This window comes from Zootoca vivipara, chromosome 11, assembly GCF_965207765.1.
Source record: "Zootoca vivipara chromosome 11, rZooViv2.hap1.1, whole genome shotgun sequence".
NCBI lineage: Eukaryota > Metazoa > Chordata > Lepidosauria > Squamata > Lacertidae > Zootoca > Zootoca vivipara.
The window spans coordinates 25,198,067-25,342,245 of NC_142594.1; the positions used below are offsets into that span (position 1 = coordinate 25,198,067).

Here is a 144,179-nt window from a genome sequence, read left to right on the forward strand (position 1 = left end):
CCTGGGGCAGTCCGCAGCCACCGCAATCCCTTCCTACACCACCGAGTGGCTCCCCCTTTTTATATAATATGTATTGCTTTATGTATTTTAAAAGTATTATCACCGCCACCATTATTAGTCAGTGTCCAGATGTACAAATAAGACAGCACAAAACATCTGTGGAATCCACATCCCTTTCAAACCTAAGGTATACCAACTGGGACTTGCAACGAAACACTGAGGTTTGATGTTCCTGTTCAAGGTTCAATCCTCCATTTCCTCCTTTTGGTTTTCTACCTCCCTCCTTATTTTTGAATGGTGACATAGATAGCATCTCTCAAAGAATATTGGTAATGGATAGATTCTCTCTCTCTCTCTCTCTCTCACACACACACACACACACACACACACACACACACACAGAGGGAGAGAGAGAGAGAGCGACTCAGACAAAATATTGTTGTCTTGATTGTCCTAGGGGTCAAGCTGCAAATTCAATATATCTGAAAGTTCTTGGGAGCATGCAGAGATTATGCTCAGCAAACAACTGGAACCACTAAATGAAAGAAAATAAGAACAAGAATGGTAACAGTGAAATGGTAAGCTTTGTAGAGATTTAGCTGTTCCCACTGCAATCCCATTCTTCATTTGCAATAAAACCCCAAAGCAGCAGGATAAAGTCCTACGGATTTGTTTTCATTCTTGTGGACAATAGAAACCAATATTAGTTTTTGTGTGCTTTAGTTTAGGTGGGGAGGCCTGCATAAGTAAAACTGCCTCTCAAGATCCGAGTACAAAGGTCCTGCCATGGAAGCTGCCGAGCATGGAGAATGGCGCTAGAAAAACCAAACAAAGCCCCAGAGGAGGAAGATGGTTGTCGACTTCCTTGTTGCCTCTTTGCTGAGTAGAAAGAGCACCAAGACTCATGAAGTCACTTTGGAAGTTGCACCCAGGAAAGAGCTATGGTGCCTGGCGGCATAGCCAGGGAGATATTTCCACCAAGGCTCACCATCAAAGGGGTAATGCAAAAGAGAAAGCACTCTTTTGGGTTGTCCTTTGACAACTAAGGGACGCGGGTGGCGCTGTGGGTTAAACCACAGAGCCTAGGGCTTTCCGATCAGAAGGTCGGCAGTTCGAATCCCCGCGACGGGGTGAGCTCCCATTGCTCAGTCCTTGCTCCTGCCCACCTAGCAATTCGAAAGCACTCAAAGTGCAAGTAGATAAATAGGTACCACTACAGCGGGAAGGTAAACAGCGTTTCCGTGTGCTGCTCTGGTTCGCCAGAAGCGGCTTTGTCATGCTGGCCACATGACCTGGAAGCTGTATGCCAGCTCCCTCGGCCAATAATGCGAGATGAGCGCCGCAACCCCAGAGTCGGTCACGACTGGACCTAATGGTCAGGGGTCCCTTTGCCTTTACCTTGACAACTAAAGAGAACAATGCAAAGGAACGCAAGAGCCCTGCTGGATCACATGAAATACCTATCTAGTTCAGTATCCTGTTTTCAACAGTGGCCAATCAGATGCTTCTGGGAAGCCCCAAAACAAGGCACGTGGGCGACAGCCCCCCCCCCCACTGCTCTTCTCTAGCAACTGGTATTGAAAGGTTTGAGTCTGTTCCTGGAAGTCCATTGTGTCTTGCGACTTGACAGGTCCCCAACCTGGCCTTTTGGAGCTTTGCATTTTCTCGTCCCCATTTTTGTTCTTTGGTCCTATTGTGAGAGGGTGGCATATTGATTGTATTTCTCTGTCGTATACCGAGTGGGTATTTTCTGACCTTTCATTTTGCTTTCATAAGGAGGGAGGAGTGTTGCTGTGAGATAATGGCTATGTGTTTTGAGTCTGAGAGGCTGAAAGCCTGGCCACCAGATGTGAGGAAGGAGATGTGGTGGCAGAATACCACCACGTATTTCTTTGACCCTTGCCCTTCCTGATTGATTAAAGCAGGGGGGAGGGGGGGAATGAGCCCGGCTAATTGGGCGAAAGACATGCATTTTGGAGACACTTTGAAAAGATGATTTATATAACTGCTCACAACTCATGCCCTTTGGCTCGTATGTTTCCACAGGATTCCATCTTGTGTATAGCAGGGGCGAGGAAATGGTTTGAACTTTGGTAGATGAGTGGGGACCATCCTTCAGTCAATTATCTGACGCCATATTGACCAGCTGGTCTTCAGGTGATAGGCAGGGAGTTAAAAGGTTTTTTTGCAGGTATTTATTGCTAGTGCGACTCAAGTCACACAGTGGATGCAGCTGCCTCTCGACATGCCGCACACTTGACAGCGCATATGGCATCAAGTGTGGGCAGGTGGGCATATATTGTTCAAATTCATACCCATACGACTTACACATGAATGATAATGTGTAGGATTTTAGCAATGGGGCTGAATAACTCTTTGGCAAAACTTCATAGGAAAATAAATTAAGAGGGAAGACGTTTACAGGTTTTTTGTTTAAATATTATTGCAAAATAACAGAATGTCAACCATGGATTAGAGACAATATTTCTTTAACGTTAGAGACCAAGTACAATAATTTTGCATTAAATTAATGCTAAGCCATAGTTATTGCAGCTCTCATAGAAAAATAAACTATTTCACAATGTACTAAAGTGACACATAAATAAATAAAACTGAAATAAAAAAGTTAGTCATGAACACTACAAAAATACATTTTAAATAAAAACATGTATTAAGCTTCAACAGAAGTTATGACAGTGATTTCAAAGTGTTTAATCTTATATTGAACAACGGGAAATTATTTTTACTCTGAACTCCTCTTTCCTAGAAAGAGCCTACACATTTTAAGCACTGAATCTATAAAAACAGGACTCATCCATGTTTGCTTTTACAAAAAATATATAAAAAATACAGTACACATTAAAACTTGACGGAAGCAAAAGGTATCAAAAACCACTGCAAAATATACATTGCAAATTAGATGTGTTCGAATTGTATAGCGATACTGAAGTATGAAACAGATTGTGGCATGACAAACAGAAGGAAAACCTGGCATATCTGTAGGCAGGAATCGTGGATAGCATGATGTTCCTTTTGACATACTTAAGTATATTGGCACTAATTGCGTACCTTTTTTAAGGAGTGTGCAAAGTATCGGGGAGACTGAATAAAAACACAAAGAGATTTGGTTGTTTCAGCAAGAGGAGTTGCATTTTTTTTTCAAAGAACAGGATACATTCTAATTCTAAAAGTGCTATGATTGTGCAGTTTTTGAGCGCTGTGGCCTCAACCGAGCACAACTCCACTGTCTCCAAAAATAAATAATTTTTCATTCAAAAATCCACAGGGTCATAATGCCCAGCTCCAGATGTCCCTCCAACACTATGGGAATCCTTCTTGTATGCAATGGGATGGATGCAAAGAGCTTCCAATAGCATTAGGAAAGGAGTTCCATGCATGCATGGAACAGGGGCAGAGCTTTAAAACACTAAAATATACCAGCTTTAATTTTTGGTTGACAAGAGACCTGCAGGAGTGGGGACTGACTCAGCCTGCTCTATTCCTCTACTGCCATCTTCTCATGTGCTTACCACCTCACACTTTCCTGCACTAACACTATATTTTCCATTATATATAATGGAAAATATAGTGTGTGTGTGTGTGTGTGTGTGTGTGTGTGTGTGTGTGTGTAATACACGTACACACACAAACACACCCTGGTCAAATTGAGTCAAAAGCTTTAGTGTGTCTTCTTGATGTAGTTATTATTCGTAAGTAACAATGAGCCATTATAAAAAATTATCTTAAAAAATCCAGTAGTGATTAACCCCTTTGATTATTCCAGTCTTCTACACAAAACAATTCTATCCAATTTTAGAAAGACTCAAAGCAAACAAAGGCAGAATAGTTAGTACGCACAGAAAAGAGATTCATAAAGTGTGCTCTGTATACAAACGTACTTATACCTTTATCTAGTGTTCTCTGAAATGCAACACAGAACGATCACCATATTCGTTCCTTCACACAAAGCAGTGGTTCTCAGGACATGAGTCGAGTCGCCTTACTGAGGTGCCAGAAGGAACACAACCCCCCACCCGTGGCCCCCCGCTAGGACCCTTACCATTTTGAGCCCATGCTGGCATGGGGACTATGACCCAGGGACAGAAACAGAGCTAGCCTTAGGCAAAGCATGCTGTAGGATGGTAGCCTTAAGAGTCAGTTCCACTTGTGCCAGCCAGGGCAGAAGGTAGAGGTGGGAGCAGGAGACACTTGTTGGCTGTGCTACCTCCCAGGCTGGTGCAGAGAAGAGTGCCTGTGACCATCACACGGCAGCAGATAGGGATCAGCACAGGATTCTCCACCATCTCCTGTGTTTCAGGAGTTTCCACCAACCATTTTGGAAGGTGCATTAGGGTGCTTCTTGCTGGTAGGGCTATCTTGCTGAAGATGGAGCTCTCCTGGTGGTGGAGGCCAGTGGAGTCAGGCTGGAGAAATATCTGCGTCTCATCCAAGTACCATCCACAATGACTGGGTAGGGGGGGATTAGATTGCTCTGTTTAGTGTTTTTGCTTTTTAGTAGGCTGGATGCAAGCCTACTTAGCCTCTCTCCTCCAGATTAGTGCAATGTAGGACATCAAGGCTTGCGATTATCGGGGCCAGAGTGATAGTGGCAAGGAATTGTTTCAATCTTTTTTGTTTTGTTTTGCAGGCAATTCTCTCTGTGGGTATTCTGTCCCACGTTTTTTTCTCTTTCTGATCTGCTTTCTCCCCAGTGCTCAGAACAGGAGTTAAGTGCCAACGGTTGACCTGTCACTGATTTTGTGCCAGCTACATTTTGCTTTACATAGTTTGGGAAATGTAGACCAAACCTTTCCTTAACTAAAGTGAGATCAGTGCGTTTGCAACACCAGTTCAGATCAGCATTACGTGGCAATGCTAAATACTAAATAAGTTACGTTACGTTAAAGTGCTACAATGCAGAGTGGTGTTGTGAACAGGTAGGAAGCCTGCTTATGCCAGAACAGTCAAATTTAAGCCAATTTGATCCTGTTGATCCTAAATGGGACTGAATTGGCTCCAATCCAAATTATCTGTGCTTTAATTGGTTTAATCATGTTAATCAGTAGTTAATGCACATTTGTTTTCCCCCAAAATGGAGCAGCTCTGTTTGAAATCTAGCCATGTTGTGTAACTAGGCTTTCAGGTCAGTTTCTCATTACAGTATTCAAACCACAAACCCCCAAAGTATCTTTCAAATAAACTTCTTGGCTGAGAAAACAAAGCTTTGAAGAAAGCAGCCTGTCTTCAGGAGTTACATTTGAAAGTTTCATTTACTTGTAACTTGCTGATGTTGATTTCTTCGGGCTTATCACGTCTGTAGGTTACCGTTTTTGTACAAACAGTGGGCAAGAACATTTTATCCTTAAAGGAGGAGAGAATATAAATGGTCAGAAAGTCCCACACACCTAGCATTCCTTTAAAAAAAAATGCATTATGGATCAGCGACATCAATTACCTTTTTAGTTGCAGATATTCTATAATCAGATGAAGTTTTCATTTTGTTATTGCTCCACTGCAGAATTATTTGTCGGATTATAAGCACGTTAAGCAACCCAATCAGAAACGTAACTATAAAAATTATGAAAAAGATTCTGAAGTGGCTTGGATCATCGGCTGTGCATTCTGCAAAAAGAAGAAGTAGTAAAATTCACACTGTCCCCTCAAAAGGTCCATGCAATCAACCTAAAAGATAAAGCCAAACCCTAATACGAGAAAGTAATTCATAATTGTACTTTTGTTGAATAATATAATAAATGACATCTTTATTGCCATATATACAAAAAGGCACCTTATTCTTAAAAAGCATTATCCAAAAAAGAATGTACATGTTAGGCAGATCTATAGTTACACCACTGATCTCAGCTAGCAAAAAGCATCAAGTCATGATTTATTTATCTAGATTTCATTCTCCAAGCAGTGTACAAATAACTGAAGGTAGGAACGCAGCTGAAAACCACCATTCACTCAAGCCACCATCATTATCTCTCTCTGAAGTTGAAAGTTTGTATCTTCAAAATGTGTAGCCAGTTGGTCACACCAGGTCTTCAAAGGTTCTAGAGGTCCTTTCACCTCAGTGGGAGTCCAGAAATTCTGGACAACTTAAAAGAGCTCTCCTGGTCAATTTGCTGGAGGATGCAGTGCAGTTTTCTCTGCCTGCACTGCCTCATGGAGCCACCACCAAGCTGCCTCTGTTTCTCTAGGGATCAGAGCCCCACCTTTGGTAGTGTCTGTACTGTTAAGAGATCGGGGACATGATCTTAATTCTGGGGGAGTTTATTTGGAAGAAGAGGGTTTCTTAAGTTTATAGAGTTAGACTGCATACATGCGATATATTTCAAGCCCCCTGCTTGCCAGGGGGGCAAGAATCCAGGAAACAAGTTTGTTACATGTGCAGGGTAGTGTAACTCAGTGAGGGGTAAACTACCGTTCCCAAGATAATAGGAGGGGTGGGATATGCTTTAAAAGCCTTAGACTCAACTGCACATTTTGTTTCAACTGTTCATGCCTCATAATGTGGAATAAGAGTAGCTGTATATGGAGAAGCAGAGTGTGAAATAATAGGCTTATAGAAATATTCGTTCCTGTATTACTGTGTCTGCTTTTGTCATTAGCAGAATTAATTTCTCAAAGGCCTAGAAATGCCTGACCTTGACATTTAGCCAATGCCAGCCAACCACATTTTCTGTAATTTAGGTTTTACTTTCTCAAGAGAAAAGAGATTTTGCCTTAATTATTGTGTGAAATTATTAATACTAGCTCGAACAAGGAATGCCTTCTATAGTAAAAAAAAAAAAACCAACAACCTCCATATCAGTAGTGTTCTTTTGAGCTACAATCCACAAAAACCAGTCTCTTCGCTGTGTCACCAAGGCAACTGTAGGCAATCTGATACTGATGATTTTGTTTTTCACTTACCTGAAGATTTTTCAGTATAATGCAACCTGTAAGCACACGAAGTTTTGCACTGGTCCAGGGCAATTTGAGACGAGTTGGAGTGAAGACAGGGCACACAATTCCTGTAAACCAGAACACAACTGAATATCTATCTTTCTTTCTGGATTACCCATGACTATGAAGTAAAATCAGGGATCAATAAACTCAGCATTTTGTTTCATGTAGTTACTAGCAACAGCAACAGTACAGCTTGCCCCCATTCAAGATTGCTTAAGAGAGAAGATGGCCAGGTATCAAAAATGATACACAAACGGCCATCTAGCTAGTCTTTCTTTCAAAATACTTACATACTGCTTTTCTGGGCAAAGCCTTCTAAAGCAGCTTACAACAAATAAAAACAGCAATCTTGAAAATCAGTTATTATCAAAGCAAAAATAATTTAGATTTGCGCGCACACAAAAACCAGATATAAGAAAACCTCAGAATTTCAACCACATAATAAAATTCCAGCCTCCGGTACGTGTAGTTGAATGACTGGGATTTAAAATAATATTTATCAGCATCCTTAGGAACTGAGCTAGCGATGAGCTTTTCAGAGCGTGAAAAAGTCCCAGGAGGTACATTTTAACCAGTCTTTTACTACTTCTCAGACCGATAATGCAGGACAGAGATTGGTAAATTAAAGCTGATTGACCACATCCTGCCCACCCAGACTTTGCCCTGAGAAGCAACAACAACTTGTATCCCAACAATTGCCTTTCCAACCGTATTCTTTGCCTCTGGGGAATTCTGGGATCTGTAGCTTAAGAACAATTGCAGTTGCTAAATGGAGGTGCAGGAAGAGACAGAAAGGCCACTCTTCTCTGTGTCAGCACCAGCATTCAAGTGTTGCTTTCTAGTCATGAATAGCCTGAGTCAACAGGGAGTCACAGAATGGGAGTCAGCTTGTCAACTTCATGGTGAGTGCAGCCTAGCACATTGTACAAACCCTTCTGGCCCAAAGCAAGAGGGTTCGGGATTCTCAGGCAATAACAAAGAAGCACAAAATACACTCCGCGAGGGGCCATGACATTAACTTAACCCTCACTGGAAGGTTGGGATGTGAGGGGTGGGCAGGATGAAGAGCAATTAATGTACTCAGCTTCCACAAGATTGCACTGATTAGCAAAAAGTGTGGGCAACCTTAATCTCCATTGCAAGCCAAACAAGAGGGGAAGTCCTTAGCCCTTAAAAAGCCTCGATTAAGGGCTATTGTATGGGACATAATGTGTGTCAGTAACTCATGAGGGTCAGCCCAAAGTGATCGACCTATCGAGTATCCTGGAAATGATAAGACCATCACTTTGTAGAAGATGGATCAATGCTGTGGATTTTATTCCTTGGAATCACCAGCCCCTTGGTAAGATGCCACAAGGCAGCCGTAAAAGAAGTGCCAGTAGGAATGTGCAGTATATATTGCCCATACCTGCAATTAAGGAGACTGCAATAAAAAAAAAAGACAAGTAATAATTTGATCTGAGGAAACATACCGTTTGTCACTGCAAGCAATTCTACAAGTAGGGCAGAATTCACACAAATGGCCCAAACTGCTGGGATCGGTGCATTTGCATCTTCCACACACACAAGTTCCTCTTCCACTGCAGACCTGGCCATTTGAATTCATGCAGTGCTTCCGTAACGATGAGGAGCACTGGCAACGATCACCCTCCCAGCCACTAGAACATTTGCATTTGCCTGCTTCGCATTCGCCGTTGCCTACAAGGGCAGAGGAGGAATGGGTGAGGCCCTGGGTACATGACTCACTAGAGAGGGGCTTCCAAGGTCTCCTGTGCCGACCCTTATTGATCACAGCTTCTGAAAACTAATTACACCTTTAAGTGATTATTGGTTTAAAGAAGATGGTAACATATTTTGCTTCTTAGTGGAAATGTGGTTAATAGGTTAATGACCTTTTCATTCCCCCCCCTCAAAAATTATTTCCTGTAGCACAAATGGATGAACCTTTGCCTATTAATGACTAAAATGAGGTAGGTATATTCCATTGAAATATTTAAAAAGGTTACGCACAAACCGTTTTTAATTTTTTTTGTATGCCATTTTACCATTTCATAAAATTGTATTAACAATTCTATATATATTTCGTATCACATTTGGGCACAACACCACATTCTACAATGGGGAGTGTTCCTAGCTACATAGGGTATAAAAATGTCACACCTGCACAAGGTAAAAGCCCCCTTTTGGGACCTCAAAACTCAGCCAGCAGACCCTGCCGGGCATGCTGGGAAAAGAACCTACAGGAGAGGTAGCAAAACATCGTCCTCTAGCAGCGTCTATACTGTTACTGCAGTAAAAAAAGCTTCCTTGTGTGTTTGATGGCCCTTTATAATGTTGTATATATGTGACTCTAAAGCTTGGGTTCAATTTTATATCTGCTTACAGTGACTTTAAAAATGGTCAAAAAACTGATAAATAAATTTTTTAAAATCATTTTGTCCGTGAGATCTTATCAAATCTCTTTGAAAGTAAGATTTTATCTAATCTTTAATGAAAGCTCATCAAATTATGATACAGGGAAATGAGGTTGTAAAAAAGACATCACCCTAGTGGTTAAGCATTACTCAAGATGCTTAAGAGATGGAAAATAGGTAATTGATCTGCCTGAGAATATCAGGGTGGGAAGATGAGGTGTACAATTAATGTGTTCCCCCCCTTTTTTAAAAAAAAGTTTAAGAAAGGTATGTGGGTTGAAATTGAGAGCTCTTTAAAAATATTTATCGGTTTGGTTGTTTTTCAGTAGAGTTTTGGTGCCATGAATACACCGAAACTGTGAAGAAGGGATAGTTGTTAAACCACAAGCTACATATGCCAGCAGATGTCATTAGATGCTGACTCCCACCTTTCTCAACCAACATGACTCATAGTCATGGATAAGAGGAGCTGTAATCCAGCAACATTTGGTTCTCCACTCCTGACATATGCAGTACAAAACCGACTATTTCTTAGGTATTGCGGTTAACATTTGTGCGGGGTTCTACACCACAAGGGGAACCTACACATGTAGAGAAGGATCACCACACTTCCACACAATGCATGGAGGGTGTGGGTGAGTGTGCTGTAGCAAGGACACAATGGTTGGGCCAGCAAGCATGGCCGTTCTTCATGTGATGGACATAGCTGATGCAAAGAACATCTGACAGTAGACCAGAACTGAAGAAAAACCTAGCCATGAGATTCCCTAGGTGGCCCGGGGCAAGTTAACAACTCCCAGCTTCACTTACTAACCTACTTCACAAGCTGTTGGGGAAATTAATAAGGTTGCTTACTTGAAACTATTGCCCTTGGGAAGGAATCCACATGCAAACGAGAGTTCGCATGGCAGGAAAGTCATCAACAGACATATATTCAAGTTGGAGGGAACTTTCCTAACACTTGGTTGTTTTGTTTTGTTTTTGTTTTTTTCAATTTTTTTAAAATTCATTTTAAAATAAAACATAATACAGTAAAAAACAAAAGCAAATACCTCACAACACATATACACAAACTAAAAAATAACAAAGAGAAAAACATAACAAAATACAAACAAATAAATCAATATTTTTAACCCTCATTTTACTTAACATTGTCTTGTGGACTTCTCACCCTTCTGAGTTTCATTTTTTTAAAAACAAATTTATTTTGTCCTTAGCAGTTTCCATACACTAAAATTTTCCCCATTATCTTAAAAACACAAGAAAGCCCCGGGGGCAGACAGTCGTGAGGTGGTCTTTATTATAGTTAAGCTTCTCCCAACCTCCCCCCTCTCTCCTCCCCCCAAAGCCTCTCCCTGCCACCAAGAGGCTCCAAGATAGAGAAGAAGAACAGAGGCGGTAAGCCGCTCAACTGTCTGAGTCCACTTACATTTACTATTTTACTATCCTAAACATATTCTTCAATTCACACCTACATACCACAATTTTACCCTCCCTAGCCTAAAAGCCTCTCCAAGAAAAATTCATATAGCTATTCATTTCTTTAATTTCTCAAGTATCATCTACATCTTCATCTGTTCCTGCCTCATCCTCCCCCCGGTCTCTTTTTCCCTGTCGATACAGGAAATTCCATAATACGGCCCGTGTTCAAATCCATATTTTTTCAATCCTATAACCACTACAATTTCATTTCTCATCTCACTCCCATTCTCACATAATTCACCACCCAGATTTTTGTTCTCCCCTCCCTCTGCCCTCCTAACTCTATAAGATGTCTCTCTTGCCATTCCCAAAACAACACATTTTCCCTCCCTCTTTGTAAATTCAGTCCCAAAATAAATTCTTGTTCTTCCATCCCTGCAGTATTAAAGTTCCCTGATGCACCTTGATGAGTTTTCTCTCCTTCTTTTTCCTCTTTAAAGTCTATCGCCTTATCTTCAGGGACCGATTCTTCATATTTTCTTCCCTCCACTGTAATTTCTTGAATTGCCAATCCATCTTCCTTTCCCTCAACTAATTTCTTAGTCCTTTCCAATTGCAAACTGAACCAATGCTGCCCATTTGTAAGTTCCCACAGCAGATTTAGTACTCTCTGTTGAAAACCAGGTGCAGCTCCGGATGTTGACATTCTTTCCAACTTTAAGGGCAGAACCGAGATTAGAGAACTAGAAATAATCGAGTCTATACTTGAAACACATAATGCAGAAATTGTATCCAAATTGGCTAAAAAAGTTTCCATAGAGATTTCTTTTCAAAGCTTTAGATTCTTGTAGCCATTCAGTAAAAGAACAGTTGCAATTTTTAATGTCAAAAGTATCTATTCACTCCATTGCAACAGTTCACACTTTAGGCAATAAACACATTCCATTCCTTTGTGACATCATAATAGGGTCTAGCTGATTCTCCTGTGGTGCCGATTCCAGGGCAAAGGAGAGGCTTTTCCCAGACCCAATTGCTGCTTTTTGCAGGGATTTTCCTTAAAAAAGACTCTTCCCCCCTTCACCCTGCCTAAGAGAGGAATTTATGTTCATTCCTTGGAGGTTTAAAGCACTCCAAATTCCTTTCCGGCTTCGGGACACGTTACTGCTTCCCAGTCAATCAGTGGGTAGAGATGGACCTCCATTTTTTTAAATCTCTCACCCATGGCCAGATTTTCCTAATTTTGATCCAATAAATCAATGTACTCACAGTCTGTTGCTTTTGACAATTTTCCTTGGAAGAATCAACCGCTGCTCTCTCCCAGTCACGCAGCTTCGCGCTGTCAGAGTTAGCAATCTTAGTCTGATGTGCTGCAGCTCTACCCCCTCGCACTCGGGGGCTCAAAACAGAGCCTTACCGGGGAGGGGGGAGCCTGCTTTTGGCGCCCGCCAGACGCCGGGTCCCCAAAACGCTTGATTTGGGGCTCTTCTGGGGATTCTGCTGTGCTGGAGCAGCCCCCCCTGAAGCGCTGAGGTCAACTCCGCTGAACGGACCTCTGACTGAGAAGATGGCGCGGTTGACCGGAAGTGAACACTTGGTTGTTTTGGGCACACCCGAGGCGACATTATTTCCCTCCTTAAGATCCCCACTGCCATATTTTAACCTGGGAGTGGATTCCCAAAAGGTGGGACTGGGTGTGGATAAATTACTGAAAAACAATAGCTACAAGTGAGCAACCTTGTTTTCTGAGTGGAGCTGCACACTGGTGCTGCATATTTGGGCGACTAGCAAGCTCTCCTGAAAATGGAAGCAAAAAGAAGCTGAGTCGCCTTAGTGTCAGTCATTTGCATCAAATGTATGTAAATAAATAAATAAATAATCTGGTGTGCATGCTCTTTTGGGGGGATTCCCCAGCAGATAGAGAAAGCTCTTGTGTCAAGGGCACTGTGCAGCATAAGACTATTTGGCATCATCTCAGAGGAGCAAGTTAGCCAGCTCATTCCAGACTCATCATACCCTTAACCAATCCAAAGTTTTCCTGGATTCTTAAAATGAGTCCATCCATTCACGGTCACCGTCCCTGATGTGTGGAGCTCTCTCCAGACTGGATGAACAAACACCCTTTCCTCTAGATCTCTCCTTCTTCAGGTGTGGTTTTTGACTTATCTGCTTCAATCCCACTGGCAACCAAGTTTTAAGTATGTATATCTGAACTTGCCCACAGCTGCTCTTCTGCCACCTCTTTCCCTTTCCTTGCTGGTCCCCCCTCCCCTCACATCACCCCTTGTGTATTTTATATCATAAGCTTCTTGAGGCCATACATTAGTCTATTTCTGCAGATGTAACTTAGTGAGGAACTATATTGATGCTGCTGTAGGTACATGGTGTTATCTAGCAATAGTGTGACTTAGTTTGGGCCTTAGGGTTAAGGAAAGCTACAAATCTAGTTAACAGCAAACTCCTGTGCATGTTTATTTAGAGACCCTGCTAGGTTTGATGGAGCTTGCTCTCTGGAAAATGGGTTTAGCTGAAAAAGACTGAAAGCTGAATTGGTAAAATAGAGTGAAATTCTGGAGCTTACCAGCACATAAGTTTCCCAAGTGATGAGGGCAGGAAAAGTCATCTTTTTCACAGTATTTACCATATATTGTGCCAAGTTTGGTTTTGTGGCAAATGCATTTCCCATCTACACAGTCTCCTTGACCATTGCAGACTAGATGGCCCTTGGGCATTTTGCACTGCTCAGAAGAGAATTTGTCGCTGGAGCTCGAAGTCTCTGCATCCTGAGATGTTTCATCGACACATATCCTTTTGTGCTTTATGCTGCCCTCACACTGACAAGCACATATTTTGTGTATATTAACTCTGGTTGATTCATTGAAACCAAGCGGTTTGAGCATCATGTATTTTCTTCCTTCAGTTGTACTACATCCTTTCATGGCAATGGAAATATTGAAGAGCACCTGCAATATAAAAAATGAGAAGCACTCTTTTACTGTATCGTTGAAAAGCAGCCCTATAATTGTACTGGGGCATTTATAGAAGCTGTTGAAAAATGCAAGTTATTTATAAGCATATATTCTTTTTAAAGCATTGACTTCTTGGCGGGGTGGGGGAGAGAACACCTTTCACCATTCTCTCCCTCCCTCCCTCTCCCTCTCTGTGTGGATTGTTTTCGGGTATCATCCTGAATAAGACAGGGTGGCCTATTAGAATTAACCATAATTTAAAACCAACAAGCATTAGCTCAGGCATCCCCAAACTGCGGCCCTCCAGATGTTTTGGCCTACAACTCCCATGATCCCTAGCTAACAGGACCAGTGGTCGGGGAAGATGGGAATTGTAGTCCAAAACATCTGGAGGCCCGAAGTTTAGGGATGCCTGCACTAGCTGAATCTCTTTCCTCTCTTAGGACCACCTTCAATGTGATATTTGGACGCAATTTGTATGCTGTCATAGATGGTCCCATATAAATGATTGTTATTAAAGCACAGCAATGAAAAAGCTTAATCCTCAAGCAGTTATATGTGACCTTCATGCATTGGTGTTCCCTGAATTGGCATGCTGCAGCTGCATTCTGAGGCCACCAACAAAAAGTAATTTACATGCAAGCAGAACTATATGTGCCACTAGTACTGGTTTCTCTCTGTAGCAGCTGCCACAAACTAGCGGCTTGCCTCTGTGAAAAAGCGGCTTGCCTCTGTGAGAATGGAAGCTGTAAGGGCTAAAGGGGGGAAAAAACCACTGCACAGTGGGTCTCCTTAACTGTGGGCAAGCTATTGCTTTTGGTGATGGTTTGCGAATACATTGTAATGCCCCAGTCTACTCATCCATTGCAGACGTGAAATGTGGCTTACACGTCAGCTTCCCAAACTGAAAATGCTTATTTGTTTTACCCGAGGAGCCTCACATACACAGAGGAGCATATAAATGAAGAAGCTAGGGGTACAACACACAACACCCTAGAACATTAGCCATGGACAAAGATGTGTGTTGGAATAATAAAGATGACTCTGATGACCATCCTTCAGGAACTCTGAACGGTTTAGGAAATGAAGCAAAAACCTCAGGGCACATCTTTAAAATAAGTGCATGCCTTCACCATAGCTGCCAAGTCTCCCGTTTTTCACGGGAAACCCCCATATTTTAAACCGTTTCCTGCTGGCAGCCCGGATTGGAAAAAATCCCGTAAATCCCCTGGATTTCCTACTTGCCAGGGAGGTTCCATTTTGGGTCCTGGCGCCGCCCAATTTCTGGTGCCCATACATGGGTAGCACAGCACCGGAAGTCACTTCTACGCATGTCCGGACATGCGTAGAAGCGACTTCTGGTGCCGCGCCATTGCTGATCCCGTATTTTTCAGCGGGAGACATGGCAGCTATGGCCTTCACACCAGTTATTTAAAATGTACTTTAATTGATTAGCTCTAGGATCAAAACTTTCAAGCAGGCACAATGTCTCGTTCCTGGAAGCCCGGGGAAATTTGAAACGGCAGCTGCTTACTGCTAACCATGGAGCAGAAATGTTTATTCATGGATTTAACTGGAAAACAAAGCTCCACAGAAATAAACTCCATGAACAATCTGGAGGGCCTAAGACTACGACCCACAGATATTTACTTTAAAACCCATACCAAATCTTTCTTCCACTGAAAAAGCTATTATAAAAACATTGACCAAATATTTTGCCTCCTTTGTGAATAAAGGAATGCCCATACTTCAGCTGTGGATTTCACGTTTTTGCATCCCTCCACGCCGGTTTTTCTGCTTCCATCAGGGCAGATTGCAGTGACCTTGACACTTATATCTTGGATGGGGTTTTCCACCTGAATTTTCACTTCAGAGACCAGATTCTGCAGTGGGGGGGGGGGGACAAAACAAAACAAAAACCGAGAGAGCTCCATCACATTGCATGGCAATATGTGCTACAGTGGCAGCATGCCTGACTCAGTGGATTTAACTGAAACAAAAGAGCCTGTCTGTCTCTGGATAAAGGAATAAATTGTTTTCTGTATAAAGACTCCATTTATATATATCACATAGCCATGCCAGGGGAACTTGTAATCCTGAAGAGGAGGACAGCAATGTTGGGGTTTCCAGCTAATCTTACAATGTCAGTGACAAATCCAGCATTCCGTTCTACCACTATAGGGCAAGTTCACACAATAACATCTTTATTCTGCTCTATGTCTACTGAGTGGACACTGGTTTTAAAAATACTGCTGCTGTTAGCACCTAGAATACCTACTTCCGGATGTCCCTCTCCCCATCCATCCATCATGGAGAATGATGTCCCTTGCTTTTGTGGCACCGACCTTTCTTATCCTTGCTAGATTGAGCACGAGACTCCGTGCAAGCTGCTTTCTTTGTTGGCAATGCTAATCACAGAGAAAAACGAGACAGAGACAAGCAAATCCCTTGTTTGCTATGGCAAGAAGGCTGCCATGGCAGTGTGTAGCTGCTAGCATCTCTACACTTGCTGGGAGCGTGGAGTGATTTGGCTTAAAGACAATGTTTGAAGCTTCTCTCCCTGCATGATGTGATACTTTTTTAAGTCCAGGGATTATATTCTAAGTTTACGGAGTATCTATTCATGTACACACACACAAAATCAAATAAGCAATCCCTCCATGCAGTCTTAATTGGTACAGGGCTGCACCAAATGATTTTTCTGAATGTGCTCACTGCCTCTCAGAGCACTAAGTATGTTAATAGCTCAGTTGGTAGAGCATGAGACTCTTAATCTCAGGGTTGTGGGTTCAACCCACGTTGGGCAAAAGATTCTTGCATCCCAGGGGGTTGGACTAGATGACCCTCACGGTCCCTTTCAACTCTACAATTCTATGAAAAATTAGAATACAGATAAAAACCCATCAGATTTAATGAAAATGAGATTCCTTTCTGGGCAAGCTCACAGTGCCGTCTTATCACAAGCAAATGTGCATCATGTAAGTTCCATCCTGATGTTGGAACCCAAGATGTATTGGGGAAAAGGTGAGATATGGGTTTCTTTACGCTAAAATGTTGGAACTGTGAATTGTGATGAAGCCATTAACTGTTTTCTGTCTTGAAACTGAGAGCAAAAGAAGCTGTTCTCATCATTTGACATAGATGCAAAGTTGCCCAGATTTCTGTTGATTGTGTGCTTAGCAGAGGAAGACCAATTAAACTGGTAACTGTTAAAAACAACAACCCCAAAATCTATAGAAATGCCATGAGCTCATAACTTTTTTATGGCACCTGTTTGGTAAACTCCCAATTAAAAATTGAAACTACAGAGAAATTCAGAGGTATCTTGGACGCATCATTAATCAAATATAGGCAGCTGATATTTTTTAATTACAACAGTTCAGTTCAGGTGAACTGCAATGGAAGAAATTTCACACACATAACAAAAAGTTTCTCTTTTGGTTCATCACTTTCTCTTTTATATACCATTTGCCTGTTTTTTTTAAGTAGGGAAGTAGAATTTTAGATGCTGAGACCTTAAACAGATCTTTAATTTGGGATGTTTAGACGCAGCTCTAATTGGTGTCATTTTTGCTGGGTCTTCTCATTATCTATTTGTAAATTATGGCTTTGGAGAGATGACATATCCTTCCGAGAATGCATCTCCTTGCCATTTGCCCCAATTAAAAATGGAACATCAAAGCAAGGTTAGTTACGAAGCAGATATAAATCAATTTGATTGCTACAACTAATTTCAGTGAGAAACAGTGAAGATACATTGTGTAACCAATTGCTGCATAGGAACATTTCTAGTACAGAAAGTAATCAACATGGTACCCCTAGATGTTGTTGGACTACATCTCCCATCTACCCTGACCGTTGGCTATACTGGCTGGGATTGAAGGAAGCTGTAGTCCAGGCTTCCCCAAACTTTGGCCCTCCAGATGTTTTGGACTACAATTCCCATCATCCCTGACCACTGGACCTGTTAGCTAGGGATCATGGGAGTTGTAGGCTAAAACATCTGGAGGGCCGCAGTTTGGGGATGCCTGCTTTAGTCCAACAACATATTAAAGGCACCACACTGGCTACCCGCCCCCTATCTTTCTCACTCTGTCCTAGTGGCATATTTTCTTGATAACTGTACACTAGCTTGATTTTCCTCAGAAGTAAAGAGAAGGTATGTGCTTTTTTGCAGTTTGCCTTTAGTTTCCACTCTTAAGTGATTTTCTTGGGTAAAGCTATGTGCTGCTAGTAAAGGAAGCTTTTTATTTCCTTCTGACCCAAGCTTGATAGAGGCTCACTTTTTCTAGATTCTTTTCTTTTTGCTTCATTCTAATCTATGCGGACAGTTGTTTTCATTCAAGAACCCTCCTGGAACCAACCACAGACCTCACCACAGCAAATTTGGTTGAATGGGACTTTGGGACATTTTGTAGATTAGATAGTTATTATTAGCCTAAAGGAAGGAGTTTAGAACACAGGAAGCTGCCTCAAACCATTGGGCTATCTAGCTCAGTTCTCCCTAAGGTGCCTGGCAACAGCAGCTCTCCCTGGCTAGAGGCAGAAGACCCTACCTGAGGATGCCAGATACTGAACCTAGAACCTTCTGCATGCAAAGCAGATGTTCTACCACCAAACTACAGCCCTTCCCTACGGGCCTTTAGCTTTGAATTCTGGTGACCGGCTGCTTTGCTATTGACCTCCAGTGTTCTTATCGACTGCTTTTTCTTTGCATCTCTGTATTATTATCATAATCATCAATATTTCCCAGCAATTTATTCCTTCTTATTCCTCAAAACTGAAGACTGAAGATTAGGAGAGTGTTTATCCTAGAAAAGTTTAACCTTAGGCCATAATTATTTTACACTGTGGTATTGGTTTTAACAGATCTAATAGTTTTCTCCATAATATTTTACTGTTCTATATAATATTATATGAGAACAGTGTTTTATATATTTATAGGTATGCAGACACTCCTTGACTATCTTGCTATATTGCACCTGTACCTGGAGCTCACAGAATATTTATTTTAACAGCTGCTTCCCCCAAACCAACATTAATGAAAAATGCATTCATCACAAAGCATATACCTTGTAGGCTTCTACCACCAAGTCACTGAGATTCACTGCTTGAGATTCTATCTGTCTTGCAGTAGTTCCCGGCAGAAGAGGCAAAAGGTCCTACAGAAAAAACAGTGTTACAGTTAAAAGGCCACTGTGATTATTATCTTAAAACTTGTGAAATTCTGACGTTTAAAAATACCTTATACCAGTGAAATTGGCTCCCTTGGACTGCAAAAATTACATTAATGTTGTTGTCTATGAGTTTTTCAGAAAGCTGGCCAAGTGATGGATGCTCCTGAAAACAAAAAAAGGAGATACATAGTGTGGCATTTGTAGTTTAATATGATCTAAAGGAATGCTATGATTGTGAAATTAATAAGAAACCTTACATATATAATAATAATAATAATAATAATAATAATAATAATAATAATTTTTATTTATACCCCGCCCTCCCCAGTCAAAAACCGGGCTCAGGGCGGCTGACACCAACAGAACCACAATAAAACATAAAAACAATTAATTAAAATACAGATTAAAATACAGTATTAAAATTTAAAGTGCAGCCTCATTTCAAGTAGGCCATAAATCCAAGCCATGAGGGAGAAAAACACAGGGGTCAGGCTGAGTCTAACCCAAAGGCCAGGCGGAACAGCTCTGTCTTGCAGGCCCTGCGGAAAGATGACAAATCCCGCAGGGCCCTGGTCTCCTGGGAAAGAGCGTTCCACCAGGTTGGGGCCAGTACTGAAAAGGCCCTGGCTCTAGTAGAGGCCAATCTAGCCATCTTATGACTCGGGATCTCCAGAATATTATTATTTGTGGACCTTAAGGTCCTCCGCGGGGCATACCAGGAGAGGCGGTCCCGTAGGTACGAGGGTCCCAAGTCGCATAGGGCTTTAAAGGTCAAAACCAGCACCTTAAACCTGATCCTGTACTCCACCGGGAGCCAGTGCAGCTGGTAAAGCACTGGATGAATGTGATCCTGCGGCCGGGACCCTGTAAGGAGCCTCGCCGCGGCATTCTGCACCCGCTGGAGTTTCTGGGTCAGCTTTAAGGGCAACCCTGCGTAGAGCGAGTTACAATAGTCAAGCCTGGAGGTGATCGTCGCATGGATCACTGTCGCCAGATCGGGGCGAGAGAGGTAAGGGACCAACTGCTTGATGCGGCGGAGATGGAAAAATGCCACCTTTGCTGTGGATGCAACCTGCGCCTCCATGGAAAGGGAGGCGTCAAAGGTTACACCCAAACTCTTGACTGTTCTTCTACCATAAATCCCTGAATGCTTGTAGTGAAACAATCCTTAGGACAATATTACATTCATCAGATGGCAACAGCAGTTATCACTTGATACTCTTAACTAAATGAAACTGTCGGCATGTATGCAAGCTAGGTCAGTAGTCTTCAGTCGTTTGATTATCAGAATCCACCTTTAGCCTGAATGTGTTTTTAAACTATGCATCCATTTTAATTTTTGCCCTGTCTCCTACTCTTCCTAAAAAATACCCTAAACAAAAAACAGTGCTAGCAGGGCTGCTGCAACCCACTTAAGGTCAGGTGGTGACTGCTGTGGGTCCTGACTCATCATATGAATACGAGTGACTGAAACACCACATTTTCTCTCTTACTATATCTGCAGAGCAAACCACCCCACTCCCAAATAAAAGGGGGAAGAAGAAAGAGAAAGAAGCTGAAAGATGACCAAGTACCGTAAATGAGTCAGGCGCAGTCTGGATGAATGGACTTATGATTGAAAAGTACAGAGCAGCAAGCGAACAAAAGGAGCTGCACTTCTCTGTGTTGAGGCACGGCACTGTGCATTTGCAGGTGTGTTAAATGGAAAACACACACACACACACACACACACACACACACACTTTGATGTTCACAACTTTCCTCTTTCCTTCATCCTGCATGTGAGCCTGGTCTCAGTATGGGTTTGTATCTCACACCATTTATTGGGCACCCACAAATATTAACCAAAATTCAACTCTACCCACAGGCTGATCAGATGCTATAATAGATGGGAGCTTTCGGCATGCAGAAGAAAAGGCGCTGCACCCTTTAGTTTTGTGTTGCTCAAGTAACTCATCCTGAGCATAAACTTGCCACTTTCTCTAGACTCGGTTTACAATAGAAAATACATAGCTTACTCCAGTCTCCCCCAGGTGATCCCAGGCTTTCACAACGAACATAGTGTTTAATTCTTGCGACAAAATGTGTCAGCATACCTTGAGCAGGAGACATCCTCTACCACTCCTGGCTATCTGGAACAGCATATAAGGTAAGCAGGGAAGAACAGACCTCAATAAGAGGTGGGGTGATGAAGGAAAAAAAAAGCTACTCACACTGCACTGACCGGGAGGCTGAAACCATTTGAGTGAGCTGGTTCTAGCTGAAGTTCATACCTCTCCAGAAGGAGTATCTCATTACAGAGAACCTTCTAATGCTTGGGGAAACCACTGTTCAAAGCCAATGCTGTATACGACATATACCTTACCATACTGGTCGCTTTGACGTACACATTATCTTTCAAATGGCAGTTTCCATCATTAGGGATTACTATCCCCGCTAATTTACTGTCAAGCGCCAGGTGAGAGGTCTGATCTGTCATCATGAGAAGCAGGCGCTTGGCTTCTTTGCGCCAACCAATTTGGCTCTAAGGAAAGGAAGGGGAAAAAAAATAACCAAGCTAACAACGGGGGTAAAGCAAATGAAGAAGAGACACTGCATTAGTTAAAAGATACTGCACTGGTTTGTAGGCTCTATTTGATTTAAAGTGCCTGAGACACAACAGGTACCCAAAGGTTCACTTTTTAATCTACTGCAGGGGTGGCCAATGTTGTGCCCTTGAGATGTTATAGCACTACAACTCCCAGCATGCCTTGCCATGGCCGTGCTGGCTGCAGCTGATGGGAACTGCAGTTCCGGACCACATCTGGAGGGCACCACTTTGGCTACCCCTGGTTTAATATTTTAAGAATTGCTTTAATACTGAAAATGAAATACAGTGGAACCTCGGTTTAGGAACACCTCGGTTTACGAATTTTCGGTTTACGAACGCCGCAGACCCCTCTGGAACGGATTAATTCACTTTCCATTACTTTCAATGGGAAAGTTCGCTTCAGTTTATGAACGCTTCAGTTTATGAACAGACCTCCGGAACCAATTACACCCATGCTTCGGGTTAAGTACGCTTCAGGTTGAGTACTCCGCGGACCCGTCTGGAATGGATTAATCCACTTTCCATTACTTTCAATGGGAAATTTCGCTTCAGTTTATGAACGCTTCAGTTTATGAACAGACATCTGGAACCAATTGTGTTCATAAACTGAGGTACTACTGTAAAGCATTTGTTGTTTTTAAGCAAATGTAAGCATAGTTGCTCAATTGCTCTAGATTTGGCTGTGACTCTTCAAGAACAGCAATAACTACCCTCATACCAACACACATATATGGTACCTGCTGGGAACTGGCCTGGCTTTTTCAAACCAGAACTTGAAGCCCTAAAAATATCCACTAAAGCACTTTTGAGCAGGGATGATGATGGACATGGAGAGAAAAGGTCAAGATGAGCACCACAAGCAATGGAGTCTCCACAACTTCCTTTGGTTCTGAGAAAAGCTACAATATGCAGACAGCACTGGAGAACTATGGGATTAGATCAGGCATCCCCAAACTGCGGCCCTCCAGATGTTTTGACCTACATCTCCCATGATCCCTAGCTAACAGGACCAGTGGTCAGGGATGATGGGAATTGTAGTCCAAAACATCTGGAGGGCCGAAGTTTGGGGATGCCTGGATTAGATCAACTATCAAACACTAGGATAAAAGGTAGATCCTTTGCTGGTTTATTGGCTGCCTCTTACCTGGCACACAGCTGCTTGAAGCATAGCATCAAAGCCTCCTTCAGGTGTGTCAATATTCCCAGAGATTTTCTGCTTGCTAATTGCACTTCTGAATTCTGCTATTTTGTCAGTCAATGATAAAACATGGATATAGCCATGAGGAGGCATACAGTCGAGATCATAATCGCTGTTTGGCAAAAAGAAGAAAAGTGAAATTCTATTAAAATTCTGCTTAGAAATTATAGTTGGCTATAGCGACACAAGGCTCACACTACATTTCTGGCTGTCTATAAATATATACACACTAAACACAAATTCATGTTATTACAAAAAGGGAGTAAGTGCTGATGAACTAAGTCAGGCATCCCCAAACTTGACCCTCCAGATGTTTTGGGATTCCCATAATCCCTAGCCAACAGGACCAGTGGTCAGAGACGATGGGAATTGTAGTCCCAAAACACCTGGAGGGCCAAGTTTGGGGATGCCTGAACTAAGTCAAGTGTGGGGGATGTGTGGCCCTCCAGATGCTATGGGTCTCCAGCTCTCACCATTCCTGACCATTGGCCATACTGGCTGGAGCTGATGGGAGTGGAGCCCAACATCTGGAGGGTTATAGGTTTTACCATCCTTAAACTATGTAGTATGACCCTGACCCCTATATAATGTATGGAAAGAAAGGGTGGAGGTTGAAAGACTGGAATAAAAAGCCTTTCTCCTTTCCCCACCACAAAGAATAATAAACAAGACAGAGAAATGACAGATCTAACCAACCTGAAGCTTAGATCCACTTAAATTAAAGGAGCTTAAGATAGTCATGTCCAGTAAATTCAATTACTTTTCTCCAAGGATGGCTAACATTGGATCCAACCCATAGGGAACGGTGCCAAATGTGAAGAACGCCATGAGAAGCAGGGAAGAGGGAAAACATCTGCAACCTCCCCCGGCAGGTGCAACTCACTTCATCTCCTTTCTCCCCACCCCACAAGCAAACCCCAGTCAAGTCATCAGCAACAAAAAGCTGCAATACATTTTAGGATAAGTTTATAGAAAAGGACACAAATTAAGCTCCTATGCCCTCTGCTCCCAGCTATAACAACACAGAAAAGCAAACTCATGTCACGTACACAAGATGTGCTTGTAGAATCTTGATTGTTTAGTGCATACTATTTATTTTAGTTACAGGTGCCCTTCAGCTCTCTATATTGGACAAACAGGCCAAACCCTACGCCAAAGGATAAATGGACATAAATCTGACATCAGGAACCACAAGACAGAGAAACCAGTAGGAGAACACTTCTATCTCCCAGGACATTCTATACAAGATCTCAAAACAGCTGTTTTATTACAGAAAAATTTCAGGAACAGAATGGAAAGAGAAGTTGCTGAATTGGAACTCATTACCAAGCTTAAAACCATGGAGCCACCTGGGATGAACAAAGACACAGGATTCTTATCTCGTTATGCATGATCAAGCTTTCTTTAGCGCCTCTGCCCTTGCTTCCCCCCCCCCCCCCGCAGGACCAATTGCAGTCATCAGCAGTCGTTAACAGCCATCTACAGGTTTACCACTCCCATCAGCCCATCACCCATTCCCACCCACCCCCACCACCCTCTGTATATACATGAGGGTCTGACTCTTCTGTTTCAAGTGTATCTGAAGAAGTGTGCATGCACACAAAAGCTCATACCAAAATAAAAACTTAGTTGGTCTTTAAGGTGCTACTGAAGGATTTTTTAAATTTATTTTAGAATACTTAATGTGGCTTATGGGAGCAACTTTTGTAAAAAGAGATAGCATTTCCCCACCTTGCCCTATAGGTCCTTGTGCCCTTGCCCTAATAAACATTAGGAAGCAGCGCAGCAGTTACATCAACACAGTTACGTAACAAAATATTATGCAGGCACTGCAGCCGTTTATAGCAGATAAACCAAAATGAAATAGAAATATTAGATCATTTGTTTCATACCTTGCCCTCCTCAAAGATTTAAATTCAGGATGCAATCCTAATTTCACTAACCTGGGAGAAAGTCCCATTGAATTCAGGAGGACTTACTTCTGAGTAAACATGGTTAGGATTACACCATAGGATGGTTTAGTTTAGGACACACGTGCGCTTCCAGTTAGATTTACAAATTACTTACCTGCATTGATTATGAATTCTTCCTGGGTGAATGCTAATATAAGGCGACACCGTCTTATCTACATAAGATCCATATCCAAGTCGCAAATCAAGGGAAATATTTTCCATCTTTTGAGATAAATCAGATCCAACAGAGTTTAATTTTTCTATATTTTTGTGCATAGATGCAGACACATCAACCAAATAATAAAGGTCGACAGGGTACTTTTCCAGTGGCTGTACTTTCAACATAAAACTTGCTTCAGATCCTGATAGTTAAAAAACAGAAGTGTAATAAGTATTTCTGAGTATCAATGTTGCATTAAAAAATTCTGCAAGCATATCTTATTTCTAAATCCCATTTATTTTGGCTTATTTACTTAACTCTCCCAGGTGGGTGCATGCATGCATGCATGTGTGTGTGCATTTTAGTGTTAATCTGCTGATAGATAAGTTTTTGTATGCAATTTCTGCTGTAGGTTTTTGCAAGCAATTTCCTCCAGTATAATACATTTTATACATTACTTTCACTAACACACACTTTCCCTTAATATACACATTTTTAAAAAAATTATTTAAACAATAAATGATATTTCAGAACACCACATCAATAATATTAAATATTAGAAACATAGGATTTCCCATTGGCAATAGTAATTAATAATTTCTCATGCACTCAGAAAGAAAGAAAAAAGTATTTGAGAGTCAAATTATGTGATGCATAATAATGTATGTGGGTTTACTTTGTTGTCCCAATACATTGCAAATAACTGAATTTTTCTACAATATAATTATGTGGTTGTCGTCTTCCTACTCTAGCTCTCATCGAATTCAGCAATTTAATCATATTTACAATCTTCCACATTTTGATTAACCAGATTGTTGTTGTTGTTGTTTAGTCGTTTAGTCGTGTCCGACTCTTCGTGACCCCATGGATTATACGTGTTTATAAATGCACTGGTCTATGTTTGTTCCTCCCCAGCCTCTTCCTTTCCTGTCTTGCTCTTGCCCATGGTCTGTTTTAGTTTTCAACTTCTGGGTGAACAGGGGCCTGCTTTTGCCTCTCAGTATGCCACCATGTGTTACTGCTAACGATGATTGTTTTGTTGTGTTTGTGTGTGTCACAATGAATGCAACCAGGGATTGGAGGAAGAAAGCGCAAGAGACCAAGGCGGGAAAAGCTGCCACCTACTTTGAGGATGCCCCAGTCCACAGAATTCTGATTTTCCTCCCCCCACCCAATCACCCAAATAATTCCCCATGTTTGCAGCCTGTGGATGAGGCTACATAAGCAGGCCGGGTGTTTTTGGCTCCAGATCTACTCATTCCCCATTCTACTGACGGCCCTGTTCTATTTCAATGGAGATTCTCTTTCCCCCTCTGTCTCATTATTTCTCCGAACTACTGCCAATGATGAGCAGAATAGGCTAGTTTCCTTTTGGTCCCTTGCATGCTAGCAATTGGATTTTCCCCATCAGCAAGAGTTGAGTGCTCCTCCTTCTGGTGATAAATAAGTAGCACACACGAGAAGCCTTGTGAAGCAGAATTCACCACTCTGAGGCTCCCGCTCTGAAGATGAAGATTGCACCAGAGCACATGATGAGTTAAGAGCCTCCAGCTATGCTCCGCTTGTTACTTTGCAGGATGCTACACATCACCTCAGGAGGTACAGGGGTCCTTCTAAAATCTCCAGAGAAGGGTTCCCTCCCTAAGCAGTTTATTTCAAAGCATGCCCTGTACATAGTCCAAGTTCACTCACTCTGAGTATACACTGAGGCTGGATCTAGACATATCAAAGAAGCGTTTCAGTTTAAAACGTAAATCTAAACAGGGAAAACAGGTAAGAGAAAAACAGGACTCCACATCACCATTTGGTGGGGCACAATGTCATATCACACATACAACGCATATACTGTACAGTAGTATCTCAGTTTTCGAACATAATCCATTCCAGAAGACCGTTCGAGTTCCAAAATGTTCGAAAACCGAGGTGCAAAGGGAGGACTGCAAATTTAATAGAGAAAATTGAGAAAAACTTAGCGGAAGCCGTTTGACTTCTGAGGGTTGTGTGAAAACGGAAGCATTTACTTCTGGGTTTACGGCGTTCGAGTTCCAAAATGTTCAATGGAGACGTTCGAAAACTGAGGTACCATTGTAAATATTTTTTTATTTACCAGTCTAGCTGAGTCACCAGAGCACACCTGATGGCTGAACAATGCAGTTGCTGGCACCTCTGAGATCAGTGGTTCAGAAAATGTTTTAAATCGTTTTGTTTTGTTTTTTAAAAAAGTTTTTTCATTGATGTGTTTGCCATGCTAGGTTCCTTTGAGAGGAAGGGCATGATATAAATCGAATAAATAAATGTATGTGTAATACATCTTTAATAAAGAAAAAAGATACCAGTAAATGCGGTTGGATCCACAGTACTAAGCCACAATGCTAGGATATGTTCTTGAAAGAAATTAGGCAGGAATGGGAAGAGGCTAAAGCAGGCATCCCCAAACTTCGGTCCTCCAGATGTTTTGGACTACAATTCCCATCTTCCCCGACCACTGGTCCTGTTAGCTAGGGATCATGGGAGTTGTAGGCCAAAACATCTGGAGGGCCGCAGTTTGGGGATGCCTGGGCTAAAGCATAAACAACACGACTTGACAGAGGTTCATTAAATAAAAGAAATTGTTTGGGGTGTGTGTTATAACAATGGAAATACCAGAGATGGAAACAACTTAGGAGGTGGGAGAGGTTTTAAGTACTTAATAAAATAAGGGTGCCGTTAGTTTATACTGGATTCACTACACAAAGAAATCACAATAGTTTTCTAATGTTATCTATCAAGACACAAGACAAGTTGCCAGGTATTCCAGGTCAGGCTTCAGTTTGCAATTAAAAGTTTTCAAGTAAACGATTAAATAAATCTTCAAAGGGCAAACATTAACAAAGTCCAGGTCTTTATTCACCTTGGTACCCACCTCTCTTCTCTCAGGGTGCGAAATCAGTCTTGCAGAATGCAAAGTAATAGAAAACTATGACTCAAAAACATGGATTGATTTGCATACAAATTGTAGCCATTAGTGCGGGGCTGGCAATTTCTGAATGGGCCCATTTGTTTTCTCTGTAAATGGGATATCCTTGCTCAGGAAGCGGAGCTACAACTTAGGTTCCGTTCCAGTTTAGGCTCATCAGCATTTCCCAACCCTCCAGTTCACAGCTTTCAGAACTCCAGCTGCTGGACAGGAGCCACAGTTCTGGTGGCAGCTCTTTACTTGGGTAGCCACATAATGAGACAAGCGAACTGCCAATCCCAGAAAGTCCCCCCACATTCTCTTCCGCAACGGAACATTTATCCTACATCCCAGGGGTCGCATTTTTATTAACTTTGTTAGCATGCACGGCACTCTGGAAAAGTCAAAGACTTCAGACCCACTTCCCAAACAAGGGCAGCCACTAAGATGAGTCCCTGGATGCCAGAATGGGGGCTGTCCTAGTTGTAGGAGGTATAGCTGGAAAGGGGTGCCATACCCAATCCAGAAGTATCTATGTGTCTTTCCTGTACAAATCATTATACAACAAACAAATGCCTCAGACTGAAACCTTGTTTAACTTGGCAGATAAGCAGCAGTACTAAGCTTCTCTAGTAATTAAAAAAAAAATAAGACAGAAGCCTTGCTTGTTGTTGCTGCTGGATACTCCCCCTTGAATGGAGAGAATGAAAAGCAAACAAAATTTCCCAGTAACTTGCTCTTTTCGTCCCAGCTATTCTCTTTCGGCCTGATTTAGCGTAAATCATTTCCATGAGCAGAATTGTTATTGTCTTTGATTGTAACACTATTCCACGGAAGGGATGGTCGTGTTTTCGTTCCACATTTGCCAACGCTAACAAGAAAATGGCAATGATACATAGAATTTGCAGAGCCAGTGTGGTGTAGTGGTTAAGTGCGGTGGACTCGTACTCTGGTGAACCGGGATCGCATCCCCGCTCCTCCACATGCAGCTGCTGGGTGACCTTGGGCTAGTCACACTTCTCTGAAGTCTCTCAGCCCCACCCACCTCACAGAGTGTTTGTTGTGGGGGAGGAAGGGAAAAGGAGATTGTTAGCTGCTTTGAGACTCCTTAGGGTACCGTGTTTCTCATATTATAAGACACGTCTTATATTTATTTTTTCCTCCAAATAACACACTATGGCTTATTTTCAAGGGATGTCTTATTTTTTTCCTCTTCCTCCTGCCACGGCCGGCATTGCTGCTGTGCCTATCACTATGTCTTATTTTCGGGGTATGGCTTATATTCCTTGAATGCTTAAAAATCCTGCTATGGCTTATTTTATGGGTATGTCTTAAAATATGAGAAACAGGTAGTGATAAAGCGGGATATCAAATCCAAACTCTTATTCTTCTTCCTTGAAGGATTAAGCGACTTTGGTTAAGTTACTATCTCCAGCACATAGTTATTGTGTGTGGGGAGGGGGATTAACCTCATACGCCAAGTTCCTTAGGGGAATTCCTTGGAAGGATGCAAATGTGAAATGGTGTTTGAAAACCTTTCATCAACTGGCCTCTGCTGTCTTTCAGAAGGGCAGTGGATGAAATCCAACAACATGTCACCAGTTTGGCTTGAGTGGTTTTGCTTGCCCACCTGGAGGGATACAGAATCAAGTGAAGACGCATTCACACATCACTCATGTGAAGGGGGCTTTACAAATATTGGTAGGGCTGCACTGCTGCCCCTGCCCCATCTCCAATGCCCACGTGTTGAATATGGACATCTACAAAAATGAGAAGACTATAGGAATAGACTTCCAAAAACCAGGAGCCATGCCTAGAAGCCAACGTACACAGGCTCCCTCTTGCAGATGTCCACACACAACTCCCACGGGTAGGCTGGCCACATGCCATTGGAGTGGGGCAAATACCATGATGTTGCATTGCTAGGACCATGGTCCCGCCTTCAAATGATTAACATTTGATGGGAGATTTGGACTGCAAAAATCTGGGACAACTAGTAGCAGCGGCACAGTTTCCTTATGTTTTTGCTAGCGAGGCCTTCACTGAGAATGCAAGAGGGAAGCACAGTCTTCCTCTGGAACAAAAAACTCCTGCTATAAATACCAGTATCAACGCCATTAGGCATGCTGCTAACATAATGTGACACTTTGCTCTCAAAGCCACAACTACTCTACTTTTTTCTCCATGCTTGTGACAACTGTGCAGCATGAAATATCTATTACAAATAGAAGCTGTAGCTTTCTCAACACTGTGAACTTTCAAGAGGGACAGCAAATCCTTATAGCTTTGCTATAGTTTGGACCACCTGCTTGCTACTAACAAGTGGGGTGGGGCGAAGGGACTGTTGCTCCATGGCACAGCTATGGGTACAAGGCTCTGTAGTTGAGCAAGTGCTAGTATCACAGTTCAGCATAAACCAGTTCAGCATAAACCTGACTTATCTTCCACAACACTGGACATCTGCATCAAAGAAACACGAAAAAGCTCTCCCAGTTGTGCTCATAAAGCTGACCTCATTAAGATTCCTGTTTTCAATCAAGGAAGTGGATAGCATTGTATATTACATTTTGCTAGCTTTCAAGAGCACGGAAGAGGAAAGATAGCAGAGATCAGTTGATCTATGAAGTCATATAATGACAGCTCACTCTGGAAACTTTCAACCCCTGCACCAGCAGATCTACTCTTAATGAAATCTTGCCTGCCACTCATTTCACCAGGGAGATCCGATGTCATGGTGATAACATACAAATACAGTGCAGGGTGATGAACTGAGGTGAGGCTGGGAAGAGCAAAATATGCATAGGAGACTGGAGGCAGAAGAAATAACAACCTGAAGTTCTTCCTCAGCTCTCAAAATGGTTTGGGCAGCTTCTCAGGTCAGGCAATAGCAAAGTCTGAATCAATACAATTATGCTATATCTGCACCATCTGCAAATAGCCAACTAAGAAATACCTGCACATATGCAGCTAATACAGCCATAGCCTCCTCTTAACTGGTTCTCAAATGAATAGAGTTCAATGCGCTAACACCACACTCAAAGTTATGTTATTACAAACAAAGTCCACACAGAGGTTCCAAACTTTCAGGCAACTCCCACAGCACAAAATACCTTTGTCTTGAATAAAGTTTTTGTTTCCTTTCATTTAAAGCATCCCTTTAAATCCCCAAGAGTCTGGAACACCAGCATTATGAATAAACAATGACTTCTACTCTATTGAGTATTAACATACCACAGCAACTGTTTGTGGTGGACCAGGCTTATACCTGTGCAACTCTAAAATGAATAAGGCCAGGATATGCTCAGTAAATACATCCTGCTCTAATTCTGAGAATTAGCAGCTGGCTCAGTCAAATCGTTGCAGGTGACTGGCAAATGTGTTAACTTCCAGTTAAGTTACTGTGATGCAGGCACATGCCCGTACAAGATCTCTAAACCCAGAGGGGGCTTGCTGTACTAGCGGCAGAAGAGTGTAATGAAAGATCTGATAGTTAGGGATTCACAGAGCTACTAATGGTGAAGATGTACCCCCATCTGAATGGATAGAGCATGTGGTTCATGTGACTGGAGCAACCAGCCATAGATCGTGTTACTGGAAGCAACGTGGTGGTGGTTGAATTGGGTTCCTTAGCTACCTCTCCTCTTTAAAGGAGGAGTAGCATAGAACTGGACATGGAACAACTGATTGGTTCAAAATTGGAAAAGGAGTATGACAAGGCTGTATATTGTTTCCCTGCTTATTTAACTTATATACAGAATTCATCATGAGAAAGGCTGCACTGGATGAATCCCAAACTGGATTTTAAGATTGCTGGAAAAAATATCAACAACCTCAGATATGCAGATGACACAACCTTGATGGCAGAAAGTGAGAAGGAATTAAAGAACCTTTTAATGAGGGTGAAAGAGGAGAGCGCAAAATATGGTCTGAAGCTCAACATCAACAAAACCAAGATCATGGCCACTAGTCCCATCACCTCCTGGCAAGTAGAAGGGGAAGAAATGGAGGCAGTGAGAGATTTTACTTTCTTGGGCTCCATGATCACTGCAGATGGTGATAGCAGTCACAAAATTAAAAGACGCCTGCTTCTTGGGAGAAAAGCAATGACAAACCTAGATAGCATCTTAAAAAGCAGAGACATCACCTTGCTGACAAAGGTCCGTATAGTTAAAGTTATGGTTTTCCCAGTAGTGATGTATGGAAGTGAGAGCTGGACCATAAAGGCTGATTGCCAAAGAATTGATGCTTTTGAATTATGGTGCTGGAGGAGACTCTTGAGAGTCCCATGGACTGCAAGACGATCAAACCTATCCATTTTTAAGGAAATCAGCCCTGAGTGCTCACTGGAAGGACAGATCCTGAAGCTGAGGCTCCAATACTTTGGCCAACTCATGAGAAGAGAAGACTCCCTGGAAAAGACTCTGATGTTGGGAAAGATGGAGGACAGAAGGAGAAGGGGACGACAGAGGACGAGATGGTGGGACAGTGTTCTCGAAGCTACCAACATGAGTTTGACCAAGCTGCGCCTGCGGGAGGCAGTGGAAGACAGGAGTACCTGGCGTGCTCTGGTCCATGGGGTCATGAAGAGTCGGACATGACTAAATGACTAAACAACAACAGCAAAATGCACTTTAAAAATTATTCATGTAGTCACTTGATGTTATACTGGTAGTGTCTCTGTGTCTTCATCCTGTTCTAAATATTCTCCTGTGAATAGGCTCCAAATGGGCTGCAGCCTGCACAGATCTGGTAGGGTACTGTTTTAAGATTCCCCATAGACAGACTTCCGGTCTGCCGCCATCAGCCGCCGGCGGGGTTCGTCTCGGCTCCCGAGACACCCACCGCTACCGAGGAGGGGGGGAGTCGCGTGGGCGCCGCGACCCCCCGGAGAAGCCTCAGATTGTGCGTTCTGAGGGCTGGGATACCCAGCGGGCTCCAGAAAGCCATGGAAACTGCCCGGAGAGCCCCGGTCGGAGCCTCCGAGAGCAGGCTGTACATGGCGGAGCCTTGGGTCCATTGCTACCTCGGTAGCGGAAAGCTCCGAGCCGGAGACAGAGGAGCGGCAGATACCTCCAAATTAAGATTCGGACTGTGAGTAAGACAATTTTATTGGATTTAAAAACAAGAATTTGGACCTGGGAGGGGAATAAAAAACGGAGGTCGTTCCCCCCCCTACCCGGAAGGCTGCGACACAACTAACTTGCCTGCAGCCGATCGAAGAGAAGGGGTGAGGATCCCCCTGAAAAATTGAACTTGTGTACCCCCTTAGAAGGCAGAACTAAGGGGGGGAAATATATGTTTTAGACTGCATCGATAATCATATTATTGTGACAAAGAACCCCCCCCCCCGGAAACCGGGGGCAGGAACCTAAAGCCGCGACCAGCTGACAAATATAAGGATTTACAAAGAGTAACTGCTGTGACTCTGTGATATTTTTTGGATTATATCTAAGTTGATCGATGTAATAAAGAGGAGAACTGGAAAAGTTGGACTAAGAATTTAAATTATAAAGGATAAATATGGTTGGAAATAAACAAAGGAACTAGTCTGGACATTATAGCACCATCTCTGGCGGATCAAGGCATAATTCCCACGGGAACACAGAAGGACAAAGAAGGCTGCCAGCCAAAACAACCCTCTTACAATGGAGGAGGTCGAACTGCAGTATATTCTAGACTTTATTAAAGAAATGACAGAGGAAATACGTCATGGGAAAGGAAATATTCAGACTTTAAAAGAAGACCAGCAACAGATATATCCAATGGAGACTTTAGAATTGCAACAAGAAGAAATCATTGAACAACAGGCAAAAAATAAGGAGCAACGGACTGAGAAATCAATGCAACCTGTGAGAGAGGAAGCATTGATCACCTATGTGACTTTGGACGCTAAGGACCAAGATGGACCCTGGGATCTGGTCTGCTCAGTGAGAGAGGGCGACCAGATCCCAGAAGGAAACAAACAAGTTGAGGAGGGAGGAAAGAGTCTGGCCTTTGCCCCCCCAGTGAGAGTGAGGGGACGCAGGCCAGACAGAAGATTGGAAATAGGGGACAGTGGAAATAAATATGAGGGTGGGAGGCTGGTGGAAGAATTAAAACAATGGAAGGGGAAGAAGGAGGAATGGGATGGTTTAGATTGGTTAAGAGTGGGAGTGGGGTAAAGAAGGAATATAAGGTAGAGGAATGGATGGATTAAAAGGTTTGAAATTGGATGATATAAAGACGCTGGCCGGGGAAAAAGGGAAACTGCTACCTGGGGAGGGAGGGGGTGGGTTTGGAGGTTTAGTTAAAAGATTGGATAGAATCTGAATTAGGCAAAGGTATATCTTTTGAGGGGGAAATTATAGGCTAAAGGAAATTATTAGAAATAGTTAAGAGTAATATAGTTCAAAACCTAATAGAATTTATTGTGTGGGGTATAAAAAAGAAGTTGTGAAGTTGGATATGGAATTGACCCGGGAGGGGAGGGACGGGGGAGTCGGGGACAAGATATTGTTAGAGATACTATTTTTCTTTCTTTTTTCCTTTTTTTCCCCTTTTTTTAAATTTTTTCTTTTATTTTTCAAGCTTTTGTATTTTTGTGCTGTATTTTTTTTATTGTTAAAAACCTCAATAAATATAATTTAAAAAAAAAGATTCCCCATAGACAGAGCTTCATTTTGCATAGAGAAGATCAGAAGCTAATCACAGATCAAAGGTGGACAGAGTGACTTGGAAACAGTTTGTAATTTTAAACAAAGCACAGGTGCAAACCTACTCTGCACCATCTTGTAAAGCAAGGTTTCAAGGTAAAAACCTACTAAACAAGTTGGATTTCAAGAAGACATGAACAAACAAGGATGGTGGAATCCACAATGGCATCACAGCCAAGGGGTGTGGGTGTGTCAATAGAAAAGTGAGGGTGAGGAGAAGAAGAGCTCATCCAAAACAACAACCAAACCGCACCTGTAGTAGGTATGCTTGTGTTCAATTTGAGATAACAAGACCAGGCAATCTAAGCACACAAAGTATCATTTACAGGATTTGGCTGGGATGGGAAGTAACAGAATACAGACCTATTCACTCGTAATTTTCCAATTTTGATGAACATTTTAATGGGAGCCAGACAATGGAAATTAGACAATGGATAATGGTGACAAGCCATCTCATTAGCTTTTTTAACAGATGCCAAGGCCATAAAAATCGCGGGAGCCGAAACTGCTGCATAGCCAATTTAGACAAAATATAGAAAGCTCACAAGATTAGCATATCCAAGAGTTATTTTTTAAATAAGTATGAACTGATTGCTTTCAGGCTCTAACAGCCCTCCAGAATTAGGTATCTTCTCTCGTTTAAAAAGCAAACACCAGGCTCTGTGTGAATGCCCCATCTCCATTGCTTGCTTAACTGTGTCCAATTAAATTTTTTTAATAAAAAAAATACTTTCTTTTTAAGAAACAAACCTGGACGTAGTTGGATTGAAACTTCTCCTGGTGCCACTTGTACATTAGCATTACCGGCAGGCATTGTTACAGCAACGCTGGGACTTTCTATGAAATCTGTTCTGCAGCCTCTTTTCATTAAGTGTAGAACTGTGTCACATCGTTCCTTCTGTTTTGTTCCAGCCATGAAATCCTGTTTTGAAAGAGGCAAATAGAGAGAGAGAGAGAAAGAGAGAGGGAAAAAAATAGAGAGGAGAGACAGAGAAATGTTTATATTCTGAGATATCATCAAGCATAGCCAGGTAACTGAAAAGTTAATGAAGAACAATGAGGCATGCCTGTATGCCCAAAGGAGCTATAGCAGGTCCAAACTAGACACAATGCCAAGTGACTCGTGTGGGTTGCTGTGTGCAGGAGTGGTAGGCAATACTTCCTGGCATGGGCGTTGCAGCAGCTCAGCAGAAAGGAGAAGAGGAGGAGTGAGGCAGTTGGCACAGCAACTAAGCACAAGCAGAAGCAATCTGGTGCTCCTGCCAGCATACTTGCATCACCCTGAACTTCCCACTATCTTGCTGCTCATCCTCCTCCTTTTAAGGTGTAGTGATGCCTGTTTCAGGAGGTCAGAGAAGCACCACTGCCCTACCCCACTGGCTACTCCCAGCTGTGGGAGTCTCCATTATACTGGCCAGATACAGGCCTGTTGGACATCACTGCTCCCCCAAACCCTGTTGTCGACCAGGCTATTAATACCTAAAGCAAAGCACCTATAAGCACTCGTGTGGACTGTCCTTCCAGGGTTAATAGCTGTTGCAAAGGAGGGGCATTTCCACTGAGACTGTGGCAGGGAGGGAAGAGTGCCAACAAATGACAAAACGAAACATGGATACATTTTTGCATTATGCCTAGTTGTGCCAAAAAAAAGGGACACTTGTTTTTATAACAAAATATTTAAAACAGAAGTTAGGACTAATTGCTATAAAGGTTTCGGAAGGGTGCTTTGGCAGTTTTCACATAACAAAAAAGGAAAAGTGAGCTCATTGTGACCTCTCTCTCTCCCCATGGTGGTTTTCCCACCTCAGTAACACTTGCATGTACCAGCCCCTCTGACATCAATTACAATTGGCCTTTCATTTAGCCTGTGGCCTAAGACAATCTAGTAAGAACTGCATGCTCAATACAAGTGTTTTTTATTGAACAGGAAAAAAAGTCTGACATCTGAAAATGCATTTTGCTATAAAGCTACATAATTGAATTGCTTTTATTGCCAAAAACCATTTTGGATTTATTTGCTGGAATACATTAAGGGAGCAAGACATAAAGGGGGAGATTCAAAAGGGAGGGGATGGATGGAGAGGCAGGACAAGGCAAGAGAAAGTCTTAAAAAGTATGCTCCATAGAAGGCACAGTTCTAACACATCAATGTTAACCCTACACAGACCAAAAGACGACTGGGATGGACCACATGCAAATGGAACAGATAAATAATTGGTTCCATTTCTCTTAGTAGTAGCCTGAATGGTTACTACTAAAAACTGGAAACATTTTGTGGGAGTGGCTAAAGATTGGCTTGGTGTAATCAAATCTGCCTTATTGCCATACTGGAAAAATTAATCCAATTAAGACTAGCTGAGAACAAATTTTAAAGTGACACATTTATGAGTATATAGCAGAGATTTATGCTGTTTGTAAATAATGATAATAATATTCAGAGAGTCGTGGAAAAAACATGTCAATATCTGGAATGCCTAGTAATCCACTCCCTTTTTTGAAATCATAATGAAGTTTTTCCTAGGTAAATATAAAAGAGGAATATGCCTTTTGTTAATATATGACAGAATGTGCTATGCCCACACCTTCTCTTACTAAAGTTTGTCTTTCTTACACATGTATTTATAGAATGCAGGAGCACAAAAAACCCAAACTTGTGCAGATGTTGTAATGGACATGGTGACAGTGGGAATGAATGAACTGTCCCCATTCCTAACCTCCATGATTTCAGTTGAATTTCTCCCCAGAATCTAGAAATAGACACAAGGTATCTCCACCTAACTGAGAACTATAGAAAAGCATTATCCACCAAACCTGTACACAGGCTGAACTGCTTGAACAGCAAGCACATTCACAGTTCTTAATTCATTTTTTAAAAAAATTTATGTTATTGTTTATGTGTTTGTTATCCTGGGCTCCTTTGGAAAGATGGGATATAGATTGAAGAAGAAGAAGAAGAGTTTGGATTTGATATCCCACTTTATCACTACCTGAAGGAGTCTCAAAGCGGCTAACATTCTCCTTTCCCTTCCTCCCCCACAACAAACACCCTGTGAGGTGAGTGGGGCTGAGAGACTTCAGAGAAGTGTGACTAGCCCAAGGTCACCCAACAGCTGCATGTGGAGGAGCAGAGACGCAAACCCGGTTCCCCAGATTCCGAGTCTACCACTCTTATCCACCACACCACACTGGCTCCCAGATTGAATAAAATAATAATGATAATGAAGGAGCAGTGGAAGATGTTCGGTAACCGTGGCCACAAAATTGTTATTCCAATGTCAGTAGGGATGTTGTTTCTAAGGGCCTAGGAAGTGTATGCCCAAGACCCGCACACTCTGTCTAAAATATGGTCTGCTCAGGCACAAATCATTATTCTTTAAAGCATTTGGTAATGTCCAACTAATATTAAACAGGTTTTAAGAAGCAATTGGTGACCTGCTGAACATGCATCCACATCAGAGGTTGCCAATGGGACGCTGTCCAAATGTTGTGCTATCCAAATGTTGCAGACTACAACTCTCATCAGTCTCAGACAACCCAGCCAATGGCTGATGGGAGCAGTAGTTTACAAGATTTGGAGGGCACCACACTGGCTGTGCTGATCCATATGGCCTCCATGAGGAGGAATGCTGGAGCTCTTAGAAAGTGAATGTTGAAGGCCCTAGAAAACAATGCAGGAGCGTCACTCTGCAACCAACCCTTTTCTTTTAAAGCTGAATGTATTTCAAAACCATTCTCCACAATAGAGACTCCAACATGTGTATGGCAAATCATATATGGCCCCCTAAATTTTCTCTGCCTCTCTATTATTTTCCTTACAAACAAATAATTAAATCAACTGGAAAGTCTTTGTTTTTGCTTCTTAAAGGCCCTCTTTTCGTGCCCCCCCCCTCTCGGAGGTCAAGCAAGCAGCTACAAGGCACCAAAAAAAAAAAGTGGTAGTGGTGGAGGCTAAACCAATAAGAACCCCACGTTCTTAATGTGTCTGTTTCCCCTTAGCAGCAAGCAAAGGATGGATGGAAGGACAGATGAAAACAAAGAAGAAGAGAGGGAAAGGCAGCAGGATGAAGGTGTGCTCTGGCAACCCCAGAAATAGCTCCCTTCTGACCTGGCCTACCACTGCTTTGTGCAGGTTAATAATAATAATCATCATTATTGTAATTATCATCATTAATATAGCCTTAATGGACTTAAGTGAAAAACAGTAATGTGTACATAGGAATAAACTGCCCCCCCTTCTTATTTTGGTCCCCTCTCGCTTTCATTTGATGGGCATGTTACTCATGGAAATACAAAGGTTCAGTTTTTAAACAGTTACTGTACTTCCCCAACAATTGTTGAATTTTCCCTTTTGACTAGGGACTCCTTTCATGTGCACAGAAGCTGAAGACTTATTTCATTTGCATTGAAGCAGCTAAAGCAGACAAAGAAGTCCCAGGATGACTAATAAGGAGAGGAGAGCTTACCTCTTGAGTACACCATGCACACTCTGGGCCCACAGCAAGACAGTTGGTACACGTCACTGCATTTGAGATGGCACATCTGTTGTCTGCTGAAAAAAGATATAGATATGTATATATACAAGGCCATTCGACGATTTGCAAACATGTGTGGGAGCAGAGCACAATGCCTAAATTTAAAAATGTGATTTGAAAGCATAAAACATGAGGTCCTGGGTACTTTGTGGAAAATCAAAGTGAGCTGCTACATCACTCCCTAGGAGTTCGGGATTCTCCAGTTCAGTAAGTCACAGCAGGCCCGTCGAGCTGAGGAATCGGGGTCAGGGGGAAGTGCACATTTTGCAAGGCCTAAAAAACCCTGTTGCTGGGCCTATGGCCACCACAACTTCCAACTGATCCAGTATTAGCATCATGGACTAGCTGAATGCAAAGGAGTGGTGGGAGGCACCAGCTGGAGAACCACCAAGGGGAGGTGGCTCAGAGCCTGGGGAGTGGTGGTGGGACAACAATGAGTGGTCAGAGGGAGCAGACTGGGAGGAGGTGGCATCAGAGGCTGAAGAGGTAAGAGAGCGGCAGTGTGGTCTAAACCAATGAGCTTTGGGCTTGCCAATCGGAAGGTCAGCGGTTCGAATCCCTGTGATGGGGTGAGCTCCCATTGCTCAGTCCCAGCTCCTGCCAACCTAGCAGTTCGAAAGCACGTCAAAGTGCAAGTAGATAAATAGGTACCGCTCCGCCAGGAAGGTAAACAGCGTTTCCGTGTGCTGCTCTGATTTCGCCAGAAGCGGCTTAGTCATGCTGGCCATATGCGCCAGAAAAACTGTCTGTGGACAAACGCTGGCGGACAAACATCGGCTCCCTAAAGCGAGATGAGTGCCGCAATCCCAGAGTCATCTGCGACTGGACTTAACTGTCAGGGGTCCTTTACTTTTTTTAACATGCTGAAGCAGAGAGCAGTCCAGAATCAGAGGCAGAAGCGGAGGCTGGAGAGGAGTAGGGCAGGGCGGGGCAGGCAAGAGGCAGAGATGAAGAAGCCAGGGGGTCTCCCCTTTCGGCTGCAACCAGCTCCCCTCCCCCCCGGTCTCCCAGAACCAGAAGAGGTATGAAGAGGGCAGAGCAAAGACAGGCAAGGCAGCAAAGTCTCAGCTTGCTTGAGAAGGACCCAGGGGGGAGGAGATGCAGGGAACTGTAGGAAGGCAGTCCTCCTAACCGCCTAATTGGGGCAAGATCTACTGGGAAGCGCTGTTGTGATCCCTGGGCCTGGCCTCCTGAGCTGTTTTGTTCCTTTGAATATAGTAACTTCACTGACGCTGGGTGAGTTATTGCTGACCTGCCCCTGACACCTGCTCCTGACACTGATAATGCCATTCCTACTAATTCTAGCACATGCACACAACTTGCAGTAGCAGCTCATGAGACACTACTTGCTTCCCAACATAGCGGGTCACGGGCACTTACCAAGACAGAGGGGTGAGAGGCGAAGCACTAGAAGTGTGGCACAGCACGTGATGATGGAGACAATGTGCACATGCACATGCCCTGCACCTCACCCCTTTCCCTCCCCTTCTTGGTAAATGCCAGCAACTCTCTGTGTTGGGAAGCTGTGAGAGCAAGGGTGCCCCACTTGTGGCATCTTCACCATAGGAGGCAACTCCTAGGGGCCAAAGTCCCTTCGTCCCCCCAGTAAGCATTATTGGTTGCTCACTCTCCACTGAGTAATTTCGTTGTTCCCGCAAGGGGACAATGACAATAAAGATTATTTTATTTTATCTTATCTAAAATATTTGAGGGGGCCACCCTCCAAAATTGATGGGCATTGCTATTCAAATGGGTGTGTGTGTCATGTCATGTGATCAATTATGTGGGGTGGGGCTTACCTGTGTACCCCCCATATTTTATTCAAATTGGCACCCCTGCACCTCACTGAGTGCTACTATAGCCAGGCACTCGGTTCATTGTTTTTAGGTGGTTAATACAAGTCTACAGCAGGAACAGAAATTAAATTTTTGTTTGTGGCATCTGCCTGAAATGGATTTCTAGTGAGATATGGAACAATCCCTCTCAGATTAATAATCTGCAGTAACTGGCTGCTGGCAACTGTGGACTACCATTATTTCAAATAACTCTATTCCTGGTTGATTTATTGTCACAGTTTTTTGTTGTTGTTTTTAAGTGCAGGATGCCATTCACTATTTTCAACTGTTTGATAGAGTTTTGGAAGGGAGCCCTTGAAATGCAATCTGTTGCTCTTTGTTCTGTCAGTTCTTGAGAGCATTCAGTATGGCAACAACAAAGCATTGCTATCTCCACATCCATAAAGCTAGAGAGAGAGAACGGAAAGCTAGAAGATGAACAGCCATCTATTATGCCAGGTCTTGCACTGAAACAAGATCCTCAATAACTACAACTGTTTATCTTCACAGTATTTTTTTTAAAGGCATGTGTGTGTTTCTTTCCGTGTGTAGTAACATTAGATGCAAAAGTAGGCTCAAAGTTTATTTTGCTTTAAGTAAAAAGGTAAACTGTAGTACATTTAAACTGATTAGGGAGGGTATGCAGGTCAAGCCAGAGCAAGAACATTATTCCAAAACACCAATTTGGTAATACCTACCAAAAAAAACAAAAACAGAAAAATGTTGGATGAAAACCATAAACTGTGTGAACAGCCAAGTCACATACATGGCACAGTTCTTGCTGGGTTTTCGCTTCACAGAGTATGACGGGATTTGTAGAAATCAACAACACAAAATACCACACACCTCCATACACACAGAAAACTAGCATGGCAGGGAAAACAGTTCCCAGTAGGTTTTCACCATCCAGTGGTACCTCTGGTTACAAACTTAATTCATTCCGGAGGTCCGTTCTTAACCTGAGGTACCACTTTAGCTAATGGGGCCTCCCGCTGCCACCGCACCGCTGCCGCACGATTTCTCTTCTCATCCCGAGGGAAAGTTCTTAACCCGAGGTACTACTTCCGGGTTAGCGGAGTCTGTAACCCGAGGTTTCACTGTACTGTATCATCATGGAGACACAACTGTGGCTTCTCAAAAACCATGTGTTCTGATGATGTAGCATCCAAAGATATATTAACGAAACAGGCATAGGAACGTAAGGGAGCTGCCTCATAAAAGTCTCACCATACAGCCACCTGCCTGATCATTGTCTACAACAGATGTGGGGGACCTTTGGCCCTCCAGATGTTTGCTGAACTACAATTCCCATCAATCCCAACAAGCATGGCCAGGGGATAGGGATGGTGGGAATTGTAGTTCAGCAACATCTGGTGGGCCAAAGGTTCCCCACATCTGGTCTACAATGACCTTCAGGAGTCCTTCAAGGCATTTTAGACAAGGGGTGTATCCTACCCCTATCTGAAGTAGCTACCTTCTGCATGCAAAGCATGGCACCTCCTCTATAATGCCTTGGGCTCCCCTTTGTATGCATGCATGACTTGATGTTACAGTAGACCAGGCATCCCCAAACTTCGGCCCTCCAGATGTTTTGGACTACAATTCCCATCTTCCCCGACTACTGGTTCTGTTAGCTAGGGATCATGGGAGTTGTAGGCCAAAACATCTGGAGGGCCGCAGTTTGGGGATGCCTGCAGTAGACAATCATAGAACAAAAGAACTCTAGAAATCTCTGCATGTAGCTGCCACCAGTGGTTTTCGCCGAACTACATTATCCCACCAATAGAACAAGTTCAAGCAAATGACCATACACTACAGTAGAAGCAATAACATTGGGGGAGATGACACCAATACGGAGGCTCAGTAAGTCACCCCCTGTAGGAAGTCCATTTGTCTTGTTTTTTCTTTGTAACATTTTTTGATACACAAGGTTTAAAACAAATGAGCTAGTCTTATATAATTTATTTAAAAATAGGGTTCAGAATCTGTTTGGTTCATAATTTGTTCCAATAACTTCTTATAGAAGTAACATTTACAGACATGCATTCATTCATGAAATATTTCTCATGTAGCTGCCAGTCTATTTTTAAAAAATAAATGAGAACCAAGGCATTACTAAATTAGCTATATCTTTTTTTTAAAGAAAAAGAAAACAAACCCCTAACACCAAAGCTAGAAATATTTTTATGAGTTGGCTTAGTATAGGAAAGAGACTTTTCTTACCATTTTACCAACACAGCCCAGACAAAACTGAACCATTACGATGCCAAAAGTCAAGAGGCAGGCTTCTACTGGCTTTAGTTAAATAACTGAAACACGCCAAAAAGGTATTTTAAAACAAGACAGGCCATATTTTGGCTCAAAAAAAATTACACTGACATATATACATAATAAAACATGTGTAGCTAGTTATACCATACCCAACTGTAGATCATATTATGCATTCTAAGAGAATTACATTAAATAAGGCTCAATGACCCTGACATTGCAAGAAATTAAAGTATTTTAGAATAAAAGAGAGAATATTTCTGGGACAATACCAAACATAATGCATTTGGAACAGAATTAGGTTGTAGGCAACAGAATGCTCAAATCAAATATTTCATTTTAAGCCCTCATTTTACTGCCCCAACTCAAATAATTAGAACTCTTAAAATCTACCTGTCTCCAAAGCTCAGTAAATAATTGAGTACAATTTACCAGCAGATACCTGATTTGTTCACGCTTATGGCTGACTGATTTAAAAGTGAACTATATCAGAGCCATAGCTGCCAAGTTATCCCCTTTTTTAAGGGAAATTCCCTTATGCTGAATAGGCTTCCTCGTGAGAAAAGGGAAAACTTGGCAGCTATGAAGAGCTTCAACTGAACCTGTATGTTTTTGTTTCCTTGGTTACTTCGAACAAAAATTGAACATTAACTTCTGTGTTAATTATTTGCCTAACTTAGATTCTAAAACAAAGTTAGTATTCTCAGAATCAGAAATTTAAGTTTCTGTTTCAGTTAGATGAACTAACAGTATTGTTTTTAAAAATCCACATTTCTACTTGTGGGAGGGGGGGAGTTGTTTACATTTATGGATGCACATAAGCAACAGAAACATCATTCTATAAATCATCTATTAGCTTTTATGGCCCTAACTGTTATGTATTGTAGTTTTCTCTCAGGTCCTTGGCAGTTGTTTTAGCAGGGAACTTTAGGAGGGAACTTTGAATTATGTTTGATACATTGTTTGAGCCAGCCGTCTATAAAAGCAGGCTGGCTTAGCAGTGCAGTGCAGTTCTGTTCCAGCTTACAAATAAAGAGCTGCTTTGGAGAAATAGCTGTGTCGTCTGCTATGTCAATCCACTATTCAACACTGGCAACAAAGGTGGGATTTGATGGACATCAGAGCACAGCCAGATTTGGACGCTCACCGAGCGAAATCACTGAGCGGAATCACTGAGCGGAATCACTGAGCGGAATCACTGAGCAGAACCAATTCAGAGCTGACCGTTCTGGCTAGAGCACTGTGTTTCATCTATGGCTCAACTGGGTGTGGAGGGGATGGTCACAAGGGCCCTTCGCATCAGAGTTCCAGCCGTTTGCAACCAGACAGCACGAACTCTTGGCTCATCGCAGCTGCCTGCTGTGGGGGGGGGGGGGACCGTGTCGTGGTCCCCCAAAGACTCCGTCAACGCGTCTTGGAGGCTCTACACATCGGCCACCCGGGAATCGTCAAAATGAAGGCGTTGGCCCGGTGTTACGTCTCTTGGCCATACATGGACGATGCCATCACATCTTGGGTCTCCACATGCCAAGCAAGCCAAAAGTCAACACCAGCACTGCCAGCAGCTAAGGGGCACACCTGGGAGAAGCCCAAGGCACCCTGGTTGAGGGTGCACATCGATCTCGCTGGCCCTTCCACGGCCGGACCTTTATGGTAGTGGTGAACACCAATTCCAAATGGCTGGAGGTGGCCCTGATGCCCTCCACCACTACAGAGGCCGTTATCCAGGTGCTGCATGGCCTGTCCGCTACTCATGGGTGTCCTGACATCCTAGTCTCTGACAACGGACCACATTTTACATCTGGCAATTTTGAGCTGTACCTCTTGGCACCATTCTACCCAGCAAGCAACGGGCAAGTGGAGAGAATGGTGCACTTGACAAAAGAGGCAATGGCATGCCTGGACCAGGAAGACTGGCATGAGCAGATCACTGAATATTTGCTCGTGCAACACATCACCCCTCATGCAGCCACAGGGTGGAGTCCTGCTGAACTGCTTATGGGCTGCTGCCTCAGATCCCCGCTCAACCGACTACACCCAGACTTTGCTGTGACTGATCCCCTGGACTGTGCCAACACGCCACGGTCCTTTATTCCAGGAAATCTGGTTTTCGCCTGGAACTTTGTGGGAGACATTCCTTGGGTGCTGGCCACAGTAGTGGGGGTCACTGGACCTCGCTCCTACCAGGTGGCACTTGAAGACGAATGGCTGTGGCACCGGCACATAGACCAGCTTAGACGCAGAATTGGGGATTTGGCCACTACCGCTGTGCCCCAACTGTGCCTCTAGCTTGGGAACAGACGCGTACGGGAGGCGAGGCTCCACCTACACCTCTCTCACAAACTGGTGGCGTGGAGCCGAACCAAGCTGTTTCAGAGGATCCACTGGACTCTCCAGAGACTCAGACCATTGCTGTGCTGGACTTCCTGCCAAATCCGCTCACAACGGTTCCACCCACAACAGGGAACTCGGTTGCAAAGCCACTTCTGGTAGCACCGCAGCCTCAACCAGACTCGGGCGGCCTCTGGCACCGGCCTTCAGCGGTCCAGCAGGGTCTCCAAGCGCCCAACTCATCTTAAAGACTATGTTGTCAGACTTGTAACACTGCATGACTGTTAGAATGTACCGGTATGTAAAATGAAACTGATAAGCTTATGTGCCTAACGGAACCATTACGAGTAGAGCTGTATATAAGGGAACCATTATGATTGTGACTAACTCCTTATCTCAGTGTGGAGGGGTGTTAAGTATTGTAGTTTTCCCTCAGGTCCTTGGCAGTTGTTTTAAGAGGGAACTTTAGATTATGTTTGATACATTGTTTGAGCCTGCTGTCTTTAAAAGCAGGCCGGCTCAGCAGTGCAGTTCAGTTCTGTTCCAGCTTCCAAATAAAGAGCTGCTTTGGAGAAATAACTGTGCCGTCTGCTATGTCCAGCCACTATCCTATATAATAAAGTCCCTGTGTCTCTGCGTCCAGTCCCTGTGTCCCTGGGTTTGCGCTACTGCGCATGTGCCCCACGGACAGCCGTTGGGACTTGGAATGCAGAGACACTTCGGAGAGGGGAGCTTGGCACCCGCTCGGCCCGGCAGGGAGACGAGCCAGGCTGAGGCGGCGAGGCGGGCACGAGGGCCGCCCCCCCCAGCCGGCTGCTCCCCTTCAATCCCCTCACAGCCGGAGCGGCCGTCTCGAGCTCTGGGCTCCTTTTTCCTCCTCCTCCTCCTCCTCCACCAGCAGCAGCAGCAGCAGGAGCGCGACCCCTCTGGGCGGGACAATGGCGGGACCCCCTCCTCCCACCTCCCAGCAGCTCCAACAGTTGATTCCCTGGATTGATGAGCGATAAACTAGGGAGGAAAGTGCTTCTGAGCACGTGCAGAGCGCCTTCCACCCACCACCCTCAGCCTCTTTGGAAAGGAAGGAAGGGGCACCAAGGCCTTTCTCGGCGGTACCTCTCTTTCTGCTCAGAAACAGAAGCAGCCGCTCTCCTCCTCCTCCTATTCCTGGCCCGCAGCAGTTAGGATGGAGCCTGGGAATCGGAGCCACATTCAAACGCGGCGCTTCTCCCCCAAGCCCCAGATCCGGAAGCTTTGCAAGGCGGAGCCGGCCGGGTTGCAGCCCAGGAGGCAGTGGCAAAGAAGGTCAAATGGTGGCGCTGCTCGGCAGGCTCTCGCCTTGGGCTCTCGGCTCCGGAGGGCAACGTGAGTGGCGGGCGGAGGGAGCCTGGGAAGGGGACAAGTCCCAGGGAAACGGGGTGGTGGGGTCGTTAGCACCAGTTATTTTAACGGGCTTCAAGATACTAAATCAACAATAACAATACAAATTAATGTTTCATCATACAGGTTAATGCACATGATCCTGCCAACCTAGCAGTTTGAAAGCACGTCAAAATGCAAGTAGATAAATAGGAACCACTACAGCGGGAAGGTAAACGGCGTTTCCATGTGCTGCTCTGGTTTGCCAGATGCAGCTTTGTCATGCTGGCCACATGACCTGGAAGCTATACGCCAGCTCCCTCGGCCAATAATGCGAGATGAGCGCGCAACCCCAGAGTCGGACACGACTGGACCTAATGGTCAGGGGTCCCTTTACCTTTACCTAATCTCTGGAAATGTTACCAAGACAGCAGGGGAGCTAGAACATAGCCATTGGGCTAATAGTCATTGGTAGCCCAATCCTCCTTGAATTTTGTTAATTATTAAAGCCATCCAACTTGGTGACTATGTATTATGACTACAGATTTGCATTTACCTACCAGATATAGTGTTGTGTTTCATACAGAATCTCAAACAGAAATCTAACATTACAGATTTAAATACTGTATATCCAACTCATACCTGTAACGAGGAAACCTTTTTTAACCTTATGAACGGAATTGTGGCCAAATGCTTTCTTGTATCTGGTTTAAAATTTGGCAAGTTCACTAGGTTTATATTCAAATGGAGCCCTCAAAGTGACACACAACTGCATTTTATAAAATTCATGGTTGTGTTAAAAAAACAAACAGGACAGTCAGCCATCTGGAGCAGAAATTCCTTCCCAGTGTTGATTTCAATCACTGTAGGTCTGCTTTCCAATAGTGTGGTATGTGTATGTGTTGCTAGAGTTGAGCCCCTTGAAGTCATATGGATGTCTCATTTCCTAAATTTAAAACCGGCACCTGCATGAACTCATCTGGGATACAGCACCACTATCATAAGTAAGCCTTTGCCTTTGCCTCCCTTTGCCTGTTTGCTATCCTATAAATTTTAGTTATTTTGGTGTCTGTGCTAGTCTATTTCACTGTGCTCCCAGGCTTACTCTAGGATTTTATACTGCTTCATTGTTTGGACTCACCTGGACAGACATTCCTAACATTCCAATTCTTCTTCTGGAAACATTTTAGCAAAAACAGTTCAAATCAGATAACATCCCTCTATGAAAAATATTAGGACTTCTTCATCAAGGGCTGCATGTCCAACAACATGCATGTCCTTTGTGTGGCCTCTGTCATTGGCTGGCTGACAAAGGACCACTAGGAGGCTGCACCATTTTCTTCCCAGGGCCAATGAACTGGGTTTAAAGCTTGGAAAAACTCAGGCCTTTGAGATAGGTCAGTTACTTGTTCTGGATGGGATTGCACTCCCTCTGAAGAAATGGGTACCTACCGACTCACTTGAAGTCACACATGGCCTTGGTGGCAAAGAGTGCTTTTTATCAGCTTAGGTTGGTGAGGCAGCTACAGATGTTCCTGGACTGAGATGAGTTGACCACTGTGGTCTTGGCATCAGCAACCTCAAGACTGGATTACTGCCTTATGCTCTATGTGGGACTTCCCTTGAACTTAACCCAGCTGGTGCAGGATGCAGCAGCTAGGCGGCTGATGGGAGCATCCTAACAACACCATACAACACCTCTGCTGAGAATGCAGCACTCACTGCCAATATGCTCCTGGGCCTAGTTCATAATTTTGCTTTATCACTTGAAACCAGGGCTTTTTTTTTCAGCCAGAACTCGGTTGTGGCACCTCTCAGGTGGGTGTCATTGCCATTCTGAGAGAATGAGGGAGGTGTTCACTGTGAGTTCCAGCATGGGTGTACCCCAGCGCGGGGCGGGGGGCAGCTGCCCCCCTAGAAGCAGGGCCGGAGTAGCCGTGGGTGAGAGCGGTGCTGCCGGCGGTGCTGGTGGGCAGAGGCGGAGGCGGAGCACAGCCCGGCGGAGCGCAACTTTGGCGTTTCCGCCCACCGCACCATGCTCTCCCTCCAGCTCCCTGTCACGTCCTACGGCAAGGCCAAGTGCGACGGGAAGCTGGAGGGCGCGGCGCGGCGGGCGGGAACACCAAACTCACACTTCGCTGGGCTGTGCTCCGCCTCCGCCTCTATCCACCAGCCCCACCAGTAGCGCCGCTCTCGCCCACGGCTGCGCGCTCCACTGGGGTCCTGGCCATAGTGCACCGGGGGCAGCCCAGCAGGCCAGAGCGAGCGCCCTGTTGGTCGTGTGGAGCTTCTTTCTCACCTCCCTGTAACACCCCCCCCCCAGCATGCCAATGTTACTGCCAGTTACACCTGGGACCGCAAAACTGAAGAGAGGCGCCCGCTGGCCTTTGCTACCAGTCAGGTGACCTACGGCTACTGGGAGCGTACATCCCCTGATCCCCACAAATAACATTGCAGTAAAGGGGAGAGAAAGTGTGGCCCAAACTACTGGCCAGAGAAGGAGAACTTGCCCCAGTGCTTGCTTTCCTCAGCCTCAGGCCGCAGAACCAAGGGTCAAAGATGCTGGAAACTGCAATAATCCAACATCTGGCAGGCACTACACTGATTACTCCTGCTCTTAAAGGTAAAGATAAAGGGACCCCTGGCCATTAGGTCCAGTCGTGACCGACTCTGGGGTTGCGGTGCTCATTTCGCGGTATTGGCCGAGGGAGCCGGCGTACAGCTTCCAGGTCATGTGACCAGCATGACAAAGCCACTTCTGGCAAACCAGAGCAGCACACGGAAACGCCGTTTACCTTCCTGCTGTAGCGGTACATATTTATCTACTTGCACTTTGACATGCTTTCGAACTGCTAGATTGGCAGGAGCAGGGACGGGAGCTCACCCCATCATGGGGATTTGAACCGCTGACCTTCTGATCGGCAAGCCCTAGGCTCAGTGGTTTAACCCACAGCGCCACCCGCGTCCCCCCTGCTCTTAAGACCTACCAAAAAAGTTACTAGGATTAGAATTTCTGAGGCTGTCAAACGGTGTCCAGTGCAGCTCAACATTAGATACCAATTATTAAGCCATATGCCAGAAATAGCTAATTGTTGGACTTCAGCTTGATTACTGTTACATGTAAACTCCTATCTCTTAACAGTTACTAGAATCATAGCACTGATCAATGCAGTGTGAGCTTAATTGCATTTTCTATTATACATTTCATTTGATAACTTCCTCATTACTTTTTTTTCTTTAAAGAATAAAGCCAAATTATTGTGTTGGAGTGGTTTTGGCAAGTTTTATTGTCCAATGTTCTCATTCCAGCATCAGGTACTTGTTTCTGTTGGCTGAGCTACACTACAATTACCCTTTAGTTAAAGTCGCAGAACAAGAGATCCTTTGTCACTGGGAAGTAAAACTTGTCTTTTTTTTTTAATCAGCATTCTGAAGATACATTGGGACTTGGAACTTTTAATACTGCTTTTTTAATGTTGTAGTTGCTCTTATTAAACCTCACATTCTGCCTTCACCTAAAGTAAGTGGACAAGAAAAACTGAAATAATTAGTTAAATATATATACATTTTGCCTATTTTCTTTCACAGCTTTTCATTAACATTATGTACATTGGCGCAGAAATAACAATTAATGAGCTTGAAGGACCATCATTTTCTATTTACTGTGACAAATGGCCTACTATCACCATACTGTGAAAAGAAGTAGGTTCTGGAGGCGGATCATTGTGTTTCCTTTATCTATATACCGGAGAACAATATACAGGCCAGTTATCTCGAGAGCTGAGGGCATAACAACATATGCTGCAGCAGAGAGGAAACGAAGGTAGACTCTCTGCCTGACTTCTTGAAACACAAAAACTTTCTTTAATTTTAAAATGTTGCTTGTTCAGGTGATCAAGCTACAGGTAGATGCTGCCATGCTGAAGGATTGATTCCTTGCAATTGTGGAACAAACATTATGCAACACTCGTAAAAGTGTCTGTTCTATATATTGAAGCAGTCAAATATGTGGTAGGGCAATCTTAGAAGTAAACGGGTCCTAAGTTGTAGAGTGCTTTTTATACTAATAGTATTGCATTGATTTTGGCCTGTCAGCAAATGAACAGCCAGTGCAAGTCTCTGAGCATGGTCGTAATATGCTGATAGGGTCTTCTTCCTGCCTGCAATCATGCTGCAGCACTCTGCACTAACTGTAGTTTCCAGCCCAAGCACAAGGTGAGCCTGACATACAGTGGCATTGCAGTAATCTAGCCATGAAGTTACCTGTGCCTGAACTACTGCAGTCAAGCTACCCCAATCTTGGAACAACCTTAACTGTCACACCAGCCGAAGCTGATAAAAGGTGCTCCAAGTCACTGAAGCCACTGGACATCTAGGGGCAAAGCTAGATTCAGAAGCTTTCCCAGACTCTAAATCTGCTCCTTCAGAGGGAGTACAAACCTGCCCAGGGCAGGCCATTGGTCAGTTTTTCAGATACAGGAAGTATTCACCCACACTGCCTCTGTCTCTCCAGGATTCAAACTCAGTATATTTTCCCTCATCCAGTTCACTAGTGACCCCAAGCACCAGTCCAGGGCCTGTACATCTTCTCCTGATTTAGATGTTACGTAGAAACAGAGTTAGGTGTAATCATCATACTAATGGCCCCTTGCCTCCAAACTCCCAATGATCACTTCCAATGGCTTCAAAAGGATATTGAATACTGCTCAGGATAAAATAGTGCCCTGTGGTATGTACCCCACAACATAACTGCCAGGGAGCCAAAAGGCATTCTTTCAATACTGCTCTCTGGACTTGGTTATGTAAAGTAAGGTTCAGAACCATCATAATACAAGGCCTCCAATTCTCAACTCAGGGGACCCATCCATAGGACACCATTTTCAATTGTATCAAAAGCTACAGAAAGATCCAGAAGCAAGAGCAAGGCTTGTCTCTCTTTGCCTCACTCTCGGTAAAGGTAATCCATCAGAGTGACCAAGATTGGCTTGGACCTATAGGCAGTCCTGAACCAAGATTGGAATGGGTTGAGATAATCTGTGACATCCAAGACACTTTACAGCTACTCTGCCGCAACCCTACACAACTTTCCCTAAGAAGGGGGTATTTGCAACTGGTCAGATGTCTAAACCAATGAGTCTAGGACCACCTTCTTTTAGGGGCAGCTGTACTACTGTCTCTTTCAAGATGTCAGGGACACCCCCTCTCATGAAACATTAACCATGCTCTAGACCCAACCAGTCTACTACCCCTCTTCTAGATTTAATAAGCCAAGAGGGATGGGTGAAGAGGACCCACAGTTGGACTTATGGCCACAAGCATGTTGTGAATCAACCCAAACTGTTTCCACAACATGTGACACTTGAATTTGAATGGCTACAGCAGCTACATCAAGGTCACTCTGAAGCTGAGCAACTTCATCCTCAAAACATTCAGCCAGTGGGTCATAGAATTATAGAGTTAATTATAGAGAATTGTAGAGTTGGAAGGGTCATCTAGTCCTTGAAGATTCCAGAGATCCTTTCCCTACAATGAGATTCAGCAACTTATGGACCACCCAAAAGAACTCCACTTGACCACTAAAGGATTCAGTGCAGGCTGCTAAATGAGCTCTCTCCACCACCCAGACTGCCACATGGTAGGCATGATGTGTACTAACTTTTGTTTGGTCAACTTCGGAGTAAGATTTGTGCTACTTGCAGTCTTTGTACAGCCTGCCCAATGCTTTCCAGAATACCTAAGAGCCATCTGGGCTCTGCAAGAGCAATCATGTCAACCACCTATTACATAGCAAGATCAAGACTTTGACAGGATCATCAGTTTTTTCTGCTGGAAAATCCCCCAGAGCATTCAGGAATCCACCAGTTTATGCACGTGGGCATAACTGGTGCTCTACCTTTACAGAGGATAATTGGTGCCACCAAACCAAACTTCACCACCTAACATTCAGACCATGATAAGTGAGTGAATTTTCCATGTACATGCACACCACAATCACCTTTGCTACATCCCTCAAGGAAAAGCCTAGTTCAAGGGTATGGTCTGATCACTGTTTTGGACTTATGACCATTGGAGACAGCTCCATAGTTGTCATGGAGACCATGAAGTCCTTAAGTGTGCTTAATTTATGCTATTAGTTGACTTAGCTTTTCTGTGTGTAAAACAGCACAGATGATGTGACAATACAGGAGTAGTAACTTTAAAACGTATTACATCAGCATTCAATCTCCATTTTACTTTTTAAACACCTGACTTCCGTTACACAGGTCTGGGATATAGGTGTTCTTTTAGCTATGACTTAAGAGGCAAGGTAGCTTCCCTGAATTGTATTAGGAACTGACTCCCATCAGTTATCACCTCTAGTAATAAAAATGGTGAAGGTTTAATTTTGTGAAATAAACTACTTTGTTTATTGAAGACCTTGTGCACTGCCATCTGTACATTAACTAATCTCATCTGGAAGCTGATGATAATCCACATCTTGTTCTCCATTGCCATAATCATAGCATTTGGGATAATACTTAACTGAAAAAATAGCTCCTGCATAGGGTCTTATGTAAAATTTCCAAACTATTATACCCAAGGAGTTGTGTTATTGAGACTGGAGAATACAGCTCCCAAAAGTTAAGCTTGTCTGGGGCATCATGCTTCAAGTGTCATTAGGATCAGATAGCATCAGATAGATCAGAAGACCCAAATATTTGATGCTATCTTTGCACTAATCCAGGGAATTTACATCTAAAGTCTCTTACCCATAATATGTAATCTCAATCTTAAACAGACCCAACAGAGTTCTCGCTCTCTTTCTCTCCACCAGCTCCTCCCAAGACTTAGGAGGTGACAGGTTAGAGCACATAGGCCAAGAATTAAATCAGTGTTTAAAACCTGCATTGTTCTAGGCACATTTTGCGATGGAATCTCATTAGTGTGAGAAGTTTCTGAGCTCTGGGTGCAGTACTGTGCCTAAGATTTCAGATTAAAACTACAGAGCGGAAGGAAAGGAGGACCTTTTTCTGCCTCCCCACTTCCAGCTACTCTCTGAAGACTGGGGAAGAGACCCTCTTAAGAATATTAGGGGGGGTGGGCAAGATAAGGACTAGGCAATGTGAAAAATGAACACAAAACAGTATTTTAGCGGCAGTTCATTCATTTTCAGCTTTATATTCTTGTTATAAAAATGCCTTGACATTCAGTTGTTGCACCCATAACCTAGGTTTAAGGCAGGCACCCCCAAACTGCAGCCCTCCAGATGTTTTGGCCTACAACTCCCATGATCCCTAGCTAACAGGATCATTGGTCGGGGAAGATGGGAATTGTAGTCCAAAACATCTGGAGGGCCGAAGTTTGGGGATGCCTGGTTTAAGGTGTCATTTAGCTCCTAGCTTTCACATCTAAGTTTGTAACACTGAACTAAATGTATCTGCATCTTAAATGTAAGTCTCTAAACACAGTGGTACCTCGGGTTACAGATGCGTCAGGTTACAGACGCTTCAGGTTACTGACTCAGCTAACCCAGAAATAGTACCTCGGGTTAAGAACTTTGCTTCAGGATGAGAACAGAAATCACATGGTGGCGGCGCGGCGGCAGCTAATGGAGGCCCCATTAGCTAAAGTGGTACCTCAGGTTAAGAACAGTTTCAGGTTAAGAACGACCTCCAGAATGAATTAAGTTCTTAACCCAAGATACCACTGTATAAGGTTAAACTATAATGGATCCCTTCTTGATTACTCATGCAAACCAGAAGCAAAGATATAAGCAGGATACTTACATTTTACTAAGCAGTAAGACAATGTGAACAACAACTCATCACATTCGCAAGAACTCCCCTGACTGCAATAGCTTCTCTGTTTCAAGAGTGTCTCTTTGCCACATCCACACATGCATTCCTTTACCAGCACAAATCAGGATTCTCCACCAACATGATAAATAAAGCCTATGCATATCCCATACTTCTGGTGGTGGGGCGTATGAGATCTCTAGATTGGGTGTTTGGGTTAGCTGTGGTTCTTTATTTCCGCAGGCTTTCTAATGTGCAGAATGCATTTCAATTCTTCTCTTATTTTCTCCCTCGAAGAAATAGGCCTAGCTAAAAGACAATGACTTGTCCAATACAACCTAGCTGCTTAACTTGAGTCCCCTTATGTCCAGAGACCCCGTACTGTATCATATTAACATTATGAAACAACGAGCAACATTTCAGAGAGTGATATGCAGGATTATCTTGGCCCTAGCAAGCAGAGCTACTAACAAATGTAACTTGGGTCATGCAGGTGTCCAGCACAATTTACAGAGTTTCCCAGCCTTGCTCTTGAAAGCCTCAAGAGAGAGATCACATGGGGTTACTTGTGCTTATGTGTAGGCTGGAGGTCAGAGACATTGTTTTTAAAGATGTGCTTAAGGAAGGGAAAGGAACTAAGGGACTTGTTTGTAATTAGGCCACACTGTCTAAAATATTTGTGTGCATTACCAACCCTGGTCTGTGAATTGCTGAGATTTAACTTGCCTCTCTGACCTGCCTGACAACAAAATCCTGTGTAACATGAAAACTTATGCATTCTTCTTAACCAAAAAAACCCTCCAATCCAATACAAATACCACCTACATATTTTCTATTTCTGTAGCTTAAACAGCAACAATTGTTTCTACAGAACTCCAAACCAGCCTTTTATTGCAACTCTTCCTCCATTGTTACAGTATCATCTTTTTTTATTATTATTATTTCAGGGAAGGGCAGAAAAAAATGAATAGACACGCCTTATCTCTCAGAGATTTTGGCTCAGCAATGGGCTAAATGCATATAATGGAAAAATCTAGCACACTTGTCCTGTTTACAGCTGCTTTGTTAGGCTTCACTCTGTAGAACGAGAGAATAACTGTACACTCTCCACTGAAAGGTTACTTCTCAGCATGTGCCATTTATTACAGGAGCAAAGAGATGTCTGCATTGACCTCTTTGCCCAATTATTCTCTCTGGAGTGTCAGAAGAATCTGTTAAAGCAACAAAGAGTCATGCGACACCTTAAAAACTAACCAATTTTATCACGGCGTAAGCTTTTGTGGACTTTTGAGTTTACTTCATTAGATGTGTGAAGGATTATCTTCAGTTAGGTTTATATATACATGGGTGGAGAAAGAAAAGGCTGCAGTGGAGTCAAATGACAAAGGAGTGTAAAAAATATAGTCTGGGACAACTCAATTAAAATGAGTTGCAAAATAAGCATGATGACCATTCACAAGGGCAATCACTGGCAATAATACACTCATATTTGCCTTTCCATGTTAATTTAGTACCTGTAGTTGGATAGTTACACATGAAAAACATTAAACTGCAATCAACTAGGGAAGGTCCACAGCTCAGTGTTACAGCGTATGCTTTGCCTGCAAAAGGTGTTATTCCTGACATCTCCAAGTAGAGTTGGGTAAAGAATCCTGGCTAAAACCTGGAGAGCTACTGCCAGTCAGCACAGACAATACAGACAGTGATGGATCAATGGTCTGACTCAGTTTAAGACAACTTCCTAAGCTCCTATGGCAGTGGAGCCAGATACACCTGAAGGATGCTGCAGCCACCTGACCCGCAAGCAGATGATCTGGATGCAATATTAAACATGGCTCAAAAGTTTTCATAAAAGCTATTAGGGATGAAATGGTTATTCCCCCCTCACTGCTCACAAATTACCTCCTGCGGAGAAACTCCAAAACCCAGAGTTGGGTGGAAACCTTTATTACACCCAAACCAGAGAGCCTCCCCAACCCTGCCACTAAAGGTCACTTCTTATGTCTCCATCTCCTCTCCTTTTTGTTTTGACTTCTGTCAAATAGCTTTCTAGGAGCTGATTCCATCGAGTGGAATGGACCCTGCCAAGGCTGCATCCTGGCCACTGAACTCCTCGGGGCTGAGGTAACTCGATCTTAAAGATGTTTAGGTGCCAGGTAAGTGCGTAACAGGATCGCAGTCAGGTGCAGCATCGTGGAGATGGCGCGAGTGCCTATTCTGGAAGGGAATAGACCAAGACCCAAACTTACGGCTCTGGCCCCAGCCCGGCACGAGGGCAGCGAGCAGGCAAGCGAAGCCGAGGACCGGGCCAGCACCTCGCGGGCGTTTCTGCAGGGCGGCGAGCCCAGCCGTCAGGGAACCCAAGAGCGGAGTCCACATCGCGCCAAGCGGGCGGCCCTTCGCCCCGCGCCCGGGGCCCGACCAAGCTCTCGCCTGAGGGGTTTGAGGGGCAGCAGCCGCCGCCACCGCCACCACCGCGCAGGTAAGGAGCCGAGGAGAAGCGACGACGGCAGCAGCAGGCGCAGCGCCGCCACATGTCAGGGCGAGCGCGGCGGCGCCCCCCGGTCGGCCGAGCCCGGTGCAGCCCGGCGAGGGCAGGAGAAGCGGCGCGCTGCTTTCCCGGCGAGCCTCTCCATCCGCCTCGGCCCCCCGGCCCGGCTCCTTCACAAAAGGCTTTTGTCTCGCTCCTGGCGCCCGGCTCCTTGGCAACGGGGGAGAAGAAGCAACAGTTCCCAGCCGAGAGGGAAGAAGAAGGGAAGGCGAGGCGGCCGAGGGCGCGCCGCCGGGCGTCGGAGCAAAGCGTGCCGCCGCCGCCGCCGGTGCTTCCCGCGCACAGGCCAGCTGAGCCCCTGCCGTAGCCGCGTTGTGCTCTGCCTCGCGGCGAAGCGTCAGTCTCGGCGGCACGGGATGCTGCCAGGCAGGTTCCCGACGAGCGAGGGAGGGCGAAGGGGGTCGCGTGGGCGGGACGCGAGGGGCGGAGCGCGCGCAGCCTTCGCCCACACCGCGCTTTGTTTTGTCGCGCTCGGCATCGCCGGCTCCATTGTTCCCGGCGGGAATGCGCCTCCGGGGGCGGGGGCGAGGGGGGCGGGCGAGGGGGGGGGCGCCTGCAGGCCGAGCTCCGCCCCCTCCTCTCCCGCACCGGGGCTTGCTTGACAGACAGCCCACGTTTCCTTCGAGGTCAGCCGGACCCCGAAGCCGCTCAAAGTCCGGTGCGAGGATCCACGAGAGCCAGGAAGCACCGGCGAGCGCGGGGAGGGGGGGGGAATTTAAGGGGACAGCTCTGATTTCTGTTACGGTTCTGTGCAGGATTTGGGAAATATAAACAAAGCGAGTTACTGCCTTCTTTTTCTTCTTCTTCTTCTTCTACCCGAAATGACTCCTTTGCAGAAATTCGGTGGAGGGTGCTACGGTAAAATAAGTAACACACAGCTCTACCCGGCTCTGAAAGTTGAGGACGTGCCTCAATGCACGTGCAGTGTTCAGTTGACGAAGCTGCACTTGTTGAATTCCTGCCTGTCGTGTCGCTGCTGAAGCTACACCGAAAACAGGATAAGCTGACACTTGGTGGGAACAGGCGGGAACTTCTTAGCAAGCAAGTCCCAGAGCCTTCTTAACGCTACCACAAAAGCCTTTCCCAGAACTGTGGAAGCAGCAGGGAGTGGTGGCAGAATCCTGAATGACTGCATTTTGCACCTTGTTATGAGGTGATCCTTCTTATTAATAATTTGCAATTCCAAGGAAGAGTCTTGACGCAAACCTGTTCTGAAGCTGAGCCTTGGGGTGGGGCCTCAGTTGAACACACCATTTGCTTCGCTTTGCCCTCTGCTCGGTTTCAGTTTTGCCTGTATGCTGTTCTGGATTCTGGCCCTGAAGCTGAGGCTGCAATCCTAATATAGGTTGCTTGACAGCGATACCCCCCCCCCCCGCCTGGGATGTCCAAAATGAAGGTGACACTCAAACTCCATGTGTTATTTTAGGGCAGGCAGAAATGAGAGGTATGAACATGGCACTCTGGTTAGGAATATGTTTGGAGCAATTGTTTCATGTTGCTTCAGGGGAAGGCTAGCCCATATTCTTACATCACTCAAAGTCTTAACAGCATTTTTATAAGCCCAGGTCTGGGTTTATTTTAAAACAATGTGGACTATTCATCAAGCAGCACAATTGTTCATGCTATGATTGCAATTGTTTGAGTCTTCCCTCCCTATTGCTGGGAGAATGGAATGGAAAACTGTTGAATCTTCAGAGAGTGAAGAACCTACAACTCCTTGCTATCAGTTCCTCCCAGATGGCTTTTGAAGCTGCCTCCCAGAGATCATCTTGCTCAGAGTTGCTTCCCAAAGATCTCAAGGTCTTTCTCAAGTCTGCTACTCAGTGGCATAGTGTGGGTTACCAGCACCTGGGGCTCATACCTGCCAAGTCTCTCACTGAAAAATGTGGGATCAGCAGCGGCGCGCCACCAGACGTTGCATAGCAGCAACTTCTGGGGCCACTCTTCCCTTGTATGGGCACCGGAAATCAGGTGGAGCGGCCCTGGAAGCCACTTCTACGCATGCCTGGCGGCCATCTTGGCAGTGGCCACCACCAAGATGGCTGCCAGGCATGCGTAGAAGTGACTTCCGGGGCTGCTCTGCCCGATTTCTGGGGCCCACACATGGGAAGAGCGGCACCCAAAATGGAGGCTCCCTGGCAGGTAGGAAATCCGGGGGATTTCCGGGATTTTTCTCCATTCGGGAGAACAGCGGGAAACGGATTAAAATCCGGGGCTTCCCATGAAAAACGGGATACTTGGCAGCTAAGCCGGGGCTGCGTGGAGGGGGGTGAGTGTGAGGGAGAGAAATGGACAGAGAACGCATACACACTCAACTGCCTAACAGTGTCTGGATCACCTATGAGATTCCAGCCGTAGAGATAAGATAAGTAATTCTAGTTGCACGGTGAAGTCGTTTTCAACAGAGCCCAGCAACGAAAGCACACAGCTATATCAAGGCAGTACTGGGTGTTGAAATTTTGCACCCCTAATAATTTTGCGCCCGGGGCAACCATTCTTGTGCCCCCCCATACTACGCCACTGCTGCTACTTGAGAAGATATTTCAATGGAGATTCCCTGGATTGACCTGGGTGTAGGGGTAAGGAACCTTCACTCCGCATGCCGAACTTGACTCACCAGATCTCCCTGTTTGGTCTGCCAGGTCTTTTTCTTAAAACTACAGCCGCCTGCCCCTGTCTCTGATGTCATATGTGCAGGGCTGGCCATGGACCTCTTGGCTCTGTCAGGATCTGGCATGGTTTGGCAGCACCAAGTACAAGAAGAAAGGAAGGAGGAGGTAGTGGGCTGGTAAACAGGCACCAAGGGATGGAGGAGGAGGTCCTCTCTTTGGGACTCCAGATGTCAAAGAGGGGGAAGCAGATCTGGCTTTCTGCCCCATCAAGCAGGTGAGATTGGATACACCAGCCAAGCTCATTGCCAGGTGGGTATCGGATTGTACTCTTTATTCTAAACACAGGGTACTGAAGTAAATCCCACTGAGCTCAATGGGGCCTTTATATAAAGTGTTTTAAGTCAGGGATTGTGGTATGGACTGTTGCTATTTTTTGGATGAGATTCAGTTGTATACTAGTAAATTCCAGTTGAAAATTAAAGCGGATTTTGCATTCTTGTGCAAAATCCCTTGCTCTCGCCCCACACCAGTCGGATTTTGTGCAGTGAGTAGAGTGATAGGGAAAGGCAATGAAAAGCTATGGGACGACGGTTGTTTGACAGCAGTGGATGTTGCACAACCTCCCTGCAAACTTTGTGCAAACAAATGCTCAATAAGCAGCTCATCTGGAAGCAATTTGCAGTCCTTGTTTCCAGTGTCCTTGTAGCCATGCTGTTAAATATTATAATTTGTAGATAAACAAATTAAGATTAGATCAAGGTAATTTCCAAAAGCACATCTGTTGATGGTCAAGCTCGCTTAGAAGTCATGCCCCCTTATCCAGTATATTACGTCATTCACAGGCTGTCTATCGTCTAACAAATGAAGCTGCCGCAGACTATTTCTCAATCTAATCCGTTATTGATTGGCACCAGCTCTCAGGCAGTGGTCTTTTTAAAAACTGGAGGTGCCAAAGATTGAGCATAGCATCTTTTGCATAGAAAGCAGATGCTGTTCCTCCAAGCAGTGGCCCGCTTCTCATATGATTTCAGAGAATTGTATGCAAGAATTTCCTGAGGTTGTATGCATGTACAGTTCTTGTTGGTGGAAGTGTTTGGTTCACAGGCTGAACGTAACTCCAGGTGGTTTATAAGACTCCATGAAGCCCGTCTGGCAGGGTTAGCACCTGGGGTTAGCACATACATCATCATGGATGGGGAAGCTTTTTTAGCCCATTCCCTATTGGGCAAACCTTTCAGGACCACTGTGCCAGTGGTGGGAGGCACCAAAATAAATTGTGGGCAGAGCAATGGATAACAACAATAACAACTTATTATTTATACCCCGCCCATCTGGTTGGGTTCCCCCACTCATTAATAACAATAACAATAATAACATTATTAATAATAATTAATAGTAATAATTTATTATTTCTACCCCGCCCATCTGGCTGGGTTTCCCCAGCCACTCTGGGCGGCTTCCAACAGAAATATTAAAATACAATAATTTATTAAACATTAAAAGCTTCCCTAAACAGGGCTGCCTTCAGATGTCCTCTAAAAGTCTGGTACTGTAGTTGTTTTTCTCTTTGACATCTGGTGGGAGGGCGTTCCACAGGGCGGGTGCCACTACCGAGAAGGCCCTCTGCCTGGTTCCCTGTAACCTCACTTCTCACAGTAATGGAACTGCCAGAAGGCCCTCGGCACTGGACCTCAGTGTCCGGGCAGAATGATGGGGATAGAGACGCTCCTTCAGGTATACATGCTACCTTTGTCAGCAAGTCAGTTTCTGTACCAGTGGTGTAGCATGGGGGGCACGGGAGATTGCCCTGGGCGCAAAATTGTTTGGGGGCACAAAATTTCAACAGCCGGTGCTGCCTCAGTACAATTGAGTACCTCTGTTACTAGACTCTGTTGAACATGGCTTCTCCATGTGAACCAGGAAGTGACTTCTCCAGACGACAGAACAACTCTTCTTATCTCTATGGCCACAATCTCCTGTGATGAAGACACCATTAGGCAACTGAATGCACATGCACACTCCGTCAGTTTCCACTCCAAGTAGCCCCGGGCGCTGGCAAGCCATGCTATGCCATTGTTCTGCACACACTTACATGCCCTTCTCTGTGCTCATATCAGAATTCAAGGACACCATCTAGCCAGGCAAAATCACTTAAGGACTGGGGATGGGGTGGTGAAGTTGGCCTGTGAAGAGTCCAGGATTTGAGGTTCCCTGCTCCAATTTATAAAATGGCCACAAGATGATGTAAGAACAATAGCTGAAAGATAGATCCTTATGCACAGTGTTGCCAGGTCCTCCCTACCCTCTTACACATGAAGGCAGCCTTTTCATAAAAGTTGGTAAATGGCCATGAACTCTTTCCCACCCACTCCGAGTGCATAATAAATCTTATCCCTTCGCTCTCCCTTTCATTTTCCAGAGTATGGTTCTTTTCTTCTAGTGATATTTTTTTTTTTACCCAAGGATGCCTTCTCAGCACCCTCGGTGAGTAATCCACCTCCTGTATATCATTATTTAATATTTCAGTAAGTGTTTGATTTGGACTGTCTCAGATTAAGAATGAAAAAAAAAGAAAGAAAGTATAAAACCCACGGAGCTGCCAGCCAGCTGCTCTTTTGAGTTTCAGTTTTTCTGTTATTTTGGTGACCAGTGAATACACAGAAGGACTCAAAGGTTACTTGTTGCAGCTGAGTAAGTGGAAAGTACCTTCATTTCAAGCCAAGGCAAGGTTAGGAAACTCCCCCCTCCCTGTTTCTTTTCAGGTATGTTGTCTGACTAATCATTCACTGACATCACCCTTTACTAAGGGCATCACATTTTATTCAAGGACAATGCTATTCTGTTTAGTTTCTTGATGACAGAAATCCGGTGGCAACACATCCAATCCCAAAACTGTCCACATTTTGCATAACCTCGAAATGTAAGGATGATGCTTGGCCAGCCTTGGCCAACTTGGTGCCCTCCCAATGTTTGGACTACATAGCCCATCAGATGGCAGAGGCTGATGGGTGTTGTAGTCCAAAACATTGGGAGAGCACCAGGTTGGCTAAGGCTGCTATAGACTATTCACCCTATGTGCCATTTTGATTTACTGAATTGCACAACATTTTGAAAGGGCAGAATAATGAAGCTGAAACAAACAAAAACTTAGCAGCTGTAGGCCATTAGGGCCAGTGTGGTGTAATAGTTAGAGTGTTGGACTAGAACCTGAGAGAGCAGGGTTCGAATCCCCACTCAGCCATGAATCTCACTGGGTGACATTCTTAGCCTAACCTACCTCACAGAGTGGTTGTGAGGATGAAATGGGGAGGAGAGCTGTGTACACCAACTTTGAGATCCTTGGAAGATAAAAAGTGGTATATAAAAAGTAATAATAATATTTAAACACCTTTTTATTACGTTTTTACATCACATTTAAGGTACATAAAAGTAAAACAGAACAATAACAACATAACAAACAAGTGTTTTTAAATCAATGACAAGCAGGTTCTGTATCTATGTCAAATGTAGTCCATAATTTTCCAGGTGTGTGTGTGTGTGTGTGTGTGTGAAGAATGCCCTCAGATTTAGTTACATGTTCAATAAATTTATACCGTAGATAGGGCATAATATTCATCTGCTTCCGGACCATTTATTTGAGCCTTTTACTTTAAAGGTAAGATGTGAGGGCGATCTGGCTGCGACATCTGTCACCCCATTGATCACCAGGGTTGATTAGGCTGATCTGGCTGGCTAGGCGGGTGTCCCCTCCCTCCCTCCCTGCTCCTTGTGTGTCCCTCCCGAAGCTGCGTGCTCGGTGGACGATAATCCCAGACTGAGGGAGTGTACCAGTCAAGGGTATACGATAGCTCCGCTCCGCTGCTAGGACCTCCGGACCAGCTCAAGGTCCATTTGTAGGAGAACATAGGGTAGTCAAGCTTCCAAGACTCCAGGCACACCCAAGTAAGGCGCTGCATGTGCCAGTTTGCCGTTCTTTAAGAAGAAGAAGAAAAGGAAAGATTTCCCATCAGAGCAATTTGCCACATTTCCTTATACCACAGACTCAGCAGGTTGGAGTGTGACTGCTTTTAGAAACTGGCGATTATTAATCTAGCTGCCACGATAAAGAAAAGTACAGCCATACCTCGGTTTAAGTACGCCTTGGTTTGAGTACTTTCAGTTTAAGTACTCCGCGGACCCGTCTGGAACAGATTAATCCACTTTCCATTACTTTCAATGGGAAAGTTCGCTTCAGGTTAAGTACGCTTCAGGTTAAGTACAGACTTCCGGAACCAATTGTGTTTGTAAACCGAGGTACCACTGTATTAACTCTTTAAAAAGATATCTCAGTCGGCAGTGGTGGAGCTACCTGTTGCATCCCCCAGAGTGGAGAACAGGCAGGGGCGTGGCCGGCACACGTCCGGGGGGGGGCATGGTGTGTACCCTGGGGGCATGGTGTGTACCCTGGGGGTGTGGTGCGCCGCCCGTAGGGGCATGCCACGTGCCCCCGGGGGCATGGTGAGCCATCTGCAGGGGCGTGGCATGCAGCACGGTGGTGGGGTGTGCGTCCCCGGGACGCGTGTCCTGGGGGGGGGGCGGCCACGATGGCACCCTTTCCCCGAATGGCACCTGGTGCGGACTCCTCCCCCCGCTCCCACCTTCGTGCGCCAGTCTCAGTTAGTAGAACATGAGATTCTTAATCTCAGGGTTGTGGGTTTGAACCCCACATTGGTAAAAGATAATAAACCTGCATTGCAAAGGGGGTTGGAGTAGATGACCCTTGCGGTCTCTTCCAACTCTACCATTCTATGATTCTACAAATATTTTGAAAATGATCAAAAATAGACAACAATGCCAGTTGAGGGCTCACTTGTATATTTTGGCCAATTGTTTGGTTTATTTCATTAAAAACCTCTGACCAGCATTTACGGCCAGGACTCTGCTTGCTCAAAAATGGAAAGATGACAAAACGCCGACCAAAGAGGACTGGCAAACCAAGATGATGGGATACGCAGAAATGGCAAGACTTACAGGAAGATTAAGAGATAAAGACAATAGAGACTTTAAAAAAAGACTTGGAATTATATATATAGCTGCCAAGTTTTCCCTTTTCTCGCGAGGAAGCGTATTCAGCATAAGGGAAAATCCCTTTAAAAAGGGATAACTTGGCAGCTATGATTATATATGTTGCATCTGCAGAAATACTTTAAAGAAATAGACTCGCTAGCAGGGTTTGAGTAAACACGTACAACCACAAAAATGAATGTAAAAGATAAGGAACAATGTTTTGCATATAATTAAGTATAAGAAGTACTTTTAAAGAGATGGTTTAAAATGATCAGAATGGGAATGTTTTTAGATAAAAGAATATGAAGTTAAATATAACAATGTAAGCAGAAGGACTATATACAAAAAAATAATTTAAAAAAATCCCATAAAGGGTAGGTTGGGGGGGGGGAGAGAATGGGTGTGCAGGTTTTTGATTTTTCTATAAATTATGTAGATTATGAGAAGTTTAAATTGTGTAACTCAATAAAATTTTTTTAAAAAACAAACAAACCTCTGACCAGCATTTGAATGTTTCCTTGCATGACCAATTGTAAAATGTACCAATTCCACCACAATTTCTCCATCATTTGTGTGAGGGGTGTGTGTGTTAAGGATGCATTATTTCTAATTGATTTTTATAAAAAAACCTTTTATAGTTTTAACTGAAGATTTATTATTATTATTATTATTATTATTATTATTATTATTATTATTATTATTGCTTTTGAACAATTCAATTAAAGTAACCAGCAGCCAAAACATGAAAATGAAAAGGGTGAGTCAGAATTGAGAAGGGAGATGTGAGTTATTTTGACAAGATAAACCAGGGCTGGGGCTGTTCATGGGTCACTTTTTTGGGGGGGGGGTGTGTGACATGCCAGTTTTGATTGGTGCCAGAGGCGCCAAGCAGAGCAATGGATGCCGCTCTTCCTGCTTTTGTACAGTACCATACATTCCACAAAAAAGGAAACATTCCAGCCAAACCAACATGTATGAGGGGGGTGCAGTCAGGACAGGTGAGGGTGGGGCCTAAGGATAGGGGTGTGGCCTAATTAAGTCCTAGGGGCTACATTGAGTCCCCATTGCTAGTTAAATTAATAAATATAATCTACTACTGGCTCATTTATTACATCTTAATTTAGATGCATTTCTCTCTGAGTGCCTCAACAGTGGAAACCTATGATGTCTTTGGAAAACTAGCTCAAAAGGAGCTACCGGCCCCTGCAATAACCATAGATAATTTCTATTATTTGTTTTAGCAGCAAGGGCCTTCTGTGACCTGTTTCAAACTATACCATTGCTGGTGCTGCTTATTTTTATTGTAAACTGCCTGAGGGCCTTTTGGAAAGGTGGGATAGAACTCTACAAAATAAACAAAAACCACATAATTTTTGTTTCAGGATAGAAACCTGCTCTTTTTTCCGCACATACATGCGTAGAGAGAATTCCCCCCCCCTCTCCCTCTCTCTTTAATTTCAAGTGGAAGAGCTGCCATCTGGCCTGCCTTTAAAAATACACTCTGGCCCCTATCCAAAGAAAGTTAGTCATGCTTAAATCCCATTGAAACCACTGGGAGAAGATATTTGCAGCAAACTTGAATCCCATCACTCTCAACAAAGCTCCCCACCCGCTTTTTCCAACTCTGGTGTTTGCTCTCTATTCTTCCATCATCCCACCCTGGCATTAAGGTAAGTTTAAAGACATTTAATATGCCTTCAGCGGAAGCTTGCTTTGGATTGTCAAGGTGCCACAAAGTGCTTCAGGGGTCCCTGCTTGGACTCGCTTCATTGTACAGATCCTGCTTCGCCTCCAATAAGCTGAAAATCCCCCTGTGATGCAGGATTCCACTTCTCCTCGGGAGCTGAAATTCATCCAAACGTAATGCACACTTCTGGCAAATATTCTCATAACTGAAGACCATCAATCCCAGTATTTTTTTTTAAAAAAACTACACAGGTATATCATGTAAGAATGTAATCAACATGATTACATTACGATTGCAAGATGCAATGATTGTATTTATCGCCATGTTACTATCTGAAATAGTTCATCACTGAAAATTGTTCTGTTCTACATATTGCACAATATTCTGCCCACACATGTTTATCATCACTGGGCCATGGCAGCAGGTGGATTTTTGAACTATAAAGAATATCTCTACGTACGGTAAAAGTACTGCATTTCCTCCTCATGGTTTTAGCACCTTTTCAACTCAAAATTCAGAGCAGGCCTTTGTAAGTTACACATATGTGTAGTAGCTGCATATGATATTATTATTGCCGATAGTATGTGTGAGGGACGAGGGATACAGGGAAGTCCCTCCCATCTTAAGTTCCAGCCCATCCCCAAGCGCGGGAGAGAGTAAGGAGAGCTCTGCCTCCAGCGGAGAGTCAGGAAGTGGTGTCCGAGGCTCAGGCAAGGTTGTGGAGCCCAGGCCGCAGGTGGGACAGGAAGTTGGACGCACAGGGGGGAGGCCAATTCCCCCAACTCCCGAATTGCGACGCAAACGTAGGGGGAAGAGGTTGGGTCTGCCAAAGCTGTGGTGCTGGAAGAAAACGCACCAATCGCCATTCGGGAGTTCAGACACCTCACCTTAAGGATGCATTTTTACTGCTCTGAACACTGTAAATAATCAGCACTTAATAAAAACCTTAAAAGACCATGCTGGAGTCGTTACTCTAGAGTAGCCATACCAGGCCCTCTGACAGCAACTCCCGAATCTTTTTTTTGGCTACTTTGGAGTGCAGCGATGAGCGCTCAAGAGGCTGAGCATTGGAGGCTGGAGGCCGAAGCAGCGAAGCAGGAGCTGCAGAACCTCACAGCGCACGCACAGCAGCAATTGCATGCCGCTCAGGAGGAAGCGCGAGGAGCGCAGGAGGAGCTGAACAAGCTGGTGGACCAGGTGAGGACAAAAGAGGAGACTGAGAAACAGCTAAGGGTGATGGTTTTGGACCTACAGAAAAAGTTGGAAGAGGAGAAAGCCGCTAGAGGTGGGGGGGTGCCCCAGCCGCAGCTAGTCCAAGTGAGAAGGGGACAGAGCCTAGTCACCAAGTTTAGCGGCGACCCTAGGGAGTACCTAGGATTCGAGACAGAAATAAATTATGCGCTGGAATTGCATGCAGCAGAATTCCCAGATGACGCGCACAGAGTCTCCTTTATCATAGAGCATTTGACGGGGGCCGCCCGAGAATGGGTAAGACCGCTCATCGCGCAAAAAAATCCTTGCATGAAGAACGCAAAATTATTTCTAGAAGCTTTAAAAATAATGTACGCTAGTGACAGTGAAATGGAGGCCACTAAAGAGGAGCTTCATAACTTAACACAAGGAAAATCGACAGTTAGGGACTACTGGGCGAGATTCACCATGCTGGTGCACAAACTGGGGTGGGATCTGCAAAGTGAGCCAGTGAAATCAGCCTTCTACATGGGTTTGCACGCAGACGTTAAGGATGAGCTGGCAAGAGGTCCCAAACCGCGAACTATGGATGAGTTAAGCAAAGCGGCGCTAGCGGTGGGGGTGAGACAGGAATCCAGATGGAATGACAAACAAGCGACGCGCGCAGCAAAACCTTGGTTCCCACGCTCCCAGGACAGACCACATCACCAAACCCCACCCCAGGGCCCGCCCCCACACCCGCCCAGGCCAAGCCCAGAGCCGGAACCGATGGAGATCGGAGGAGCGCGCGCGGGGGCTTTTCAAACCCCGGCGGCGCCAAGACGCAAGGAGGGAAGAGGCGGGAATTGCTTTCTCTGCAACTCCCCCCGGCATCGCGTCAGAGACTGCCCTCATCGCAGAGAGTGGCAAGGAAAGGCGGGAACGGTTGTACCTTCCCCAGCTGACGCAGCACCACAGCAGGGAAACGAGACAGCCTGGCTGCAGGAGACAAGGGGGAGCGGCCAGGCACAGTCAGCAGACAACAGCCCCCGCCCGCCCACCCGCACAGAGAGGAGCACAGCCAGCCCACCCCTCCCAGAGCAGGAGTGGTTCTAGAAGTCACGCTCACGCTCCCAAATGGCTATCCCCTGACAGTCCTCGCCTTGATTGACAGTGGTGCCTCCGCCAACTTCTTCTCGAGAAACTTTGCGGAAGAGCACCAGATCCAACTTCTGCAGCTGGATTTTCCCCTGCACGTGGCCACCATTGACGGCAGAGAGCTGCTGGGAGGGGCCATCACGCATCAAACCCCCCCCCATGAGAATGACGGTGGGAAGGCACTCAGAGACACTGGCTTTCAACGTCACAACCATCTCAGACCCCCCCATCGTCTTGGGCATGAGCTGGCTGACGCGCCACGACCCCTCCATAAGTTGGCACCAGAGATGCATCACTTTTGGATCGGACTTTTGTCTGGAACATTGCATGCAGCACCAACCAGGGGAGGGGCCTCCGATAGCCACGGTGGCCACCATGCACGTCAAGGGGGGTGAGGCAATACCCAAGCCGTACTGGGACCTGCAGGAGGTCTTCAGCGAAGCAGAGTCCGACCACCTACCCCCACACAGGCCTTTTGACTGCCAGATCAACCTGGTGCCAGGGGCAACTATACCCCCAGCCAAGCTGTACGCCATGTCAGATCAGGAACTGGAGGATCTGCGCGCTTTCATCGACAAGAACCTCAAGCGGGGGTTCATCAGAGAAAGTAAGGCAGCAGGGGGCAGCCCGGTCTTCTGGGTGGACAAGAAAGACACGCAACAGCGCCGTCTTGTGGTGGATTTTAGACGGCTGAATTCGGTGACAGAGCCAGTGGCTTTCCCCATGCCCAGAGTGGATGATCTCCTGACAGCGGCACGCAGGGGCAAGATCTTCACCAAGCTCGACCTAAGAGGGGCGTACAACTTGATTAGGATCCGGGAGGGTGATGAATGGAAAACCACGATGTTCACGCCTCTGGGCTCTTTTGAATATCTGGTGATGCCCTTCGGGTTGCAAGGGGGCTCAGCATGCTTCCAGGCCTTCATGCACCACGTCCTGGGGTCCCTCCTCTTCAAGAACTGCTTGGTCTTTCTGGATGACATCCTTATCTACTCCAATGACCCAGTGCAGCATGTGAAGGATGTCAGGGAGGTGTTGCAGCGCCTGAAGGACAACCACCTGTATGTGAAGCTGGAGAAGTGCAAGTTTCACACCAAAGAAGTGGACTTCCTGGGCTACAAGCTGTCAGACAAGGGGCTGGCGATGGACAAGGACAAGGTGCAGGCCATCCTGGACTGGCACAGCCCCAGGACGCGCAAAGATGCCCAACGCCTACTAGGCTTCGCGAACTTCTACAGGAAGTTCATCAAGAACTTCTCTCGTGTCACGGCTCCTATCACCGACTGCCTGAGAGGCAAGCAGAAGTTCCGGTGGACACCAGAGGCGCAAGCAGCGTTCGAAAGCCTCAAGAGGGTATTCGCTTCAGACCAGCACCTGTTCCACGTGGTGCAGGATGCGCCCCTACGCCTGGAGACAGATGCTTCGGACAAGGCTCTGGGAGCGATTCTGTTGCAACTGGACGCCAACAGAGAGTGGAGACCCTGTGCCTTCTTCTCCAGGAAGCTGACCCAGCCGGAACGCAACTACACAGTGTTTGACAGGGAACTTCTCGCGATCCACGCTGCGTTCCAGCACTGGCGACACTTCCTGGTGGGCGCCAAGCACCCCATCCAGGTGTGCACAGACCACAAGAACCTGGAGTTCTGGAGAACTGCCAGGGTGCTCAACCAGCGGCAGATACGGTGGGCAGAGTTCTTCTCGAACTTCAACTTCTCCATCCACTACATCCCGGGAGAGCAGAATGTCAGGGCGGATGCCCTCTCCCGCAAGCCAGAGTACATGGAGGAGGAGTTGCCACCAGCACCCAGGCATATTTTCCCCCCATCAGCATGGTCCTGCGGAGCAGCAGTGGTGAGCGAGGCAGAACTCACAGCACTGACAGCAGCTGATGAATTTGCCACCCGCATCTTCAGAGAACTGAGAGGGGGGGGGAGCAGGCCAAAGACTTTGAGGAAAGGAGGGGTTTGCTTTTTTACAAGGGAGCCCTGTACCTGCCAACCAAACAGCTGAGAGGTAAGGCCCTCAAGCAGATGCACGACAACCCAACGGCGGGTCATTTTGGAAGGGACAAAACCACTCACCTAGTCATGAGACACTTCTGGTGGCCAGGGGTGCGGGAGGATGTTCGGGATTATGTAAGGGGATGTGACACCTGCCAGCGAGCAAAGGTGGTCAGAGCGCCACCAGCAGGTTTGCTGGAGCCCTTAGCCACACCGCACAGGCCGTGGGAAGTAGTGTCCATGGACTTCATCACAGACCTGCCGTCGTCCAGGGGCAAGACCGCAGTGTTGGTGGTGGTGGACCTCATGTCCAAAATGTGCCATTTTATACCGTGTGCCAGGGCGGTCTCGGCAGAAGAGACGGCCAAACTGTTTGTTGACCACGTATTCAGACTGCATGGATTGCCTTTAAGGGTTATTTCGGATCATGGCCGCCAATTTGTTTCCAGGTTCTGGCGGCGGCTCATGAACCTCCTGCAGGTGGAGGTCAGCTTGTCGACGGCTAGGCACCCGCAAACCAATGGACAGGCGGAGCGGGTCAACGCCATTCTGCAGCAGTACCTGAGATGTTACGTCAGCCAGAGGCAAACGGACTGGGTGGATCGCCTGCCACTGGCAGAATTTGCCTACAACAATGCGGTGCACGTCTCCACAGGGGTGTCGCCCTTTAAGGCCAACTACGGGCGCGACCTCAGATCTTTCCCGGAGAGGGAGGGGGAGGAGGAGGAAGAGGGCCCACAGGCAGAGGATTGGGCAGAGGACCTGGAGACGGTGCACCAGCAGCTCAGAGAACACTTGGAGAGGGCCAAGGAAGCGTACAAGAAGGGGGCAGATCGCCACAGGCGACCGGGAGAGGTCATCAGGGTGGGGGACAAGGTTTGGTTATCCTCGGAAGGTCTTCCCACCAGGGGGCGATGCAAGAAGTTAGCACCCAGGAGGCTGGGCCCCTTCACGGTCACGCAACAGGTCAACCCGGTAGCCTTCAGGCTAGCACTGCCGGAGGACATGAGAGTGCACCCAGTGTTTCATAGATCGCTGCTGTCGCCGTACAGGGAAAGTACCAGGTTCAGGGACAGCGATCAGCCTCCAGAGGGAGGGGGGGAGACGGGAGACGCCCGACAGCTCAATGAGGCAACTGAGATTTTAGACTCAAGGAGAGGGGTGAGAGGACTGGAGTACCTGATAGCATGGGAGGACACTCCGCCGTCCCACAATGAGTGGATACCGGCCACAGAAGTACCTGAGGAATTTTTAGTGGAAGAGTTCCACGCCCTGTTCCCCCACAGGCCCAAGCCCTGGCACATGGAAAGGGAGGGAGAGGGGGAGGGGCAGGAGGAAGGGATAGCAGGCAGCAGCTCTCCATGGAGATGGGAAGCGGAATTTGAGGACACGGAAGAAGAGGTGTGGGTTTCACCGAGGTCAACGACGTCAGAGGCAGGAGAGGACTGGCAGAACATTTTTACTCCCACCAGCTCTGACGCCACTGACTTCTTGGGATTCCCGTCTTCTCAGGGGGAAGGAGAAAGATCGCAGGATTGGGGGGAAATTTTTACACCCACAGGCTCGGATGCCACAGACTTCTTGGGGTTTCACTCGTCCCCAGCAAGCGGAGAGCCACTAGGAAGGGGGGGAGAGGAGCCTGGGAGGGGGATGGATGTGAGGGACGAGGGATACAGGGAAGTCCCTCCCATCTTAAGTTCCAGCCCATCCCCAAGCGCGGGAGAGAGTAAGGAGAGCTCTGCCTCCAGCGGAGAGTCAGGAAGTGGTGTCCGAGGCTCAGGCAAGGTTGTGGAGCCCAGGCCGCAGGTGGGACAGGAAGTTGGACGCACAGGGGGGAGGCCAATTCCCCCAACTCCCGAATTGCGACGCAAACGTAGGGGGAAGAGGTTGGGTCTGCCAAAGCTGTGGTGCTGGAAGAAAACGCGCCAATCGCCATTCGGGAGTTCAGACACCTCACCTTAAGGATGCATTTTTACTGCTCTGAACACTGTAAATAATCAGCACTTAATAAAAACCTTAAAAGACCATGCTGGAGTCGTTACTCTAGAGTAGCCATACCAGGCCCTCTGACAGTATGGTAGGTAGGAGAAGGAACAGGCCACAGCGATGTCTTAAGCCCCCCTTGCCTAATACGAGGCTGGATTAGATAACCAGCAAACCTTATATATCATCCTGTTAGATTTACATGTGGTATAGTCTATGGATATATTTATACCTTTGACAGATGCATATTGGCACACCTTATCAGAGAAGCATAGAATTGTACAGTCGGAAAGGACTTAGAGGGGTCATCTAGCCCAACTCCCTGCAATGCAAAAAATCTTTTGCCCATTTTGGGTCTCGAACCCAGGACCCTGAGATTAAGAGTCTCATGCATCTCTTCCCCACCCATACTTTTCAGATTTGCCCTCCATTCCTTTAATTCCGTTCCTCTTACCAGTCTTTGTCATTTGATTTCCTATTGAGGTGCTGAGCCAGGCAAAAGGAAGAGAGAGTGATCTGTGTCCCTTCCTAAGTAACTTTCCCCCCCCCCCCAAAAAAAATCAGCCCCACACAGTCTACAAGAGGGTACATGGCTGTACCAGGCAGTGCAGCTCCCAAGAGACCTCCGGCAGGGCAGCAAGTTCGAGGGCATTAGTGCTGCCTTGTTAAAATTGTCTCTGAGCTTTACAATCAGATTGAAAGCAGCACGGGCAGAGATAACCTACTTTTAAAACAAGGGACAGTGGAGGAAAAAGTATACGGGAGAAGAAAGGAATAGAAAGCCTAGGATTAGTGGAGCTAGGAACAAACCTAGGGGAAGGATAAGAGGGAGAGAGCAGAGAATGACACTTCTCCAGTTATCTAGGTATTTCATAGCATGATTTAGATATAGCTTCATCATTGTGCACAGTACTTTACGGAGCACAATGGACTAGTTCCTGCCTGGAAGAGCTTACTGTCTCTAACATTCAGCACAGAAGAAAAACAGAGGAAAAGGAGACTCAAGGGTGTTGTGTCATAGGCAGTGCTTTTTTCGGGGGGGGGGACAGGCAGGGGTATGAATACCCCTAAACATTTTGTGAATCTTTGTATTTTTGTCCATTTACTGTATTTATTTCTCCCGATTTGAACTATAAAATGGTGATTTTCCCGAGTCAAAATGAGAGTACCCCTAAACATTTTTTTAAAGAAAAAAAAGCTCTCGTCATAGGTAAAGGTAAAGGGGCCCCTGACCATCAGGTCCAGTCGTGTCCGACTCTGGGGTTGCGGCGCTCATCTCGCTCTATAGTCCGAGGGAGCCAGCGTTTGTCCGCAGACAGCTTCCAGGTCATGTGGCCAGCATGACAAAGCTGCTTCTGGCGAACCAGAGCAACACACGGAAACGCCGTTTACCTTCCCGCCAGAGCGGTCCCTATTTATCTACTTGCACTTTGATGTGCTTTCGAACTGCTAGGTGGGCAGGAGCTGGGACCGAGCAATGGGAGCTCACCCCGTTGCAGGGATTCGAACCGCCAACCTTCTGATCAGCAAGCCCTAGACTCTGTGGTTTAACCCACAGTGGAAAAAAGCACTGGTCATAGGTGCCGCCAAAAAGGTGAATTTGGAGGAGGGGTTGTAAGTAAGGGTAGTACCACACAAGTGTTACTTTGTTTAGATATGGGAAGGTACTGTTGCTACTTCCACGCCATCATTTCCATCCCGTTGTCGTTTGCATACTTGGTGCCTGTGAGGTGCTCTCATGATGTAAAAGGTAAAGGTAAAGGACCCCTGGGCAGTTAAGTCCAGTCAAAGGTGACTATGGGGTGTGGCACTCATCTACAGGTAGCATGACATCGTTGTACCCAGTTCTTCAGGTTTCTGAGCAATTTTAATAGGAGGACATGGTAAGATCCTCATTGGCATATGGCTCAAACTGAAGTTGGTGGCCTGGATTGCTCCCGTTGTTGGAAATAATGGTGTTTTATATGGATCTTAATATGGCTCATCCTTTTTAGTGGGGCCACTTTTGCTTCATCCAAGTATGTCCACGGGGAATTCCATCCCTGAGTCAAACGCGACATTTTCCCAAATTGGGACAACAGGAAGGCAGTGCGGTATTTACGGGGGTGGGGAGAATCGAAACGTCCTTCATCCCTTGGTAGTTGATGTCTGGCTGAGCTAATTTACGTCCACCACTTTTAATACAACTGATTCTGAAACAATTTTGATCAAGGGAAAGTACAAAATGTTCTGATGGGTAGTGGAAGAGAGATAAGGAATCCTTTGCTGACTCCTCTGCATCAACAGCCCTTTGAGATCTCTCACGCTACAAAAGAGGATAAAGAAATCTCTTAAGGCCACTAGTTTGCAGTTGGCTTCAGTATGGGAAAGTTGCATGTGGATCATGGACTCAGTCGTGTGTGGCGAATGCATATGCATCTGCGCATGTTTTAGGGTGGTAAAAATAAAAAGAGATAGTGAAATGCTTTAAAGGGATCTTTCCCAACTGGGGGAGTGCAAATTAAAATGCAATTGAATGTAAGCAAAGGTAATGTGATGCACCACTGGGGCAATCATCATCATCATCATCATCATCATCATCATCATCCAGGAAGAGGATCTTGGGGTCATGAAACACAGCTTGATGGAAATACTGTGCAGCTGTTGTGAAAACAATGAATTCCACACTGGGGAATCGTTAGGAAGAGAAGCAGAAATAAAACTGCCAATACCATAACACCTTTCTACCAATCTATGCTTTTGCCACACATAGGATGCTGCTGTGTACTGAGTCGGACCATTGATCAATCTAGAGCATTGTCTGCACTGACTGGCAGCAGCATGCCAGCTGTCTTTCCCTAACCCTAACTGGAGATGCCAGAAATCAAACATACAAAAGAATGTGCTTTACCTCTGAGCCACAAAAGTGCAAAGGTTACAACATTTGGCGTACTTTACAGTTTCGATCGCCACATCTCAAAAAAGTTTATTTCAGAGGTAGAAGAGAGGCTGGAGCAACTCTCCTATATGGAAAAACTATAATGACTGAGGCTTTTTATAGCTTGGAAAAAAGGGTGAGTGATGGCAGACATAATAGAGGTTTGTAAAAATATTCACGTGTGGAGAAATTGGATAGGAAGATTCATCCCTCCGGCATTTCATAATACTAGAACATTGGGGTCATCCATTGAAGCTGAATGGTGGGATAATCAGGAGAGGAAAAAGTATTTCTTCACACAGCACATAGTTAAACTATACAAGATGTAAGATTGGTTTATACGGAGAGTAGACAAATTCACGAAGGGCAAAAGTTATCGGGCTACTAATCATGATCACTGGTGTTATGAGTGTTTGGAGAGGGCTAGATCCCCCTAAATGTGTTATGAGTTCGTAGGTTGGAGATCCCCACCCCCAATCCTTAGATTTAATAAATGGTAGGGGGGGGGAATAAATGTTTGGAGTATTAAGGAAAGCTGCCAGACGCTGAATCTAGCAGTGACAAAAGCACAGGTAAGCACCTGGAATACGTGGAATCTCACACCACTCTGAGATAGGGGTGTGTGTAACACTATATCACGTCCAGCATCAGAGGCAATAATCATCTGAATACAATTGCTGGGAAACAGAAATGGGAGAATGCTATTCTTTGGGCTTCTGATAGGTACCTGATCGGTCACTGTGAGGAAAAGGATTCTGGACAAAGTATTTGGATTCATTCAGCATGGCTCTTCCTATATTCTGATGCAAGGTATCAGAACCAAGGTATCAGATTATTTGTAGGGTACATGCGCGCTTTTTTTTTTTACAGCAAAGTAATATTTATTGAGGGACCCAGGTGGCGCTGTGGTTAAACCACTGAGCCTAGGGCTTGCTGATCAGAAGGTCGGCGGTTCGAATCCCTGCGACGGGGTGAGCTCCCGTTGCTTGGTCCCAGCTCCTGCCAACCTAGCAGTTCGAAAGCACGTCAAAATGCAAGTAGATAAATAGGAACCGCTCCAGCGGGAAGGTAAACGGTGTTTCCATGTGCTGCTCTGGTTTGCCAGAAGCGGCTTTGTCATGCTGGCCACATGACCTGGAAGCTATACGCCGGCTCCCTCGGCCAATAATGCGAGATGAGTGCGCAACCCCAGAGTCGGTCACGACTGGACCTAATGGTCAGGGGTCCCTTTACCTTTACCTTTAATATTTATGAAAGACATTTGTGTGTGTGATATAGTCTGCATGGCATGATGATGCAAGGATTGTATCTACACAGAGGTGTCTTTCCCTTTGGGCTTACTGGCGCATGGCACCAGGGTGCCTGGCCTCTCAGGGGCTTACCTTCCAAGTTCCGGACTGCAGAATCCGGGACCGGCAGCCATTTTACACCGGAAGTTGCGTCAATGTAACTTCCGGTGTTCCTTTGCCCTTCTATGGGCACCCAAAATGGCCACTGCCGGCTTCAAAAGTCGCTTGTACGCATGTCAGGAAGTGTGCCGACGCAACTTCCGGTGTCGCTTCGCCCATCTATGGGCACCAAAATGGCCGCCGCCAACACGTCTATGCACTTCCGGATATGCGTAGATGCGACTTTTGAAGCTGGCGGCGGCCATTTTTGGTGCCCATAGAAGGGCAAATCGGAAAGAAAAAAATGGCCGCCGGCAGGAGAAAATAATGGAGAAAAACGGGAGACTAAGTGATACGGGGGACCACCGGGAAAAGGTAAGTAAAAAAGGGGTTTTCCCGGGGAAAATGGGAGACTTGGCAGCTATGCTTAGGGGCGCCTGAAGCCGAGCGAGCGCAGCGCCGCCTGGAGCCCCCGACTCTGCCGCCGGAGCTTTGGCTGGGCGAAGCGGTGGGAGAAGAGCCTGAAGCCGCGTCCGGGCAAAAGTACGGGGTGCGCCGATGCTCCGCGCAGCTGCCCGAAGAGGAGCGCCTGGGCCCTGGCGGCATGGGGTGGCCTGTGAAGCACCTGCTGAGCGCCCGCCCTGTCGCCGCCCTTCCTCTTCCGCGCCACTCCTGTCCCATTTGCCTGGCGAAGTTTCCCTTGGCGGCTCCACGCCGACGGGACGTGAAGCTCCTGGGTGATGTGAACATGGGTGGCAGCAGCGCCGCAGAGAATCTGGATGCCTGAAGGTGAGAAAGCTAAGGGTTCCTGCATTCCCCCCCCCCCCATAGGAGATTCACTTTTCTCCTTGAGGCACTAGAAGACGAATTCATGAATGGAACTGAAGCTTGTGCACCATTTTATTTCTGAGCACAGGGGATTGCTAATCCAATTTAATATGGGGGGGGGCCCCGCCGGAAGGATTTTTGCACCATGGCGTTGGATCCCCTTAAGACGGCCCTGTCTACATAAAGGTAAAGGGACCCCTGACCATTAGGTCCAGTCGTGACCACCTCTGGGGTTGCGGCGCTCATCTCGCGTTATTGGCCGAGGGAGCTGGCGTACAGCTTCCAGGTCATGTGGCCAGCATGACAAAGCCGCTTCTGGTGAACCAGAGCAGCACAGAGGAACACTGTTTACCTTCCCGCTTGGAGCGGTACCTATTTATCTACTTGCACTTTGACGTGCTTTCAAACTGCTAGGTTGGCCGGAGCAGGGACCGAGCAATGGGAGCTCTCCCCGTTGCAGGGATTCGAACCGCCAACCTTCAATCAGCAAGCCCTAGGCTCTGTGGTTTAACCCACAGCGCCACCTGTGTCCCTTGTATCTACATAGGGCACCGCTATTATATGTGTTAACTCCCAGTGTGTTGCTCTTTATGTTTTCATCTAATTTTGAATCTGTTGCTACAAGGCCAGAACATCTGCAGATGGGAAGGCTCAGGCATATGTACCTCTCAGGCATATGACCACCTCTCACTTGCAGTAAAGAGGCTGGATGTTTCTTGTAAAGACAGGAGGTGAAATGATCTTGAACAAAATGTGATATCTATTTTTCAACAGGAAGGTATCCTTACATAGTGACACTTAAAACCTTTAGGTGGCAGCCAAGGGCTATCGTTTTAACTTCCACATGCACTTTAATGCATGGCTCATGTTTTCAAAATGGACCTGCATTCCAAAGAGCCAGCAACTAACGATATACTTGTAAAATTGATTACTTGATCGCCAGCCAAATGCAATCACCTCTGCAGCATGCCCTCATTCATGATGCCGTGTTGTTTGTGTTATCCAAGAAAGATACTCAAGATAGCAAGATAGTTAAGAAGGAAGGTGCAATCCGTAATCATTTTTTGCTGGGCTGAAGTTGCCTTGTCCTGTCCCTCTCTATATAAAACAGTGTAGAAAGCAAAGCCCTATCAAACCCCAGACACGGCTTTTGGAAACCACACGGCCCAGCTATTATGTAGCAACTTCTGATTGGCTGAAACAGTAGCAACAATTAACAGGCTTGTCACGGACTTGCCGTTGTTCCCACTACAGTGGTACCTCAGGTTACAAACACTTCGGGTTACAGACTCTGCTAACCCGGAAGTAGTACCTTGGGTTAAGAACTTTATCTCAGGATAAGAACAGAAATGGAGCAGCGGCGGGAGCGGGAGGCCCCATTAGCTAAAATAGTACCTCAGATGAAGAACGGTTTCAGGTTAAGAACGGACCTCCGGAACGAAGATCACTCCCCCCCAACCGAGTAATTGACAAAGCAATTTTTTTTAAAAAAAGTTCGTAGCTAGAGGTACCACTGTATATGGGCTATATGGGCTGAGCTCGCAATGGTTTCCTTCTATGATGTAAAAAAAGAAAAAGAAAACACCCTCTCCTTGTTGCTCCCCTCCCTCCCCTCATTCCAACATCCCAATTCATAAAATAAACATTTGAAAAAAGAAAAGAAAACAACAACAACTTGCCAGAAATTAAGAGAATGGGTGGAAGACTGATGAAAGCACTTCCTTTGTCAAAACTTGGCCTTCCCCCAATCTCAGTGGGCTGGGAGGAACACAGAGACAGCCAATAGCCAAAGCACCTAATTTGAAGTGACAGGAAGTACAAAATACTACTTCACATGGCCCACAGTTTAAACTGTGAAATGTGGTTACGGCAAGATGCAGCCATGGCCATAAACTTGGATGGCTTTCAAAGAGGGAAAGGAAAAGACCAAAGAGGTTATGCCTGTTGGTGGCTACCAGCCACAATGGCCATGTTCTAGCTGCACAGTTGGAGGCAGCAGGGGGCTGAATTAGGAAAGCGCTCTTGTGCCCAGGTTCTTACAGGCTTCCCAGAGGCATCTGGTTGAACTTCATTAACATGAGACCCCAAAATTCTGCTTCTCTCCCCCCGCCCCAAGTGATGTCCAAGTTTAGTGCTAGTTTAGTGCTGTTTTGTGCCATGAACTCCATGTTTTGTGCCACACACCCCCAAACCAAGTAACTGACAAAGCAATTCAGGGTCGCCAGTAAATGCCAAAAATCCAACCTTGTCTGATTGACTCCAAACAGGTGCCAAAGTGGTATGCTGGTTTGGTGTTATTTTGTGCCTCAAACCCTGCTTTCTGTGGCTAAAGTTGGCTAAGTCCCCTTAGCTTAAGTCCCTGCTTAGCCAACTTAAGTCCCCATTTAGCCAACCTTAGCTAACTAAAGTGCCCATGTAGCCCACTTAAGTCCCCACTTAGCCCATTTAAGTGCCCACTTATGCCCCCTGGGTGGAGTGTTAATTGCTCAGTTTGGGGAACAGCACAGAAAGTGGGGCTTGTGGCACAAAATGGCACCAAACTGGCACACCATTTTGGTACTGGTTTGGAGCTAATTGGACAAGGTTGAGTTTTGGGCCATTTACTTGTGACCCTGTTTTGAGTGACAATTACTCAGTTTGGGCGCCAGCACAAAACATGGTTTGCGGCACAAAACGAGCACTAAACTAGCACCAGCTCTTTGGGTGGTGGTGGTGGTGGTATCTATAACAGAGAACAAGAGGACTGGAAGAGCCTTTCATCTGATCCAGGAAGGCACTTATTACGCTATTATGCAACAGCACTCCGTCTTAGGGGGGGAGATCAGTCCACGTGTTTTTTTTTTAAAAAAAAAAATCATTTCATGCCCATATCTTCATTTCTCTCAGATCATGTAACTTACAATTTTGCGATCAGCAATGACATATCTTGCCACCTCCATAAGCAGAGAATATAAAAGCGTATACAGAGGGCTTCATGGGATCAGCATGTGGGAATCAGACTCTAGTTCCCATTTGCAGATATATGCGGAAATATGCGTTTGACCCTTTAATTAGGTCCCCCCCCCAACAAAAACTAAGTTTAGAATGATGAATAACTTTTCATTAGTGTACTTACAGTTGCAGATTAAATATACAATGCAGGTCGGTGTTTCTTAAGTTGTTAAAAGCATTTTACATAGATTATACTGTTACAGACTAACTTTGAGGCAGGCAGCACCACAACATAACAGACCTGCTGCTCTAACAGCTAAGACTGTGCTACTAACTGAACCAACGGAATTAACTGCCATAATTGCCTCAGGCGTATGACATCACGGAGTTCTACTGCTCTAGCAATAAGCATTTTGGATGCTAACATCCCCTACAAAAAACCATAAAAATGTAATGTTCGTAGGCCAGCTTTAGCTCTCTTCAGGTGTTCATGAATGAACATGGAAAGGGGCACCAGGGGCATTAATAAACACTATTCAGAGACTCAGATATGGCTTAAATCAGGGGTAGGCAACCTAAGGCCCGTGGGCCAGATGCGGCCCAATCGCCTTCTCAATCCGGCCTGTGGAAGGTCCAGGAATCAGCATGTTTTTACATGAGTAGAATGTGTCCTTTTATTTAAAATGCATCTCTGGGTTATTTGTGAGGCCTGCCTGGTGTTTTTACATGAGTAGAATGTGTGCTTTTATTTAAAATGCAACTCTGGGTTATTTGTGGGGCATAGGAATGCGTTCATATATTTATTTCAAAATATAGTCCAGTCCACCACATGATCTGAGGGACAGTGGACTGGCCCACGGATGAAAAAGGTTGCTGACCCCTGGCTTAAATGAACATATATGGGCTCTACCCTAAACACTGTCCCAGCTGATGTCCATGGGTTGGAGGCAGACTGTCTACAGCAAGGAAGCATCCTGTTGTCAGAGACTGGCTGGGATGGCAAGGAGTGGCGAGAGTAACTACCGGTAGCTGGTGAACCCCCTAGGGAAGCCTAAGAGCCTGGGGAGTGCGGGTGAGACACTGAAGACAGGTCAGAGCTCAGCTCTGTGGCACCCCTTAGGTGGGCACCATTGCCGTTCTAGAAAGAATAGCACTGAGTAAACCCATTGAAATTAATGGGCCTGGCTAACATAGGTCCATTAATTTCAGTGGGTCTACAACCCTTTGTGTCCTGTTTCAGTCTCCTTTACCAACATTCTCTTTTCTTGCCATGACTTCCATTGTGAACTATCTCATAGCTGTGCCACCTTACATCTGGAAATAATCCCCCCAGCCCCTTTACCTCATGTTCAGTATTCTAGTATCAAGCAGATTTTAAAAACATTCCTCATTGGCTCATGATCTATTACCTAGCATATGAATTATCATCCTCTGCCTGAGCTTCAGAGACAAAACAGCATCTTGTCAGAAGCCTTTTGTCACGATTTGCCAGTTCCATCCCTGATACTCATCTTCTCCCTTTTCCTTTCTCTGCTCTGGAAAACGCACGGGTGTATCTTGCAGCTATGTAACGCGGGTCCTTGCTTTCTGCGCCTCTCTTGTCAAAGAATGGGCAAGCCAGCAGAAATGTGGAGGGTATCTTCCTTGTGAAAGAATTTGCAGACAGCATTCCTCCTGTTCACAAGAATATTCAGTTTAAAGATCTTGAAGAATGCAAAAGGGGAAAGGGGGGTTGGGTAGAGAAGAGGCAACTCAGCACAGAAATAGTGCAGGTTCTGATAGCCCATCTGGAAAACTCCCTCCCCCCCAACAACCAACATGGTCAGATGTTGGACTTGAAGAGCTGGCACAGAAAACAAAAGCTTCATTACCTCCAGATGAAGCAGATGCTGAGCCTTTTCTTAGACGATTACGAGAGTGTTTGGGCTCTGAAGCAATAATACATTGAGAGTGGAAGTAAAGTGCTGAGGTGCCGTCATCCGAGCTGCTTTGATAAGGCTTTATAAAACCTCTGAGAAAAGCCCTCATTGTGCTTTCAAGTTTACAAACAAGACTGTTAAAAGGTAGATTGCACAACACAGGAAGGATGACTGTGATCCAGCGACTTTAAGGTTCTGGGAATTGTTCAGTGAATAGTGAAGTGGCTCGTTTATATACAAAGCTTCTAAAAGATCATCAGGGATCACAGCTCTGCCTCCCAAACCCCAGTGTGCCTGGAGGACAATGATGCAGCGAAAGGCTATGGTTTAAATGTGTAGCCTGTGAATTTTTTTCAGTTTAATCTTAAATGCGTACAGGAGTGAGGGGTCATTTTCATTGGGACCATGATGCACAGGGAGGAGAGAATTAATCCTTCCTTCCCCAGCCATGAAAAATGGAGAATAGGTTAGTTCCAAGAGCTTTGTTTGTTGTTTAGTCATTTAGTCGTGTCCGACTCTTCGTGACCCATGGACCAGAGCACGCCAGGCACTCCTGTCTTCCACTGCCTCCCGCAGTTTGGTCAAACTCATGTTCGTAGCTTCGAGAACACTGTCCAACCATCTCGTCCTCTGTCGTCCCCTTCTCCTTGTGCCCTCAGTCTTTCCCAACATCAGGGTCTTTTTCTCATGAGGTGGTCAAAGTATTGGAGCCTCAGCTTCAGGATCTGTCCTTCCAGTGAGCACTCGGGGCTGATTTCCTTCAGAATGGATAGGTTTGATCTTCTTGCAGTCCATGCGACTCTCAAGAGTCTCCTCCAGCACCATAATTCAAAAGCATCAATTCTTCAGCGATCAGCCTTCTTTATGGTCCAGCTCTCACTTCCATACATCACTACTGGGAAAACCATAGCTTATCCACTGGCAAAGGTTCAATTAGGGATGGGCAAACATGTTCATTTTGGATTATCTTGGTTTTTCATATTTCCAATCTTAAATTCAGTTCTCCACATCAGTTTAGTTTAGTTTTTATAAAAAAAAATGTCCTCATGAAAATTCACCCACATTTTAGTTCAAATTCCTCATAAGATTTTCACACACAAGTTTGCCTAATATACATGTTTTTGCAAAATAATTCCGCCATATATTTTTTGCATGTTCATATATTAATTTCACTAATATGTGCCTTTATAGGCACATTTTACCTTAATATATGCATTTTTGTGCACATTACTTGGCTGGAGAAGTACATTGCAAAATTCAAATAAGTGCGAATTTTGAAGAATGGCTGTGTTTTGGTCCATTTTTGGAAAATGCAAATCAGGCACGTTTGCCTTAGTATAGGAAACAAAACAAATTTATTCCCTGTTCCTAGGTTGCATTACATCACTAACCTTCATGTAACATGCCGGGATGATACTGAAACTTTGAAATGACATTGCTTATAAATGCATAGTGGGTGGGTGGGGAAAATTTTCAGTGGAACCACAGTGCATGGGGCTGGTTCAGCCTCATGAAAAGTAGCATTAGGAGGGGGAAAAACCTGTATTTGTTTATTCCATTTATATCCCGCCTTTTCCTCCGAGGATGGTGTACATGGCCCCTCCTCCTCATTTAATTCCCCACAACAACCCTATGGGAAGGTTAGGCTGAGAAGCAGTGAGTTTCATTGCCAAGTGGGGATTTGAACCCAGGTCTCCAAGGTCACTCTAACCACCTCACCACACTGGGTCTACTTCCACACTTAACATGTAAGCATGTTAATAAATGAACCTTTCATTCAGAGGATGAAATAATGTCAGATTTTATCCCTGCTGCTACGGTGATCTGGGCGAACAAAAGGAAGCACCATATGTGAATGTCGAGGAGAAGAAAAGTCAAAGATTGGTCGCCCCCCTTCAGAAAAGCAAAAAATCCAGAAGGAGCTGTTTTCAAACTATAAGGTTTTTTTGTGTGTGGGGAAAAAACCCCACCTTCTTTCTCCATGGGAGCAAACAGGTTGCTATGGAGACTGACTGGCGCAGAGGCAAAATATAGACAGATAGAATCTCCCCAGAGCAATGAAATGAGCACATGGCATACGTCAACTATTCACACTGAAGAGGAACTAATCATAAATGCCTCCTTTTAGATAATTCTTGTCTCCAAGATATAAAAGAGTATAGTTTATAGACATCTATTATAAGAATAAGGCCTGGTATCTTTTAAGTCCCATTGGTGGCATGCTAAGAACCCAAGTTTCATATCTTTTGCTGATGGCTTTGTCAACATTTGAAGAATAGTTATTTATTATTACACAACAGGTACCGGTAGTAATCCTTCTGTATTTACCAGGAGTTGATGCAGCAGTGATAATGCAGAACTGATTCCTTCTCAATGGTGGTATGGTGGGAATCCACAGGAATTTTTTCAGGGCAGAAGGGCACTGGCAGGGGAAGTAAAATGCAGAAAGCGGAGAGCAGGTGAGCCCCCCCCCTCTCACACACACTCAGGTTCCACAAATCTTAGAAACTTTCTTAAAAATGAAAGCTGGGAATCTGGGGGTTATGGTTCATTGGGGTGGGCTATTTTTTCCCCAAACTTACATTCAGTTTTCCATATTCTCACAACTGTTTGTGAATATATATATTTTTTATCTTCATGAAAATTCACCAGCATTTTAGGATGAGTTTCTCTTAACGTACACATTTGTATGCAATTTTGCCATGTATACTCATTTTTGCAGAGCAATTCCCCCAAATATAATGCATTTTGGCACACATTATTCCAGTATATACACATTTTTCTACCCATTACTTCCTTGGAGAACTACACTGTAAAATTATGAGACTTTCAAAGGATGGCTGCGCTTCTGCTGCACATATAGTTTTGGAAAGAGTGAGTTAGGAAGGTTTGCTTTAAAATGTGAACTGAGCTGATATTTTCTTCCATTCCTGTTGAAAGATCCATAAAATCATAAAAATAAAGAGTTTCCGGTAATCCATGGAATGAAGTAATCTTGGGAGAGTATGTTACTGATTGCTATGAGATTCAAAGATGGCCTAATAATTTACCTCTCTGTAGTTCTTCTTGGTTGATGCATTTTTTCTACTGAACTTTTTTCAAGCGGTTCATAAAAACTAGCTTGGCATGTGAATGAGTAAGAATACTGCAGTGATAGTATGAGATGTGAGGACGAGTAAGGAATGGGAAAGCACTATAAACAGTAAAGATAAATGCACATCCTGGACTAGAATTCCAGTGATGCCCCCTAGAAATATAAAACCACAAAAGGTCTAACCACAAATTTGCATGCTTTGAACTTTTCTGACATGAAAAATTACAGCCGCTGATGCTGAATCATTGCAAGAAACATTACAGTAATATATTAGCATATAAAGGCAGCAGGAGGTGATGTGAAACCAGTAATTTTTAAAGGTTATATTGATGCCTGTTAAAGACTACCGGAATGACTAATGACTGCCATGATAATGGCACCTGATAGTTCTTAAATCATGCCAGTTTGGATGGAGAACATGTGGCCCTCCAGATTTTGTTGGACTACAGATCCCATCATCTCTGACCATTAGCCACGCTGACTGCGACTGATGGGAGTTTGAGTCCAACAACATCTAGAAGGACACATGTTCTCCATTTCCAGATTAGGGGACAGCTGGCCAAACCATTGAACAAGTGGGCTGATTGGGTAAGGTAGCAGTGGGGACTCTCTCTAGCCCACAACTTAATTGGGCCTGGACAGTTTTCTAATTTAATTTGTAAAGCTGTCCCCCCCAAGCCATACCCACAACCCCTACACCTGCCATAGCTGCCAAGTTTTCCCTTTTCTCGCGAGGCGAGGAAGCCTATTCAGCATAAGGGAAAATCCCTGTAAAAAAGGGATAACTTGGCAGCTATGACACCTGCTGTCATATATGATGTCAGGTGTGAGACAGGTCTTTGCCAAATGCAGGGTTTGCAGGTATTACATTGCCTGCACTGATTTAATTTCAAACCATTCAGGCAAAGAAGCAGGGTTTGCAGGTGTCATTGATGAGTTGGCTGTTAGTGATTGCAAAGCCCCTTTTGCAGGCATCACTGATCCTCTGAACTTGCAAAGACCTGGGCCTTCAGGTAGCCAGCTGATATTTGGTGCTTGCAAAGGCCAGTTCCTTGGCCTGCGTGGTTTACTTTCAAAAAGCACGAGCAGTGAAAAATGCTTCACCTGACATCCTGGACCCTTTCGCCTGTCAAAATGGTGCACTTGGGTTGGCGGGGATCAGGATCCAGCCTACTGGTCAGATCCAGCTCTCCAGCCCTGGTGTAAGGCACTTATTTGGCAAGACATGTCTGTTTGCTTAAGGAGCCAGTGGTGCCAAAATGGTGAGGAGTTTACTTCAAGGCTGGTTCCAGATTTGAGGGGAACCTTGAGTGTCATCTCGTGGCTATTCTTCACATTGGTAGGCCCTGGCAAGCGGACTTTGCCCCAGCTGCAGAGAGACAATCAGCCTAGAAGGCATGAAGCCACCGTTGCAATTCCCACAATCCTTTGGAGCAATGCTAACTTGGTGGCATTGCAGGAGGTTAAAATGGCGGCTCAAAACTAGCTGGCCCAGAGGGCTTAGGGCAACTCCAGATCTGAGGGGGCAGGTTGTCAGGTATACATTGCTTCTTTTCAGCTAGGCCTTTGGTTGTGATGGTGGGAAGTAGAAAGGCTATTTAATAGGCAGAGAAGGAGGAGGGAGAATCTCAGCTATGGGAAAGAAGGAAGGAGATGGTCTTTGGGGACTGATAACAGTGGGAACATGATTAGGACAGAGAGCTCATGGGTTGTATCCAATCTTAGTTATACCTATTGAAATTAATGGACACACAGCTAACTTAGGTTTATTCATTTCAATGGGTCTACTGTAAGTAGAACATAGTTGGCTGCAACCCACAGTCCTGTGCAAAGAACTCTGATGGAAGGGTTCTAGTATAGTAATTAAACTCTAAAAGGTTTCTAATGAGCCACCAGGATATCTTTTCTAAAGTTGTGGAAATTATAATAATCAGTGGTGATAATTCATCTGGACAGTGTGTCCAGTTTTGGGTACCACATCACAAAAAGGTTCCCCCCCTTTTCTCTTTCTTTCTTTCTTTCTTTTTTTCTTTCTTTCTTTCTTTCTTTCTACAAAGCAGATATTATTTGGAGACATAAAGATCCTGGGCCTGGATGTGTCCAGTCTGGAGAAAATAAGATGAAACACTTACTTAGCTATACTTATTTCTTTCCAAATTTCAAGCATTTAAAATGCTGACCAAAATTTGTAGCCACGATCCAGAGCTTCTGAGCACTGTGATGTACACAGAGAGTGACTGCCCATTCATCTCAATGGAGATAACATCCATCACACACACACACACACACAGAGGGAGGGAGGGAAAGAGGGAGGGAGTAATGCATGTACTCATCTGTTACTTCTGTTGACAGAAAGGTGTGTGCCAAAGTTACTATTTAAATAAGAACTCACTCAGCTGTGGCAAACGAGTTTAGTTTGTGGTAGCCAAAATTGAGGATGAACATCAGGTTGGACACAAGCTTGTTAATTGTAATAAAAGTCTGGCAATGGAACAAGTTATCTAGGAAAGTTGTGGAATTTGTATCGCTGGAAATTGAATTAGAGAAAAGAGATTACCTAAGCAGAAGCAAAGATGATTTCAATGCAGAGCTTGCTTCCTCAAGAGAAGAGATTGGCCTACATGACCCATGCAATCCTTTCTCATTCTAAATGACAGAGAATACACCTGCTTTGCCTGTGTGTTGGTAGTGGCCCTAGATATGGATCCCTCTTGGCAACAGGCACAGCCACCACATTTACTTGGGATTTCAATGTCCATCTGGATTAGCTGTGTGCATTGAACTCCATTTCTAAATCAAGGCATTTGACTTTAATTTGAGGTGGAAAGGAAGGGAAATGGAGATCAAAGATTGAACAACTGGGCAGTCCGCATCTGGACCTCATCAAAACATGCCTATTCTAGTTTCTAAACACATCAAGAAATGTACATCAAAAAAGTACACATAAATCATCTGTGCAACACCTATATTGTCCATTTATGGCTTCTTTCAGATACCTGTATTTCACCACAATAAATTAGCTGGCTGCTTTATATGTATATAACTAGACCTTGCACTAGAAATGAAGCGAATCTTGTTACATTTTAAAGCTTCCTCAATTAGTTTTATTGTCCATGGGTTTATTATTTGAGTTAGGGAATATGGAAACTAATTATATCTGTTATTAAGTTGGTATCTTTGGCATTTCTTTCTTTCTTTCTTTTTTTAAAAAAGAGATAAATTTTAAGATGTCAGAAATGATTTTTCAAGTAAAGAATGCATGGTTGTTTTTTGGGAATGAGCAACTCCTTATTTGCAATTTCACACTTCTGCCATTGTCCTTAACTATTATATCTATCTATCATCTGCCTGCCTGCCTGCCTGCCTACCTACCTACACCCACCCACACACCCACGATGGGGTGAGCTCCCGTTGCTCTGTCCTAGCTCCTGCCAACCTAGCAGTTTGAAAGCAAGCCAATGCAAGTAGGTAAATAGGTACCGCTGCAGAGGGAAGGTAAACGGCGTCCCATTGCACCAGACGTGATTTAGTCATGCTGGGCACATGACCCTGGAAAGCTGTCTGTGGACAAATGCCAGCTCCCTTGGCCTGAAAGCGGAGATGAGTGCCGCAACCCCATAGTTGCCTTTGACTGGACTTAACTGTTCAGGTGTTCTTTAAAGGTCCAGTCGTGACCGACTCTGGGGTTGTGGCGCTCATCTCACTTTATTGGCCTAGGGAGCTGGCGTACAGCTTCCAGGTCATGTGGCCAGCATGACAAAGCCGCTTCTGGTGAACCAGAACCACACGGAAATGCTGTTTACCTTCCTGCTGTAGTGGTACCTATTTATCTACTTGCACTTTGATGTGCTTTCGAACTGCTAGGTTGGCAGGAGCTGGGACCGAGCTGGGGTTCTTTACCTTTTACCTTTGCTAAGCTCTAAGCATTCAGCATTGTGAAACAATTAGGAGAAGGTGCTGGTGTAAGAATATGGTTGTGAACATGTCAACATAAGAAAACCCACTGGCTCAGATCAAATAGCTATCTAGTCTGGCATCCTGTTGCACACAGTGACCAATGAGATGTCTTTGGAAGCCCAGAAGCAGAACCTAAGGGAAATCCCTCTTGTGTTACCCAGCAATTGGCATTCAAATGTGTATTTGGGACACTGTGTGTATAACCATAGCTGTCAAGTTATCCTTTTTTTGAAAGAGAAATTCCCTTATGCTGAATAGGATTCCTCGCGAGAAAAGGGAAAACTTGACAGCTATGAATTCTACATCATCTTTAGCCCTGAGGATAAGATCTTCCATCTATTAATTTTGATGTGATTTTTTTTTTTACTAGTCAGCTTGAAATATAACTGGGGAATATGTCTGTGCTTGTTAACCTGCCAAATGGAAAGGATGACGTATGGTTCTATCATCAGCTTGGAAAAACAACAAAAGCTCACTTTTCAGTCTATTTTAGATGGCGATAAAGAGTTCTCAGGGTGATCTACGTTTTGCACGTGGAAATTCCCTTTACAAAGTTGTCAGCCAACGACTAAAAATTAAGGTCAAGTATGGGTTCAGCACTTTTGTTTCTAAGCGCAGTCAGGCAGCGCTTAAAAACAAAAGTCCCGAAACCATACTTTTCCATTCTAGATTTCATGTTCAGCACTCAGTAAACCCAGTGGTTCCAGAAATAGAGCCTTGTGGATATGCAGCAGCTCTTGACAGCTCTATATAATTTCACCATAACTGAGTTTTTTAAAAATATCTAGCATAGAGCAATGGTTCAAAAAAAGAAAGAAGAACTGTGAAACTATTCCCTGATTCAAATGTCACTTCAGCCATGATCTGACTAGAAGTCCTTAGGAAATCACAAACTTTGAGGCTGAACTTCCATCTATAAAATGGGGATACTCATACTGGTCTGCCTTAATCAGTGCTTTTTTCCTGAGGGGATGCAGGGGTACGCATACCCCTAAACATTTTGTGAATTTAAGTTTGGCCTCAATTGAGGGGAAGCATTTCAATATGTGTAGGAAAATGTGAGTCCCCCTAAACATTATTATTTTTTTTAAGAAAAAAAGCTCTGGCCTTAATAATATATAAAGGTAAAGGTAAAGGGACCCCTGACCATTAGGTCCAGTCGTGACCGACTCTGGGGTTGTGCGCTCATCTCGCATTATTGGCCAAGGGAGCAAGCGTATAGCTTCCAGGTCATGTGGCCAGCAAACCAGAGCAGCACATGGGAACGCCGTTTACCTTCCCGCTGTAGCGGTTCCTATTTATCTACTTGCATTTTGATGTGCTTTCGAACTGCTAGGTTGGCAGGAGCTGGGACCAAGCAACGGGAGCTCACCCCGTCACAGGGATTTGAACTGCCGACCTTCTGATCAGCAAGCCCTAGGCTCAGTGGTTTAGCCCACAGCGCCACCTGGGTCCCTTTAATAATATATACATTACTGTTAATTAACTTAATTGCAGGATTGTTGTAAGGATCACTGCAGGGAATGGGAATTTATGGCCCTCTACATGTTGTTGGATTCCAGCTATCATAAGCCCTCAACCAGCATGGTTAATGGTCAAAGATTATGGGAGTTGTTGTAGTGCAAGAAAATCTGCATAGCCGCAGGATCCCCATCCCTGGATTACTGAGACGATGCACTGATTCAAGCATTTCATAACAAGTGCTGATCAGTGTTTAGGGACCATGGACACGACACCCTCAATAAACCTGAAAGAGGGGAGACATGCAAACTGTCCATTTTCCACCTTGAACACCTTCTGCAAAGTGGGAGGGTAGCCCTGTTAAGACAATGGGTCTTCTGCTGCTCTGGGGGCACTAGCAAATGCTCTGCCTTGCCACCCTCTGGAGTCAGCCTTGATCATTAATCATAGAATCATAGAATTGTAGAGTTAGAAGGTATCCCGAGGGTCATCTAGTCCAGCCCCCAGCAAAGCAGGATCCCAATGCAAGGATCAAACCTGCAACCTTGCCATTGTTAGTACTACAATCTAACCAATCGAGCTATCCAGGCTGTTGAATATACAGTAGTATAATTATGTTCCCTTTTACTCTGTATGCATATGTTTTATTCCTATCTCCCATTATTTCAGATATAATTTTATTGAGCTTAATTTTTATGTGGTTTGAACCACGTAAATAAAAAATTATCTAGGTATAAAAGGCAGCTAGTGCAGATTGAGCTGACTGATCACTGAAATCTTATACATGTCTACTCAGAAGTAATCCCACTGATTTTGATGAGGATTACTCCTGGGTAAGTAATTATTGTATTGAAGCCGCAGTTTGCCAGCAACAGAGAAGCTGTTTCAGTGTGTGTGTGTGTGTGTGTGTGTGTGTGTGTGTGTGTGTGTGTTGGGATTTAGGCCAGTAACAGAGATCAAGAACATCATGCTGCTCCAAGATTGTGAAAACCGCAAAACATGGACTGATAACGTGTGAGGAAAAATGAAGCATGCGAGAGAATCTGGTTGTAGAAATGCAATGACAGAGGAGGTCAGGTGACTCGAGTGTTCCTAAACGGCCTCCTAAATCAAGCATTTTAATATTCCCAGTGGCACCCACAAATTGAAAAATCAGCTTCAGTCTCTCTGCTGTACTTTGAAAAGGATTAGCCCAGGATGATCCGTAACTTAACGATACGACAACCCATTCCACATGAGAAGAATGCATTTATTATTACTGTGATGATAGATCCAACCTCAGTGGTATTCGTAGCCAGCAGTCCCAAGAGGACCATTGCCTTAATGTTTGGACCCAGATTGTCTTCTGAAGTTACTCCTTGCATTAACCATGCCATAATTTTTTTTTTATGTGTGTGTGCATTCCACAAAGCAAGGTACTGATTTTCCTCTAAATTGCAGCTTTGACCATCTGTTAAACATCTATCATAAGGCCTGTACAATTGAGGCAGATGAAGCAGGTGTATTGCTCAAGGTACAAATAATTCTGGCACAGTTATAGTTCCAGGGAGAGTTGAAGCTGAACAGTTGCAGGCTCCCTTGGCACAATGTAAATCACCTTCCATGCATCTAATGAAGGGTGTGTGTGTGTGTGTTGGAAAGTTGGGAAGAGCAGACTTTTCCTGGATTTTGGCAGGCTAGTAGTCCTGCAAAAGTTCTGACCTATCTAACCAGCAGCACCTATGCGGAACAACTCTTCTTGGCTTCTGTCAGAGCAAAGGCTCAAAGTGGTTACTTGGATTCCACCATCCAGTATTAAATGTGAGTGGAGGGAAGTCTGGTTAATGCAGTGAAGTTTGTACTGCCCAAACGGAGGCCCCTGGAAGTCAATCCCATCTTTCGTTTATCTGTGTTAACATTCTTTCCCCCTGTTGATACTGTTAAATGGTCACCCTATCTTTATCTACAGGCACTGTCTCCAGACTGCCAGTATTTTGCAGAACAGATTCAACCACATAACAAAACTTTAGGTTTGCACGTAAAAAGTGGATTAAAGGGCTCTGTCATGCCGTGCAACTGATCCGACCAGGGATCTCAGCACTTACCTAGGGTTCACGTTCTGTGGATTTGGTGGACCCAGCCTCCCACGTTCTGCTTCTGCCATATTTTTGACCTCATGACCCCCCAGAACACTAAGGACAGATTGGCATCATCAAGGGAGCTTTCTGTCTCTGAACTGCGAACAGCTTTCCAGAGAAGGATCCCATTCAGAAATCTTTTGGGAGGCACAATGGGGCCAATATTCTTCTTTTTTTTTTTTTACTCTCTCACAACAAAATACACAAGTTTTATAAGGGGGCGGGAACTAGTGTAACACAAGCATTTTAGTAACATAATCTCTTTTTTTAAAAAAAGAACTGTGGCTTTAACTTTTTAAAAATTTTGCTTTATTGAATGGCTGATTTATTTCATTTCAAACTTCCAACAATTATATTTTCAGTCAGACCCTGAAGGATCTTAAGTAATGCTAGCAAGCCTGGTGTGAAAATTGATTTCTACTCAGTGACGTCACAGCTCCACTTAGCCTCTAGGATTTCTGTCAAAATGAATACATCTTCCTCACTCATACTTCTTCCCACCCGCCCCTTGCAGGGTTTACACTTCCTTCTTCGACAATCATTTTTTAAAATGCCAGTGATAATTTTTCTCTGTCTGGTATGAAATTCCCTGAAACGATTCCCTAAAACTATTCGTGCCTTTTACAGAAAATTCAGTGGATCCAATTAGTTTTTTCCCCTCAACCTTTGTTTCAAAGATATGATTAATGCCACCAGTGTTTTTACACGAGTAGAATGTGTGTTTTTATTTAAAATGCATCTCTGGGTTATTTGTGGGGCCTGCCTGCTGTTTTTACACGAGTAGAATGTGTGCTTTTATTTAAAATGCATCTCTGGGGCATAGGAATTTGTCCCCCCCCCCTCCAAATATAGTCTGGCCCCCCACAAGGTCTGAGGGACAGTGGACCAGCCCCCTGCTGAAAAAGTTTGCTGACCCCTGAGCTACGGGATAGATATGGATTGTGGCCAGTGCACTGGAGCCAGAGTACATAGTAATATGTATAGAGTCAGAGCCTTGGAAGGAGGAGTGCGGGGCGGGGGGGGGGGGAGTGAGAATCTCTCTCCATAGTTAATAAGACCCTGTTTCACACAGATAAAGCAATTATTTTGTAACAGTTTTGAATATGCACCCCGGGCTTGTTGCCAGCCCACTGGCTAATATAAATCAGTGATGCTCCACTAACTTCATGACCTACATGCAGATGTGCAGTTATTTCAGTTATTGAATCACATCATCTTAATATCAAACAGCTCTCTACATTTAGTTCAGCTTTTAAAAAAAGTGTGTCAAGTTTGGGAACTACAAAAAGGTTGGCAGTGAGGGTAACAACAAGTAGGACCTCCAACAAAATGTCGCAGTATATCTTCAACTCCTAACAAGTGCACTGCTGTTCAGGATATCAGAAAAACTACCATGGCTTTTTCCTTGATATGCTAGTATAGTTGTCAGAAGCTCATTCACATTTAGGATCAATAGTGGTGTATTATTTAGAACAATTGAGGCTTCGGAGATTTTCCAATTTCTTTTTTGTAAGTTTTTTTAAGAGCCCCTGCATTAATGTTGTCTATTGTTTAGAACTCCTGAAGATGGGTCTTTTTTATTTGGAAATGTGTTGAGCTACAATGAAGAGTTCATTTGTTCATTTGTTCCGCTTTGTTCATTTGTTCCCCTCCCCTTACTCCCTATGTAGAGAGGTTCAAGCAGGACAGTTCACCCCACATCTCACAGGTTTTCTGATCCAGTGGATAACCAATGACCACCGACCATATTCAGGGGCTCTTTCAGATCATCACTATTTTCAGGTGGGATTCAGTGACACATTGGCAAATGGATGTCATGCCCCGAAAGCCAATTTGGGGCTCTTGCACAATGGGCCTGCTTCCTCCAAAGACGTGACTTTTTGTGAGTGACGGGAAGATGCTGTGGAAAGTGTGGGATAATGCTTCCTTTGTTGCTACATCGTCTATCCCCCCCCCCCACAACTAACCAGAGTGGATGCTTATTAAACAGCATTGTTCAATCTCCCTGCAAAGAAATGGGCATGGATGCTCAATAAACAGATAATCCAGAAGCACCCTCCATCTTAAATGGACTGCTTGAGGGGCTTATCTCCTTTGTTTTTAGTCCCCCCCCCCATTGGTACGTCTGCAAACCACAGAGCTCCCATGAGGATGCTGAGCCTTCAGTTTCTCCATGGCCTCGTTTTGTTCCTAGTCTTGCATGGGTGCTCAGAGAGTTTGCATGCTTGCATATACATGTCTGTGGCATAGTTAGGCTATTAATAGACAACTGCTTCACGTATATAATATGATAGCTGCTTTAAAAGAATGTAGATCAGATACTTTAAACTTTGCACACTGGACTAATTCTGGTGCCACTTCACTTTGATTAGATTCCAAATGCACAATGGAGTACTATATAAAGAATCATTTTACATGACAGCCTTGTAAGCTAAATTCTTTTCACTGTCACTCACAGGAGCCTTTGCAAGAGAATCACGTTACATTACAAAGTCACCGCTCCTTATTTAATAGGGAAGAAAGGCTGCCAATCCACACTTTTCGAAGTACATCACATTGAAATCAGTAAGATTTCCCCGACTAATTGACTCTTAAGATCACGTTCTCAGGCTGTGCGCACACTCCTGTTCACTCTGTATCCAGTCTACCTCCACCGCTGGATTGGAACACACTTCAGTCACAATCCATATCAAACAGGGATCTATCATGCCGTTTCTTAAGAAATACTGCGTTTTGATGAGCTCTCCCCCAAACCATCCTCAATCTGAATGGAGAAAAAGAACTTTAAAATGGCAATGTGTACACATAGTCAGACATAAATAATTGTCAAAGAAGAGCTTCCTCACTACAACAGCTCCAACTTGTGGACTTGCCTTGAAACTACAGAATTGATTAGGTTTGACCAAGTTAGCATTTATGGATGCCGTTTAGTACATAGGAAGAGAGTGGCTGGATCGGAACAAACAGCTATCTAGTTCAGCATCCTTTTGCACACAGTGGCCAGCCAGTAGGAAGGCCACGAGCAGGACATGAGCCCCAAAGCACTCTCCTGCTACTGTTCCCCAGGGACTGGTATTCAGGGGCATGGAGCCTTTGAACCTGAAGAGTGTATACAAGCTGAACCTTTAAAAACAGCACAAAGCGCTTACGTGCAATACAAATCAGTGCAAAAACTCAACTACCACCACCTGAACACATAAACCCAGGTAGCATAAAATCAACAACAACAACACAAAGGGGAAAGAAATTGGTTCAAGAATTTAAAAAGCACCCAAGCTGTATTATTGAGGAGCTGGGATAGCTCAGTCAGTACAGCATGAGACGCTTAATCTCCGGGTTGTGAGTTTGAGCCCCACATTGGGCAAAAGATTCCTGCATTGTAGGGGGTTGGACTAGATGCCCCTTGTACAGTGGTGTAGGAAGCAGCTCGGGCACCAGGAGCAGCAAACATGACGCGCACCCGGGGGCGGGGTGTCGCTACGTAGCGCACATGCACAGCGTTGCTACGTAAGATGTATACGTCGCTACGTAGTGCGCATGCGTTGCTACGCACGACGTATGCATTGCTACGTACGAAGCATGCATTGCTACGTAGCGCCGCTGCGCATGTGTGCTACATAGTGGGGTGCCGCTGCCACCGCTAGCGCTGCCCTCCCAAATGGAGCTGGGAGAGGGCCGCCCCCTCCGCTCCCCCCTTGCTACGCCCCTGTGGCCCTTTCCAACTCTACAATTCTATATGCCTGCTGCAAATTAAAGGTTAACAATTTTGGGAGAATAAAAAAAAGTCTTCCATTTGTGCTTAAAGTTCCATAATGTAGGCACCAGGTGATCTTCTCCAGGGAGAATCTTCTGTACATAGGCACAGAAGATCCCAAACTGGTTGCTGAATGTCAACACAATAATTTTGACCTAAAGAAAAAAGTGCTTTTTGTTTTTAATTATCCCCGAGATGGTGGGTTAGGAGGTGATAAATAAATAAATGACGATGATGACAATATTAATATTAAATATGAGGGAAGGCAGTCCTTTGGGTAACTCAGCCCCAAGCCAATTAAGCCTTTAAAAGTTAAAAGCAGTACTATGTAGTTGGTCCGCATGCCACTCCATCTCATCAAAGTGACTGTAAATCCACATAGCTTGCCAGGTTCAGTCCCTGGCATTTCAAAGTTCTCTGGTGGCAAGGCTGCCAGTCAGGGCCAGACTGATAGCACAACTCAGTATTTGGCAGTGTCATATGTTCAGATATGTGCCGTGTATCGCTGCTGTGCATCTCAGGTGCTGGGCAAACCCCTGTTATGTTTTGTTTGCAGTTCAGGCCTCACCTTGTTAGTCAAGGTGACTGCTCCTTTCTAATTATTAAGTCCTAACCACAAGCTGTGCAATAACAGTGACACAGTAGCCAAAACTCGCCTGATTGTCCAACCAATGAAAAGGTGGAACAATTCTTGCCACGTGAATCAGAAGGCAGCTGTTTTTCTTTCCCTGTATGGCACGTGGGTTCCTCTGTCCACAAATACTCTGATTAAAAGGTCTCCTCAAGACTGTCACTGTTTTGCAAGAGGGATTCAACTGCACACCAGGAAATTCAGATGTGCCACAACTAAAGAGCTCTTCCACAACAAAAACCCACTTGAAGCAAAAAAGAAGAAAAAAAGAACACTATATGGTAAGGAAAGTGACCGGAAAATGCACTAGAAAGGGCAGGATAACAACAGATTGATGGGAAGTTGCATAACTTCTGTTTAGTTCATTTATACAGTGGTACCTCGGTTTATGAACACAATTGGTTCCGGAAGTCTGTTCATAAACTGAAGCGTTCATAAACTGAAGCGAACTTTCCCATTGAAAGTAATGGAAAGTGGATTAATCCGTTCCAGACAGTCCGCAGAGTACTTAAACTGAAGCGTTCATAAACTGAAGCAAACTTTCCCATTGAAAGTAATGGAAAGTGGATTAATCCGTTCCAGACGGGTCCGCGGAGTACTTAAACTGAAATGTTCATAAACTGAAGCATGGGTGTAATTGGTTCCGGAAGTCTGTTCATAAACTGAAGCGTTCATAAACTGAAGCGAACTTTCCCATTGAAAGTAATGGAAAATGAATTAATCCGTTCCAGATGGGTCCGCGGCGTTCATAAACCGAAAATTCATAAACCGAGGTGTTCATAAACCGAGGTTCCACTGTATACCACTTCATATTTCAGCAGAAATCTCTAAGTGGTTTACATATCCTAACAAAGATGGAGCAAAAGAAGAAGAAGGAAAATACAAATTCCACAAATTCTGCACAATGATGTCAGGCTGAATTCTCAAAAACACACAGCTGCTGCCATAAAACCTCCACACAAACAAATCATATTTATTGCTAAACAAACATTGCCTCTGTGCATATAACCTCTGTGCAAGCTTTTTGCAAACAAATCAGCATGAGCACTCAATAAACTGGTTGACTGGAGGCAAAATTACTTCTTAGCAACACCGCTATGTCGAACATTCAAAGCAGCTAATGATGGACTCATCTAAATGTGAATGCCTCACACTTAGGGACAAGGCTTTTGGTCATTGTGGAAACATCTCATCAACTAGAATTTTTAAAAAATGTGATTTGGAAAACCATTTCCCAACATTTTGTATGTACAATAGCTCTCCTTTCAGAAATATCAGAGGCCTGAAATTATTGAAATGTGCATCCTAATTTAAGCTTCCATTATAGAAAAGCCCTAGCACAATGAATCAATGCCAGAGATTAATTAAAAGGTAATACAATAAGTTGGTCCATATCTAACATCTGGAGCTGCCAGTAGTCAGCTTGGCACTTTAGGAAAAACCATTTTAGCTGTCATCTCTTTAGACCAGGGGTTCCCAACAAAATTTTCTCGAGGACCCCTCATCGAGCCGCTATTGTGACAAGGACCCCCATTAATTCCTAATCCTAAAATTAAAAAGTGAGAGCCAAATTAAGAGTCTTTTTATATTTTATATTTATACATTTTTTTACAGTTGCTTGAACATCAAATGCATTATCTTCCTCTTCATCTGTAGGCCTTTGTCGTTTTAACGAACCACTTTTTAACCAACGGTCCATTTTTAACTACGTGAACTGTAGCTTCCGCGAAAAACAACGCTTTGTTTACAAACACTACTGTTTTGCAAAGAGGCAGCGCGCGCCAGGGAGGAGGGAGGGGAATGGAGAAGACAGGGTACCTGCGCAGTAGCGCACAAATGAAGCCGACGCGCGCAAAGCATCTTGGGGAGGTGAGCGTTAGTAGAATGCACGCGCTGCCTCTTTGCAAAACAGTAGTGTTTGTAAAGCGCCACCTAACGGCATACAGCAGAACTACTGCCTCTATCTAATTCTAGTTTTGCGCTAGACTCTGCTCATGCAGGAAGCGGCCAAAACAAAAAATCTGTTATCATACGAAATATATTTAATATATTTTTTATTCTAATAGCATCTTGCGGACCCCTCTGGCATAGCTCGCGGACCCCTGGGGGTCCCCGGACCACCTGTTGGGAACCACTGCTTTAGACTGCCAGCACATTTATGAGCAGCATTTGGAAAGCCGGTCCTTGCTGCATCATGTCTAAGGTAAAATAGTCACTTCCAGACACCCTTTATATAGAGCATTCATCCTGATTTGTTTGCAGGGAGATTAGATGATGTTGCCATTCATTCCGATTTATTTACGGGAAGGTTAGATAGTTGACATTGTGTGAAAGCAGCTGACACTTTCCAATGCATTTCTCTGTCACTTTTTAAATTTGATCCTTTGGAGAAGTGCTACAGTTTGATCAGTGTAAAGTGCTACAGTTCAGGAGAGTCCCTGTGTCAAATTGTGGCTCCTCGCCTGATGATTCAGTATTAAGCACCCAGGCCAAGAGCTAATGCAAACTGATGTCTCCCGAGCGCTGCTATTCAATACATATGCATTGATTAAAATAAAGGGGTGGGATGGGGAATTGAAGTTAAGAGTTCTGTACATTTTTGTTTTGTTTTCTGTTAACTAAATACAATTGAACCATCAAATGACAAGACCCCCAAGGTAGTAACAACTGGGCAGGCTGGAGTCCACTCCTGGACTCAAGAGAGCACCAGGCAGGGACAGCTCCAGAAAAACTAGTTACATTATTATGGGCCCAAGGATTACATAGAATCATAGAATTTTAGAGTTGGAAGGGATCCCAAGGGTCATCTAGTCCAACTTTTTGCAATGCAGGAATCTCAACTAAAGCATCCATGACAGATGGCCATTCAACCTCTGCTTAAAAACCTCCAAGGAAGGAGAGTCTACCACCACATGTGGGAGTCTGAAAGCTCTTACTGTTATAAAGTACTTCTTGATGTTTAGTCAGAATCTCCTTTCTTGCAACTTGAATTTATTGGTTTGGGTCCTAGGCTCTGAAGCAGGAGAAACAAGCTCCATGTGATAGCCCTTCAGATATTTGAAGATGGCTATCATATCTCCTCTCAGTTTCTGTTTTACCAGGCTAAACATATCCAGCTCCTTCAACCATTCCTCATAAGGCTTGGTTTCCAGACCCTTGATCAACTTGGTCACTCTCCTCTGTACATATCCTTCTTAAACTGTGGTGCCCAGAACTGGACCCAGTACTCCAGGTGTGGTCTGACCAAGGCAGAATGGAGAGTGAGGGACTATTACTTCCTTGGATTGGAACACTATACTACTGATTTGTTGTTGCATTTGTTGTTGTTGTTGTTGTTGTTGTTGTTGTTGTTGTTGTTTAGTCGTGTCCGACTCTTTGTGACTCCATGGACCAGAGCACGCTAGGCAGTCCTATCTTCCACTGCCTCCCGCAGTTTGGGCAGACTCATGTTGGTAGCTTCGAGAACACTGTCCAACCACCTCATCCTCTGTCATCCCCTTCTCCTTGTGCCCTCCATCTTTCCCAACATCAGGGTCTTTTCCAGGGAGTCTTCTCTTCTCATGAGGTGGCCAAAGTACTGGAGCCTCAGCTTCAGGATCTATCCTTCCAGTGAGAACTCAGGGCTGATTTCCTTAAGAATGGATAGGTTTGATCTTCTTGCAGTCCATGGGACTTTCAAGAGTCTCATTCAGCACCATAATTCAAAAGCATCAATTCTTCGGCGATCACCCTTCTTTCTTTATGGTCCAGCTCTCACTTCCATACATCACTACTGGGAAAACCATAGGTTTAACTATATGGACCTTTGTCGGCAAGGTGATGTCTCTGCTTTTTAAAAAGTGCTGTCTAGGTTTGTCATACTGCTGATGCAGCCTATTAAAAACATGAATATATTGCAGCTGGGGGAGTGAATGGGATAGCAGGAAATTTGGGGGGAGCATCTACTACACAGAATAAATTTTGCCACTAGGGCACTAAGTCAAGTAATTGCAGAAGGCACAATGCAAATAAAAACAAAGGTCTAAAACCAGGATAGGCTACTTCAATCAAGATTGGAATTGTTATCTTCTCTTGAGAACCCAGCCAGGATAAAAACTGATTGGGAGACACATAGCACTCACACCTTAATGAAAAGTGCATTGTGTGGGTAGCATACCTGCCATTTTGGGTGGCACTCTCTCATGCTGCACTCTTGTCCTGGAAAAAGGTCCTTTTCGGGGCGACAGTGAGGCGTGAGTCACATGAGTTACCCAGGAGCAGGCCTCAGAAGAGACATGCCCTGGTTTTCGGTCTCCAAAAGCTGGGACAGTATGGGGTAGTGCAAAGTTGTGGCTAAGGGGGTCAGACTAGGACCTGGGAGTTCAGAGTTCAAATCCCCACTCAGCCATACTGTGTGTCCTTGGGCTGGTCACAGTCTTTTAGCCTGAAGCTACATCACAGGGTTATTGTGCAGATAAAATAGAAAGGTGGAAAACCATGAGTACTACACTGAGCACCTTGGAGAAAAAGTGGGATATAAATATTAGAATGAATGAATGAAATAATGATTTATTTGTTTTTTTGCAACCACCAGCACCAGCCATGTCTCCAACCTCTCCCACACCACCTCTTAAGACGTCACCGGTTCTTTTGTTTTCCTTTAGTGGCATTTTCCTATTTCTTCTATACCCAACAACTAAAACATTCGTGCCACCCCAGCTTATCTGCCTGCCGACAGCTCAGAGTTTCTCCTATCCAGAATCCGGTCTTTCAGGTTTCGAATTCTATTTTTAAAGCTCTCACAGCTTTGAAATCTAGTAGCTTAAAAAGGAAAAGAATTCGCTCCAGCATTCCTCAGCTCTGTTATTTCCTCTCTACTCTTTAATTCCCATTCGGCCACAGCAGGGCCAAGCCGAGCAAACTCCGAAGAAAACAAAATCCAGAGCCCGACGGCACTCCCCCTCTTTCTCTCTCTCCCGCCCTCAGGTGAAACGGCAGAGGCCGGACCAGCTTTCCTAGTTTCAGGTGGAGGCCCAGGTGAGTCGAATGGACTTATGGGTAATGTAGTTCGTTTTTTCTTCCAGTAGGAGTTACGAGGCGGCATTGGGACTCAGAGTCCCAGAAAGCCTTGCGGTCTCCAGCCCACAAACAGAAGGTGTGTCTTCTAATTAGGATTCCTAACCTGTTCACTTTTTCTTTTTTTAAATTTCAAGCCAGCATGGGATCCCCAATAGCGCTTTAGCACACGTTGTCTCCAAAGCAATGCCCTTAGGATAAGCAGCTGCTGCGGATTTGAAGGAAGAAAGGACCAAAGGTACGTGGGTTTTGTTTCACCTTAAAGTTTCAAAGTTCAGGTGAAAGGGGAAATGTTGTTGGGGAGACAACAGGGATATGTGGGCAGATTTGCATGCGGGGTGGATCCGCTTCCCGATCGCGCTCTGCGACCATCTTTTTTCCTTTCTTTTAAAGTGGGCACAACGCCTGTACAACCTCAGCATCCGAGCCGCATTTTACTTTAAACTAAGAAGGAGCCTTCGCTGCCATCGCGCCCCTAAGTCTGGGGCAAGTTTACCCTGCTGTTTCTATGTAGAAAGCACCAGTGGGCATTGGAGCCGACTCCTAGGTGCCGAGGTCCCACCCACCCACTCATAAAATATATGATGGGACCACCCTCCCCAAAGCTGATGGGCACTGCCATTTAAATGGTGTGCTTGCACCGCATCATGTGATCGATTACCCAATGCTGTGATCAACAATGCGGGTTAGGGAATATCCCAATATTTTATTCAAGTTGGCTCCCCTGCCTGTGGGCATCACTCCCCATTTTATAAAACCATTTCTGATGTTTGCATCAATAGGAGAACTACTTTTTAAACCCAGAGCAATTTACAAGGTTTCATACACTCCCGGGACACTTTTGCTTTTTAGTCCCTTAGCTTCTCAGCTTGAATCTTTTCTCGTTACAGGGCTCTTGGCCCATGTAAGCGGTGGAGCCGTTTCAGAGATAAAGTAGTCCCTGCTGGCTTCCAGCATAAGACATCGGGTGATAACCTACGAATGTGGTTAAGAGCCCCCTGGCATGTTAAACATCGATTCTGTGGAAGCGTTAGGTTAAAAGCTGGTCGAAACAGTGCCCCGATAACTGCTTTTATGAGGAGTCTAGCACTACTATCCTTTGCCTCACATCACAAAAGAAGGAAACATCCAATTATACATCTTATTCCTAATCCTAGTCATATCTTTTACAGGATGTGACTCAATCCAAAAGTCATGGTAGTGGATTACATATACTGTAGCATAAAGAACAGAAAGTGTGTGTTGGATTCTTTGCTGAAAGGTTTTAATGATGTAAAGTAAGACTTTTGACTGATGAGAGAATTTGAACTGGTTGATTGATGGGCCAGAATGTGAACTGATTGACAGGCCAGAATCTGAAGTATGAGGATACAGTATGTGTTTGTAGCAGTTGTACTTTTTGGCCCAAAGCTTTAAAAGGATGAATCACTTGAAACTGGAGATACAATTATTTACATCTAATTCAATGTGAGTTGAGTTCCATTTGTGGGATGGTTCTTTTTTTTGCCTTTTTTTGGAACCACCGCTTGTGTCCTGTGAAAAACCACATTTATGGGCTGGGAAACCTATGAGAGCAGTGTGGGGTATAGAAGGATGTCACTGGAGGAGGCAGCAGAAACTGAGAGCTTCCCCTTGGCGATGGCCATAGATCAATGGTAGACTATCTGCTTTGCATGCAGAACATTCATGGCATCTGGTAGGGCTGGGAACGTCCCTTGTTTAAAACCCCGGAGAGCTGCTGCCAGCTAGCATAGACTGAGCTAGATGAACCAGTTGGCATAAGGCAGTTTATTATGTTCCCTGCCCAGGCTGAAGTGCCTTCCTCTTCTGCTTGGGCCACTTTGGAACCAACCCACTGGAATATAATGGAGTTCAACATTGTCTATATAGGATACCGGTAGCTTGCAATTTGCAATCCAAACTCTAGCTGGGCAGTCACCATTGCTTATGCTGTTTTATGGTTCACACTGCCTGGGGTGGAGGGCAGTACATTCAGAGAATTCTGGGCTGGCTCAGTCCTGCAAACTGCCTTTGAGAGCTTTATTTGAGTTACCACTGGCTGGGATCTTGCCAGTGGTAGGATACGTATGGTCTTTTGTGTTACCCATCACTGCAACTGTTTCAGTCACCGAAATGTTGGTGGCTTGAACTGCTGTTGGGTCTGGGCTCCCAATCTTCTTCAGCAGCTGTAATATGTGCCAGATTGGGATTATCTAGCTAAATTTGGAAGCCTCTGGGCCAGATGCAGCAGGTTGGTTACGATAAACAACTGTACACAGCCTTTCTCACTGTGGTATACAAACTGCATTAGAGCTTGTGCACAAAATTATGTCGAACCACAGTTTACCCTGAGGCTAAATGATGACTGGCCTTGAAATTTACCTCGTAGCTATTTAAAATTGGATGGACACCGCTGCATTTGCTCAGCTAACTTGACAGTATCCTGTAGCAGTTTGCTCAAAATACTAATTACCGCTAGCTGCTGTGTTAGTCGTCTTATTGAACATAGCTTTCTCTTCTTTATAATGATGGAGAGGCTATTAATTCACTGTAAGAAAAGCTGGTGAGGGAAGAGATGAGGGGGAAATACAGTTAAACTAGCATAGTTCTTTCTTGACAGGTTTTTGTCTTCTAATATAAATGGCCCTTTCCTCACTCACAGTTGCAGGTTTTTCTGCTTGGCAATTTAGATACCTTACTGCTTTCTACGCTTCCTGTATTCCCTTTCCTTCTGCCAATTACTTGTAAAATATTATTTTGTAAGAAATACATTAACAGGTCAAAATGGGATTACATTATCAATTTATAAACTGTAATAGACGCAAAACGTTCATATTTAAAAGCCATCCCCTCCTTTAATCGCTTCTCTGCCTGAGCTTTGCATTCAATAGACACCCTCATTAAATTGCCCATTACGGTGCTTGAGTTTTCAGAGAGGCTTTGGTTAATTCCCAGCTGTTCAGTGTCTGCCTCGCATTTGAGTTATTTCTTCCCTAAGTGCTTTATTCTGCATTTTAGTTATAGCAATTTTAATTGGCTTCTGTGTTACATTTCAGGCTTGTTGGACTTTTCTCATAATCCTATCAAACTTAGATTTATTCATGGTGTTTTTTCAGTCTTGGTTTTGACACATACCTTCTTTGGGTTAAGTCGCACAACCCTCTTGGCACAGTGCTTGCTCCAGAAAAAAATTGATCTGGTCATGGTGTTAGGTAAAAAAATTGACTGGTGTTGATCGTGGTATATATATGCTATGGACACCTGCACAGCCTCTATTAGTGCAGTTTGAGTATTTTCTAAGGATATCTGTTTGGTAAAGTAGATGTGTGATTCATCTCTTTCACATAGGTATATGTATGTTTTTAACAGATTTGTGTGTGTGGTGTGCCTTAATTCTAACAATGTTTGATGGTTTTTAAACTATTGTCCCCCCCCCTTATTTTTCTAGCTGTTCTTATTTTTATCTGTAAGCTGCCTTGTGTTCCTGTCAGGGAAAAGGCAGGGTAAAAAGTAATAATAATAATAATAATAATAATAATAATAATAAATATTAATACAACCCTGAGGTGGATCATTTGAATCTCTGGCAGTTCTTCATAGTTATGGGAGTTAGTGGGAAGCCTCTTGATATTCTAATTACCTAATGAAGTTATTCTTCACTACTGAGAAAGTTGTTGATAGTTTCTCTTCAGTTCCAAGCACCTTACCCCTAAGAAAATAATTACCAATTCATACCTTGATTTTTATGTGATGAAATTAATGCATGTGATGAAATTGTGAATGTTTGTCATGTGTGGCAACAAGTGAGATTTACCAATAGTATCTATCACTACATTTTCTTAAGAAAAATATTGCCGACTGAAAGGAACCTGGATTAGGTAACTGAGTGGCCTTTCAAAAGGATAGTGTATACAGTGGTACCTTGGTTTAAGAACAGCCCTGTTTACAAATTATTCGGTTTATGAACTCCGGAAGTAGTGTCCTGGTTTGCAAACTTTACCTCGGTCTAAGAACAGAAGCCGAACGGTGAAAGGACACCGGCGGCGGGAGGCCTCATTAGGGAAAGCACTCCTCGGTTTAAGAACGGACTTCTGGAACGGATTAAGTTCATAAACCAAGGTACAGTGATGCCTCGACTTACGAATTTAATCCATTCCAAAGGCACCTTCGTAAGTAAAAAAAATTGTAAGTCGAAAAACGCCACTGGAAACGTGATTTCCCTTAGGAATGCATTGAAAACGGAATAATTCGTAAGTCGACAGAGATGGGGATCCAGTGCCTCACCCCCTCAGATGCCAGACTCCAACTCCCATCAGCCCCCTGCCATCATGGCCAATCATCAGGGCTGATGGGAGTTGGAGTTCAACATTTGGCGAGCCACAAGGTCCCCATCGCTGCCTTAAGGCAACCCACCCATTGTATGCATATTTCGAATTGTTCAATACAGCCAGGTCTTTCCTCATCTCAGACTTGAGTGGCACTGTCTTAGTTTCATTACACAACCCTGTTCCTCCAAATTTCAGCACGGTACAGCATATTGAATGGCAGACTGTGTTTTACTCTTTCTGTATGACTGATTGAGCAGGCATGTACTGAACTTGCACTCTTATGATATTCATTGCTATCGGCAAGGAAGCTTGGTTCTCAGCCAGGGAACGTTTCTCTTAGTTTTCACCATTGTGACAAAATATCAGCTGGTGTCCTTTGTTCAAAGTGGAAGGCTTGTTAGGTTCCCGTGAGTTCAGAACACCCAGGGTGACCACCCAGCATCCTCGGACTTTTTCAAAAGATTCTATATATTTCTGAAATGTGAAGCACTAACGGGAAATAGACTGTAAAAGCAGATCCAAATCACGCTCAACTGTCCATTTTTTGTGAAGATAAATTTCCTCTACAAAAAGCCTTGATACAGTGCAGGGGACTGTGGGATTGTCAGTGACTGGCTTTAAAGCTACTGAGCTGTAGCACTCCTGCTCAATTTATATTTAAGAGGCAATGATTTTCAGTTCTAATGAAAAGCAATAAAGGTTTAAAAGCAATGAAAGAACTGGTGGGTTGTGTTGCCTGAACTTCCTGAAGTGGCTGGGGGAGGAACAGTGATATGGGACAGAATTTTCCTCAGAAATTTTGCCAGTGCTGTATTTTTTCCACTGGTACTTTTTGGTTTCATAAGTTCGTCATTAACAACAAATGGGTGCCAATTGCAAATACAATGTTAGGCAAGTTTGGCAGTTTCAGAGTTGTTAGCTTTGTTTATTAAAGGCAAGGAAAATAGGCATGCTGTGACCATATTTTTCGCCCAATAAGACACATCTGACCATAAGATGCACCTAGTTTTTAGAGGAGGAAAACAAGAAAAGAAATATTCTTTTCTAGCGAGCCTTCAAAGGCTCAGAAGAAAAAAGGAAGGAAGGGGTGAGAGAGAGAGAGAGAGGAAGAGAGAGGGAGGGAAGGAAGGTAGGAGGGAGGGAAGAGAGAGAGCAGGAAGGAAGGGGTGAGAGAGGGAAAGAGAGAGGGAAGGAGGGAGGGAGGGAAGAGAGAGAAGGAAGGAAGGAAAGAAGGGAAGGGGTGAAGAGAGTGAGAGAAAGAGGGAGAAAGAAGGAAGGAAGGAAGGGGAGAGAGAGAGAGAGAGAGGGAGGGAGGGAGGGAGGGAAGGAAGGTGGGAGGGAGGGAGGGAAGAGAGAGAAGGCAGGAAGGGGTGAGAGAGAGGAAGAGAGAGGGAAGGAGGGAGGGAGGGAAGAGAGAGAAGGAAGGAAAGGAAGAAGGGAAGGGGTGAAGAGAGTGAGAGAAAGAGGGAGAAGGAAGGAAGGAAGGAAGGAAGGAAGGAAGGAAGGAAGGAAGGAAGGAAGGAAGGAAGGAAGGAAGGAAGGAAGGAAGGTGAGAGAGTGAGAGAGTGAGAGAGTGAGAGAGAGAGGTGGGGGGAAGCAAGCAAGCAAGCAAGTTGGGAGGAAGGGCGGAAGGGGCTACCAACCATCCCTCTTCCGGGCTTGCTGTAAAGCAAGCGGGGCAGGCTTGCTAGCCTCGGTTGGGAGAGGCGCTGTGCCTCTGCCAACGGCGGCTCCTCTGCCTGCTCATCCCGCCGCTGCCTCTCACATGGGCAGGCTTGCTAGCCACTGTTGGGGGAGGCGCTGCGTTGCGCCTCTCCCAATGGCAGCTACCAAGCCTGCTGTTGCAAGCAGGCCTTTGCTCCATAAGACACACAGACAGTTCTCCTTCCTTTTTAGGCACAGCTGCCAAGTCTCCCACTAAAAAATGCGGGATCAGCAGCGGCGTGGCACCAGAAGTCGCTTCTACGCATGTCTGGACATGCATAGAAGCAACGTCCGGAGCCGGTGCTGCCCGATTTCCGGTGCCCAGATATGGGCAGAGCGGCACCCGAAATGGAGCCTCCCTGGCAGCTAGGAAATCCGGGGGATTTCCGGGATTTTTCCCCTATTCGGGATAACAGCGGGAAACGGATTAAAATTCGGGGGTTTCCCGTGAAAAACGGGAGACTTGGCAGCTATGTTTTTAGGAGGGAAAAAGTGCATCTTATGGAGCGAAAAATACGGTAGATCCCTCCCTCAAGAAAAATTCCAATGCAAATTAGCCCAATTGGCCTAGGAAATTTTCCAGTCACAAAATTTTCAAGAAGATCCACGCCACTGGGGAGGAAGAGAGTCAAGAAGATGGGTGGAGAGTGAGGTGGGAATATTCAGTAAGTGGGGTTGCCATATATCTTTTTGTGGTATGTTTGTTTGTAGCAGGTGAAAATTAAACAAGGTATAGCTTTTCATTGTATCTTCATCCCAGGAAATGTTTGTATTTTTTATTGAAAGGAGTCCTGCCAGCTGATATAGTTGACATCCCTAGAAGATGGTGGAGGAGGAACTCGCCATATGCTCCCCCCCCTCTCCAGTCACTCCCAGTTCCCCAAATGGAACAAAGTGGCTTACATTTATGGATCTGCTTAGGGCAGGGATAGGGAACCTGTGACCCTCCAGGTGTTGCTGGAGTCTCAACTCTGATTAGTCTTCACAAGCATGGCCAACAGTCAGGGATGATGGGTGTCCCAGCAACATCTGTAAGGCATAGCTGCCAATTTTCCCCTTTTCTCGTGAGGAAGCCTATTCAGCATAAGGGAATTTCCCTTTAAAAAAGGGAGAACTTGGCAGCTATGCTGTAAGGGCCCAGTGTTCAGATCTCTGACTTGGGGACACAAGAAGGAAGATGAGGCAAAGATGAGGAGTAAGGACCAAATCCTCTTCTCCTCCAGATCTTACTTCCACATTCTAAACTCTTAATAAATAGAGAGTAGGGAGGAGGTCAGCTGGCCTCAACACATGCGGCAGAATGAGGAAGAAAAATCCCGAGATGATAGAACAGGTAAGCTGGAGGTGTGGAATTGCATTATCAGCCTTTCCCAACCTCCAGTCCCCAGATGTAGTCCAATGACGTTTGGGGGACCCAAGGATGGGCAAAGCACACAGAAAGAAATCCATGCAAATCCAGTGCTAGCATGGTAGAGAGTGCAACTGGAGTAGAACTTTTCTCCCCACTGTGCCTTTTTATTTTATTTGCAGTATTTTAGGGTTTTAACACTGCACACCTCCACCTGCATGCAACTTGACACCTCAGCGTGCCATATGTCTAGACCAGGAGCCTCTTTGGAAGTCAGGGCTGGGCTGTCTCCTTGCTGCAAGGCTCCTATATTTTAAGGCTGCATTTAGCGTGCCAGCTTTGAATCCGTCAGCGTAAATGCTAACTTGTCAGTTGTAAATGCTTACTTAAGCAATGTCTTTATTCGGAACATATTGGCAGAGACGCAAAATAATATCATTAACTACCAAGTGCAACACTGGCAGTGTTCTACGCAATCCTGTGCAATTCTAGTACAGTGGTACCTCTAGTTACCAACTCTATTCGTTCCAGAGGTCCGTTCTTAACCTGAAACTGTTCTTAACTAGAGGCGTGCTTTTGCTAATGGGGCCTCTTGCTGTCGCTGCGCCGCCGGCACACGATTTCCATTCTCATCCTGGGGCAAAGTTATCAACTCGAGGTAACTCTTCCAGGTTAGCGGAGTTTGTAACCTGAAGTGTTTGTAACCTGAGGCGTTTGTAACTCGAGGTACCAGTTTAGATCTTATGATTGTTTTTAAAAGTGATGTTGGCTTCTCTTGCCATGTCATCAGGAATTATTGGGGTGGGCTGAGTTTTGTTTCTTCGTATCCTGTAGTTTTATGCACTTTGTGGTCAATGCTTGCTTGCTCTAGTCCTGTCCAATCAACATCCATCCATTTCTGCTTTGGGCAAAATCAGAAATCCTGATACAGGAACTCAAAGGGAATTTGCTACCTGGAGAAATTAGAACAAGCCTAACGGCTATCTAGGCTCCCAAAGCTGGAAAAGCCAATCACCAAATAAATTTAATGTTGAAAAACAGATGCATGTATCTGCCTTCCATGGTCTAGACCAGGCACCCCCAAACTGCGGCCCTCCAGATGTTTTGGCCTACAACTCCCACCATCCCTAGCTAACAGGACCAGTGGTCGGCGAAGATGGGCATTGTAGTCCAAAACATCTGGAGGGCCAAAGTTTGGGGATGCCTGGTGTGGACACCTTAGTTAGAACAATCTGTAGGAATACCTCACGCTGCATTATCTTCTGTTGCTGAGGAAAACAAATATTATTTTGTAATGCACTGGATGATTTTGCTGCTGTGGTGGCAAAACCTGGCTTCACTGGTTAGATCTGAAATATATTTCACTAAGAGACAATGTTTTCCTTTCCCTTGGGGTTTTTTTTATAGCAAGCTTGTTAACCCAGTAGTACCATCAAACTGAAAAGTTCAATGCTTAAATCCTCTCTTTGGGTAATGCATCCCTGAAACTATTGATGCCCATTCCCCCCTGTCAATCCTTTCAGGAGTTTTGTTTATTAGGCCAATATGTTTATTGAATGTCAAGCAGTATAATATTTGAAACTTATGAGTAAAACATAAAGGTGATTCAAAGATATTTTTTTAAAAACGAAGATACTGAAATAGAGCATTTAAAATTGCTGTGTATTTTAAAAGTTCACCAAGGAACCAGAAAACAAGCCGAGCAGTGTGCCCAGCTTTCTGAGGTAAACTCTTTAAATGTCATGCTTGCTAGTCTCCCAAGAAATGCCCTAAGGATGCTCTCAAGTGCCGTACTTGAATAGTGTAAAAAGCTCTCTCTTTTTTTGGTCAGCCACAAGCAGTTTAAAGTGGCATTTATTACTTTTATAGAGCATGCAGTTCAGTCTCCTGTAAAGAGACTAGCTAATAACTGGCTGCTTTCTCACACTAAAACAAATGAGGAGAAAACAGTTGTGTCACAGAGAAATACAGGGCACCCCCCCTTTTCAAGCTCTTGGCTTTCTTGCCCCTTGCCCCCAACACTACTTCCTTCCAATGCCATTTTATAGAAGTAAACAGCTGAGTAGGGGAAACCAAGGCACAGAAAAAAATGGGGAAAACCATGTTGTGTTATAAGCCCGATTGTGTTTTAAGCCCATAATGTGTGCCCTGCCTGAGTTGCTGTGAGTTGGGGTGCCAGTTGACCTGAAGCTCTTTTTTCTCCCCTCCCACATTCACAATGACTCCCTGCTCCTTTTTTAATTTTACAGAAATTCTGCAGGTTCTTTTCTTAGAGGCACTTCTATGACATATGCCATTTTCATACTAAAGTCATCACCTACAAAACCACAGGGAAGGAAGCCAGTCCCTTTTAATTCTCAACCCCGGTCAACTTTAAAAATGTCTAGCACACAAAAAATCCCTGCATCTATGTACTTCGGAAATTTTGCAGGTTTCTTACCTAGAATCATAGAATTGTGGAGTTGGAAGGGACCCTGAGGGTAATCTAGCCCACTACCTGTAATGCAACAACAACAACAACAACAACACCGTTTATTGTGAGGACCATGCCTGTACACAAATATCAACACAACAATAATTAAAAATGTTAAAATTCATTACATACTATCCCAACAAAACCTTCATCCCACAAAACCGGAAGAGAAGGAAAACAAGCAACGAGTTAAACAGACAATGAAGGGGTCTTTACTTTATCATCCATAAATCTTTCCCTGGCTTTCATGGCCTTCATCACAAAGACCGCTACCACATGGGTAATTCATGGGTTAGCATCAACTAACAAAATTTTTACTCTATCTTCAGGATTGATTATACAGTTGGGTATAATTTGCAGCATCGCGTCTTTAAAGCCTGAGTAAATGGGGCAATAGAGGAGGTAATGTATAAGATCCTCTTTAATTTTCATGAAGCAAGGGCATAAACGGTGTTCTGCTGGGATTTTTGTAAATCTACCGGTCAGGTATGCAGTTGGCAATGTTTGAAACCAGGCCATAGTGAAAGCTCTCCGAAGGGTGGGATCAGTGATATCCACCAGGTAGTTGGCACAGATTTTGACTGCTTTTACTTGGGAAAACCAGTAGGAAAACCCATAATTTTTTATCTTCGTGGTGTCTAAAAAGGCGTCTTTTTCAAAGATCCATTCCCGAACTTTATCAGGGCTCCACAGTTTGAGAGTATTAAACTCGGATAGATTGTATCTGGATAGAATATCTAATAGGTTTCAACGCCAAGTAGTGTTATGTTGTAAAGATACAAAGGCTTGTTTAGTCAATAAGGTGTTCGAGGCATCTGTGAGGTTGATGAAAAAATGCAGAAATCTTAAGTGGGCCCTGGCAGACACAGAAGGTAATCCTACTTCCACTCTTAAGAAGGCTGCCGGAGTACCCTGAGGGAGGCCTAGAATTCTTCTGAGATAAAATTTTTGGAAGATTTCAAGCTGTTCTAGCAGCTTCTGATTCCATCCCCAGAGTTCTACCCCATATAGCATCTGGGGAATCACTTTTCCATACCTGTAATACATGATACCTAGTGGTATCTCTCTAATGTATGCAATTTTCATCTAAATTGCTTCACAAAACAATAGAGGGGTATTAAGTGATTAAAATAAATAAATAAATAAATCCCAAACTGGCAAAGGCTGTCCTTGCAGAAGAAACTACTGCTAGTGTCCTTCAGAAATTTGGCTTTCTTCCTTCCCTCAGAGAGGGCTACCGTTAATGAAAGTTTTGTCCAATTCAGCCAAAAAAGAAGAGAGTTATTGATTATTATCTAAAAGACAACAATTACATTTTAAAGGGGTCCAGCAAAAACAGCAACAAGCCATTGCACTGTTCTTCTGGAATTTCTTAGGTGTTATGGAATATAACAAACAAACAAACAAACAATGTCAGCCATTTTCATCAAATTCTATCAAAAAGGGAGGGGGGGATCTAGCCATTTTTTATTTCTCCATAATAGGAAATGGAGGAGCATAAATTTCTTGTTTTGCCAAACTGGGTTTTGAACCTGAACTGAATCAGGCAGCCTCCAAATGGATCCGAGGTGAATTGATCTGTTTTTCCAAAGCACTTAATCAAATTCTGAAGTGAATAATGTAGTTGGCAGGGGCGGAGCTAGGGGGCATAGGGGGAGGGCAGCCCGGGTTCCACTATGGGGGTTGTGACAGTCGACGCCCCATCCAGCAGCTCCCAAGGTGAGCCCCTCCAGCCTCCCGGTAAAAAGCCCGCTCGGCACTGTGGGACATGCTGCGCCAGTGGGCTATCTACCTGGAGCCTGGACGCTCTGTTTAGGCTCCGTTTAGAAGTCATGGGTGTGTGTGATCCCTCTCTACGTTGTACGCATGCGTCGTTATGTAGCGATGCCACGACCCCCCCCCACGGTGCATGGCAATTTGCCACTTCCGGGTGTCGCGGCAGCTCGCTACGCCGCTGGTAGTTGGGGCATATTCCCAGCTCAAATGGAAGCTGGTGTTTCCAAGTCATAAGACATGCTTCAATATATTGGGATGCTGTAGTTAGTAATGCGGGTTCACCATCATGGTGAGCACAATTTGCGGTGGGGGCTTAACAAACCACTCCTGAGTTCCAAAGGTGGGGGCATGAGTGGTCACTGTGGACTAGGTCCTCGGCTGTTGCTGGGCAAATTTGGATTTTGCAGTTTGATGGGTCAGCCCCTTTGGTATAGAAGCCAAAGAGAGAGGTTTCTCTTTCTCTTTGGCTGCGTTTTTGAATCCCCACCCTCCCTCCGCTGTTTTTAGGCCTCTGTGTTGACATTGCTGTGCCTCTCATGGGGTCGCCTGTATTCAGGGGCCTGGTAGGAATTTTTCCATTTGGCTGATTGGCTGGTGCCATCTGGTTTTTGCCTACTGCATAGCAAATAGTCACAACTTGTAAGGTTGGCGGTTAGGCATTGGTTATTGGTTGTATATGGGGTCTGTTGACTGCGTTGGCCCCTTGTTTTAATGTCTGAGTTAGGGGAGATTCCGGTCAGGAAAACAGGGGCTCTATGCAGTGTCCATAACCCCGGTAGGGGACCAGCAACACGCATGAGCCCCTGGGAGCCTGAGGGGAGAGCCTATTGGACCCGACTCCCTGTCTCTCCCTGTAGGGTTTCCCCTTGTTGACAAGGCAAGTTTATTTCTGTCCTTAGGTGACAGTTGGAGAACCAATGCCTACGCAACCACTCACTTGTTTGATATTTGTATTTCAATAAAAGTTGTGGCCAAATTCATGCCAAAAACCATTAAACAAAAATTCTGTCTATGGTGTGAGTTATTTGAGGGGTGGTTTTGGGGACCTCCACACGCAATACATCTATCACAGTTATACAGGTAGGCAGAGTCCCTTCTCAATTGTAGCAACCCAAAAAGCTTATTCCTGCTGCCTATATGGTTTAATCTGTAATATCTTTTAAAAAACACTCCCTGGCTTTTAAGCTACTTTTTACATATATCTAAAACACTGGTAGTGTTTTTGGGGCACTTTTAGTGCATTTCTAATTGTTTTGCTGTGTTTTATTATAAACTATCCTGGTATACATATTATGCAGGGCAGTTAGTATATAAATCCCTGAAATAATAATAATAAAAACATACTGAAACACCAGTATGTGGAACTACTTTCTGTTTAAACTCTGATTGTATGTTTTAAACACAAACCTATGAAAGATCACATTGTACAGTGTATGTTGCAAAATTTGTCAGATAAAACAAAGGGTGCATTTCTCCCCCTGCTTACCGAACTGGATTCGGATTAAACAAAACACCCTTGTGCCACCCTTCTAGTCTGTGTTATGAAATACACACCTTTTCTGGCATGGGTATTAAGTTCTGTGTTTGGAGAACTTAAATGATAAGGCTGTCTCAGTGTTTTGGAATCTTTGAGTGCTCCTTTATATAAGAGTATCACTCTTAAGAGGCTGGAATTAATTGCCTAATCTAGTGTTTACATTTCCAGACAAAAATGTATTGCAAATTCAAAAAGCACTTTTTGGGGGAATAGCATTCTGTGTTTGCTTCCGTAAATTTTGCAAGCAGGGAGTAACCGAGAGAATCATTATAACTGGGCTGACATACTCTCTCTACACCCAATCTTTACTTTGGATGCTAAAACTGAATTGGCAAATCAGATCCCTTCTTCTTTCTATGTGGGAACAAGAACACGTACCCAGGGCCGTCTTTACCCAGGGGTGCTAGGGGTGCGAGGCACCCAGGCATAGAATCTGGGGTGTGTGTGTGTGCACGGAAGCCGCCTAAGCTCTTAACTATCTACCTGTTATGAAATAATAAATAATTTTGATCAAGCTAGAAAAACAAAATACATATATACCTAGGTATTACTGAAATGTATACCTACTGTTTCACTAAAGGACTTTTGACTTTTTGTGCTCATTTACCAAAGACGCACCGCGCCAGTGGTGGCGCTTATCATTCTCAATGGCAACATGCACGTGAAATTAACTAAATTGGGGGGTGCTGGGCGGATCTTTGCACCCCAGCGGTGCATATGCTAAAGACGGCCCTGCACGTATTAATGGGACTTTATAAACACACACCCTGTACAGACATTCAGCAAGTGGGCAATCTGACACTGGGAAGGGGAGCGAAATTTGATTCTGTTATTGTAATTCCTCCCTCTATGCATGGAGAAGAAATTACTTTGAAAGATTGCGCAGGGATAAACAGCCCTTGCAGTCTTAACCATGTCTGCTCAGGTGTAAGTCCTGTTGATTTCAATGGGGCTTCCTCCCAGGTAAGTGAGGCTAAACTCAAATAGGTGACTATCCATGCCTCCCCATTGCGAAGTTAATGCGAGGAATTCCTTAGCCATTTCTTTCTGGACTTTGATTACAATTTATGGTATGCCTTGTGGTTCTAAAACATTTATTGGTTAGTAAAGCAACTTGTCTTAAATCTTTTAGGAAGGAAGATGTCTGCATCCTGTCATATAAAGGAGATTTCATGGAGTAAGTCAGAGGGATGTCTGGTTGACTTAGATGACGGCAGCCCTGCAAGAAATGATTGGACAGGTATGTTTCTAGCATCCTACCTTCTTAAGCAGAGTTCTGATCGGAATCTACGTTTGCTTGATAAATGCTTGGCTTATATCATCATTTATTATTATATTTTATTTATTGAATTCATATAGTGAGGTCTCAGGGTGCTTCAGAGAACAAAATCAAAATATAAAACCACAAAATATACAGGTGAAACTCAGAAAATTAGAATATTGTCGAAAAGTGCATTTATTTCAGTAACACAACTTAAAAGGTGAAACCAATATATGAGATAGATGCATGACATGCAAAGCAAGATATGTCAAGCCTTTATTTGTTGTAATTGTAATTATTTGTCGTTAGGCGGGTCAATTATAAATGGAATCTAATTAATGAAATGTAATAGCGATGTTTATTTTTGTATTTTTGTAACTATTTGTTTTATTACTGTGGAATTTCCAAAAGAAAGCATTTGTAAAAATTAAAAGAATAATTTAAAAATAGTAAGTTGCATTACTGAAATGAATGCACTTTTCGACGATATTCTAATTTTCCGAGTTTCACCTGTATAATCAAAATGAAAACAACATATTGCACCTGGTATTTTTAGTTAATGTAAGGGAAACTGAAGTACCATATCTTTCCGTGTATAAGACGCCCCCTATTTTTGGGGACTCCAAATTAAGAAAACACCTCTCAGCACTACCCGTATATAAGATGAGCCCCAATTTTAAACCTATTTTTTGCTAACCCCCCCAGTCTTATACACAGAAAAATACAGTATCTTGACAAATGCAGAATATTAGGTGGAAGACAATAAATATAAAGTTGCCATACTTAACTTCGTTTTCTTCTTTTTAACAGATAACAGAGAAAATGAACTGGAGCTGAAGTCCCATTGGTCTGAAGAATTTAAGCAACGTGTCCCTGGAGCATTTAAGACCAATCCTTTTTGGAATGTACTGTCAGCATCCAATCCTTTTTTAGATGATGTAGCTCAGTCAAACAACAGAGAAAAAAGTGACAAGGGCATATCTATCTTAAAAGAAGACCCCTATTTATTTTCTAGAGATCTAAATAACAGAGACTCTGCTGCTTCGTCTGGAGACGAATTGAATCTTGATTATCTTTTTCTTCGCAAATCTTCCCGGAGATCGGCAAAATCTCGGAGTGTTTCAGATCTCTTGGATATTGTAGGGACCAAGACATTTGAACTCCCTTGCACTGCACCGTCCAACCATATCCTGCCTCCAAACAGTGAACCTCTTCAGAATGACCGTGAAGCCTATAAGACAGCGTGGTTGAATCAAAGGCAGCTGGCCCGATCTTGCCTGGATTTGAATGCGATAAATCAGAGCCCGGGATGGGCCCAAACCCAATCTGTAGAAACGCATATAGCTTGCAAAGTGAGTCATGAAGGCGGCTCCGTGCAGCTTCCTGACTCGGAGATTGCGGTTCATTTCCCCGAAGGCCACGTAGCCTTTGGAGAATTCCAAGAGGTTGGCTTACAGGCAATCCTTGACTCCCCACCGTCGCTTAACCATGAGTTTTCGACCACTGTGAGCCCACTGGTTGAACTTACATTAAGTAACCTCAATACCACCGAAGCCATTTTGCTAGAAATGAAAATTGCAGCCGAGGTGAAGAAGGACCCTTTCAGTCAGGTTATGACTGAAATTGTATGTCTATGTGGTTTCACTAAAGAGGGTCCGTTTGAAAGAATAGACAACTGTTACATCTATAAAGATACTATCCAAGTCAAGCTGACGGACCTGAGTCACTTGATGTACATTGTGGCTGTAGCCCAAACCAATACAGTTAATTCTCCTGCAAGTGCCTGGGAGTATATACACAGAAAGCTCTCGGTTGGGATTTATGGACCCAAACATATCCACCCTTCTTTCACAGTTGTATTTGCCCTGTTTGGCCACAACTATGTCCCAGAGAAACTTACAGTATGTGACATTAAAAAGGGTGGAAAGAGCATGCCCCCGGTGGTTTTCCAGCTCTGGGGAAAGCATACATTTGCACTCGAGAAGCCACAAGATCTCAATATTTTTGTGGCCTCTTGTGACCCTGATTTTGAAGTGAAGGAAGAGGATCAGGGGAAAGAAATCAAAGAAGGGATACTGAAAGGGGGCGGCGAAGTGATTCACCAACACTTCCCATTTTCTATAATCAACAGAAGGAAAATACATCTCTTTGTCTTCCGCGTCCAGGTGAAAGCCCCAAACAACAACCTGGTGTGCCAGTTTTACATCACAACCCCTGAGCCAGCTCCAAAGCCATTGACTGGGGTGCTCAACAAGCCAAACCGATTAGAAAGACGCAAGGCGGTCAACTCTGCGCCACTGCTATCAACGCCAACAATTAAATATCCAATTTTTCAGGACAAAGCGTTACACGTTGCCTGCTATGGCGTAGCTTTGAAGACAGTGTTGCGTCAAAATAAAATCGACTACTTGCTGGAATATTTTAAAGGCGACACAATAGCACTTCTTGGCGAAGATAAGGTGAAAGCCATCGGGCAGGCTAAAATAAAAGAATGGTACGTGGGCGTTCTTAGAAGGAAAGTTGGCCTCGTACACTGCAAAAATGTCAAAGTGATAGCCAAAGACCAAGCTATGGATATTGATGATAGCACAATCACAACCCAAAGCCTCCTTGAGCAAATTGCATTGCCTTTTAGAAAGCTGACTTACATCTATGCAGCAATCTTATCCACGGTATCAGAGAAAATGAACGATTGGAAAGCTTTAGCTGATGCCCTTGGATTTTCGCACTTGTCTTTGGATGCTTTCAGTGACGTACAAGCTGAGAAAGAATCAGAAAAAGTAGCCTACGTTGTGAAGAAGCTCAAGGAGGTCTGCCATGCTAACAAAAATACAAGGCGTTTCCTGTACGAGCTGTCTGTTGTAAGTACTGCTTAGATGTGTCCTGTTAGGCCACATTCACACCAAACATTTGACCCCTATTCTCACAGAGCTACTGTACATTCCCCAGAGTTCCCCGGGAGGGAGGATTGACAGTTAAATCATTCTGGAAAGTGTAGTTCTGTGAGGAAAATGGGGGTCTCCTAGCAACTCTCACCACCCTTAACAAACGATAATTCCCAGAATTCTTTGGGGGAAGCCATGACTGTTTAAAGTGGTACCATAGTGCTTTAAATGCATGGTGGGAATGTGGCCTTTGTTTATGTGAGGCCCAGATGAGCAATAATTGGTATAGCTAATTTGTTGGGATTATGGTTATCCTTCTCCACCTCAAGGCCTGTAGGCAGGTGAAAAGATGCAGCAAAGCTATTTTAGTAGGAAAAATGGCTTTGTTAGCCGTGTGAGCTGCAGCTGCAATGGAAACGTTTAAAGAAGTTCTTGGCTCTGTACGTAGTTCTCTCACATGCTCCTTTATAGGCTTGTTGGATCCTGACCAAGATGTCTGAACAAAGCTGGTTGTGAAAATGTTCACTTAATGTTGAAATTATGTAGAAGCTGTGGGGCAAAAACACACTGTTGATCTCTAGTTTTTGATTAACTTATAAGAGCCTGCCTAGTTCCTTATGAAAGCTTGGAAGTGTGGGAGCCAGTTACAGTTGTTGTTAGACTGTAACTCCTATCATCCCTGACCATTGGCCATGCTGTCCGGCTGGGACTGATGAGAGTTTGAGTCCAGTACACTGGGGAACCCAGCGTAGTGTAGCAGTTAGGGTGTTGGAATAGGCTCTAGGAAACCAGGGTTCAGATCTCCACTCAACCATTAAGCTCACTGGGTGACCATGGGCCAGTCACCAACTTTCAGCCTGTCTCACAGGGTTGTTGTGAGTATAACATGGAGCCACATATGGTACCTTAAACTCCTTGATATACAGTCATACCTCATGTTACGTCCGCTGCGGGTTACATCTTTTCAGTTTACGGACATGCCGAACCTGGAAGTCCCGGAACGGGTTACTTCCGGGTTCAGTGAGTGCGCATGCACAGAAGTGCTAGATCATGCTTTGCACATGCGCAGAAGCACCAAATTGCGTCATGCATGTGCGCAGATGCGGCGCTTCAGGGTGTGGCCTTTTCATGTTGCGAACGGGCCGCGGGAATGGATCCCGTTCGTAACCAGAGGTACCACTGTACAGGGTGAGTCCTTTAAAAGAGGCCCCGTGGATACAGAGTACACATGTTCCACGGGGCCTCTTTTAAAAAACTCACCCTGTAAATGCAATAATAAATAAGTATCTGGAGAACATGGTGTTGTCTACCTCTGGTGCGGTCCACCTCCCATCTCTGGAAAACATAAATGCCAGACAACTCTTCCTTTATCCCTATGGTAGAATTCCTGCCATAACACTTCAGAATCCTAGGTGGAATTATTGGGGGGGACCTTAAAGATAGCTGTGCGTCCTGATGATCAGCTGATGGGTGAGACACTTTGCCCCTTTGTAATGAGCCAGAGCCCTTCATCCTTTGATCTCTACTCTCAGCAGCACTGGCATTGTGAATGCTTTCTAGCTGGAACTGAAGTTCTTCCTGCATTTCAGCACTTTGCTCAATGTAGAGCAGCATTTCCCAGACATTGTTGGGCTGAAGCTCCTCTTCACCCCAACCAGCATAGCCGGTAGTCCAGCTGCACCAGGAAGGCTGAATGCGGAGTGCTGTTGCCCCTGAAAGTTGTTTTGAGGGTGTCTCCCCCTTATCTGGGTTTCCCCCTGACTTTTCTTATTGAACGGTTGTAACTGCAAGCGGTCTTCCTTCATAATGAAGATTTCTCCTTAAAGTTCTAGTATTAGCCTGATAATTGCATTCAGTTAATGTATTTATTGGTAGAGAAACAAGAATCGTTACTGTAGCACTTTGGTTTGCAAGGAAGTGTAGTTAAAAGGTTTGCCTGGCAGCGTTGCAATGACTTTATGGTACTTTCTTGTACTTGAAAAATGTAATAGCTAGAGGGATTACTCTTTCTCCATTGACTAAGGGAGCAATCCTATTTTGTTTATTTGTTTGCTTATTAAATTTGTATACACAATACGCAAGAAGCTGGCTTAAAGCAAACCAAAAACTTGAACAAGGCTACTGTTGGCTGAGCCTGACAGAGGGAAAGGAAGCCTTTAGGTAAAGGACCCCTGGACAGTTAAATCCAGTCAAAGGCGACTATGGGGTTGTGGTGCTCATCTCACTTTCAGGCCGAGGGAGCCAGTGTTTGTCCACAGACAGCTTTCTGGGTCATGTGGCCAGCATGACTAAACCACTTCTGGTGCAATGGGACACTGTGATAGAAGCCAGAGTGCAAGGAAATGTTGTTTACCTTCCCGCCGCAGCAGTACCTATTTATCTACTTGCACTGGCGTGCTTTCAAACTGCTAGGTTGGCAGGAGCAGGGACAGAGCAACGGGAGCACACTCTGTTGCAGGGATTCGAACCGCCTACCTTCTGATCGGCAAGCCCAAGAGGCTCAGTGGTTTAGACCACAGTGCAACCTATACTGGGTTATCAGATCATGTGACCAAGCTAATAGGCTTAGGATCCAGCTCTGGTCCCACTCCCAGAATGCCCCTTCCTTAGGCGCTAGGCTGGGTAAAGATATTTTGGGCTGGGCCCCAGCAGAGACAGGATGAGTGAGACATGTCCTCATTTAAATACAGTGGTGCCTCACTAGATGAATGCCCTGTTAGACGAATTTCCCGCTATACGAATAGGTTTTGCGATCGGAGGTTGCCTTGCAAGACGAGGTTTTTTTTTTGCGAAGCGTGGCCATAAAAACCTCCAATCACAAAACCTACAGGGCATTCCTCTAGCGAAAGGGGAACGAGCTACAGCACAGGAAGAAGGCAAAGGAAGATCAGCTGAAAGGCACTGACAGCTGTCACCGCCTCTCAGCTGATCTTCCCTTGCCTTCTTCCTGTGCTGCAGCTCGCTCCCCTTTGTGTTCCGCTGGTCTCTGCCGGTGAGGGGCAACCGGCAGAGACCAGGGGAACACAAAGGCTGTAGCGCGGGAAGAAGGGGGGGAGAAGTGGATTCTTCCCCCCGCCGCCAAGCCAGTCCACGGCGGGGGCTTTTCGGATCCTCCGCTTCCCCCCCACTGCCTGACAAGGCGGGGATGGGACGAGGCTTCTCCAGCCTCGCCCGATCCCGGGCAGTGTGTGGTGGGGGAAAGCGGAGGATCCAAAAAGCGGAGGATCCGACGCTGCGGGGATGGGATGAGGCTTCTCCAGCCTTGTCCGATCCCGGGCAGTGTGTGGTGGGGGAAAGCGGAGGATTCTCCGCTCCCCCCCACCGCCCGACACTGTGAGGATGGGACGAGGATTCTCCAGCCTTGTCCGATCCCCGGGCAGTGGAGGCGGGAAGCGGAGGATCCTGCGCTTCCCACCCCCACCGCCTGACACGGGCTTGCTAGGCGCCATTGGAACGGCGGCTAGCAAGCCTGCTGTTGCAAGGGGGGGCGGGATCAGCGCCCAAAAGGAGCCCTCTCGGGCGCTGCTCCCGCCGCCCACCCCCTCACCTGGGTGGGCTTGCTAGACGCCGTTGGAATGGCGGCTAGCAAGCCTGCTTTAGCGGGGGGCGGCGAAACACCCCAGCACCGGCGCGCTTTGGCCCCATCACCCGGAGCCAAAGCGCGCCGGTGCGGGGATGTTTTCACTGGCTGCCTTCCCCAATTCAAGGGGAAGGCAGCCAGCGAAGCACCGGTGCACTTCGGCCCCGTCACCCGGAGCCGAAGTGCGCTGGTGTGGGGACTTTTTGCCGGCTGCCGAAAGCCCCGCTTTCCCCTCAGCCCGTCCGACACAGCGCAGATCGGAGGAGGCTTCTCCTCCGATCCTGCTGTGTCGGACGGGGTGGGGGGAAAGCTGGCGGCAGGGGGAGAGGAAGGAAGGAAGAGAAAGGGCTGCTTTCTCTTCCTTCGTTCCTCTCCCCCCCCCCCCGCCCAACAGAGCCCGCATCTGACGGGGGTTCGGAAGCCCTGTCAAATGCTGGCTCTGTCGGGCGAGAGAACAAGCGCCTGCCTGCCTTCCCCAAGCCAAGAGAGCAAGTACCGCTGCCGCCGCCAGGCCCCCGGAGCCCATAGGAACGCATTAATTGACTTTTAATGCGTTCCTATGGGAAACAGTGCCTCGCTACACGAAATTTTTGTAGGACGAATTGAGTCCTGGAACGAATTAATTTCGTCTAGCGAGGCACCATTGTATACACTCTCCCCAGCATGAGCCTAACACACTAAGGTCCTTTCACGGTGGCTCACTATCGAAGTCATAACAAAGCACAACACTGTCAACACACACCCTTAAAAAAAGCTTGAAAACAAAAACCACAGCAAGCCAGACAGGGACACTGTGACACAGGTCTGCAGCCTTCGCACCCGACGAAAATTCAACAAATAGGGATCCAAACCTAACTTTAGCAGGAGGGAGTTCTACAGATGGAGTGCCACAACTGAGAAGGCCCTTTCCTTAGATCACTGCAATATATCACAAGGAGGGCCTTCTCGGTAGTACAGGCTAGTGGATAATGGGACAGGTGCTCCTACAGGGGCGCAAGTCATTCAGAGCACTGTAAGTTATCAACATAACATTGAAAGGGGCCCAGTACTGTACTGTCGGTCAATGCTGAACCAGTGTTACATGGTTCAGAAAAGAAGCATAGCTCCAGCATGGTCAGTGTTAATTTAATGGTTGTGTGTCTTATTTTATCTGTAAGCCACCTAAAGTCCCTGTCAAGGAAAAAGGAGATGTGATGATGATGATGATAATAATAATAATAATAATAATAATAATAATAATAATAATAATAGGCATCTAGAAGGCACCAGGTTGGGAAATGCTGGTTTTGAACATAAGCCTTTCGAATCTTAGTCCTATTTCTGTGATGAGACGTTGCTCAAAATAACAGAAGTCCTTTAGCTTCAAAAATAGCAAGGGCTGGAAGTCATGGGTTTTGTCATTGTCAAGATAAATATACCACCGCTTAAGGACTTCTCACTAGTTTTCTGCCACTGCAATTTTAAACATGGACTTGCAGGTAAAAGTTATGTCTCTTGCTTCCAGCTTCTTCCCTGAGGCTATATTTTCAGGGTCATTATACAGATGTCGTTCTCGTTGAAACTTAAAGTACCTTTTCATTTGGTTTTTTTTATTTTACAATGGCAGCTTTCTGCCAAAGAGCCACAGCGTCTTAAATGACTGAGAATATAATTGATGCATATAGGATGGAGATGGTGTGGAGATGCTACGTAGGATCAGACCAGCATATGATCTGTAGTGGCCAGGATGTGCAGTGCCCACCTTCGACCTGTGCAGAAACACTTTTGGGCGGCCTCCTTGTGAGAAAAGCAGTGTTAAAATGGAGCAGTCTATACTTCTTCCAAAGATCTTCTATGAATCCAGTGTTTCTGTGTTTCTTCCTGAAATAACCACATTAGAGGATCAAGTTTCCATCTTGGTGTGGGATATGCAGCGGTCCCATTCTGGGATCGAACCTGTAACCTTGGCATTATCAGCAGCACGCTCTAACCAACTGAGGAAATGGGAGTTCAACAACTTCTGAAGAGCCAGAGACTCCTACTTAAACCTTGCATAATTGGTTAGTTGTAAGCTGCTGTGATTTATTTATTTTCTAATGGTAGTACAGTCGTACCTTGGTTTTCGAACAGCTTAGTTCTCAAACGTTTTCGCTTCCGAACGCTGCAAAGCAGGAAGTGAGTGTTCCCGGTTTGCGAACTATTTTTGGAAGCCGAACGTCCAACAGGGCTTCCGCAGCTTCCGATTAGCTGCAGGAGCTTCCTGCAGCCAATCAGAAGCCACGCTTTGGTTTTCCAACGTTTTGGAAGTTGAACAGACTTCCGGAACGGATTCCATTTGACTTCCAAAGTAAGACTGTATATAAATATTTAAAACAACATTTTAAGGGCAAAATGGAAGAGATATTTTCTTGTCTCAGACGGAATGCAAATTGTTTTGTTCAGTTTTGGGCCAGCAGAGCAAAGCGATTGCATTTACACAAACCTGAGCATTTTAAAAGGACGCTCAAGTAAAAAGGGCTGAGAGCGAGAAGTCGTTTTTTGTAAAAATAAAAATAAAAAATGATTATACAAATGGGCCACAATGCCCACATATATTTCTTTTCTTTTCCTAAGCAGATTTTATCCTGCTGCAGTCTAGTTCTAAAGTAATTTCTCAGGACAGAACTTTCAGTAATTTCAGCCGGTCTTTTCCCTGGTTAATGACCATAGGCAGGACTGTCCGAAATATCTGTAATCAGGAATAATGAGTAAACTCTATTATTGATTATGCAGTCCTAAGACTGACATTTATATAAAACCATACTCTTCTTTCTGGGAACAGTATACTATTTTTGGCAGTACTGTATAGGGATAAATCTGGGAAAAACTAATTAGTTCAGATTTCCTTTTAAATCTGGCTCCTAGGCTAATTGTTCTAGTGAAAGAGAATTGATACAGATTCACCAGGGGTTAGTAAAATTGGTAATAATTATTCCAGTGTATCTATTGTTTTGCTGCCAGACGCAAGATTCACAAAGCCCTACTCAAGTTGGAGCCAAGCAGATTTCTTATACTCTGCTTTGATCACCGAAGCCTTCAGATGGGACACATTTTGTGCCCCTGCCCCTTAGATTTAACGGGCCTTTACCAGGGACCAAGACTTCTGTGTGGGCAGACCCTGCTCTGTGGAACTACTTGCCCCATGATCTTTGTTCGACAGGAGTCATCCCTGCTTTCTTTCAAACGTATTTTAAAAACTGTTCAATCAGGTCTTCGGAATCTGTTTAAAAAAAATAAAAATAAAAACCAACTAATTTTTAATGATATGTTCTTTTTGCTGTGGCTATTTTGGCGTATTGTGTTTTTAATCTTACACCTTGCCTTGTTATAATTTCTACAGGAGTGTGGCTTATAAATATTTAAATAAATATATGTATGGTGCCGTATCTGACTAAGTAACACATAAAGGAGGACCTGTTGAAATCAGTGGACTGAAGACTCCATTCAAATAGCATTTCATTCAGTTTTCATGATTATTCCTTACCTAATCATTTCCACATTTTATGTGATCTTTCTCCACATGTGAAAAAGCCGCTTCTGGAACACTAGTGGAATATTTAGCAGAAGTTTAAGTGCTCGTTTCCGTATTGCTTCAAATAGTTGCACAAGCCGGCTACAATTAATTGTTATTCATGGTTGCTTGAGAACATAATCATCCAACTTGTGGTTGCAGGCCCTGCTGAAGCTGGATTGCCAAGGATTACTTGCACGCATCACGCAAGACACAGTCATTTTTACGTCTGCTGTGAAGCTTGGGAAAGGCTGGAGAGAGCTGGCAGAAAAATTAGCACGACTCACAAAGCAACAAATCGAAGCTTATGAAACTCCCCACCGGGGCACAAATGGAGATGTCCCTCCAGAGGTGAGACATCTCTCACTTTCTTTCACTGTGCTCTTTTGCCACCAGAGCTTTTTAGGCTGAATATAGACCATTGTTTTTATAACTGACTTTTAAAGTGGAATTGCTTGCCATGGGATGTACGTGTACACATTCCTTTTGTCCCACCATTGTCTCTGGTCAAACAGGGTTGCATAGGTTTTCCGAGCACAATTCAAAGTGTTGGTGCTGACCTTTAAAGCTCTAAACGGCCTCAGTCCAGTATACCTGAGGGAGTGTCTCTACTCCCATCGTTCTGCCCAGACACTGAGGTCCAGCGCCGAGGGCCTTCTGGTGGTTCCCTCACTGCGAGAAGCGAAGTTACAGGGAACCAGGCAGAGGGCCTTCTCAGTGGTGGTGCCCACCCTGTGGAACGCTCTTCCAACAGATGTAACGGAGATTAGCAACCGTACAACCTTTAGAAGACATCTGAAGGCAGCCCTGCTCAGGGAAGTTTGATGTTTTATTGTGTTTTTAATATTATGTTGGGAGCCGCCCAGAGTGGCTGGGGAATAATAAATTGTTGTTGTTATTGTTGTTGTTGTTTCTTAAATGATATAATACCCATCAAACGTGGTGAAAACAGAATTGATCTATACACTCGTGAAACTGCCTCTCTTCAGTCCTAAACATCTCTCTCTCTCTTCTCTCTCTCTCCTCTTCCTCCTCCTCCTCCTCTCTCCCCCTCTCTCTCGGTCTCCCCCCCACACCCCCGTCTTACTGTTATGTGTCCAAAATTTCAACTCTAATAATTCTTGTCTGCGTTATAATAACATGACACAAGATTGCTCAAAGCCATTTCTCAAAGCCCACCCAAAGAGACAAGTTGATGGAGACCAAATATTGAATTAAACATATAAATTGCTTCTCTAGAGAATTTAAATGGAGTCATCCTGAGGGTGTAAGTGTAAAGATTAATTCTGCAATGCAAAGGACCTAAGCCTGCAGTCCTGTGCATATTTTATTTAGGATAAGGTACACTGAACTCTGGTGAGTTCTGAGTAAACGTGTTTTGGATTGTTCCGCATCTGTCAATGAAGCTATAGAAAAATTTCCATTAACATTGGCCTTTATCAGCAGATGATTTTGGCTTGGTATCCCAACCAAATCTGAAAATGTGTAGATAATGTTGGAGGACAATGGCAGCTAAACTAGCAAGTCACATGAATGTATAATGCAGTGAATAATCCAAACAGGAAGAAATGCAAAACTTTGAGCATTTCAGTATAATTTGGCTTTCAATTTTTTGTCTGTATGTTGCCCACTACAACCCAATAGTTCCCATAATAGAAAAGAGGTCAGAATATTATTCACCTCGTTTTTTGAATCTAATTCTTTTGGCTTGTATTTAATTTTGATTGTCAGCCACCTTGGCTTGTTCTTTGAGTTACCAGATTTTTCATGTAGTTCTCTGATATGTGACTTGGACTTGCACTTAAATAAGACAAAGATAGGCAAAGATCACCTAGGTGAAATCTTGCATAAAGTACTGTTTGTCAAAAAAGGGGGGGGTACTTGATTTTGCAGTGGTCCTCCTCTCTCTTTTTCTTATGTTTATGTTTTTATTTGGAATCATTCATCACGAGCAGCCTTAGAAATCTCATATCAGCTGCCACAGTGATATTAAGCTGTCAAGCTAGAAGTTAAATGAAATATTCACAACAACAAATAGCTGCCTCTTTCTCCGTCAGCATGCAACGTGCAGGAATTTGATAACTCTGTGCGCAGTGTTTTCATTTTTCCTGTGTTTATTTATAGCCTGGTCTTTCCCAAAGGAGGGTCAGGTTCTGTAATAGCACTTCTTGCCTTACTCAATTCTTACAGCAGCCTTGTGTGGCAGATCCCACTTTGCAGATGAGATACTCACTCTGACGTTTTTTATTTTTGTATTAGTTTCACCTGTAGGCTGCTTTCCCACATAAATGTGCCCAAAGTGGCTCACAGTGCTGCAAAAATAAATAAAATAAAATGCACATTGTTACAATAATAGTCTAATGTGCATTGATTCCAAAATATACATAGTATGATAATCCAGCACACAGTGCTTTAAAAGAGTCTGATCCTCCATGAATACTATATTCTACTATACTATATGGAGGCCATATAGCCCTGAATACCAGTTGCAGGGAATCACAAGTGAACAGAGTGCTGTTTCTCTTGGGTCCTCCTTGCAGGCTTCCCAGAGGCATAGCCACTGTGAGAATGAGATGCTGAACTAGACAGAACGTTGACCTGATCTAGCAACACTATTAATTTGTTCCTAAATAATTCATTTTGATATTACTATTACCTGTAATTAATGAATTAAATTTGTATAACCCCCCTTCATCTGTAGATCTCAGGGCAGTTCACAACATAAATCGGCTCCATAGCAGATGATGATTCCATCCAGCTGGGGCTTCTTCTGCAGCCAATCAGGGCTGGGTGGAGTGTCCACCAATCAGGAGGGAGTGGACAGTTAAATGGTCAAGTTGAGTTTGGCTTGGTCATGGCTAGGGATTAGCTGGGCATTGGGGCGGTTTGCTAGGCAGGGCAGCCTCGATTACTTCCCCGAGGAGAAGGATAAAATTCTAAAATGGGCCTGAAAGTGTTTTCTTGGTTTAGGTAGGAGAACGAAAACCCATTCTGGGAGGAATCAGTTTAATTTTGTTGTTGTTTAGTCGTGTCCGACTCTTCGTGAACCCATGGACCAGAGCACGCCAGGCGCTCCTGTCTTCCACTGTCTCCCGCAGTTTGGTCAGACTCATGTTGGTGGCTTAGAGAACACTGTCCAACCATCTCGTCCTCTGTCGTCCCCTTCTCCTAGTGCCCTCAATCTTTCCCAACATCAGGGTCTTTTCCAGGGAGTCTTCTCTTCTCATGAGGTGGCCAAAGTATTGGAGCCTCAGCTTCAGGATCTGTCCTTCCAGTGAGCACTCAGGGCTGATTTCCTTCAGAATGGATAGGTTGGATCTTCTTGCAGTCCATGGGACTCTCAAGAGTCTCCTCCAGCACCATAATTCAAAAGCATCCATTCTTCGGTGATGGGCCTTCTTTATGGTCCAGCTCTCACTTCCATACATCACTACTGGGAAAACCATAGCTTTAACTATACGGACCTTTGTCGGCAAGGTGACGTCTCTGCTTTTTAAGATGCTATCTAGGTTTGTCATTGCTTTTCTCCCAAGAAGCAGGCGTCTTTTAATTTCGTGACTGCTGTCACCATCTGCAGTGATCACCATCTGCAGTGATCATGGAACCCAGTTTAATTAGAAACCAGTTTAAAGTCCAATTTTAAATAAAGTTCTGATGGTAATTACTTCTGTAAAAAGGTTTTTGGCTGAAATGAAGTGGCATGCCCTATCCGCTTAACCATCAAGCTTTTAACCCTCATTATGTGTGTTTAAATTAAATTCCAGTTTTGTTTCCAACATGGCTCATCCTTACTTTGATCCTCTGGGTGAGGGAGAAGTGGTCACAGGTTTTCTTTTCACATTATTAAGAGTCCTTGCTCCTGGATATTAGCAGTTGCTACCACATACAGAGAATCTCAGACCTCAACAGGTTGTTTTAAAGCACCCCAAACCTGGTCATGTTCCCTATCTTTATTGAGGGAGTGTGCCACATCTGTTTTTTCCAACACCCCAGTGTCTTTACGGTTCACGCTTGCCAGTTATACCTGGAGTAGCCAACCTGGTTCCCTCCTGTTGCTGTTGGACTCCATCTCCCATCATCCCCAGATAGCAGGTATAATGGTTAGTGCTGATGGGACCTGTAGTCCACCTGAGGGCACAGTGCTGGCTACTACTGTGCTGCACAGCAGTACATAACACTGGCCAGGTTTGCGACATAGCTGGGCAAATTGCCCCTCTGCCCTGGTAAGCTCCATAAACTTGGCAGGCAGCATTGAGACAGCAGGAGTATCTTTTGGACAGGTCTCTCCTGCAAGCAAATCTGGTCTTGAGCAACGTCATGTAGTAAGCAGAGACTACAAATTCATTCAGGTTTTCCAAACATCACTAGCTGTGATCACTAGCTCACAAGCACTCTCAGACTTTAAAAATAGCACTTGCTTATTCAGTCAATCTATATGAGCAGACACTCCTATTACATGACTTCTTGCCATTCTGCATCTCCTAATTGTCGTTAAGTAAAACAGTGGTAAGAATGAATTGCACTCTACCCTGTCTCAGATTCCTGACTTTCACGGACCAGGCTGAGTTTGCAGAACTGACATCTAGGAAGCCCCCTTTGTCTCTCTTTAATTTGCAAATCGAGCTCAATTGAGAACATTTGATCCAAAAGCTGCAGGTTCAAGGTTATTTTTACAGTATCTGTCTGCATTTTGAGAGCTTGACAGTGAGACTGGCTAAACTTGCTCCCCATCTGTGGTTTTCAGATTTACTTCAAAGGTGGTATGTTTTTAAAATAGAAATTTCTGATGGAGCATCATTTTAAAAAATGGCTTCCATAATTATCCATTATTTTCTGCTGTTCTGATTTGCCAGTGTTTATGTTTGAAACGATCCCCCTTATTTTTAAATGACCCCCCCCCAAGAACAGTACAGCTTTCTGTTTGCCTTTTTGCTATCTTCTGTGCTGATTATGTGTGGTTTTTTTTTTACTTTGCTGTTGCACCTTCCAGTTGAAATCTACAAAATGGGAATAAAATTAATTTCCACTAGGAATTCCTAAAGGTTTTGTCTGTGCAGGGCTGCAGTGACCCAGTGCTCGTTAGGAATAACTGCTAATTCCTAAAATTGTTCTTCCCTATTGTCAGGGGGTCTCTCTACAGAGAGCCCCCACCAATCATCCTCACCAGCTCCTCGCCCAGCCCAGCGAGTCAGGAGAAAGGAATGAGGAAGTTAGTGTAGTGGAGAGAGGGCTATCTCATGTATCAGAGCCCCAGCACCGCTTGGAGAGAGGGATAGGGGAGGAGGAGCACAGAGGGCTTTCAGACGCAGGGCAGCCCTTCCCTCTGACGCCCAAATTGAGGTGTGCACCCACCCGTAGGGCCAGGGGGTGGCGCTTTGGTGTGCCCAGGCTTTTATGCTGGGCGAAAACCCGCAGGAAGCCATTGCGGGGTTCTGACACGGACTGAGCAGTCATGTATGCTGATGTTCTTGCACTGTAAATAGTATGCACAATAAATCTCTGAAAGACAAGACGGAGTGGAGCGTCTTTACTCAGGAGTAGCCGCAACCACCTCTGACACCTATTATCAAAGATGATTTCTGGGTTGCCAGAGCTTGTGATGTCCATGTGTTTTTAGTGTTGCTAAAAAGTAGTTGCAGGCCCCCTCAACTGGTTCCTGTACTTTACGTGAGATATATGTCGAGAAATTTAAAGTACTCCTTTGAATGAGTCAGAATGTTGATCTTTTTAGCCCAGTAATGTCACTTTGCCTCCCAAGTTCTTCCTTGATGAGATCTTATCTAGAGATACTTGTGGTTGAACTTGGGACCTTATTATCGCTCTCCTTTCCAGTTAAGCTTCTTTTAAATTTTCCAGGAGAAGTGATGACCTACTTTGGGAAACTGCACTAGAATTTGAGCTGCTCGAGTAAAATGTTAACATTCATTGATCAATGGCCATATTTGGAGTTAAAAAAATTAGCTGCTCGGCGATCCAGGTCCAGCTCAGGGGGATTTCATGATTGATTCCATTTCATTAATTTCATTATTGAGTACAATTTAATTTAAAGCATTTTTATCCCTCTTTTTCCATTAAAATGTTCAAGACAGCTTACAAAAGTTAAAAAATAGCAGAACAGTTAACGAGACCCGCAAAAACACACACACATCAGATAAAATATAAACGCTTTTCCCAGCCTTCAAAATTTGTCTGGTGCCAGACGTATTCTGCACCTGGCTATCAGCGACTTGCGACCAAGTGAAGATGCCTGGGTGCCTAATGTCTCCACCACCTGGAGGTGCATGCCTGGGGATCCTTGAATCTTTGACTGTTTTCACACATTAACAGCACATCCTGTAGAATTCCATCCATGATATTTTATCTGTATGTTCTGAACAAATTTCAGGAACCGGAAAGTTGAATTGCAAAATACAACTTTTGAGCTGTCTATGTCTAGCCCCCAAATGGTTCCTAATGTAAAGGCAGTGTTATAAATTCGGATATATAAGCCAGGCAGCAAATGACTCCTTAAACCAGGGTTACAACTAGTAATTCTGTTTTGGTGATTTCACCCTGGTTTAAGGAGCCATTTGGTGCCTAGCTTATATATCTGAATTTATAACACTGTCTTTACATTAATCAACTTAAAATACAATGGCAAGCAGCCTAAATTATAAAAGAGGAGCCTAAAAAACAAACAGACAGACAGACCGACCAGCTGCTTTCAGAATGCCCCTCAGACCGAATCGGTACTTATAAAAAGAGGAAGGAAGAATTGTCTTGGGGCTGACAATTTCATTAGTGATTTAATGACTGGTAAAAATGAAGCCATAAATTCCTTCCAACATGCTGTGGACTTTTTTTAAAAAAAAGTTACCTACTTGAATGATATGAGGACATATTTGACTGTATGTTTAGAGTTATAGTAATATGATAACTATAATATGATATATAATATAATAGTAACATGGGGCGCAGGTGACGCTGTGGGTTAAACCACTGAGCCTAGGGCTTGCTGATCAGAAGGTCGGCGGTTCAAATCCCTGCGGTGGGGTGAGCTCCCGTTGCTCGGCCCCAGCTCCTGCCAACCTAGCAGCTCAAAAGCATGTCAAAAGTGCAAGTAGATAAATAGGTACCGCTACAGCGGGAAGGTAAACGGTGTTTCCGTGTGCTGCTCTGGTTCGCCAAAAGCGGCTTTGTCATGCTGGCCACATGACCCAGAAGCTGTATGCCAGCTCCCTCGGCCAATAATGCGAGATGAGCGCCACAACCCCAGAGTCGGTCACGACTGGACCTAATGGTCAGGGGTCCCTTTACCTTTACCTTTAATATGATAATAAGTATGGGGTATGGGTGAGAATAGTCAACTGGGGTATGGCTAAGTTATTACTGTTTTAAGCTGGTGACTTTAATGCTATTGTTGCTGCCTATGGATTTTAAAGGGTTACGTATTTTACCATGAATCTGTATTGAAAAAGATAGTAAGCCACTTTGCTTTTTGTGGAACGCTCTCCCCAGGGAGGTTTGTTGGGTGCCTTCATGATATATTTTTAAGTGCCAGGCAACAAAATGTAAATGATAATAATTGATTCCCGGTATGTTTTCAACTGCAGATGATGTGGAAACCGGCGTATGATTTCCTGTACACCTGGGGAGCTCACTATGGAGACAGTTACAGAGATATGTTGCAAGACTTGCAATCTGCACTGGACAAAATGAAGAATCCTGTGACCAAACAGTGGCGAGAATTAACCGGAGCTCTGATTCTAGTCAACTGCATGGAGGTTCTCCAGGCAAGCGCCTTCTCTAAGATGGATGAAGACTAGAAGTCATCTAATTTAGAAAGGCGCCGTGGAAATTATCTTCCTGAAACACAAAGCAGTTAAATGAGAGCATTTGCATCAAGAACCGTTTAGCTCCTCTGCCTGTGAAAATTATGCCTATTGCTTCTGGCTTTTATGGGCTTAAGCTTTTTTAAATGAAAAGATCAAGTCATTTATTTTTCAAGCAGGACCAGTTTTCCCTTGCTTTCCTTCTTACTCATGTCCCTACAACAACATGTCTCGAAAGGTGTTTGTGTACAGCAGTCGGAATCTGAACAGCCTTGCAATGGGCTGCACATTTTGGGGGGAAGTTTAGCACGGGAAGAATTTGAGCTGGGCAGCATAGTTACATTACTTATTCAGAGCATTTTACCTAGAAATTGTTCCATCTGCCTGCTATTGTCATTCCTGAGAGAACCAGTTAGGGAAACTTTGCGCACTCTTGTGAATACATTATTGCTCTGAGGTAATTGGAAAAGCTGTTTCATCACATGTAGAAGGTACCATAAATATATCCTTCATTACTTTACTGCAGTAGCACCCCGGCTTACGTTACCCTTGAGTTACGTAAACTTCGGGTTGCGAAAGTGGCAAACACAGAAGTATTTCGCCACACGTGCATGCGCAGACGCACTCTACCGCGCTGCGTGCATGCGCAGAAGCGGTCCCTCCGGTTGTGGAAACCTCGGGATCCGACTGGAGCTCCGGAACGGATCCCGTCTGCAACCGGAGGTACCACTGTATTCATTGGGTGTATAGATTCCAGTGGAAACGGACTGTCTGAAGGCCTCTCTGCCAGGTATCTGTATTATTGACCCATGTTTCTTCATGAAAAAGTGGTCTGTCCCCTTTCTGAATGTCTTGTGATATTCATTTCCCCCAGCAAACGAGCCCCATCTCTCATCCCCAGGTAATGGGAGCCCCACCTCCATCTTGCCTTCTTATTCGGCTCTAAAGCAGATCCAGAATTGACATTCTGTGACGGTGGCGACATATTCTTAGGGTCAGTTCTCTGCTCAGTTCTCCACTCCTCAGGGCAAATGAAACGCATGGTCGGTGCATGATTGTTATGGAAACTGCCCACTGGCATAGGAGCGACAAAGCAATCTGCTCTGCTGCTGTCATAGTTTCCAAACTTGTATCCATAACATGGTGGTTTCAACGTCCACTTCCGACTATCAGGCTCTGCTTGATACCCCTTACATCATGATGACAAATGAAACCGTTTTTAATGATTTTAAAAAAAGTCTGCATCCACCCAGGTACGTCCAAAGATAGATATTATTTTTGCACCATTGCATGTGTCAAAGGTTTAATGTACAGATGCAATTTATTCACGTTTTTTACCTGCTGTGTTTTATTTGTGTGGGCTCTTAAGTTGGGTAGTCCTAGCTTACAAGGGTCAATGGCAGCTGTTGAATCACTGACTGTCCCGTTAGCCATTACCTCTTCTGTTTGTTTGTTTGTTTGTTTTAATTCAAGAGGTACACAGCATGGCATTAGGGACCAAATGTATTTGCCATTATTATTGGTTTGTGTGCTCTTTTTAAAGAAAATCTGTTCCACTTTTTGTTTCACTGTAGTAAGAGCATTGGGGGGGGATATGCATTGAGATAATGTGTGGATAAGAAGGCCACAGGGAGACTTGAGAAAAATAAATAGGCTCTAAACCTCAGTGCCATTTGTGCCTTGTGCCTTGACAATCTTACCATGATCTCAGCAAAAAATATTAGTAGTATGAATTAATGTTGCAAGAAATGTGGCAGTTAACCACACCTAATAGTTCTAATACGTTACACCCAAAACTGCAGAGAGAGAAAGCTAAGTGTTCATTTTTTTAGTGCGGTGTGCGCTCTGCATAGGCCCAATTCAGACACAACAATCTCAGACCATTACACCGTGGTTTATCAGCCAATGAAAAGCCTGCGCCTGTGTGGTTGCTCTTTGAATCTCCGCTCCTCTCATGTTCCTGGCTTTGTTGCTTGAGATCACGGCTTCTTTGAACCACAGTTTCCTATTACATCTGATCTCGTAATTGCTGATTTAATCTCTGCTTATCATGGTTATTAAATCACAGTTTCCTGGTGCGGATGTATCTGGAAACTGTGGTTTTAATCAGCCAAGCATGAAGGGAAGGATAGGGAGGGAGCGTACAGGTTAATGGCTCATTCTCAGACTGGTGAGCCATGGTTTGTGGGACCAAGATTGTTAGTTGAAGCTTGCCCATAGAAGTGAACCATTCCGCCACTAAGACTGTTACTCTAGGGTAAGGTTATAGGATATGATTATATGCTCAGTTACTGAAACCCAGTGTCTTGTGTTCATGAAGTTTCCTGAATCTAGGGAGCTGGATTCCTTGACAGTAAAACAGATGTAGGTTTGTATTGGGGCATTGTGTTTGGACTCCCTCACACATTAACAGATTCCTTTGTGGAGGGCTCCACTTCCATTTAGGATGCAGGCATAAGCAGCCAACATAGGAACATGGTACTCTGTGAAGTGGCTGCAAGTGAGACTTTCTTATATGATATTGGAAATGGTCCTGGCAATGCCCGAAGAAAAGACTACAGTATGTCTTGACGGAAACTTAACAGAGGTTACTGTTCCAGGACCTACTTCAGCAAGCATGTTGAGGAGCAGAAGGAGGAGTTTGGTACCTAAGGAAGCAAAATAGGATGAAAGGTATTCTCACCTCCTGTCTGCATTTACTATGCATTTCCATGTATGTGTACTCAGAAGTGAATCCTGCTGTTCCCAGTGGTAGGAATGCCCAAGACCAGGGACCCCCAAACTGCGGCCCTCCAGATGTTTTGGCCTACAACTCCCATGATCCCTAGCTAACAGAATCAGTGGTCAGGGATGATAGGAATTGTAGTCCAAAACATCTGGAGGGCCGAAGTTTGGGGATGCCTGCCCAAGACTGTAGCCTTCCTTTGGGTAGGGGTTGGGGAGTAACCATCATTCTTAAAGGGACTGGGTTTCATTTTCACTAAATTGGTCTTCCTGGTTTTTTATATGAGCATTGCTCAATTTTATTTTGCTTGACCAAAAATATAAAGGCCTGATGTGAAGAATTCTAATAGTCTCTGTATAACAGATGAGGAAAATTGCCAACATTTTGCTTTTATGGAAGGGATTCCAGGTTCTTGGTAGGTTTTGACGACAAGGGCACCTTATGCAAGGAAACGAGGAGCTGAGCAATCCTCTACAAAGGCAGCTCATATTGTGTTCATTTTCAAAGTGCAGTTTTTGGAACTGATGTTGTAATGTTATTTTCTGATATATTGGTTTAATACTTTATTAAAATATATATGTTTTGTGTATTTTGATTAAACTGACTCTTTTAATTCTGATTTGGGACATACCACATATGTCACAAGTGCAAAATCTTCACCACTGGACCTGCCATTGTATTATTGTTTTTATTTATTAAATTTGTTTACCTCCCTTCATCCGAAGATGAAACAGGGTGGTTCATGATAGAAAAATACAAAAGGAGAATACAAAATACAAAACAAAACAAAACAAGCAAGAGGGAAAACGTCCAACCTTGTATTAGATAAATAGCATTATTCTAAGCAGAGAGGATTTAGATTTTCAAAGTTGTGTATGTGTATTTTAAATAGTGGTTGGGTGGCCACTTAACCAATTCTATACCAGTGGGTTGGATCTTTGAGGTCCCTTCCAATTCCATGCTTCCTTGCGGAAGGGAAGTGGGGGTGTATCTGTCCTGGGTCGTGAAATGAGCTCCCCATAGATCTAGAAATTGTGTTGAGTTTCCTTCTCAACCTCCCAGTGTCTCGCGACAACCTAAATTAGGATGGTGCCAAAAATGAAGGGAAAGGAGGGTGTCTGTGACTGGTAAATCAGATTTCCCTCTAGGTCTAATTAGAGGTAACTGCTATCTATTTGAGAATGCCGGTGGAGGATCAGAACACTGCAAGATCTTAAAGCTAGCAAGCAAGGAATATAGGTCAGGGCATTTTAAGAAATAGCTGTGGTTGATGGCATTGGGAGGTTTTGAATAGCACGGACTACAAATATGCAAGAAGGCTTTAGATTTTTCAGAATTTTCAGTGTGTGCGTTCCCTGACAGCCTGTGCTTTGGCTCACTTATGTGAATCTAAATGAGGCAGCGAAGCTATAAATACGCCATTTTTCATCCTGAACATCAAATGGAAGCAAGTACCACTGAAATCGATGTGTTTAGTCTCAAGATCTAATTAAGGCTTCCTTGAAGCTCCTGGGTGCGTAACTAGCAAATAACTCTCGAAATAACTTGTAGTTTAGCTTCTCCTTTAAAAGGATGTATTTTTAATTTGAACAAGTGCTGAGATAAGTGGCGTACAGGTTCTTTCTCTGCCTCCCCACCCCCACCCCAAGCTTATAATAACTCTCGAAGCGAGCAGAAATATGCAGTTTGTGTGTGATGACATACACAGCATTTCTGTACAAGCTATTATGGGGGTTCACCTTAGCTGGCTTCTTGGTATATTTCCCCCTCCCTCCCTAGTTGAGAAATTCACATATTTTTTTTGTACTGAGACGCTGTTCCATGCCTAACATGGGCTTACTTTTCAGTGGAATACAAAAAGAAAAAAATAAATAAATGCAGGCCAGCCGTTGTCTTCAGAATAACCCACGAATATTTGGTCATGTCTACGAGACCTGTCAGTTGGCGTCTGCACCATGAAACAGCTACCTGATCCCCGAGTCTGTGGAATTGTGGTTTCTGGAACAAAGCCTCATGCTACTCCAGTTGACTGACAGTCTGGTGAATTCCTCTCCCTCTGGAAAACTCCAGTGTCACAGAACCAGGCTGCTCTCACCACAAACGGATTATCTCCCCCTGAATTTGCTAATCTCTTCTTGACACAGGAGGATAGGTTTGTTCAGAGCTCCATATACGGAGAATTCATGCTTTGCCACACTACAGAACCTCGGTCCTCATTTTAAACATTTTTGCCAGTCCACGTGAACTTCCAGATAATATGTGACCGTAGGGGCAGTGTGAAGCAATCCATCTAAATGCTCTGGGCTGACTCAAGCACAATTTTTAAGTATCAGTGTGGCTTGATTTATTTTTGCTGATTTAAAAAAGAAACAGTTGGAAAGGGAGTTCACTGCATTTCTGCCATTCTAACCTTAGTCCATCTGCGAAAGGCACAGGAGATTTCTTTCTGGGTTTGTCATATTTATTTTCATTTGTTAGAGTAATTCTAGTTGTCTTCTAAAAAAAATTAGATTTCGCCAGAATTGCAACCAAGACCGACCAAAGCCATTCTACTATGGGTTTAGTCTTAGTTCTTGCTGCTTGCGTTTACGCTGCAATGTAAAAGATGTAAAAGGCCCATGACTCTAGAATGGCACTTTGTATCTCAGAAGCGGGGGACAAAATTCAACCTGAAGGGCACATTGCCTTTCGGACACTCTTGGGGCAGAATGTTAGTCATGGGTGGAGGTCAGAGGCAAACGTGGGTGCAGAAATGAATAACAATGTTAGCTTTCGTACACTAGGGTGTGGCCTAGGGAGAGTCATGAGGACCAGACAGAGCTTTGGAGGGCCATGTTGGCTTCCTACCCCTGTTCCCCCCCCTTATTTAAATTATTGACAATACAACTTGTGTGGGATGTATCACCACTGAAGCAGTCAAATACAACACTTCCTGTTTCCTAGAGTGGACAGACAGGGGAATGTTGCTCCAGACAGGGATGACTTCCTGTCATACCTGCTCTGGAGCATCCTCTCCCTGTGTGTGACCAGGTAGATGGGCATGACCCTAGCAGACCGTATAAAAGGGCGAGTCATGCAGCCATCTTTCTCTTTGAATCTTTCCCTCTCTTTTCCTCTTTTCCTCTCTTCTGGCTCTTAGCCAGCAACACGTGGATGGAGGCCACAAGGTAGAAAGTCTGAGACCTAGCTCAGACTTCTTTTCTCTGCAAATTTAACTGTAACCACAAGATAAAGCCTGCCATCAGGATACTACTGTGAACTGAATGTAAGTAAACTTTACCATTACTTTGAAAGAAGACTGCCATGTTATTATTATTTTTAAGAGGGAAATAAAGGGAAATTTACAGGAACTATCCAATCTAGACAAGCCAGACTGGATTGCTCAACTTAAATGATTATAATGAATCCATCAACTTGCTTCCAGCAATGTACATGGGGCATGTGCTCTGCTACAAGCTCACTAGCATGAGTGAGGAGGGATAATATTTAATCAAAATAGCCTCTCCTACTTTCCTCAACATTCCCACAACTTGCCCATATAGTTATTGACCTCTATTCCATCACGATCTCCAAAATCCAGTGAGAAAGATCTTCTGCATTGCTTCTACCCCTTTGGTGCTGAAGTACGGTAGTTCCACGTGGTGTTATCGTTATTTCTGTTGTCTGGTCTCTGACCGTAATAGAGTGGGCTGAAATGAGTTGGGGGGGGGGGAGTGAGCATGGTGTTGCAATGTCAGGTTTTTTATTGTGAAACCGCTGCCTGTATCTTCCATAAGGAGAACACAGATCACAAACGGGGGACCATTGCAGTGTCAATATTTCCAGAAACTCAGAACCATAACTCCTTGGTGGTGACTTGTACAGGAATTCTTCATTCAGTGCTATGTGAGGAAGCTATTTTGCCTATGAGAACTCTGCACTTGCCAAGTAAGTGAGAGGCCAGAACTAAGCTGGAATTTTTTTTTTTTATCACTGTGCTATATCAGGTGAAATCTTGAGCAGTTGCAAATGGCCTTAAGTGTCTCAACATCTGGAAATGAGAGTGCCTGGGTTACAGTTTAAAAAGGAGGTAGGGCTTATGATTTACCAGATAGATGTTTCTAGTATATAATTTAGAAGACTGTACCACGTACTGCTATCTTTTTTTGTTTTCATGCTTTCATTGAAAGAAGCATAATTATTCCGTTTTTCATAAATATCAGCCCAATCTGACGCCTTGCAGCCTGGGACAGGGGCCTTGATTACAGAAGCCAGCAGGTATTCATTGCCCCATTATATATGGCTTGTTGGTTTTGCTAACTTAATTTTTGCGTGGTTAGACAGCTTTGGAACGCAGACAGCTTTGACACAGGCCAGGCTGCAAAATATATATCGTTTCAAGTCAGCAGCCGAGTGCCAATTTGGCACAATACACCAGTGGGCGCAAAGAGCAGAAAAACTTCACCAACCTTGTGTTCAGATACTATTCTCCGAGGCATTGCTGTTCAGCTTTCCTGCGTCGCCAAGATGATTGCCTTTGCAAATCATTCCCCATTTCTCTCTGTGCCAGGCACTCTTCCTCTCGAGGTGCCAGCGTTATTATTAGAAGACAGTTTTCAATATCGAGAAGAGCCATTAAGTAGTGTCTCGCTCACTGCTGAGGGAGTGGGGCTCACAGTGGGGCTCGTTCAGTACTCCAGTTTCCATCGCTACACTCTGTATCTCTTCCCTGGATGGTATTTAACGTCCAAGGAAGATGATGAGAAAGTTTTAACACTAAGGAGAAAATGAGAGATCCTGAAGTGCAAGGGACTTTGTGGTGGTAATTTGCAGGTTTCCTTCCAGGCCTAGTTAGCAGTGGCAGGCTAATTCAGAATGTGGGGAGTGGGGGTGAATTGGTAGAGTGGTCCACAGTTGTAGGTAGTGGGGGTCAAAGACCCATTACTATTTCTGCAGGAGGCTCCTTGTCTCCAGCATTCTCGAGTCACCCAATCAGCATGAAAGGGAAGCATTTTAGCCAATGTGTGCCCCAAATCTAAGCATTTAGGAACACTGAGAACGTAAGGAGCTTCAGTTTCATGAGAATGGTGTGCAAGCTCTGTTACGTGCCAAGGAACTTTTCAGAAAACACAACTTCAGTCACCCCAAAAGAATACATTAGAGCATGCCAAATCACTTCCCAAAATGCATGGAAAATAGGAGATCTAGCTGAAAGGCAACACCGAGATCTGCGTTGATCTTATAATTATTGTATCATAAGATTGCGCAATAAACTTAGAAGGTTGCATGATCTTAGAGGGACTGTGGCTGTGACCATCATGAAAGGACCCTGCACTTCTGGAATTGACTCGTGGGGGTGTCACATGATTCAGTGCTCCCTGCAGATACAATTAAGGAAGGTGCGCTGGGCTTGTCAGCAGGGTCATGCCACAATTGCCAAATGTCCAGCACTCCTGCACGACCCTTTGAGGAGCCGACTGCACAGGTACTACGTGTGTGTGTGTGTGTGTGTGTGTGTGTGTGTGTGTGCGTGTGATATCACACATGCTCAATGGGCCCCCCAATGTTGGGCGCAACTTGGCGCCTGTGCCTGGTGGCATGGAGTTGCAAGAACAGTCTCTTGCTGGCAGAATCATTGCTGTTGGCCAGGAGGTGGCCGTGGCAAGGCAGTAAGAAAGCTGGGGCTGTGCTGACACAATGGCAGAGCCAACACAGCGCTACTGTCCGGAGGCAGCATCAGCATCCAGGGCTCCTCTCGGGTAAGTACCACACCTCCACAGCCAGAAGACTAGTGCTGGAGCTCCATCCCACTGCTCTCGCTAATAAGAAGCAACAACACAAACTGCCAAAATATACAGGAGGGTTCAGGAGCCAGATCTAAAATGAGAAGGTTTGACTGCATTTTCTAGCAAGATGGCCTAATATGTGCTTCCCAGACTTATGCATGTGTAAGAACGCAGCTATCAATCTGATTGCTCCCTTTGCCACATTTAGTGATGCTATTTCGGTTCAAATGCATGCAAAAAACAATATTTTATAAAGAAAATACACATAAAAATTAATCACTTAGGAGGGAATGTCTAGAAGGGTACATAGGCACACATAATTTAGAGAGGAAGCATTGCAAAATGCATATTTTAGGAGAAAGTTCCCCAAAACACATATATTAGGGACAATATGCATACAATATAACGGTAAGGTTTTTACATGTAAAACCCCCCAGACCAAATCCACAGGTAATGCCGCTTACAACTGAAAATGTGACATAGAGCAGAAAAGGCTGATCCTTCCATCCCTCTGATTCACAGCTAATATTCAGTCTACACATTTTGAGGGAAAGTGTTACAGTCCATTTCAGAATGCAAGTGAATGATGGCATGAATTGGCCCTCCCTGCAGATATCAAAGCTAGTACGTGTGAGGGAAGGTCA

General features: G+C 44.5%; 2 protein-coding genes across 5 annotated transcripts; one reads left to right on the plus strand and one right to left on the minus strand.

Moving 5' to 3' along the window:
• Nucleotides 1-2,472: 2,472 nt before the first annotated feature.
• On the minus strand, nucleotides 2,473-57,620 carry ITGB8 (integrin subunit beta 8). Of its 2 annotated transcripts, none has more exons than XM_060280731.2 (14): nucleotides 56,804-57,620; nucleotides 38,921-39,003; nucleotides 35,208-35,379; nucleotides 24,786-25,032; nucleotides 22,665-22,830; nucleotides 21,296-21,454; nucleotides 18,998-19,093; nucleotides 18,826-18,915; nucleotides 15,502-15,636; nucleotides 13,366-13,747; nucleotides 8,424-8,649; nucleotides 6,916-7,016; nucleotides 5,456-5,622; nucleotides 2,473-5,361 (listed from the first exon to the last, which is right to left on the minus strand). In XM_060280731.2, exons 1-14 carry the CDS (start codon nucleotides 56,931-56,933, stop codon nucleotides 5,245-5,247), a joined length of 2,271 nt encoding a protein of 756 aa, XP_060136714.1. In that variant the 5' UTR covers nucleotides 56,934-57,620; the 3' UTR covers nucleotides 2,473-5,244. The 2 variants fall into 2 exon arrangements, with proteins under 2 accessions (XP_060136714.1, XP_060136713.1); XM_060280730.2 differs by having other exon boundaries at nucleotides 38,921-39,006.
• Nucleotides 57,621-102,628: 45,008 nt separating this feature from the next.
• Nucleotides 102,629-138,359, plus strand: MACC1 (MET transcriptional regulator MACC1). 3 transcript variants are annotated; one of them, XM_088653676.1, is made up of 7 exons: nucleotides 102,629-102,774; nucleotides 102,951-103,051; nucleotides 112,996-113,068; nucleotides 117,112-117,219; nucleotides 118,051-120,101; nucleotides 127,397-127,585; nucleotides 134,827-138,359. In XM_088653676.1, exons 4-7 carry the CDS (start codon nucleotides 117,120-117,122, stop codon nucleotides 135,037-135,039), a joined length of 2,553 nt encoding a protein of 850 aa, XP_088509802.1. In that variant the 5' UTR covers nucleotides 102,629-102,774; nucleotides 102,951-103,051; nucleotides 112,996-113,068; nucleotides 117,112-117,119; the 3' UTR covers nucleotides 135,040-138,359. The 3 variants fall into 3 exon arrangements, with proteins under 3 accessions (XP_088509802.1, XP_088509801.1, XP_034985565.2); XM_088653675.1 differs by lacking the exon at nucleotides 112,996-113,068; XM_035129674.3 differs by lacking the exons at nucleotides 102,629-102,774; nucleotides 112,996-113,068 and having other exon boundaries at nucleotides 102,906-103,051.
• Nucleotides 138,360-144,179: the final 5,820 nt, after the last annotated feature.

Coding starts and splice junctions, on each gene's coding strand:
- MACC1 (XM_088653676.1), top strand. CDS start 117,120: ATGTCTGCATCCTGTCATATAAAGGAGATTTCATGGAGTAAGTCAGAG. Junction 117,220..118,050: donor TGCAAGAAATGATTGGACAG/GTATGTTTCTAG, acceptor TCTTTTTAACAG/ATAACAGAGAAAATGAACTG. Junction 120,102..127,396: donor TCCTGTACGAGCTGTCTGTT/GTAAGTACTGCT, acceptor TTGTGGTTGCAG/GCCCTGCTGAAGCTGGATTG.
- ITGB8 (XM_060280730.2), bottom strand. CDS start 56,933: ATGTGGACTCCGCTCTTGGGTTCCCTGACGGCTGGGCTCGCCGCCCTG. Junction 39,007..56,803: donor GCCGGGCTGGGGCCAGAGCC/GTAAGTTTGGGT, acceptor ATCTTTTTTCAG/CAGACAACAGATGTGCCATC. Junction 21,455..22,664: donor TTCAAGCAGCTGTGTGCCAG/GTAAGAGGCAGC, acceptor TCCTTTCCTTAG/AGCCAAATTGGTTGGCGCAA.